Source organism: Herpailurus yagouaroundi, unplaced genomic scaffold (genome assembly GCF_014898765.1).
Source record: "Herpailurus yagouaroundi ecotype Mexico unplaced genomic scaffold, PumYag 428, whole genome shotgun sequence".
Classification (NCBI taxonomy): Eukaryota; Metazoa; Chordata; class Mammalia; order Carnivora; family Felidae; genus Herpailurus; species Herpailurus yagouaroundi.
In genome coordinates, this window is record NW_024412645.1 from 866,535 (window position 1) to 988,906 (window position 122,372).

The 122,372-nt window shown below is 44.8% G+C and overlaps 3 protein-coding genes and 1 long non-coding RNA gene across 12 annotated transcripts; 2 read left to right on the top strand and 2 right to left on the bottom strand.

The window, feature by feature from the left end:
• The first annotated feature begins 5,911 nt into the window (after positions 1 to 5,911).
• PIK3IP1 (phosphoinositide-3-kinase interacting protein 1) lies at positions 5,912 to 17,407 on the top strand. Of its 3 annotated transcripts, XM_040464056.1 has the most exons (7): positions 5,912 to 6,178; positions 7,052 to 7,072; positions 7,193 to 7,312; positions 7,399 to 7,518; positions 8,473 to 8,673; positions 8,771 to 8,849; positions 15,684 to 15,888. In XM_040464056.1, exons 1-7 carry the CDS (start codon positions 6,109 to 6,111, stop codon positions 15,886 to 15,888), a joined length of 816 nt encoding a protein of 271 aa, XP_040319990.1. In that variant the 5' UTR covers positions 5,912 to 6,108. The 3 variants fall into 3 exon arrangements, with proteins under 3 accessions (XP_040319990.1, XP_040319991.1, XP_040319989.1); XM_040464057.1 differs by lacking the exon at positions 7,052 to 7,072; XM_040464055.1 differs by having other exon boundaries at positions 5,914 to 6,178; positions 7,052 to 7,312; positions 15,684 to 17,407.
• A 1,140-nt stretch (positions 17,408 to 18,547) lies between these two features.
• LIMK2 (LIM domain kinase 2) lies at positions 18,548 to 77,965 on the bottom strand. Of its 6 annotated transcripts, XM_040464050.1 has the most exons (17): positions 50,735 to 50,739; positions 48,014 to 48,023; positions 46,530 to 46,600; positions 37,133 to 37,268; positions 36,072 to 36,181; positions 35,288 to 35,476; positions 33,714 to 33,819; positions 33,170 to 33,366; positions 31,009 to 31,195; positions 30,087 to 30,173; positions 28,789 to 28,920; positions 28,570 to 28,626; positions 26,372 to 26,437; positions 25,240 to 25,414; positions 24,232 to 24,287; positions 23,012 to 23,169; positions 18,548 to 20,359 (listed from the first exon to the last, which is right to left on the bottom strand). In XM_040464050.1, exons 3-17 carry the CDS (start codon positions 46,580 to 46,582, stop codon positions 20,215 to 20,217), a joined length of 1,854 nt encoding a protein of 617 aa, XP_040319984.1. In that variant the 5' UTR covers positions 46,583 to 46,600; positions 48,014 to 48,023; positions 50,735 to 50,739; the 3' UTR covers positions 18,548 to 20,214. The 6 variants fall into 6 exon arrangements, with proteins under 6 accessions (XP_040319984.1, XP_040319981.1, XP_040319986.1 ...); XM_040464047.1 differs by lacking the exons at positions 46,530 to 46,600; positions 48,014 to 48,023; positions 50,735 to 50,739 and adding exons at positions 65,973 to 66,072; positions 77,829 to 77,951; XM_040464052.1 differs by lacking the exons at positions 46,530 to 46,600; positions 48,014 to 48,023; positions 50,735 to 50,739 and adding an exon at positions 77,829 to 77,965.
• Positions 77,966 to 78,173: 208 nt separating this feature from the next.
• LOC121022673 (uncharacterized) lies at positions 78,174 to 84,717 on the top strand. Its single transcript, XR_005787043.1, has 3 exons — positions 78,174 to 78,287; positions 79,093 to 79,231; positions 84,607 to 84,717. It is a non-coding gene; the product is annotated as an uncharacterized LOC121022673 (long non-coding RNA).
• On the bottom strand, positions 82,505 to 120,782 carry RNF185 (ring finger protein 185). 2 transcript variants are annotated; one of them, XM_040464060.1, is made up of 7 exons: positions 120,639 to 120,782; positions 95,952 to 96,188; positions 93,340 to 93,358; positions 91,593 to 91,705; positions 90,139 to 90,193; positions 86,943 to 87,060; positions 82,505 to 84,998 (listed from the first exon to the last, which is right to left on the bottom strand). In XM_040464060.1, exons 2-7 carry the CDS (start codon positions 96,125 to 96,127, stop codon positions 84,901 to 84,903), a joined length of 579 nt encoding a protein of 192 aa, XP_040319994.1. In that variant the 5' UTR covers positions 96,128 to 96,188; positions 120,639 to 120,782; the 3' UTR covers positions 82,505 to 84,900. The 2 variants fall into 2 exon arrangements, with proteins under 2 accessions (XP_040319994.1, XP_040319993.1); XM_040464059.1 differs by having other exon boundaries at positions 95,952 to 96,171; positions 120,639 to 120,781.
• Positions 120,783 to 122,372: the final 1,590 nt, after the last annotated feature.

The window sequence follows — 122,372 nt, forward strand, 5'->3', positions numbered from 1 at the left end:
GGAGGGGCAGAGAGAGAGAGTCCCAAGCAGACTCTGCAGCCCGATGATGGGCTTGAACCCACGAACTGTGAGATCATGACCTGAGCTAAAGTCAGATGCTTAACTGACTGAGCTACCCAAGTGCCCCATATTTATTTATTCATGTATTTAAAGTTTATTTATTTTGAGAGAAAGAGAGTGTGCATGTGAGCAGAAGAGGGGCAGGGAGAGAGGGAGAGAATCCCAAACAGGTTCCATGCTGTCAGCGTGAATTCTTTTTAGCTCTTATCTTACATGACCCTCCTGGTAGCATTTAATAATGCTGACCATTCCCTCCTTCCTGAAACACTCTTCCTTTAGCTTCTCTAACATCACACTCCTGATTGCAATTTGCCCATCTTTGACTGCTTTTTATTGGCCTCCCCCAACCTGCTTTTCCTCTTGTTCCTTATCTCAATGGCACCACCATCTCCTAAGCTTCCAAACCAGAAACTAACTTCCTTAGCTTCTCCTCTTACTTGCTCCTAACATCCCTCAGTCATGGAGTCTTACTTATTCTTCTTCCTAGTTTGCCTCTTTTCATCCTCATTACCTGAATTTGTGGAGCACTTACTATGTGCCAGGCAGATGTGTTCTCGGTGCTTTAATCCTCACAGCAAGCCTCTAAGGTAAATTTTATTATCATCTCCAATTTTCAGATTAGGAAACAGAGACATAGGGTGGTTAAGTAACATGCATAAGGTCACTTGGCTATTAAGCAGCACAGCAGGATTCAAACCCAGGTGACCTGACTTAATTCTGTATCCAGCTCCACTATTCTCTCTTACTTACATTAGTCCAACAGTCTCCTTGTCAGTCTTACAGCTTTCTGTCTTGACTTCTAATTCTCTACCCTGAAGCCTGAGTGATCTTGCTAAAACATGTCACTTTCTTGCTTAAAACTTTTAGTGGCTCCTAAACAAAAACAAAAACAAACAAAAACTTTTACTGGCTCCTCACTGCCTTCAGGATAAAGTTGACACTCAGGAACCTCCATAACCTGGTCAGCAAGGGTTCACCTCTTTGGCTTCATGGTTTTGGGCCTCATTTTAGTCACCACCCTAAATTCCCCACTAGCCACAGTAACAGGCTACATTTCTAGGCTTCTGCACATTGTCTGACCTACCAAGAACACTAACTCCTTCCCCATTCAGATTTTACTTTTTCTGATAAACCTTTTCTAACCTCTTAAAACCAGGCCATATGCCCCTCCTGTGAGTTCCCACCACCCCCAGTACTAATCTCTACCATAGCATTTATTTCACTGTTGTTTTGCCTACTAGTATCTTCTTGAGAACAAGGACCCTGTAGAGTTCACCCTCTAGTACTCGGTACTTAGTGCCTGCCTGGTGCACACTGGATGTTTAATAATCATTGAATCAATAAACCTTTATTGTCTTATCACATTCTTTAACACCTACTTATAAATATCCTATATTGTTTTCATTTTCATATGTGTTATCCTGATCTTTATAACCAGATTCTAAGTTTCTGGAAGATAGCAAATATACTCAGTATTTGAAGTTAGAGGTTACTGACACAAAAACTGACACAGCTGAAATTTATTCAGGGACGAATGAATACCAACAATCCAATGGGGTAGGTACTATTTTTCTCTCTCTCAAACTCCATTTAAGGAAACTGAGTCATAGAGAATTTAGTAGCTTTCCTAAGATGACATAGCTAGTAAGTGACAGCTGGGATTTGAATCTTGACATTGGTAGCTATACTCTTAACCATGATAATAACAGGCTAAGGAAACTCAGAATTATGGATGCTAAGTAATTTACCCCAGACCGTACTGTAGTGCTGAGACTGGAATCCAGGTCTTTCCAAAGCCTACACTCTGAATTATTTGACATAATGCTTCTCTTGCTTTAAATGTCAGCACTAAAAGCTCATACTAGGTGTTGATAAATTTTAAAAGCTGCAGCTCCGGTTTACTGAGATTGAAGAATATTCGATTTTTCCAAAAGAGGCATAACTGTAGCTTGCTGGGTTAATTTACCTTAAATATCAACAGCTAGACTAGTCTTACCAGCCAATTAAATTTATAGTCTCCAGTGTTATCCCTGCAACACTGAAGACTGTGTTTTCCTCAAAGTGAAAACCATGTTTTCTAAGACTGGCCTCTAAGTAAAAATCTACTTGTGTTTGAGAAATTTATTCTTCCCTTTATTTCTCAAAACCAGTTATGTGATACTCCCAAGTTCTCTGCTTTTGGGTGGCTTCTCAGTTCCTCAGTGTGGAATGTCTTGTTTCTGAAAGTGACCTGTGATCCACAAGCCCTCTTGGCTGTTTTGTTTACCCTTAAAAAATTACTATTCTCTGTAGGCTTATTAGACTCTTTCTCTTTATGTGGTACTCTGCTTTTCCCCTTTCCTTCAAACATTTATTAAACACTTAACTGTGTATCAAAATGGAAATAATGTAATTCATTGAAGGCCATACTTTCAAAGAAAATGGCCTTGGGGTTTAGATATTGGCATATTATTTCCTTAACAAGGTTCATAAAATCATCTCCTGCTCAGTTTGCAATTATACACCCAAATATCTATCTATCTATCTATCTATATAAAACATATACATAATATATATTATATTAAATATAATATATATATTTAATGTTTATTTAAGAAAAAAATTTTTAGTATTTATTTATTTTTGAGAGAGAGAGAGGGAGAGAGACAGAGCATGAGCAGGGGAGGGGCAGAGAGAGAGGGAGGCACAGAATCCAAAGTAGGCTCCAGACTCTGAGCTGTCAGCACAGAGCCCAACCCGGGGCTCGAACTCACAAACCACGAGATCATGACCTGAGCCGAAGTCGGACACTTAACCGACTGAGCCACCCAGGCGCCCTAATGTTTATTTATTTTTGAGAGGTGGGGAGAGAGAGAGAGAGAGAGCGAGAGCATGAGCAGGAGAGGGGCAGAAAGAGAGGGAGACACAGAATCTGAAGCAGGCTCCTGGCTCTGAGCTGTCAGCGCAGAGCCTTATGTCAGGCTCAAACTCACAAACCGCAAGATCATGACCTGAGCCAAAGTTGGACACTAAACCCACTAAGCCGCCCAGGCGACCCAGTAGCTACTTCTAAAGCACATTATGGAGAGAATAGCTGGAGTCAACTCATTAGATCTTACTCCAAAGATTTTTACCAACACGTTAGCCCTCTTTTGCTGACAAAAGATTCATGTCTTTTAACAGCTTTATGGCTTCCTTACCAGAGCCCTTCCACTAACATACTCTGTTATCAAGATGAACTGCCCATCTTTCTTGGGAAATGCTTTGGAGGCTATTTCCTGAGTTAACAATACGGCTTTGTCTCTCTGGATCAGTACTGATTTAATATGAAACCAAGAGTCAAACATCCCTGAAATATTTAGTAAGAGTATTGTATTCACAACATTGTCCTCAGGGATATAAACAATCCAAAATGAGTATATGAGTAGTGCTGTATCATATTATTATTGCAGGAATATTTCCAGAAGAAATGTGAAATTTGGAGTAACTACAGGTCATGAAATATAGCCATATTGCTTCAATACATGACACAAAGTTCAAAACTAGATCAAGAAAAAGACCAAAACATCGTCAATGATGATGAAAGGCACATCTCTAACTAAGTCCAATTTCCCTGAGGAAAGAAGGTACTCAACCTATTATAATAGAATACGTCTATGAAGGACTGAGAAACATGCCTATCATTCCTGAAAAAAATCAAATCACACTGATAAATACCTTACAGGCAAGAAAAAAAAGAGATGACTAAACTGAAAAAAATCTCCTCTGGCCTGTCTTATATCTTTTGTACCTTATATCTTCTGTACCTGATAAGACACATGGCACAAAATATGTTTTTTTCTGTATATCAAGGTGTGTAAATTACAGCAGATAGTAGTTTTCTGAATAGGAAACTTAGATAACAGAAACAGGTAAAGAAGCTTTGGGATTCTGAGGAAGAAATACTGGCACCCCTATATGGACCCAGTAGATAATCTGAAAATGGTACCACAGGCTTGTGCGTAGCCTGTCTCTATTGTAACTGGAGGGGAAAGAATTATAATCTGGCAGAAGTAGCCCTTCAGAGTCTGAGGAGCTTTTCATCAGACAATAATTGAGCACTCACTGCATACAAAGGCAATAGATTAGCTGCTGAGGAATCAATCCAAAAGAACCCCCTGCTGCTGTGAAATTAAAAACTGCCTTCTCAGAAAATAGTAATAATAAACTGCATTCTCATTTTTGCAAACCTATATATTTTATGTAATGAAACAAAATGTGTATCATATTTCTCTTGTAGTGGTATAAGAGTAGGATCTGCAAGGAAAAAGGACCTCCTCTTTGGCCTTCTGCCTACAGAAAAAGCCTATTGGTTCCCTGAAAATAGTGTAAGCTTTCTTTAGCAAGTGAAATACACCCCATTGTTCTCTCCTTGATCCTTTCACTTTTTTTTTTCATAACACTTAAGACCACCTGACACTTTATATATTTATCCTTTATCTTTCCCTACTAGATTGTAAGCTCCGTAAGGGCAGAGATTTCAAGTATTTTATTCACAGACAACTTCTCAGTATCTGGAACTATATCTAGTATGCAGTAAGTTCTCAAAAAATTGTAAAATTAATAAAAGTGTTTTTAAAAAGACCCCTGAATATTATGTGAAAATTATTATAAAATTTTGGCATATCTGTGTATATATATACATGTGACTAAATTTATAGACTCTGTGTAATTTCTAGCATAGGCCAAGTCAGGAGTCAGAGGATCAGAAGTTTGTGTGGGGAGACAGGAGTGTGACTGCAAAAACAAAGCAACATGTTTTATTAAAGGGACTGAAGGAATCAAACACAGTCAGCAAACTTCTGTAAAAAGTAAACTAAGTTTATCTCTGTCCTTTCCACGTCTGAAATCTGACTGTAGTAAATTCAAATTCACTTCACAGTGGTTGGATTGACATTAGCTTTCTTCCTTGATAAAGCTTTTGAAACTTATTTAAGGAAGTTTTTTTTTTTTCTGCTCCCTAAATTACTGCTTAAAGATACAAGCCCTCCGATCGAAACAGTCTCTCATTTCTATTTTGAGATTTGCCTGAGTCACAAGGTAGTCCTGGAGAATCACTCTGTTCTGTCTCCACATTTACTGAGGCTTCAAACTGGGAACTCAAACTGTCAGCCAAACAGGAAGAGGACCCTTCTGCCTAACTCCAAAAGGCCTAAGTCATATGTATGTGGTGAGGTTTAATGATGGATATAAATCACTGTGAATGGATTTCCCACAGGGTGGAGGGGGGGGAAAAAAGCAAACATTTGACTTAACTTCCTCTATGAATCCAGGGCTGGTAGAAAGGGTAGACTATTAAATATAGCTGAGCAAATGTCCCAACGTTTGCCTAACATGTGTTTTAAACTAAAGAGACCTCTTCTGTATACCTAATATGTATGACACTCCAAAAATATAAACAAAGGAAAGTGACTGATCTGACCCTGGCAATGTCATACTGTTGTTTTTTTTTAAGTTCATAAAAACATATAAACCACAAAAGCCCTTTTTCTTTCTCAGGAATGAGTATAAAGAGTTACTTCCACCTAGATACTCTTTTTTGTGCCCCTTATGTGGTCTTGAATTCCTACTAGTGTAGTTAGCACATTGTCCACCCTTGTGACTATAATTTCAAACCCTTCTCCCCACAATGATGCCTCTTGACAGAGTTACTCTTTCTGTACTCACACAAATGGAAACAGAAGAGATGAAAAGCCCTGGGGATGCAGTCATTGTAGGTCTCAAACTGATCTTCTGCTAAGCACAACCTGAACTCTGCCTCTCTCTTCTCTGGGGGGAGTTTCTCTCTTGGCTTAGTGATCTTGCCTGGCATAGGAGGCTTAGGACCCAGGGGGCGCCTTTCAGCGGAAAAACACCTCGCTGCAGCAAGCTGGCTGGGAAGCTCCCAGTTCTAAAGAGAGGCTGTTTACCAGAAGAGCATAACAAGGGCAGGTCTGACTGCAAGGCTGGGACTGGGAGGCAGAGCCGACGCCAAGGGGACCCCGGCTGGGCACTGGTTGGTCAGTCACCTGCAAGACGAAGGAGAGGAGGATGCTCTTGGCCTGGGTGAAAACATTCCTCATCGGCAACATGCTCCTAGCAGAAGCCTATGGATCTGGAGGTGAGATTACAATCTTCCTTCCTGCAGCAACTTAATCAAGTAGAAAGGGTAAAGCTCCCTATTTCCTAAGCATGGCCAGGCTACACAGGAAGATGATAGGAAATGAAGCTTTTAGCTGGTTTCTGTTGTCCTATGAAGGCTTTTTTTTTTTTTTTTTCTTCCTCCTTTCCCTGTCAGTGGCTTGCAGCTCCATATTTGCCATTAAGAACAAAGGCAAGTAGCCACTTTCTTTTTCCTTGTCTGGGGCTCATGAGTGGGTGGAATTTGGGGTTCATCTCCCCTACTAAGTCCTACTCTTTTCAGGGGCTTTGCACAGCGTGGTTAGGGCACAGGCCCTCCTTCCCCAGCGTCTTCCTGTGACTCTCCTGCTGAGGGGAGTGGGAGTTTGGAGTCACATCCAGGCAGCGATGAGGCAGGTTCCCTCCATTTGAGGCTTTTGCCCGACCGAATTAAGGCTTTTGAAGAATTCTCTTGGGAGGGAGTGTTGCTTGTCCAAGTGTGGTCACATCCGTGAAAGGAATACCCGAGTTTATGTAACATGGAATTACAACACAGGGATGAATTTCAGGGCTGGCTGCCCCCCGACCCAAAACTCCGAACGTCTCCAAAAAGGAACCCGAACCCAGACCTCCCCCACATCCTCCTCTAAAGTGGCCACAAGTTCCAGAGTAACAACCCCTTGCACTTGTGCAGTGCTTTCTGGCTTGAAAGAAAGAAAGAAAAGGAAGGAAGGAAGGAAGAAAAGAAAAGAAAGAAAAATGAAATGAAATGAAATGAAATGAAATGCTAACAAGCTAACGTTGTCTGAGCAATGACTGAGGGCCGGGCACCAGCAAGGGGCTTTAGAAGCGCTTTCTCTTCCTTCTCTTTCAGGCGTCACAACAACCCTTCAAGGCAGGTGGGGTTTTCCAAGTGAGGGCAGGGGGGCCCCGACGGGCCCAGCGTCGCCCAGCCGGGATAGACTCGGCTTCCCTGCCGGCCACTCAGTGTCCGGGGGGCTCCTCTTCATCACAGGCTGCTTCTGGGACAACGGCCACCTGTACCGGGCGGACCAGCCCTCCCCAGCGCCGGGCCTCCGATGCCTCAACTGGCTGGAGGCGCAGAGCGGCCTGGCGTCTGCCCCTGTGTCGGGTGGTGAGTGTCCGCCCCGGGCGGCGGGCGGGCGGCGACCGCGGTCTGGGTCCTGGCCCCGTCCCATGGCGCCTTCTCTCCCTTCCCAGACACCGGCAACCACAGCTATTGCCGGAACCCGGACCAGGACCCGCGCGGGCCCTGGTGCTACGTCAGGGGCGAGGCCGGCGCTCCCGAGAAGTGGCCTTGCGAGGACCTGCACTGCCCAGGTACCCGCCCAGACCCCGAAGCCCTCAGGACCCCAGAGCCCCCAGCACTTTAGGCAGCCTGGGAGCGGCCCTTACACCCGCTGCGCACGTGCGTCCGCGCGTCGCCGGTCGGCCCCGCCCCGCCCCCGCGCCACCCGATTGGCCAGGGCTGTCTCCAGGCCGCAGAGCCCAAAGCCCATTGGCCGCCGCCGCCTCTCTGAGTGAGCTCATCCTCCGCGAGCGCCTTGTAAACAACCGTGGGAGGCGAGGCCCCACCCCTTGGCCGCGAGCCCCATGCTTGGTGCGCAGCCTCGGGGAGCCCGCGGGACAGTAGTCCGGGTCTCAATGCCCTTAGGTAGCCCCTCCCTCAGCGTTTAGTGATCGTTTGGGGGCGCGTATGCTGTGTGTTAAGGCACTCTATTCACAGTCCCTCCTGGAAAGAAGCTGGTTGTGGGATCTGAGCCTCAGAGAAGTTTAGCGACGTATTCAAAGCAATGGCAGGGTCCAGATTTGACTCTGTTTCTCAGACTCCGGAACGAAGGCTTGTTGCTCCCGAGGCAGCAAGACCATTCTCTAGGGTTAGATTAAATGGAATATGTAAAGCATATAACATAGGGATTGGCAGGCAGTGTGGGCTCAGTAAATGTGAGCTGCTCACAGGGGTCGTGGATTGTTTCCTAGCGCAGAGGGGGACCCCCCTGGAGAAGATAGCAACTGAGCTGGGCCTTGGAAGATGGCAAGGATTCGAACAGATGAAGACGTGGGAGGCAGGAGAGGCTCTTTCTTATGTCCTTCCCCTCACATTTGTCTTGTCCCAACTGTAGTGTGACCCCATCAGACCTGGTCTTGCTCCTGGGGCAAGGATTGATTTCAGTATGTACAGACATTCTAAGGTGGACCCTCTCCCCCAACAGTTTCAGCTGTGGAGTTCACTCAGGCTATGCTAATGAGAGATATTTTACACTTCACCTCCAGAGACCACTTCCCAGTCCCCTCCAACCTTCACAACAGAAACTGAGGAGGCGTCTGAAGTGCCAAGTGGAGATGAGGTGCAGGTGTTCGCTCCTGCCAACGCCCTGCCTGCCCGGAGTGAGGCAGCAGCTGTGCAGCCAGTGATTGGGATCAGCCAGCGGGTGCGGGTGAACTCCAAGGAGAAAAAAGACCTGGGAACCCTGGGTACGATTGCCTCACCCATCCTTATGCGAATCATCAAGAAATATTTGCCGATGGGCTGGGGTGAGGCTAATGGGACCTTGTGTCCTGTCCTTGGCAGGCTATGTGCTGGGCATTACCATGATGGTGATCATCATCGCCATTGGAGCTGGCATCGTCTTGGGCTACACCTACAAGAGGTCAGTAGCTTCTCTTCTGGGCCCTCTGAAAGGACGGGAGGAAGGTACATAAAGTTGAATCAGACTTTTTTGTAGCATACATACCCAAAAAGGAAGTGAAGTATTAAAAGAGGAAAACAAGCTTAAGATGTACAGACTTGGTTCTAGTCTTTACCAGGTGACCTTAGAAAACCCCTTTCCTTTAGTGTCTTTACTCCTCACCCAAAAGCATTGTGAGGTAGGAGTTCTTGTTCCTCATTTTACAGATGAGAAAGCTTTCATCAGAGAGGTGAAGTGACTTGCCCAAGGTCACACTCCCTGGGAGTGGCAGAACCTAGATTCAAACCCAGCTCTTTTGATACCAAATTCTCTGCTGTCTAATCCAACATGCCTGGTATGGAAGCGAGTGGCACTGCAGAAATCAGTCTGGACACTCACTGCAGGGTCCCAGAGACTGAATTATTTCTGTGAGTTATAAAATTCTACTAGAAAAGGTTCCCAGCTACTCCTTTCACAGTTTGGGCTTGAATTTCCTGGGCCATAAGCAGGGATCTCCTATTTAGGACAGGAGGAAAAAAATGAGCTGGAGGATATAGAACCTGCTACTCATCACTACATATGAGAAAGCCAAAGAGGCTTCTCCTGGGAAACTCAGGGACCTGACCTGTGGCTGGGACAACAGGAGGAGGAATGCTCATTTTGAGAGGGCCCCTGAAATATCATGTGGAAAAGGCTCTCAAAGTCAGTGGTGGGTGCACGATAAGCCAGAGTTGCATTCATTTTTACAGTGCTGGCTTGTTCTGGGAAAATTATTTGCCATTCTGGGCAAAATCAGGGGATTTGATTTCTAGCCCCGAGTGCTTTGATAGGTCTCTTCTGAGGTCTGAGAAGGCTTCCTAAAAGGGATGTGACATGGTGGCCTGCATTTTCCAGTGGTAAGGGCTGTGAGTTCACAGCCCCAATGGATCACCCAGCATTAAATAAACCTGGGGTGTCCTTAGAGACAGTGTAGTCAACCTCCTCATTTTACAGATGAAAAGGGTGAAATAGTGGGTAAGAATAACAACAACAAGAAAGTGAACACTAACCATATGCCAGACCCTGCTTCAAGCAATTTGCATGCTTTAATTCAGTTCACACAATCACCCTTATGGTATTATGGTTACCATAATTTAATTTAATTTAATTTTTTATGGTTACCTCACACTTTATCTTATGAGGTAAATGCTGTTATTTACACGTTAGGAAACCAGTTTACATGTTAGGAAACAGAGGCAAGAGACGATACGTACCTTGCCTGAGGTCACACACCTAGCATTTGGTGGAGCCAAGTCTTAGTCCTGTCACTGGCTGTGTGACTTTGGGCAAGTTGCTTCTATTTCCTACTGCAGAGCACTGTTGTAGCTAAGGCATGTGATTGCTTAGCTCAGTGTGTAGCAGATAGTAAGTGGTCAGTAAATAATAGTTTTTTTCTTTTCTGTAAAATGTGAGTACTGTACTAGCACTCTCTGAGCGCTTGTTTCTTCTCTGATTTTCTATGATTCAGGGAGCAGAGGTTCAAATAGAATAAGAATTGACCTAAGAGGGTCTCTTGACTTCCATTCCAAGGCTGTTTCCCTCAGTGGGATGGTTAACATGGCAGGTCCAGGGACACCTGTTTGTTCATTCAGAGAGTTAGAGGAAATGATGTGGTAGCCTTGGCCTATAAGTCATAATCAGACCTAAACCTGTTGGCTGAGTTTAGCCTTTGAAATATTTCCTCTTAACTCAGCCACTGGATAGAGTATGGCTTTACTCCAATCTTGTGACGGTTTCCAGGCCTCCAGGTATTTGAACTGACTTAAATGTTCTTAATTCTGAGCTCAATTCTCATGTGCAATGAGGAAGCCAGGCCTTTTTTTCTTCTAAATTTGCTTCTTTAGGCTGTTATAGGACTGCCCTGAAGCCTAGCATTTACTATCCTGTAAACTCAGGGCAAGGCACCAAGTCACCAGACTCCCTGTCACTAACTACTGGTCCACCCCTTTCCTCAGCAAAAGTGCTCTGAGAACAGACTATAACAGGAAACCGCATGTGGTCTAGAGGCAAGCTCTCAGCTCCCATCTCTCTCCAAAGTCAGAGAACAGAGTGTCCTGGAAAGAACTGTTGTGTATAGGTTCGGTCATTCCTCTGCACCTCCGTTTCTTGACTATTGAATAGGGATATATGCCCCCTCCATGCACCCATACCTACCCACCCAAGATTATCATAAGTATTAAATATAAGCAGTAGGACACCAATCATGTTAGATAATCATAATAGCAGCCAACATTTATTGCATGCTTTTTATTTTTATTTATATGTTTACTTATTTTTGAGAGAGAGAGACAGAGTGCGAGTGGGGGAGGGGCAGAGAGCGAGGGAGACACAGAATCCAAAGCAGGCTCCAGGCTCTGAGCTGTCAGCCCAGAGCCTGAAATGGGGCTTGAACCCATGAACCGTGAGATCATGACCTGAGCTGAAGTTGGACGCTTAACTGACTGAGCCATCCAGGCGCCTCTGTTGCATGCTTTTTAAATAAATAGGGCCCTACTGAATGCTCTTCCCTGATCATCTGGCCCAAGTCTCATGACCACACTAGAAGGATCACTTTTTATACTGTTTTACAGTGAGCTGCTGAGGCCTAGAAGAGTTAAGTGCCACATCCAGGCTACACAGCCAGTAAGATGTGTGCAAGGATTAACAATATCTCCCAAAAGCTCAGCGAGGTTCAGCAGTGTCCTGCAAATTTGAATTGCAAAGGATATTAGGAAAAATGGAAACTTTCAAAATAAAATAGCTGGACTTATAAGTCAAAAGAACGAGGATCTAGTTCTGCAACTGCCATCAATTCTGGGTGCAACATTGGACAAGTAATTTACGTTCCTCATCTGTAAAAAGTGCAAAGGTAGGAGGTTGGATATGATGATCCTCTCAGCTCTAATATTTCCTAAAAAGGCAATATTACCTGTTCGTGGCTGCAGACAGTACTGAGTTCAAATCCTAGTTCTGCTGTTTGCTTAAATAAATGATTTAACCTTTCTGCATCTGCCTTCCCATCTCTAATCCTAATAGATACCATACAGGTTTGTTGTGAGGATGAAATTAGACAGTATAGTTGGACATAGGTTTTGTGTTCATAGCCTTAGCTGCCTTGAGGAACTCTTCCTGAGTAGCAGTGTGGTACAGCACTGCTTTCAACTGGGCAAACAGTGAAAAGAATAATTGGAAGAAACTGTGTTGCCTGAAGGAAGTCTGGGGTGTCTCTGTCACTCCAAAGAGGATGTCAGATGTGGGCAGCAGCTCCATCCACGCTTGCTGTCTCTGGCCCTGGGGCAGTCGTGGATAGAATTACTGCAACCCCTGAACTCTGCCAAAGACCATGAGGCTAATGGGATGGAGATTTCCCCTGGCTGGGAAGGGCAAGCAGGAACCAGGCTTCCTCTCAGGGGAATAAGGATGGCAGGTGGGTGTGGGTGAGGGCTCAGCCTGTCGGGTCTTTGTCACGGTTGTCTAGGCTACAAGACTCAGCCAGCCAGTCTGCAGCTCCCTCTCCCTGCCCTAAGTGCAGTGTCTGTGCTATCCAGAGGGAGCATTTATTTTCTGATAAAAAGGCAAGGGAAAAACTGTAAGTCAACACCACTCCACCCCCTTAGGAGGAGCTGAGTCAGTGAATAAACCTTTTGTTCTATCTTGGCTGCCAGACAACAGCCTGCCCCCTATCCCCACCGCCCCCCCCCCCCAAAAAAGACATAAGAAGGGGCTGAGCTGTTTGATGGTCAGTGCAGCAGGCCTGGTGGCCTCAGATCTTAAAAGGAGCTGGGGACATCCTCTGCATCTCCAGGACTCATAGGCACCATTAACAGGAGGCCTGTGGGGTTGGGTGTGTTTTGAGGCTTGTAAATGGATGAGACTGTAATCCAGATGAATCCCAGCATCTCCTTCCTTTACCCTGACTGTTCTTCCAGTCCTGCTCTGCTCCATTAATATGAATTGATTTTTTTCCCCCTAAAGACTTGTTTATGATGATGTATCCTATTATCGATAGCTGGCCACAGCCAGATGCTTGGCAAAGGAGGTAGCTGAGGGGGACACCTGGGTGGCTCAGTCAGTTAAGCATCCCACTCTTGATGTCAGCTCAGGTCACGATCTTGTGGTCATGGGATCAAGCCCTACATTGGGCTCCATGCTGAGTGTGGAGCCTCATTAGGATTCTCTCTACCTCTCTCTTTGCTCCTCCACCACGTGTGTGCACTCTGTCTCAAAATAATAAACTTAAAAAAAAAAAAAGGTAGGGGTGCCTGGGTGGCTCAGTTGGTTAAGTGTCCAACTTCAGCTCAGGTCATGATCTCACAGTCCGTGAGTTTGAGCCCCGTGTCAGGCTCTGTGCTGACAGCTCAGAGCCTGGAGTCTGCTTTGGATTCTGTGTCTCCCTCTCTCTCTGCCCTTCCCCTGCACATGCTCTGTCTCTATCTCAAGAATAAATACAAACATTAAAAAAAAAAAAAAAAAGGTAGCTGAGGAAAGCAGGACAACTCCAAAGCCTCAGTTTGTCTATAAAATGTGGATAATACTATCTTGCAAAGTTAGTGTGGAAATGGTACATGTATAAAGTGCATGGCATCCAGTAGGTGCATAGGTAGCTCTTATCCTGGGTAATGGGAAGGTCATTTCCTCGCACCTTAGTAGGCACTCCGGATGTATGAGTTCTCACTTTATCTCTTCCTTTAGCCCTTTAGAGTTTGAAACTCAGGCCCTGGCAGAGGAGACTTGCATACTCCACCTCTTTTGTTAATTGCCACTTGGCCTTCTGCTGGCTTGAGGGCTCCCTTAATAAAGTTAAACCCAGACCTACATAGGCAACCTTGAAGAATCTGGCCTTTTATTATGGAGGAAAGTGTTTCCTTCTGTAGTGGCAGCTGTAACTGATGAGCAGTGCCCAAGGGCAAAGTGAATCTTAGGCTGAGTGGGGATGCACTTGGTCCAGACAACTGTCTTCCCAGGTCCCTCCATTTCCTTTTTGGAGTGCTCTGGGGGTTATTCTGCTGCAGGAGTTGGTGGTGTCCAGTAGAGACCAATGATAAGGATGGGGCAAGTGCTCAGGGTTGCACATGCAAAAAACTCAGTCACCTAGGGTGACTCACAAATTTGTCTTCTGTGACCTTATGAGAATTAGGGAATCAGAGCACATCTCCTATGAGGGATCATCTAGAATATCAGGGGCCTTGGAGGTTATCAAGTCCAACTCCTTGTTTTAAAAATGATAAAATTAAGGCCCAGAGAGGAGGGGAGTTGCTGAGGTCACATAAACAATAATTGCCTTGGCTGGTCAGTAGGAGTTTCCTTGGGAAACCATATTAAGATAACATTGCTTGGTAAAGTCAAGTCATATTCAGGGCAAATCATAATAATCTCCTCTGTGAGTTTTACAGCAGTTCCAGTGTTTTCAAAATGCATTCACATTCATTGCTATTTTGAGGCAGATACTGTTCCCCTTTCATAGATGAGGAAACCAAGGCTCAGCAAGGCTGTTTTGCCAGGTGTCACACAGTCAAGGCTGAGCTGGTACTAGAATACAAGAAAACTGGTTGATTTAAAGACAGTTCTGAGGCACCTGTGCAGCCCCCAGGCCCCTCCAGGCCCTGCTGTTTTCTCAATACTGTTTTCCAGTCTCTGGAAACTTGTCATTGCACCTTATACCATGATGAATATGTAATCCATCTGATCTCAGCTATCTTCCTGAGGTCTGAAGTAGGCTTTTTTTTTCACCTAGTCATCCATCAGCTGTCAGTTTCAAGGCCTCTTTGGGATGGGCTCCTTCCAGAAAGATTTCCCGTGACAGTTGAGCCCATGTTTCTAGTTGTGGCTTCAGAGTATGTTAGTGTGGACCCAGATCTGGGTCCTGGGTGCTGGTTATGGTATGCAGTGTGTTAGGCACTCACCAAACCCTTCAGCCTGCAACAGGGGTAATCCAGGCCAGTGGGAAGGACCCTACATGTGCAGCCAGAAGACTGGGTTTGAGTTCCTGTGCCACTATTTCTTTGGGGTGACTCTGATCGGTTCAGAACTTCTCTGAATATTAGTTGGAGTCCAGCAGACTTGGGTTTGAGCCCATTATGTTATTGGAGAATTCTTTCACTTCTCCGAGCTATTTCCTCATCTGTAAAATGAATGGTAAGACCTAATTCTTAGGGTTTAGCCAAGGATGAAGTGTGATAAGGTACACATCATCCTTAGCATGGAGTAAGCACTCCATTTGAGTAAAATGGGGCAACACCATGGCCTAACTGAGTCATTAAGCACCATGAAAATTCAAAGATGTGTGAACCTAAAGGTGTCTGATGGTCATTGTCTCATTGTTTCCCACTGACCTGAATAGCCCTCAGTCCCTTTTGCCCACTGTGTGGGCTAGGGACAGTCCTTATTTCCAGCCAGGGCTCACACCTTCCAGCACTTTAGGACAAGACAGCTGTCTCAGAACAGGTCAGTTTTCTGCACAACTTTATGGGTTAGGACTGAGATGGTTCTCTGGGTCTCTTGGAGCCCTGGGCTTAAAGAACAAAATCGTTATCTTAAGTCTCTCTTCTATACACTATCTTCATTGAGCCTGTCTGCAGCTGTGTGAGATTCAGGCTGCTACACACCCATTTTACAGATGAGGAAGCAGAGACCAGAGGTGTAAGAACTTCGTGTCAGGGCAAAATGGAAATCTTATACCTCAGCTACTGAATTGCTGACCATGGTTAGCCTCAGCCCCTGCCTGAGCGCAGCATTGCTATTTAATGAGCAAAGCCATTCAGGAGGCACAGCCTCAATGCTTACCTCTTTTCCTGCCAGGGGAAAGGACCTGAAAGAGCAGCATGACCAGCGTGTGTGTGAGAGGGAGATGCAGCGAATCACCCTGCCCTTGTCTGCCTTCACCAATCCGACCTGTGAGATCGTGGATGAGAAGACTATTGTAGTCCACACCAACCAGACTCCAGTGGACCTTCAGGAGGGCAGTGCCCCTCTCATGGGCCAGGCAGGCACTCCTGGGGCCTGAGCTGCCAACAATGGGCAAGAGCCCATGCAGACACTGGTGCAGGACATCCTACTCTCCTTCAGCTGGGAGGATCTACACTTTTTGTTGTGGTTAAAATCCTCCCTCGACTTTTTGTTTTCTTAATTCTAAAACAGAAGCAGGTGGTGTGCTGAGGGCAAGTCTGGGTAGGGTCCTACCAATGCTCCTCCTCCATCCCTTGGAGCAGGGTTTTGCCTGTGGATGGAGACAGTGGCAGCCCCCACAGCAATGCTGCTGACAAGGGCTTCCAAACATTGCTTGTGCCCTGGATCTGAACCAGGGACAGGCAAGGAGCTCCCCCAGGCTCCTCTGTGCTTTATTATCTAAGATGGCCTCAGTCTCCGCCTTTCTGTTTGTTGTCCGTGTGCTTGAGTGGCGCATACTGTTATCCATAGTTCGGGACAGACAGGTCAGGAGGCAGTACTTCAAAAATATAGTTTTTAAAATATTTGGGATGGAACTCCCTACTGACTTTGAGAACCAGAAATGAATTTGTACAAAAGTCAAAACTATGGGTTGAGAATGGGATCTAGGCTGGAGGCTCCTGGGGGGTGCTCCAGCTTGCTAGCAGTGATGTGCCTTGATAACTGTGGGCTGGCCCTGGGCCCAGGGACTCTTCCTGTTTTGAAAGGAAAGGAAGGGAAGAATCGCACTGAACATTCCACTTGGGAAGAAGGTAGAGAAGGATCTATGGCTGCCTTAGGCCACAGGACTCAAGGGGGACCTGGGGAACCCTAGACAGTTTGTTCAGGGTGGACATTGGCCTCTTTTCATTTTGCAGGGGTAAGACATCAGCCAACTAACCTATGGGAATTACACTGTGGGGCCTTGTGAGCTGCTTCTGAGAGGTTAACTCAGAAACTAAGCTCAGAGGCAAGGTAATAAAGTGCTTCAGGGCTTGCCCCTGCAGTGGCTTGAGTTTGCAGGTGGCTCTGTGGCCTCCAGGCTAATGCATTCCCGTGAGGGTAGTACGGCTAGGCTCACAACCCCTAACTTGTAAAACAATCAGAACCATTGGAAGGGACCTTAGGGTTCCTCAAGCCTTTCGGACACAGGGACCCAGAGGGGGAAAGTGATGCCCAAGGTCATAGAGCATAGGCATGGCTGAGAGGAAAGTAACATTTCTCCACAGCACTGTGCTTCACTGAGCCAATGGCTCAGCAGGGCCTCCAAGTCCTGATGTCACACTTGGAGGCCTTAGCAGTGCTCCCTACCCAGAGCTTCCTTCCACTGCCCCATGTGGAAAGGGGGCTTAGAGGGGCCCATTCTCTTCAGCAGACTATTCCTGGGAGTGGTTTGCTGAGGGGCCTAGGCCTCATGGGTCCCTTGGTGTTAGTGATGCTGAAGAAAAGAACAGTACATTACTGGTTTCTACTTTTCTATAAAAGCATTTCTCTGTGTACATGTTTTATATACCTCATTCTGATACCTGCATATAAAGTGCAGTAAATTGCTCTGCATTTGACTTGTATAAATTAAAAAAACAAAAAGCTGTGTATCACCAAGTTTTTATGGGGTACAAGGACATTCCTCCGCTAAGCTGGAAGTTTTTAGTTACCTTGTCCATACCTGTGTGGCAAGCTCCGGCTTTCCCTCATTAACTCTGGCCCTGTGACTGGGAGATGGCAAGTGAGTGGTGTGTTAACTGTTGCCTCTGTTCTGTCATCACCAGGAATCATTCAGGTTGAAGCTGCAGGAAAGATGGGTATGCTGGTTTGGTCACTGCAAATCCTCTCCCCTTCACCATTTTTCCCAAGGTGGAGGTAGTTAAAATGAACATCCAGGCAGCCGTTGGCAGGGGCTGGAGACAGGTGTGATTGGTGGTGCTGCAGCAGCAAAAGGGAAGGATGGATGTGCAGAGGAGGCTGGGTCCTTGGGATGCAGGAAGCAGCTCTGAGCAGAGAAAGGCCCCTGGGGATGGTGAGGGAGGGGGGTGGGGTGGGGTGAGGGGAGTGGAGGGGAACTCCTAGAGCTCTAGAAGAAGTTACCAACAGGACTTTCAGCACAAGATTTCAACAACATGTTCTCTGCCTCTAGGAATACCCAGGGTGATCTCTGTCCATGCCTAGACATTGCTCTGTAGTTCTACAAATAAGGGGCACCCTAGAATATCAGTTTTGCCAGGAATTGGAGTCTGTCCTTAAGTTGAACTTAAGGGTATATGGATTTATACTGTGTCCAGGATCCCACTAGGCAGATAATATCCTGCCCAATGCTTCACATCTCCCATGTGTAGAAGTAAGAATAGGTCTTCTCTCAAGCATTTATAGGAAAACACAAGGTGTGGAGGTGACTTGCATTCATTTCTTCCCTTTATGAAGGTGGCACCCAACCCTGCAGGGAGGATATCCAGGCTTATAGGAGTGTACATGCATCAGAGAGTGGAAGTATATGGCCCCAAGGGAAGCACTTGGCTGGGAGGTCAGAGTCAGACCTGCTTGAAGGACTGGGTTGCCTCAGGTGGGATGTGCATGTTCTCTGGAGCAGGTTAGTATATAAGAGGGGATTAGAGTTGGGGTGTGTGTGAGAACTCCTGCTATGGGGAGTCACAGGGCGGGGCCTGAAAGTGGCCAGCAGACCCTCCACATGTACCCTCCTCCTGCTGAGCCAAGCCCCAAGTCACTTTCTCACTCTCCGTATCATCAGTTATGTTAACTGCTCAATTTATTTGGTCTGTTCAACGGCCCACCGTGGGCCCACCACTCCCATGCTTGCTGGGGACAACTGAGGCACAACCAGCCACAAAATGCTGACTTAGGGCTGCTGGGAGCCAGGGCTCAATCCTACAGCAAGCTTGCACACTCCACACATTACGTATGGTCTATATAGCAGGTAAACTCTGTCCAGAGATGACATCTAATCCCACAATTTATCAGGTCTATGTACAGTATTTCACATATCACCCAACAGATACAGCAACAAAATAGTTTTAACATCAACCACTCTCCTGGATCACTCCCCACCACCACCTCCCCCATCCCCCAAACAACCACCACACATTGCAGTAACGTCCCAAACCCATTTCCAATTTGTTAAATATGGTGCAAGCTCACAGGAGGAAAATCTATTTGTGTTGAAGAGTCCCTGGAGCTCTGGAAGCCAAGGTGGAGGGTGCCTCTGGGGCTTTTCAGCACCCATCAGCTGTGTCAGGAAGATACAGCCAGGAGCTAGTGAGCTGGGCCAACCAACAAGGGAGGTAGAAGCCAGAAAGGCCAGCTCAGGGAGTGGTCTCCTCCAGCACCCCAGCTCTGGAGCTCTGCCACCACCTCCTCCTGCCTAGGTTGCTGCCTGGACCAGGCATAGTGAAGAGTGAGCAGTGGTTGCTACAAGGACAAGACCAAGAGACTGCTGAGATTCCCACTCCCTTGGCTCATACACTGAGCCTGTGGCAAGCCACACAATCCTCCAGAACCCATCTAACACTAAGCTAAATGTCCTGGGCTTCTGACTGAGGTGCCCACCAGGCTATGAATGACAGCAGCCAGGATATGGGCTTTCTAGAAGACAGGGCCCCTTTCTAGCCCCTAGCCTCTTCCTGCACTTGTGGGTGAGTGCTTGTTGTAGGCAGAAAAGCCCAGGAGCTCTCAGCAAGAGCGGTAGTTTGTGAACATCAGGCGGAAGCTCCCCCTCACACTGATGTGGCCCCTAGGCCTGGGAGATGAGTAGAAACTAGCCCTTCCCTGACTCCTGGCCAGTTCCACCACAAACTAAGGAACTCTTCAAGACCTACTCCCTCAACCCTTGCCCCACAGGGGGGCGGGGCATGGGGTGGAAGGCGGGTAGCACCACTGTCATTTCACATCCTTGGATAGCCACCTGACCACCAGTCTTTCTCTCATCCACACTCCCCCTTAAAGTCCTCCTGTATCCAGTGCGACCAGAGACTTCAGAGCCCACAGGCAGGTTCACCCTGGAATCCTGCCCAGCAGGTCCAGGTCACACTAATTAGTGTAAGCAACAGCCTCCCAGAATCACACTGCCAGGGAGCTCCCGAGTGGTCATCAGTAACAGATTCCCCCAGCCCATGGGCCAGGCTTTTCTTTTTCTTTCCTTTTTTTTTTTTTCTTTCTTCACAGCTTTCAGGTGAGTGTTGAATTTACAGACAGTAACCAGAACCCCAAACCTGTGATGTGTTTCCTGGTGCTGCACCCGCTGGCCTCCTGGGGAGGTAGTAGGGATGGCTTGTTCTGCTTCTGAATAAGCCGCCAATCCACAGGAAGCCCGGACGGCCCTGCCCACAGCAGAGATGGGGCGCAGAGGGGGCAACGGTGGCTGCAGAACGCCCCCCTGCAGGGGGCTGGGCCAAGGTTAGGGAGGTGAGTCCCGGGTCAGGCCATACTGCATGCTCACAGTGTGGTCCAGCTCTTCCAGCTCTGCAGGCAGTGGGATGCCCAGCTCCCCCAGATAGAGGGAGAGAGCCTCAAAGGAGTCCTCCAGTTTTGAGAATGCCGGTCTAGAAAGAAAAGGGGCGAGTTGGAGGCAGGTGAGACACGGACTGGGCCACGGGGTGGTGTGAAAGGCACCCAGGCCTGCATCTCAACCACTTCCTAGTTGTGTGACCTTGGGAAAGCCCCTTAACCTGTGCCTCTGCAGGAAATGGGGATATAATGTTACTGCTATTGTGTAGGGTTGTTGTGAAGATGGGAGATAATACTGTGATAAGGCTGGACTTGCTCAAAGGGGTAGCTTAAAAAAAGAAAGTCCAGGAGAAAAAAAGCTCCTCTCATGTCTTGGAGAAAATGCAATAATTTTAAGTGCCTTTTTAAAGATTCTTTCCAGTCCTTATAACTGTCTTCACATCAATAGATCTGCTCAGGAAAGGACATTTCACAGACTCACCAGCTCTTCCCAAAGGGAAAACAAACACTGGGTTTCCAGTACTGTGGAAACAGTTTAGCTGCCCTGGAACCCTAAGACAGCTCAGGCTTACTCCACCTCCTCCATGTTTTTGTTTAACCGTCTTATCACCTTCTCAGCGGGGCCCACTCACCCTCACCACCGTATTTAAAATTACAACTTACAGGTGCCTGGGTGGCTCAGTCAGTTAAGCATCTGACTTCGACTCAGGTCATGATCTCGCAGTTTGTGGTTCAAGCCTCCCATCGGGCTCTCTGCTGTCAGCTCGGAGCCTGGAGCTTGCTTTGGATTCTGTCTTCCTGCTCTCTCTGCCCCTACCCCACTCACGTCTGTCTCTCTCTCAAAAATAAACATTAAAAAATTTTTTAGGGGTGCCTGGGTGGCTCAGTCGGTTAAGTGTCTGACTTCGGCTCAGGCCAATGATCTTGCGGTTTGAGCCCCACGTTGGGCTGTGTGCTGACAGCTCACAGCCTGGAGCCTCCTTCGAATTCTCTGTCTCCCCCCTCTCTGCCCCTCCCATGCTCATGCTCTGTCTCTCTCTCGATAATAGATAAACGTTAAAAAAAAATTTTTTTTTTTAATTACAACTTCTACCCTACACATCCTCTTTCCTCAGCTCTGCTCTTTTCCCCATACTATTTGTCACTTTCTTTTGTTCAGTGAAGCTTATTCTATCTATTGTTTATCATCTCTTCTTATTAGAATGTGAGTTCTAGGAGAGTAGGCACCTTTGCTTTGTTCACTCCAGTGTTCAGGACAGTGTCTAACACATGGTAGGCACTCAGTCAATATTTTTTGAGTGACTTAAACACAGACATTTAGAATGACTAGGAAAGGATATTAGCAAACAAATACTGTGTAGCTTTACATTTTCTCCTCATGGTCTTACTCTGATGTTAGTGAAGGACTGCAGTCCTTTGGCCCATGAAGGAACAAAATGTAAAGCCTCCCACCAGCAAATCCCAACTCTAAAGTTGACCTTGGAAACCATTTTATTTTTTATTAAAAACAATTTTTTTAATGTATTTATTTTTGAGAAAGAGATAACACGAGAAGGGGAGGAGCAGAGAGAGAGGGAGACACAGAATCTGAAGCAGGCTCCAGGCTCCTAGCTGTCAGCACAGAGCCCGATTGTGGGGCTTGAACCCATAAACTGTGAGATCATGACCTGAGCTTGAAGTCAGACACTTACCCAGGTGCCACCTGGAAATCATTTTAAAATAAAGGTTATGTGCCAACTGGTTATCTTGAGGGGATGGAGCAGGAGAGTGAGGAGTGCTGGGGAGCACATTGGTTAGTAGATAATAGAAAACGTATACTTCCTGTGCTATATATTTTAGTAATACTTGAATTTTTTTTTTTTTTTTTAAAGAAACAGGATTTTTGAGAGCAGGAAAAAGTACAGATTCTAGTTTTCTAATGTACAAACTTGAAAACAACCAGGGTAATAATGAAAACTATAACCTGAGATAAATAAAGGTCATTTAAAAAATATTTCTTTAAAGGAAAAAATTAGTTAAATGAATAAAGATGCTCACTATAGTAATACCTATTATAAGGAGAAACTGGAAAAACCTGAATATCTATATTACGTATATTATATGTTCAGACTATATCTTAAGTGAATTTCACAGTCAACAAAAATGATAAATGGGAAGACTGGGTAGTATACTTTTTGCAGGGCAAAATATAAAACTTCTCTTTATTTGAGGGGTGGCTCAGTCAGTTAAACATCCGACTTCAGCTTAGATCATGATCTCACGATTCATGAGTTTGGTCCCTACCTCAGGCTCCTTCCTGGCAGTGTGGAGCCTGCTTAGGACTCTCTCTCTCTCTGCCCCTCCCCCATTCACCCTTTCTCTTGCTTTCAAAATAAATACATAAACTTAAAAAAATTTTTTTTCTTTATCTGAGATTATAGCTATATGAAAAAAAATGTATGTGTTTGGAACAGACAGGTGAAGAACACTTTTTCTGTTGGAATGGCACAGGTTTGTGTGAATTTTCTTCTGTTAAAATTTCTTTTCATGGCTGTGTCTTTGTTATATCCAGGTCACTCATGACAATGCCTTTGTCCCCCCTACCACCTCACCTGGCACATCAGAGTTGTTAGGGTGGCTTCAGTGGTTGGTATCCTTGAGCTCAAGGCTTCTGCCACCCTTGTGCCTGGGAAGGGCTTGGGGATGGCTGAAGGCTGGGGCAAGCATCCGGGCTTATGTGAGCTGGGGAGAAGGGATAGGATACCAACCTGCTCTCGGGCTCCAGTTTGCAGCAGATGGCGGCCAGGGGGAAGAAGGCTGGGGGGCAGTCTGTGGGGACAAACTTCTCCCAGAAAAGCTTCACGTTGAGACCAAAGTCCAGTGTTCGGGGCAGGCAATCAGGATCTGCATACACCTGCCCGATGATCTGCAGGTGAGAAGATGGCTGGTCAGGAATGGGCTGTGGTGTGTGCGGCCATAGGGCAGGGGAGAGGGATACTGGTGTATGGACAAGAAGGATGGGCAGAAGAGGGAGGTAAAAACCAAGGTTAGAAAGCTATCCTCCATGCCCAAATTTTGCTAGTCCAGACTTGTCTCTCAGCTGAGAGTCTGGTTACTGAGGAGGGTTTAGAAAAGACTTCTCTGCAGCAAAAGCACAATGTTCCAAATCTGGAGGAGGAGCTTCTATACATCCCACCCTGCCCTGCTGTGTGCCCTTGTGTCTATGTCCCCTGCCAGAGTTCAGGCTCTGTGAAGTGAGGTTCTGGGTCTGATGCATGTCTGAAACTTCTTGGCACCAGCCTCGTGCTTTGCACACAGTATATGCTCAATTGATCTCTATTAAAGAAAATGATTTTAAAAAACCCTCCTTCCATTATTCCAACTGTTCTTGTCTCTCCTCTACCACTCACCATTTTGTAGGAATTACAGAAGGCTCTGAACATATGTGTTTGATTGAGTGCTTTCAGACAGACTGAGCTAAGCTCCTAAGGGGAGGAATCTTTCCAAGACTCAGCCTATACACCTCACAGTGCTTAGAACTGTGCTAGACAGGCTAGCACTTCTTGTGATGGCTACTTCCACTTGTGGGGCTGAGGGCAACAGCACTATCAGGGCCTGGGGAATGGGGATCAGAGTCAAAGGTTACATTGGCCCAAAAGCTAAATGGACAACCATAAGGACAGCTTCATGCCTTTCCTAGTGGAGTTCCGAGTCTCACCTGCCCCTTACCGGCTATGTGACGAAGAGGAAGCTGCTGCCCCTTTCTGAGCCTCAGTTTCCTCACCTGAAAAAACCCTGCCCAGTCCTTCTCATGGGACTGATGAGACTCAAATGTGTCAACAGATGTGTGATAACTGCACAACCCTACATTCATGTTGACTTTATTGTGAGCTACTCATCGTTAGGAGAAGCAGTCCCAGTTCTGAGGCAGGGCAGAGCCATTAGGCCTTCTGCCTCAGGCCTGGCCTCTGTGCAGGCCGGAGCTCACCTCGCAGAGAACGATCCCAAAAGAGAAGACATCCACCGTCTCATCGTAGCTCTTTCCTTGGAGAACACAGGAGAGCAGGCTGTTAGGTTTGGTCTCTTATCTGCTCTGCACGGAGTCTGGGGCCAAGCCAGGCCACAGCCAAGAACCAGGGCTAGAAGAGGCTCCATGGGGATGCCTTGAAGGCTTCCCAGGAGAGGTACCATCTGAACATCTTTCCTCAGCCCTGGGTGGGCTGCCTCAGAGAGATCTTATAAAACACACTATCCAAAATGAAACTACATTGGGCATTGAAAGAGAAATGGATCAGGGTTCATCTGGACTCTGTCATTAGCTAGCTGTATGTTCCTGGGCAAACCGCTGAACTTCTCTGGGCCACAAGACTCCAAAAAGTGTTGGGGTGCCTGGGTGATTCAGTCAGTTAAGCACCCGACTCTTGATTTCAGCTCAGGTCATGATCTCACAGTTGTGAGACTGAGCCCCACATCAGGCTCTGCACTGAATGTGGAGCCTGTTTGGGGTTCTCTCTCTCCCTCTCTTGCTCTCTCTCTCTCAAAATAAATAAACATTAAAAAAAGATCACCAACAGCTTTAAAAAAAAAAAAAAAGACTCTAAAAAGGGTTAAACCAGCAGGCCATTTCTGAGACCTCACAACCCTGTATATTTCAAGAATCCCAGCCAGCATCTCTGGCTGGTTTGAGCATTATCCACAAGGGGGCACCATAATTCAGTTCTCAGCAGGGAGAAGAAAAGGCTAAATCTCTTGGCAATAAACAGCCTGAGCTCTCAGCTACACTTGGGGCACAAAAGCCACAGTCAGATCTCACCCTAAGCCCAGGACTTCAGGGAGGAAGGGGTTTATAAGGCCCAGTCTGGCAAGGGATAAAAATCATCCACCTGTCAGCTCTGGGTACCTGGCCTTCCACTTGACCCAGGACTCTGATGCAAGATGTGGCTCCTAACTCCCCTCTGGGGACATGTCGCCTCCAGTGTCCAGTGTCAGGACTCACCATTCAGCATCTCAGGGGCCATCCAGTAGGGGTTTCCTACCACGGTATAGCGCTTCTTACGGTCATTCTTACGCAAGGTGCGTTTCTTGGTGGTGGCCTTCTCCACTGGGGGCTTTTTCCTCTCTTCAACTATGAGCCGTGACAGCCCAAAGTCTGCCACCACCACAGTCTTGTCCTGGTAGGACAAGGGCCAGATCAGGACTTGGTGAGGACATTCCCAAGAGAAATTGAGAAGGGGAGAAAAGGTATGTAGCAAAGGAGAGTCATAGCTCATGCTCTCTCTGGTAGATAAGGCTCAGTTATTTGTTTTCTAGCAGTCTGGTATCTGCTCCTCAGACTTCCCAGACTTGGGGGTGTTCACAACAGAGCCCCTGGAGCCCGGAGGAGTAAGGCTCTGGAACTTGCAGAGTGGAACTCAGAAGCAGGAAAAGGGATTTTTTTTCCTTTTTTTTTTTTTTTTTTTTACCCCATCCTGCCAGTTCCCCAAAAGATTTAAGGCATGGCTAGCACCAGGATAAGACAGAAAAGGATAAGGTGTAGGGAGTCAGTGGGGGGATTTAGAGGGAGACAAGCTCTTCAAATAGCTACAGGGCAGTCATGTGGAAAAAGGGTTACGATTGTTTAGTGTGGATCTAGAGGGTGGAGCCAGGGCCAGTTAGTGGATACCTGAGAAGCTAGATTCCAAGTTAATCGGAGAAATGACATGCTAACAGCCAGAGCTGATGGTTGGTGGGAAAAAATGCTGGTCCCAAACTGGCCACTGTACATTTACTAGCTCTATGGCCCTAGACTGAGGCTTCAAGGTGCCACAGTTGTAGAATAGGGTCCTCAGTGAGCTGCTTTACAGAACTATCGTGGTGAAACCAGGAAAAACAACAGGGCTCTTTGTAGTGTTAAGGAACTTCTGAAGTCCCTTCTAACCAAAGGATTTCAAAGGCTGCTATTGGGAGGAGGTATTATTGTGTCTGCATGTGTTTGAGAGCCCCCAGAAGACAGGGGAGGGCATCAGGCGCAGCAGGAAGGGTAACACAGGAGTCCTAGTGACACCTGAGGTCTAAAGCACAAGGACAGTCTCCTTTGTGACAAGACATGAGGGCTGGCCCTGGGGAAGCCCAGGATGGTTGGGACATACCAGCTTGATAAGGCAGTTGTGTGAGTTCAGATCCCGGTGGATGATGCACATGGAGTGTAAATAGGCCTGGAACAGAAGTACGAGCTGAGGCCAATGGCCAGTAATTCAAGCAGATGCAGACCCTGGAACTGGGGGAGACTGCTCTTCTCCCAGGCCATCCCCACTCAGCTTCAGAACCCAACATGGACCTTAGGGCAAGGGCCTCCTGCTGTCACCCCCTTGTCCCAACACTAACAGAAAGCCAAAGACCGCCTGGGCTTCCTCTCTCTCCCTGCTGCCACCTCTTGCCCATCCTTTGGTTCGCTGACCCCAACCCAGAGCTGCTCTAGACCCTCATTGCTCCCTCCCAAAGTCCCCAACTCTACTGGGCCCTGGCCCTTGCATGCCCCCAGCCCCTCTATCCATTTTATGTAGATCCAGGCCACCTGAAGTGAAGGTCCTCAGATGTACTGCTCCAGTCCCCCTCACCACCATCATCACCATAATCTCTGGCTTCAGCCACCCTCACCGCCAGTGATCAGAGAATGACTTCCTCCTGGCCAGCTGGCTCTGTATTTCTGACATTCTCCTTCCCTGAGACTCAGCACCCTCCTTGTTCTTCTACACTTTAACCTCTCCCTCTTCCTACCCCAATGTTTTCACACAAGTCTTTGCTATTTCCACCCCTAGTCTCCACTCCTGGCTCCTGTCACTCTCTGTAGCCACTTCCTTTTCTTTTCTCTTCCCCAGCAAATGTGGAAGGAGCTACTTCCCTCCTCCCCTGTCCTTTGCAATAATGCTTGCATCCCCTAGGCTCCTGGCTCTGCTCACATACCCAGGGAGCTCTTCCTGAATCATGGTAGCTCTTGTGACCTGCCTGCTTGCCTGTCCTTTCCCCAAAGGCTGCCAGAACTTCTCCCACGCTACCTGTTCCTGAGACTCCTGTGTGGCTGCTGTTTCCTTCTAGCCTCCTTGGTGTCAGCCCTTTTTAAAGCTGCCTTCTCTACATACGCTGATGCCCACTAACAGCACATCAGCTTCAGTCGACACTAGGTCTTCCCAAACCTGTTTCCCCAACATCACTGCCTCCCCAGTATCTGGTAAGTGACACCACCATTCTTCTAGGTACCTCAAAAAAGCACAGCTCTGCTCACAAAACTTCCTTACTTAAACATCTTTTACATCTGTCTAAAAAGATGCTTCCTGGGGCGCCTGGGCGGCGCAGTCGGTTAAGCGTCCGACTTCAGCCAGGTCACGATCTCACGGTCCGTGAGTTCGAGCCCCGCGTCAGGCTCTGGGCTGATGGCTCAGAGCCTGGAGCCTGTTTCCGATTCTGTGTCTCCCTCTCTCTCTGCCCCTCCCCTGTTCATGCTCTGTCTCTCTCTGTCCCAAAAATAAATAAAACGTTGAAAAAAAAATAAAAAATAAAATAAAAAAATAAAAAGATGCTTCCTAAGCATCCTAAGTAAAATCCAGACTCCTTAGCCTGAAATATAGGGACCTTAATGTACCCGAGACCAACACTGTCTTAATGGACACCACATGAAGAGCGGTGATTAAAGCTTCAGGCTTGGGGTCAGACTGACAAGCCCAAGCTCCTCTCTCTTTCTAGCTTTCTAGCATCAGCTTCTCATCTGGAAACCGGGGCTGTCATGAGGAACAAACATATACATGCATGTCAGTCCCTCAGCTCAGTGCCTGGCATACAGAAAGCACTCAGCGACTGTCACTGGTACTACTACTACTATATAATTGGTATCATTCTTTCCCAGGTGAAATAGACTATTAGTTCCTCTCTCCTCCCAGGTATTTGCTGCTATCATCACCTCAACCTTGGTGCCTCTCTGCCAAGAGGAACTTTTATCCAATTCTGACCCATCCTTCAGGGCTCAATTAGAACACTTCCCCCTCCTCTGATTTCATAGGCAGTGAGGTACCCTGCTTGTTCCAAGCTCCTGCAGTGGCTAGACGCTACTAGTTTGCCTCTCCAGTTTTCCCTTGAAGATTTGGAATTCTTTGAGGTAGATTGTGAGCTAAGAAAAACAACTGGGGGCAATTTCAACAGCCCAGAAAGAAGCTCAATAAATAGCTGCTGACTGACCCAGCCCATACAAGCTGCCCAGGATGGGGTCTTTGCCTTCCAGTGCCTGCCTGCAGTCCCTCCCCATCACCACCTCACCACCACTCCCACACCTGGCAGGGCTGTTGGCAGAACTCACCATTCCAGATGCGATGCCTTTGGCAAATCTGACCTTCTGCTGCCAGGGGAATGGGTCCTATGGGAAGGGGGAATGCCCATCAGAGGCTGTTGGGACCTGTCCCATTTGTTGTCCAGGCCCCATGGGTCAATATCGTCTGCCAGTGAACCCTCCCTGCCTGTGCCCAATCATGCTCAGCATGTCCCTTTGTAGGCAAAGCAGCGAGGGTGGTGTGCTCACCACACTGCGCAGGAAGTCCTTCAGCGTGCCCCCTTCAATGTACTCTGTCAGCAGGTTCAGCTTCTTGTCCTTGTACAGCACACCAATGAACTTGAGCACATTGGGGTGGTCCAGGCTGCGCATCACCTTCACCTGGGGGTGACGAGGCCAAGGAAGGTGGATGGTTACTTTCCACTATGTCTTCCTCACCCCTTCCCTCCAAGGAGTCAGTCTGATAACTGTTACCTGCATCTCCTACCTCCAGTCTTATGTGATGGGGCAGGACACCTCCACATGGATAGGGATGCCTCACAGGCCTCACCCTGGGATGCTGCCTTTCTAGGAATTGTACTGGGGGCAACTGGAATGGGAGGGTCCAGGAGTGAAACAAAGGCCTGGAGGGCAATACCTGAACCACAGGAGTACCAACGGAAGGAATGGAACAACTTGGGAGAGGTGGTAAAAACTGTGTAAATGCTCAAGAGATGGCAGTTCTCTGGAAGGCCCCACTCCAGGCTCCCTTAGCAGGGTGTTCAGGTGGTGAGTATAATATCTAGTTGTCCTAAATTGGCCTGTTTTCATGTCCATAACCCCCACTAACTGTAAGCTCCTCTGAACCACATCTCGTTTGTTACTGTATCCCTTGTACCCAGATCATGCTGTCTTTAGTAAATGTTTATTGAATAGGTCATTATGCTGTAATTTAGAAGGGGTAGGATATTCCTCTAGCGCTATTTTCTGCCCAGCTTTTAAGAAAGTGATTCTAAAATAAGTTTCCACCTAGGGGTGCCTGGGTGGCTCAGTCGGTTAAGCGTTGACTTTGGCTCAGGTCATGATCTCATGGTTCGTGGTTCAAGCCCCACATCGGGCTCTGTGCTAACAGCTCAGAGCCTGGAGCCTGCTTTGGGTTCCGTGTCTCCCTCTCTCTTTGCCACTCCCATGCTTGTACTCTGTCTCCTCTATCGAAAAGAAACATTAGGGGTGCCTGGGTGGCTCAGCTGGTTAAGTGTCCGACTTGACTTAGGTCATGATGTCATGGTTTGTGGGTTTTAGCCCCACATCAGGCTCTGTGCTGACAGCTCAGAACCTAGAGCCTGCTTCAGATTCTGTGTCTCCCTCTCTCTGCCCCTTCCCTCACACATTCTTTCTCTCTCTCTCTCCCTCCCTCTCAAAAATAAACATTTTAAAAAAAATAGACATTAATTTTTTAAAAAAAAGTAACAAAATAAAACAAGTTTCCTCCTGAAACCATTATTTAGTAAGATCTACCCTCTTCCAAGAGTGACACCACACTCCTAACCCCTACCCCACCTTTTTACCTCAGTCAGAAAAGTCTTCTGTGTTTCCTCATCACACCGAATTAACTCCTTCATGACCATCACTTTGCCCGTGGCTTTGTGTGTTACCTAGTTACAAGGAGGACAACTATTAGTGGTGCAGAGTTCTGGGGAAATATGTGAAAATATATGCAACTGGCCATCCCATCCCTTGGAAGACATACTGAGCCAGATCAGACTGACAGAATTTATGTGTAGAAGACACAGCATGAGGCAACAGGGGCCTCAAAGGGGAGCGTACCCTCTTTGGAGAACGGGGCATGCATAGAGGGGAGGCAAGAATGCAGAAAAGGGAAGTGAGGAGGCAGGAAGGGACACTGCCAAGCCAAGCAGGGGCTCTGGTTATCTGACAAAGGAGTGAGTCCCTTGGGTGAACAGAAGTCTGGGGACAGTAGGGGTCAGTGCCACAGACATGCACCAGGGAACTAGGTGGGTCAGGGTGAGCTCTCCAGCCCCAATGCCCTGAAAGCTGAGACACATGGCTTACCTGACCCCCCCTCCCAGCTCTCAGCAGAGGAGGAGGAGAGAAAGAGAGAGAGGTTAGTCCCTAAGACTGTTCATCAGGGAGGCAGGAGCCACTCCCCTGTGTGCTCCCTGCAGTATACCCAACACTCAGGCCTCTGGGTACCTAAAAACATCCCTGCCTGGAGATGGCAGGGCCATGGGCAACAACTCATCCCAACCTGGGTCTCCAGGTCCACCAAGCTCACTACAACAGCAACGCTGCCCTTAGGTGGCCTGGGAGGGCAGGAGTGTAGCCCTCACACCATCACCTGCAGCAAGGAAGGGGGCCTGGTGTCCTGCAGGGTATGTATGGGGTGAGACCATGTGGTAAGAGCTCCCCAAAAGAAGGTGAGAGAAGGGTAGGGGGCCGAGAAGCAGACCAGCTGCTGCCTGTGCTCACCTTGATGGCCTGTCCAAAGAAGCCCTTCCCCAGGATCTCCCCATGGATCAGGTCACATGGCCGGAAGATCTGCTGTGAGTAGCTGCTGGAACAGCGGAGGGATTCTGAGCGGCTGATGTCACGGCTAAAGAGCAGGGGCTCCTTTGGGGAGCTGGGGCCAGGGGACTTGGAGATGCTGTTACTGCGCCTGAAGATAAGGAAAGATGAGGGTAGGGATAGGGTAGTCCTCAGAGACTTGCCAGAAAAACCATGGAGGTAGAAACCCCAAAGCTACCTTACCACCCTATCCATTCCAATTTCTGTAGTTCAGGTGCTATGATGAGGGGAAGGAACTCTTATGTCAGACAGACATGCCATTTTGGGGCTACAAACATCAGTAGTTTATTTAAATACAATAAAACCACATTCAAAGCAGGAACCCTATAGTGCTCAATATAGGACAGCACTGTAGGATGGTAACCCACCACTCTACATGCCTGCTTGATTCAAGGTACGGAATTGGGTTAGAGTGGTAGCCTACCACCATCCGAAAAATGACCAAATGGGATTCTGGCTATTTTGCTCATTTTGTACCTGTCTATATTTCCTGAAATTTAAAATAATAAGCATGTATGATTTTTACAGCAATAAAACCAGTGTATTTACATTTTTTTTTATTTTTTTTAATTTAAAAAAAAAAATTTTTTTTTTTCAACGTTTATTTATTTTTGGGACAGAGAGAGACAGAGCATGAACGGGCGAGGGGCAGAGAGAGAGGGAGACACAGAATCGGAAACAGGCTCCAGGCTCTGAGCCATCAGCCCAGAGCCCGAAGCGGGGCTCGAACTCACGGACCGTGAGATCGTGACCTGGTTGAAGTCAGACGCTTAACCGACTGTGCCACCCAGGCGCCCCTGTATTTACATTTTTAAAAGCAGCCAGTAATAATAATGGTTGATAACTCTTACCGACTTCCTGAAGGACAAGAAAGGTTGAAGTCCACAGCACTGCAGGTGAATTACAACCCTGCAAACTTCTCTCCAGCACATCTTCCTGTTCCATTTGGGCTACCCAGAAAGGACCACACACAGGCTTCTCAACTCTTGCTCTTTTGCTCTGCCTTCCACCAACTGTGCCCACAGAAGCACACAAGGTGTGCTGCCTTCTGCAGTATGGCCCTCCAGAGATCTGAGCAGTCCCTAGCCACCCCACATCTTCCTGCTTCCAAGCCATGTTCTCAGGCCTTCTCTGCCCTCTGGCACCTCGCCTCTACCAGCTCACTCGTTCTGAGGCCACAAAGACAGCCAGAAGTGCATGCCCAGAAATCTGTGGGGAGGACCCTGTTTCCAAAGATGCCAGTCAAGGGCCCTGAGTGATTCAGTCTGTTTGATCAGGAGGGCGGATAAAGACCTGACTCCTAATGATACTAACAACACCTCACATTGAGTTAGTGCTGACCCTGTGATGTCACTGTGCCACTTTGCATTCCTTTCCACACTGAATCCTTACATAAAGGATTGTCCTTACATAAAAGACAGCCACCTTTGTCTTAGAACTCCACTTTATAGATGCAGAAACAGAGGCTTAGAGACATGAAGTGATGTGTGAAGGGAGGGAGCTCAGCTCAAAAGCATGGTATGGGTGTGTCTGCCTAGAGAGCCACTGCTCCAGACTCCTGTTCTTTCAGTCTCCCTATTTGGCACCTGTATCCAGGGTGATTGCTCCCTCCCCATGGACTTGGAACTATGAGGTTTTGATTGTTGGTCCCTCAAATCTAAAACAGCTTGCATCCATCTCTTGCTTTACAGTTTTCAGTGTTCTTACTTCCACTTATTAATTCTTTCTGTGCCCCAACTCCAGCCTCTGAACCCCATGCTTTACCCATGGGCCATGCTGTCCTTTGGGGGTCAGCATTTCTGCCTCCTGAGTTCAGCTCAGAAGTTCAGTGGACAGAGCCGACTCTCTGGTTTCTAACAAAACCTGGCAGACAGCTGGGTCAGATCATGTACAGGCCCTGGCTGTGAACTGTGATCCCTATGGGGAGAGCTGGGTCAGCACAATCCTCATGGCCCATCTCTGGCCAGCGGGTTTCCTTCCTAACTCTGCTGGCCTCCCAAAGTCAGCTCAGCCTCATCTGAAGGATAGGCATGGGTCAGAATGGAATCAGGGTGGGAGGCAGCACCTCAGAGAGCGTCTCCTTAGTGTTCCTTCCAAATTCTCCTTGGTGTCCAAGGTGCTGAGAGTCGGGGAGTGTCCAGCATTCTGCATGCGGGGAGAGAGCCGTGCATCCAGCCGCAGCTGGTCCAGGCGCTGGGAGACGGGGTCATGTTCAATCAAGAGCTGAAGCGTCTGGCTTGTCTTGCTAATCGCATCCTCTACCTGTAGCCAAAAGCAGTGTAAGGCTGGCTCCCACAGGCTGCCCCATCCCAGGCCACCCACTGTCAGCCCACATAATTTTAGCACAGTATGGCCAATGCTCAAGTTGGCTAATGGTGGCCTCTAGCTGCCAGTAGCCCCAGTGCCCTCTCACTGGCATCCTGTCAGATATCCCATCTGTCAGGCCATCCCTACTGCCCTGAGAATGTGCCAGGCTGACACAGGTCATCAGTGGTCACAGGCTCAGTGGCAAGACTGGGGGTGGAGAAAGGTAAAGGTCCATAGCTTGATCTCCCAGAGGGTCTATACCATGTTCCACCCCCACAAGACAGACTGGACACACACTGTACCTCTTCCACTCGGAGTGTGCGGACAGGGGTCCCATTGATCTCCAGGATGCGGTCCCCGGGGTGGATGGCATTGCGGTTGTTGGGACTGATGTGCATCCGGTTGACCCTGGGCCAGACAAGAGTTGAGGCAGGAAGAAGGCATCCTAAAATTGTGCTTGACCAATTTTACTTGTATAGGAAGGTTCACCATGCCCCAGGCCCCTACATGCCTGCAAGGCCCAGACAACTCACAGGGGAAATGCAACACCCTTTACAAGATGCCTCATCTCAGTGAAGGGCACCCCCACTCACCCAATGGCCTAAGCCAGAGCCTTGGATGGCATCTCCCCTATCCGGAGTTCTCTCACTGCTCCACAACCCTTACCATCTTCGAGAATCCTGCCTTCACTTCATCATCATAGTTACCAACATTTCTCACCTGGATCTTTCAACAGAACTGGTCCCTGGTCTCTACATCTGTTCTAGATTTCAGCTCAGGTCACAATCCCAGGGTCATGGGATTGAGCCCTGTGTCAGTGTGGAGCCTGTTTAAGATTCTCTCTCTCCCCCTCTGCCCCTCTCTCCCAGCTTGCACATGCCCTCTCTCTCTAAAAAGAACCTCTGGTCTAGACAGATATCTCAATGAACTAAAGAAGCTCAATCACCTCTGTTCTTCAAAAAAACTACCCATCACCAACACCATTGCTGATGTTTAAGTTTTTATTAACACCACCCTCTACATTTCCAGGCTTGCTCCTCTTCCATCCAACATCCATGCCAGCAATCCCTCTAGAACGTTAACCTGGTTGTATCACCTTGTTGCTTATCCCTTAAAAGACCTGCTGAGTGTTCATAATCCAGGCCCTATATAACTTAATAGCCCCCTTTTCTGGCTATTCCCAACCACCTAATTTACACCAGACACAATCACAGACTCCCACCTCTGCCCTGAACACAATTTCCTCCCATCTTCATCTAATGAGGTTTTAGTGCAGATCTCAACTCTTGGTGACTTCCCCAACCTTAATACCTCTCACCTGTACTGCAAGCACCTAGTAAGTGCACAATCGCTATTTATAGGGTTGGCAGCCATAGATTCCTCATTGCTGGTATTAGACGAACACAGGCTCTTTCCCCATCTGGTCTCTGGCCTGGACCTAGGATGAAGTCTTAACCTCTTTCTCCTCCATCCTCCATTCACTCAACCAACAGAACAATAATCAATGAACATATACTACATGCCAGATACAGTTCCAGGACCTGGATATACAGTACTGAACAAGATTAAGTTCCAGAAGGAACTTGTTGGGAGGACAGATGATAAACTAATACACATAATCAAGCCAGATAATTTCAAAGAACAAACGTTATCTGAAACTTGACACATGAAAGGTGAGGGGTTCTGTCATTAAGTATCTTGTGGGAAGCAGCCTAGGCAGAAGGAAGAGTAAGTGCCAAGGCCCAGGTGCAGTTACAGCACAGTGAGCTCCAGGACAAAGATATGAGATGTGGGTGAAGAGAACTCTGCACCCCTTGAGGCCCATCTATGGACTCTGTGTAAGGACTCCTGCTTCTGGGGTTCTCAAAATACTCACTCTTTTACTTGCACAGTGGTGGCATAGTTGGAGCAGGCACTTTCCACAGACACAGAGAAGCCCCGTCTGCCCTCCGTGGTGGCTGGCATGGAGATATGTGTGACAGAGTAGGGCAGCTGGTCCTGAACAGACTCCGTGGAGAGTCTCTCAAACATGGGTGCCAGCACCACCTCATTGTGGCACTTCCCACTAGCAAGAGGAACATAAAGATGGTTAAGATCCTGGAGACCCACCTGGAAGCCCCCAGTAACCACTGTACCATGTGGCTTCAAGCAATAGTACCCACAATCCCACTATTACCATCCTTGCCATGATTCCAGTTGGTTGCTCAGAAAGAAGAGCCCAGGGTCTCTGGGGTAGGCTGGAAGTGGGGGTGAGATGGCCTGGGTTCTCTTCACTCTGCCTTTGATTCACAGTGAGAACCCAGCCCTCTTCTCCATTTTGGGCCTCAGCCTGACTTCTTTGCCAACTGAGGCAATTGCGCAAATGAACTCTAAGGGGCCTTTGCTTTTAATTTTCTGGGATCCTTCTCTGAGAGCACCTTCTGAGCCATTCTCTCCCTCTGGGAAGACTGCAGCACAAAGTGTCATTATTCTCACGGTCGGTAAGGACAGAGGGCAGAGAGATGTTACTTGTCTTGCTTACAGATTACAGAGCTGGTTATAGGCATTGCTGGGATAGGAATCCAGTGCTCTGATATCCCAGTACTGTTTCTGCCCAACTTGCACTGCCATCTGTTCCTCTCTCTTGACTGCTCTTGTAGGGGAGAGGGACACCATCTTACCAGTAAAGGGTGGCATGCTGCACCAGAGCATATGCATCCCCATCCTCGATGATCACCTTGCAGCTCATACAGGCAAAGCACTCTGGGTGGTACTTGAACTCCCCGGCCACCTGTGAGCAGGTGGGGAGAAGGGTAGACAGATGACAGATGGAGGAAGTGAATTGTCACTGTTGCTGGAAGGTAGGGGTGGGTGAGTGACCTCTTAACTGACTGAGACACCCAGGCACCCCTAGAGAGACCTCTAATTAAGGATCTATAGGTCCTTTGCACAACTCTGCCCCAGAGCTTCCAGAGGACAAGTCAGATTGGTGCCTCTCTGTCATTTCTGAGATTACAAAAACTGTTTTGGTTCTAGCCAAGTCCCCAGAAGTCATCATCCTCACTAGAAAGACACATAGCTCCTCAACACAGAGTTGGAAAATCCATGATTGGGCTTAAAGCCCTTTTCTGAAGCAGGTAGTGGAGGTGGAACCTCTCTCTATCAGCCCATTCCAGGGTCTCCTTTTCAGATTCCCTCTACACAACGTGGGTGTATTCTCCTCTCAACCTGTAATGCTCTCCTTCGAGGACTTTATCCATTGAATTAAGTCTCTGCCCTGCCCGCCCACCCACCCATTCCCAATATTGGACTGTTCAGTTTTGTTTTTTTTTTTTTACCTTAAAAAAAATGTTTATTTATTTGTTTTGAGAGAGAGAGACAGAGAGAGCACACATGCTGGGGAGGGGCAGAGAGAGAGAGGGAGACGGGAGAATCCCAAGCCATAGATTAAGCTATTAAGCACAGAGCCTGATGCAGGGCTCGAACCCACAAACCATGAGATCATGACCTGAGCCGAAATCAACAGTTGGACACTCAACCTACTGAGCTACCCAGGTGCCCCTGGACTGTTAAGTTTTTAAGGGAAGGATCCTACCTGGCACTTAATTGGTACTCAACAAACATCTGTTAAGTGAAGAAATAAAAGGGGAGGCCTTGGCTGATGGAAGACTAGAAGATGAAAGGCCATGGGAAACCAGAGGAGCTATCAATGGACTCTGATGACTGAGAGGGACTCACTCACCATGACAGGCCCTGTCATCAGCAGAGAACACCCATGGCAGAACTCCCCAAACTTCCCCCAGTAGTCCTTGTGGCAATAAAGCTTCCCATCCTTCTCATAGTACCAGTTGGTGAGGGAATCCTGGCATTCTGAGCACCTGAAAGGCAAGACAAGAAAAAATTGTTGTGGATCCCTGGAACCAGGCTACATAGGCTGCCTCTGGCTCCCAGGTCTAACAACAAAATGGACAGACTTTTCCTTGATCCAAAGCCAGGATGGAGGAAAGTTACAGTTTACTGCCATCTCCCCAAAGGAAGCTGATTCAGAATAAAGAAGATCCCAGAAACCAGTTCTGTATTGTCTGCCTAACCTGGTAGACCAGTGTCTGTTTATTAATTTTTTTTAACGTTTTTGTGTCTTGAAGCCCTCAGAGAATCTAGTAAGAATCAAGAAGCTGCTCTTGGAAAAAGGCATGTACAAGGAAAATGTACATATTATTTAGGTATGGGTGTGTGTGTGTGTGTGTGTGTGTGTGTGTGTGTGTAGGTCTGAAGCCTAGTCATGGCCCCAGCTAAGAACCTCTGTTCTAGATTTCAGCTCAGGTCACAATCCCAGGGTCATGGGATTGAGTCCTGTGTCAGTGTGGAGCCTGTTTAAGATTCTCTCTCTCCCCCTCTGCCCCTCTCTCCCAGCTTGCACATGCCCTCTCTCTCTAAAAAGAACCTCTGGTCTAGACAGACATCTCAATGAACTAAAGAAGCTCAATCACCTCTGTTCTTCAAAAAAACTACCCATCAGCAACACCATTGCTGATGTTTAAGTTTTTATTAACATCATTAACATGTAGCATTCTTGTGAAAAAATTATGCTAAGCATTAAGAAACAATCAGGCAAATCCAGAATGTGGGTCATTCTAAGACTACTGTTCTTGACTCTTCCAAAAAGTTAATGTCATGGGGAAAAAAAGGTACAGGGATTAAAAAAGCCTAGAGACACAGCAACCAAATGCAGCACCTAAACCTTGGATTCAATTCTGGATTGAAAAAGAAAGCAGCTATGACTGTCATTTTTGGAACTGAGGAAACTTGAATTTGGGCTATATATTATACTGTGACATTACTATCCATTTTCTTAGATGTAATAATGATACCTTGGTTAGATAGAAGAATTCTTAGAAGAAACATATTAGAGTAAGGGTGAAAGTCAAGATATCTACAACTTACTTTTACATAGTTCAGCAAAAAATAAAATACATCATGTGTGTACATAGTTAAAGAGAAAGTGGCTTAAAGTTAAGTCTGGGTGAAGGATATATATGGGTGTTCTTTGAACATTTCCTTCAACTCTTCTATGTATTTGAAATTTTTCGAAATAAAATAATGGGCGGGGGGGGGGGAGGAACAAAATTCCACTAGCACTGTGCAAGATATACATGTTAGACTCCACAGCTCCTTTCCCCTCCAATTACCTGGTTGTAAAGCTCCACCCCCTCAGTCAGGCTGGGTGTGTTTTCAGACCAAGTTTGCACAAGATAAGCATTTCTGAACCTCCCAGCACCCAGAGCTAAGGGCTCCCTGCCCTTGGGAGCCCATGCCACCTCTTTCTTTCCAGTGAAGACTCTATTCTTGTTGTCAAGGCTTCACACCACCCTTCACTGGCCAAATCCTTGCTTCTGAGAGGCAGGATGGAGTGGCCTCTTAGTGTGACTCCTGATCCTGCCACTTACTAGTTAGCTCATCTTGGGGAAGTTACTTTACTCCTCTGACCCAGTTTCCTCATCTGTCAAATGGACTACTGTGGAAAGGAAATAACATGTACCAAACTATATATAGTTTATATAAAAGGCTAAGTACAGTAGGAACTCATGAAGTGTTAAACTGCTATTAAAGATGATGATAATGGTAGCTGCTCACACTATTTGCCATTTTTCCTCCACTAGCTGGGTAGCTTTGGACTTCTCTCAGTTCTTCCTCCTTGACAAAATGTGACTAATAGCACAGTACTACAAAGAACACCGTGAAGACTAAATGAGCTAATGTATGAGGAAAGCCTTTTGCAAACTGTGAAGAGCGGAACTAGCTGTATTATTACAGCATCTTGCTAGGCACTGCAGATATAAGAGATAGATATACAAGGTTCCCTACTACAATTTCCAAGAGCTTATAATGGGCTGGGGAAGAGAAAGTCTAAAACAAAACTTAATTAACAATGAAAGGTGAGAGGTCACAATGGGTGCTACTACTACTGGGCACTGCAGGAGGGAGGAGGGAGACCAGAATGAGTTGAAGCAGCTATGGAAAGCAACTGAGCCAGGAAGGTCTAGAGAAGCAGGACCCTGAGAATCACTCTTTATGGAGTGTCCACGTCTCTCTGGATGTTTAACACTGATGGCTTCTGCCATCAGTCATCCCCATCCTGTAGCATCTCCTACTTGTTTTTTGTTTTTTTTTTTAATGTTTATTTATTTTTGAGAGAGACAGAATGCATGCAGGGGAGGGGCAGAGAGAGAGGGGGACAGATGATCCAAAGAAGCCTCTGCACCGACAGCAGCAAGCCCAATGTGGGGCTCAAACTCACAAACTGCGAGATCATGACCTGAGCCGAAGTTGGACGCCACCCAGGTGCCCCTCTCCTACTTGTTTTATGGACGCTGAACTTAAGGGACTTGAGAGCCAGACACAGCATGAAGAGTATGGATATGAAATACCTAGAATGGTACAGTGTGAACCATTAATTCTAGGAGGCAAAGGGGGAAGACCTGTTCTGGACATGCAGCTCAAATTCCTCTCAATGTAAAAGGCACGCTGGATGAGCTCTGAATTGGGAAGAGGCCTGGTTCAAGTTCTTGGGAGCTACAGGCTCTTGGACAAGGCCCTTTCTTTCTCCAGGTATAGTTTCTCCACCTATAAAATGAAGGAATTAGACTATACCCACATCCCCTTAATTCCATGCATATCTTTCCCTAGATGATCTAAAGTTCCAATCTCTGAACTACCACTTACCACCTAAGTGATCTTGGGCTGGCTGCTTCATTTCTCATTTGTGAAATGAGACAAAGGGCATCATCATCACCTATATTCAGGGTAGCAGTGCGGACATTAAATCCAGTTCTGAATGACTGTGAGGAGCACTAGGAGCAGGGACTTCCTTCTTGCCTCCCAGCTTCTGACTTGAAGCTCCTAGGTACCTATCTTTCTCCTTCATTAGAGTGTGAGTTCCCTGAGGACAGGAACAGTGTCCCATTTACTGTTGGTAGACTAAGCACCTAACAAAGAGCCCAGCACAGTAAGCCCTAGCAGAGGTTTCCAAACCGAAAATGGTGGGAGTGTCAAGAACCAGCAATCCAGGTGGAAGCACAAACATTCTGTGGCTCACGGTCAGCAGGTCCTGCCCTTCTGCTGTCTGCAATGGAGAGAAGCTGGTGCACACGTTATTTGCACCCAAATGCAGGCCTGGGCCCTGTTACACCCTCTCAATGGTATGTGTGCTGCAGGGCACAGGAGTACCAGAACATGTCCTCCTTTCCACTGCCAATATTCTGCTTTTGTTTGTTGCAGGTAGCCCTGGCCAGGCCCAGGAGAGTGGGGAGAGAAACGAGTGCAGACATGCAGGAGAGAGCCACGCCAGACTTCTGGGAAGAACACCTGCCTGGAGAGCGACATCACCAAGGCACACCATGTGTCAGGGAATGCCTTTGAAGGGCATGGCCAGAGAAACAGCCAAAGTTGGCTGACACAGGTATGTCTGAATAATAGGAAGGTGAACAGCTGATAGGAGGGCTGGTTGTGGGTCCCTAAGCTGTTTTGTCACAGAACACAATTGGTTCTCAGGTCACCCGAGTGGTAGACTTAGAGTCCTAGCTTAGATATTAAGAACAATTACTGTCGACTGTTACTTAAATGCCAACCCCATATTCTGGGCACTCTATGAGGTGCCTTACTTATATCCTGGCCACATCCTGCAAAGTGATAGGATTATCCCTGTCTTATAGAACACTGAAAAGCAGAGTCAAGTCACTTGTGCAAAGTTGCCTGACACACACAGGATGGAGCTAGAGTCTTAACCTATGTGTACTTGGCTATGAAGCCATTTCCACTAGACTACATCACCTGAGCACCTGAGTAATGCAGCACATCTACTAAGCTGGGCCTCAGGATTTGCATCTGTGAAAATGAGAGCTCAAGTCCCCCTGAGTGTTAACACTTTGTGAGGGCTTCCCCTTAAATCCAAGTACTGAATTTAAATGGCACAATGATTCTCCTTCTTCCTTTAGTCCACAGCATTGTTCCCCAGCAGTCTCTGCCTTTTTAAGAAAAGAATCCATGGGGCACCTGGGTGGCTCAGTCTGTTAAGTGTTGGACTTCAGCTCAGGTCATGATCTCCTGGTTGGTGGGTTTGAGCCCCACATTGGGCTCTGTGCTGACAGCAGAGAGCCAGCTTTGGATCCTCTTGTCTCCCTGTCTCTCTCTGCCCCTCCCCAACTTGCGCTCTCGAGTTCTATCTCTCAAAAAGTAAATAAACATTATGGGGTGCCTAGGTGGCTCAGTTAAGCGTCCGACTTCGGCTCAGGTCATGATCTCACAATGTGCAGGGCGTTTCCTGGTTCGAGCCCCGCATCGCGTGGGTTCGAGCCCTGCTGTCAGCACAGAGTCCACTTCAGATCCTCTGATCCCCTCTCCCTGTCCCTCCCCTACTTGTTCTCTCTCTCTTTCAAAAATAAACATTAAAAAAAAAAAAGAAAGAAAGAAAAAAGTAAATAAACATAAAAATAAAAAGAATCCAAAACACACTCTGGAAATGTAAGGTGCTACCCCCAAAACGCCCCCCTCAGATTGTTAGAGGCTATGGCCACGATATGTTTCTCCCAAAGCCAAGCCTTTTTTATTGCAGTTTTCAATTTTTGAAAGTTTCAAGTGAATGTCAAAATCTGCCCTAGCAGCAGGTTGCCCAAGGGCATTCAGCTTGGAGGTAGTGGAGCTGGTGGTGGAACCCTAAATAGAGGTCTGAGGTATCAGACCCTCTCCTGAGCAACCAGAGGGAACAGAGCTGAAACCCTCCAGTCAGGGGAGATCACAGACAGGTCCACATGTGTTGAGGATAGCCGACAACCTTGAAAATTCCTCTCCCAAAGCACTATGGTCAGTTCAGTGGGCAGCTCAGATCCAAACTAAGGGCCTAAAAAAATTTAAAAAATTTAAAAAAAAAAGACTTTATTTTTAAGTAATTTCTACACTCAATGTAGGGTTCAAACTCACAACCTGATCAAGAGTCATATGTTCCACTGACTGAACCAGTTAGTGGCCCCAAACTAAGGACTTATGAGTCAGTAGGGAACACAGTTTAAAAAAAAAAAAAAGAAAAAAGAAAAAAAAAGATAATCAGGTTGAAATTCTCAAAATAACTCTTTCAAGATCTGGGTCCACATTCTTTCTTTGTCATTTACTATCTGTGTCACTTCAAGCCAGTTACTTTAGGACTCTGGGCCATAGTTTCCTTATTTGTATACCAGTGATGATAAAACCTCACCAGTTTATGAAAATTATGTACAGATGCTCAAGCAGGTGCCCAGTAAATGTCCATTTCCCTCCCTCCCCTCTTTAACTTGAGAACAGCAAGGGCAAAAGTAGACAGACTCTTTTCCCTCCTGTGCCTAAGCAATATGGATCTGCATCTTGGCCTGGAACCAAACAGATTTCTGTGAGTAAAGAAGGTCCTAAAATTAATCATTTATCTAATAAATTAGAAAACATTTATTATTATCAATTACTATCAATTAGGAAATAGTTACTGTGCATCTAGGATGTGCAAGACCAAACAGGCAAGGTGCTGTGCAGGGAGAGGCCAAGTGAGATAAGACATAATAAGCCCAGCCCTCACTCACATGCAAATTTTTCAGACCAAATGTTTACAGGTAATATTTCAACCTTATGTGGTTGAAGTAGTCACTATTACAGTAGATTTACACAAGTTAAAGAAAAAGCCCACCATGGGGTACCTGGGTGGCTCAGTCACTAAAGCATCCGACTCTTGATTTAGGCTCAGGTCATGAGCTCACAGTTTGTGACTTCAAGTCCCGCATTGGGCTATGCACACTAACAGCACCAAGCCTGCTTGGGATATTCTCTCCTCTCTCTCTGCCCCTCCCCCTCAAAATAAATAAACAAACTTAAAAAAAAAAAAACAAAAAAAACACAAGCCCTCCCATGTCCTAGTAAAGGTCCGTTGGATGCTCATCGTTAGCCTCCTGAATGAGCACAGACTGTTGGGGAGAAGCTGTTTCTAGACCCTTGCCTCTGAGCTCTGACTGGGCTAAAAAGGGAAAATGGACAGGTCTCTGTGCCACAGCCTGAGGGTACTGTGACCAGGGATGCCAACTCTCCCCCAGGCACAGAAGGGTGGATGTAACAGGCACCTACAGATACTGGCCCATCAGAGCCCAGTCTCCTACCACTAAAGATCCCTTTATTACTCTTCCTTCCTGTAGACTCCGTAGACTGAAACAGGTTGTCAGTGAAGCTGTAATTATTATAGACTATGATGCTATCCTGCTTAAAAAAAATTAACCAAACACATAACAAGCCTCTGATCAGCAAGAAGTGTTACCAGAGTGCGTTGATCCAGTTCCAACCAAAAGCCAGGAAACCTGTAGATTCAAGTAATTTGTGCAGTCATACTGAAGTTAAGGGTAGAGCCTCCATGATTAGTAAAAAAATGGAAAAGAGCCTGTGTGTCTTTGAGGAGCCACATGACTTGCGGAGTTGTAGGAATCATTCACCTGATCCAAGTCCTTCACTTTTTAGACGAGGAGTCAGGACCTAAGGCAGCTGCCAAAAAGTTACTGCTAAGCTGGGAAGAGTTAAGAATAATTTCTCCCTTTAAACACAGGTTGCTTTGGGATACAAAGATGCACCTATTCTCTTTAAGAGACAGTGTGTAAACCAAACCCATTAAATCAATGTTAGACATTAAGGGAAATTCTATAAAAAGAAAAATCCTTTAAAGATGTCAGACAAAAGTCACTCCTTAATTTACCTCTTCTGTAAATTCCAATTTGAGACATTTTCTTACTTGGAAGCACACCAAAACTGTATCTCCCCCTTCACACTAGTGGCACTCTGCTGAGGGCAGTCTGTCAGGTAGGGGTGTATAGGGTACAGAAATTACATTCTTCATTCCCTGCTCCCTCTTCCCTCCCTTGTGCATTGTCACGCCTGATCATGTCCCCATGGAATCTGGTTGCATCACTTTCCTGCAACCACAGCCCTAGTCCAGTGGACTTTGTACTCCCCCAGAGACTTGAGGTCAAGGACTTAATTTGTTTCACAGAATCTGGCAAGGTTGTGTTCAGGGAGTCTAGGAAGCCCAATCCTATGCTCTGCAGAGGAGGAACTGAGGCCCAGGAAGGGGACTGGCACCAGGTCAGAAAGGAGCCCTTGAGAATGCCCTGTAATAAGGGAGGGGGCTGATGGTAGAAGCGATTTTCTGACCAGTGACAGTGGTGATCAATTAGACTGATACCTGGGAAAGCAGAAAGTCTGGGTGGTCCCTCCTGTGGGGCACAGAGCCCTGAGTGTTGGCTATCTCTTCAGAAGTGGCTCCAGAAATGTAGCCCCTCATCGGGGGAGGTGGGAGGGTCTAAAGCGAGTCAGTAACCCCCTGACTCCAGCTGGACAAATAAGAACTGGGGCAGAGAGAGGGTAGTCAGGTTCCACAGAGGCATGGAGACAGAGCAAGACAAAGGACAGGTGGGACCTGGGTAGCATCAGTGTCATGACCCTCAAAGGTCCAGGTTGAGAGTTCATTATCTGCTTTAGCTCCTGAGTTGTGTCTTGTCCCGAGATTAAAAGGGGCACAGCATTCCTGGCTCCTAAGGGAACAACCCCTCCCCTAAACTGCCTTTCCAGGATTAAGAGTAAGAGGGATTAATGAGGCTCTGGCTAAAGTAGTGGCTATTTCAAACATTTGGCATCTTGATTCCACATGGTAAAACCTGCCTCCTAAACTCAAGATCAATTCCCATTGGCTCTTCAGAAAAGAATCTCTGCCATCCCTCCGATGTTCCAGGCAACCTATGGGGGCCCTTTCTGGATTCCCTCTGCTGGGAGAGAAAAGCAAATCTGAGACAGCCCTGGGGGGAGGTGCGAGCAGAGGAAGGTGCCTTTTGAAGGATGAAACAAACTCAGGAATACGACAAAGGCTGGCCAGAGAGACCCCACATGTTAACTCTGTTGAAAGTGGTTGCCTCTTCAGTAAAATGGGGATACTTAATGACATTAGGTTTTGAGAGAATCAAAGGATAAAGCGCCTAGGAGGGTGCCTGGAAGAGTCAGCCCTGAAGGCCAAGTTCTCTTCCCCCTCCCCCATATCCAAAGGCTTCCCATCACTCAACCAGGGTCCAGTAATTCCCTGAAACCACATGGTATTCTGCTTTTTTGCTCAGGGCATGGCCACCTGACTAGTATCCCAGCAGCAAGGTCTGGGCATGAAGCTGGATTGGGGAAGCCAAAAGGGAGAAGTCGACCAGGACCACTGGTGAGGGGGAGGCAGCCCTTGGAACAACAGGCTGCTCCCAAAGAATGAAAACAAGCCCCACCCCAGCCAGGAATGGCTCCATTCAAGAAGGGACCCGGAGGGCCAGAAACCCCCTGGGGAGTTTCTGTTGGAGGTAGGGTGGGGCAGTGAGCAAAGAAAGGCAGGTCAGAAGTAGAAAGTTTCTACACCTCCGAGAAGCCCCATAGAAAAAGGCCCCCAGAAGTCTCAGGCCTGGGGACCTGACCTGCATGGGGCAGGGGTGGGGTGGGCTAGCCTGAAGCTAGCCAACTGCCCCAGTCTTGGAAGCACCTGCCCAGGCCTTTCCTTAGCAACTGTACTCACCTGAGAGCTCAGAAACCCTTAAAGCCAGAGGCAAATATGCCTGCCATTAATAGAAAAAGCGTTTATAGAGCGCCTACTGTGTACTAGGCTGCCCACACCCAGGTTTTGCCAGCTTCTTCCATGCCGTTTGGCAAAACCTGCCCATCCTGCTTGTTGAGGCAAATTCCTGGCAGACAGCAAGGCCTGCAGGTAAGACATGTGAGAGCTGGAAGAAAGCACCCCATTTGTGCTCTTCCCCCGGAAGCAGTAACACCAAGAACAGGCAGGGTCAGCGGCATCTTTTGGAGGCTCTTTCAGGTGTGCCTGGGAAGGAAGGAGAGCCGGAATTCCCCAAGAGCTTCCATCTGGGCATATCCCTCACCTCACCATTCCTAGACCATGGTGGGAGCCTTCAGCAGGCCTATTCTGCTTGGGAACAGCTTCTACTAGCTTCTGCCTGACAGAACCGATGGTCAAAGGATTAGTGAAATCTGAGGCCTCTGCCCTTCCCTCAGGACCAGGGGCCAGAAGAGGAGATGGAAAAGGGACTCTGAGCCCAACTCACCGAAAGGGGTCTCTGGAGGTGAAGTAAGCCGGGACGGACAAGTAACTCCCCATCTTCTTCCCACACCAGATAAACAAGCTCAGCTGCAAACCCGTCTGGGAGTGCCTCAGGCTGGCTGCAGACGGCCACCATGACAGGCCCAGGGCTCCCGGCACCTCTGGCTGCGGGCGGTCTGCCCAGCGCTCACCTCTCCCTCCGGAGCAGCCGAAGGGGCGTGAGGACTCCGGGCCACTTGCCCCCTGGCAGATTCCCGCAGGGGCTCATGGCTGGGATGGCTCCTCCCCAGTTCTCGGAAGCTCCAGCAGACGCTGGGGACTCCGGGAGAACCACCTCTCTGCAGAGGCTATACACACACACACACACACACACAGACAGGGATTCTTGGGCAGGGGCCGGTGACTAGCTAAGAAAGAAGCGCTGCTGTCAAGTTAGCCTTCTTCTTCGGTCCCTCCCCTGATGAGGGAGGGAGGGAGGAAGAGGAGGGGCTCCTCGCGGAACCGAGGTGTGTGGTTGGAGCAGCTATTAGGAAATAGACCTTGCAGGCAAGGGGTGGAGCTGGGCTGGAGGGAGGCTGCAGACTAGCGCCATAGACAATAACCAGGATTGGCTAAGCGTCCATCCCTGAACTTGGGGAAGGGCAGGGCAAGAGAGAGAGAGCCCATCTGCCCCCAAGTGTCCCTAGCCTGAGGAGTTGCCCAAAGTATAGTAACTCTGCTCGGAGGTGAAGCAAAACAAACATACCAACTCCAGGCCAAGCCACGCCTCCCCTCAAAAGGGGTGGGTGGGGGATGGTCTCTCCGGGTTGGAGAGACAGATCTAGAGACCCAGGTCCAGAGAACTACCCTCTAGGTTTTGTGCTCTGGGCTGGCATCTACTGGGTCCTAGTGTTAGGGTCCCCATTCATCCCTTCCCTCTGCCTGGCCTGAGGACAGCCCCCAGGGCTAGCCAATGGGGGCTGCCATTCCACTTCTGGGCAGAGCTGTGCTGGGAAAGAGGAAACAAGGCCTGGAGTGGTCACTGACACCTGACATTTCTCCATGTAGCAAGCACTGTGTAAGCACTCTCTTATTTCTCCGAGATGGGAATTACCTCTATAAACAAGGAGATAGAGGTTGAGAGATTAGCTAACTAACTCAGGCCAAAATACTAGTCAGTGGCAGGGCTGGGATTTAAATGTAGGCCCTTGTGAGAGCTCCAGAGCCAGAGCTCTGAGGCTGGAGCTTATTGAGGGGAAATAGCTCCCTCAAAGCCCTTCTGCAAGTAGGAGACAGCATAGGGACTAGAGCCCAGATCACCTGTCACCCCTTTTTCATTTATTCTTTCATTGCCAGAATGCCATCCATTGGCCTTGGTGGGCAGTGGCACTTTTTCCATTGTGTCCATGGTAACCAAGCTTCTCAAACAGAAAAATGAGGCATGACGGAGGACAAGGCTGGGAGTGCCTGTGGGGATGATGGGCCTTAGTATCTGGAGTGGTGGTCTGGCTGAAGAGCACTGGCTGAGGGGATGACCAAAACATAGCCCACCGTTGGGAAAGCCTCTTGTTCCCCTGAATGCAGGACTGTGAGGGGAAAAGCAAGGTTGCTAGATTGGGACACATCCAGACCCCACTGCTGGACTTGAGGGAGTGACAGTAGCTCTCTCCCACCAGGCACACATTCCTCTCCACTGAAGTCACCCTATCACCGTGACAGGAAAGTCTGTGGCAAAGGTGGTGGCTGGATTACAAGGGAACCTTTTCCCATTCCTCTATTGATTGGATACACGGGTAACAATGAATGTGATAAAACAGATTGCGTTTGCACCCTGTAATAAGCTACCATTTATTAAACACTTAGTTCCTAGCTCTGTATTAAGAGCTCTGCATCTTTCAACTATCATACTTTAATTACCAATATATGGGTATAGATGTTACCCCCATTTACCAGATAAGGAAACTGAGGTTCTGAAGGGTTATATCACTAGTCTGAAGACAAACAGCTAGTAAGTGGTATAGCTGGGTTTCAAAACCAGTAAGTGTGACTTACTGGTCACTTACAGGGTCAGGACACCTTTTCTGTAAAGGGCCAGAGAATAAATATTTTAGGCTTTGCAGGTCTACACAATTATAGATTGTCACAGCTACTCAACTCTGTCACTGCAGTGTGAAAGTGCCTGTATATAAAATGTAAACAAATGGATGTGACTATTTTCCAATAAACCTCTATTTATGGACAATGAAATTTGAATTTCATGTAATTTTCATGTAATATGAAACACTCTTTTGCTTCCCAACCCTCATTAAAAAAATGTAAAAATCAGAGGCCATAGTTTGCCAACCTATGCTCTGCAGTGAAGGCACTCAACCACTCTGTTTACTGCCTCTAATAGTGAAGACCAGCTTTTGACATATGTACAGAACTCAGCCACCTTTATCCACTGCCATACAGATACCACACTCCAACCCCCAGAAGCAGCCAGCAGGAACAAGCACTGGCCAGGCGCTCACCCTGCACCAAGAACTAACTGCCCACAGCACTCATACATATGAATGAATTTTAACCCACACTAGTCAGTAGTGCTAGGATTTCTCCCTTTTTACAGAGATAGGAATTGAAGCACAGTCTAAACTGCTTGTGTGAGGCTACCCAGCTGTACAAGTGTGAGGTGAAGCCAGGATTCGAACCCAGGCTTTTTATACTGAGCTCCGCCATTGCTATGCTGGAGCCCAGTCTGGGCCCAGAGCCAGACTGTCTGGATTTGAATGTGACAACGAATTGCGCGTAAGCCCTTGGCACAAGGTCTGGAACACATTAAGGGTTGATAAATGTGAGCTGCTAATATCATTAAGACTATTGTTACTACCACTATGGGCTAGCTATGTGGCCTTCAGTAAGTTGTTGCCTCTGTCTGGGCCTTGGTTAGGTCTCTAAATAGCTTCCAGCTTCAACATTTGTCAGCCCTATGAAGTTGCAGAGGGCTGCTTGTTTTCCTTTGGTCTCTAGTGGAGTTTAAACCTCTTGAGCAAGCCCGGAGGTGAACAGGATCCCAACCTGGGGGCCACACAGGAGCCACAGAGGAGGTGGAGCACAGTGGAAAGGGGAAACACACAGGATACCAAAAGCCCTGTCCAGCTGGAGAGCTAGGAGCTCTCTTTCTCCCAGTGACAGAGCCAACTATTTCTCACCATAATCTATTATGTTCCCTTGTAATTCGATCAGGCAAGAAGGGGGCCCCAAATTAAGTTTGGAACTAGCAAATTATCTTCTAATTGCACCCTCTGATTTCCATCTGATGAACAGAGTGCAGATGGAAGAAAATGCAAGCCACAAAGAGACTGGGGCCAGGGAGCCCATGAGCATAACTCCTCTTGACATTTCACACAGCTCTGCTGTTCCAGCGGCGGCAGGCGCAGTGAGTCGGTGTCTAGGAATGCGAGCAGGAGGCTGCAGGCGTTCTCTGTTCCCCCCACTCTGCTTACAAAGGATTCAGTGGGTGGGTGGGTGTGTGGGGAACTAGTGTGAGGGCTTCTCAATGCCATGAAAACTGCCTCCCCCTCAAAGAGGGGCAGCCATCTCCCCATGTCAAGAGCTGAAGTGGAAGCCCCTCCTAGGTGGAATCCATGTGACCTCCATAAATCCAGACTTCAGGAGGAACCACTGAAGGACTGATCACCAGATGTGATAAGCTGCTGGCTGCTCAGACCCAAGTGTGTGGTTCCTCAAGGCCAACTTCAAAGGGCCTAAACCACCCAGAACTGGGAGGTGAGAGGTTATACTGGAGACTATACTTCCCCCTCCTGCCCTTGGATACTGGCCTTGCGTGGAAAGCTGCTCTTCTAGGTCCCTAGAGCAGCTGGCAGAGGATTCAACAGCTACAGCTGCCAGAGGCAACTGCAAGGATCCTTGTACTGGCAGTTATGGACAGGATAAGATGGCAGGAGAGGTACTAATCTCCTGTACATTTTACAAGTTGCAAACCTGACCAGAAGCCAAGCAATCTGGTTCTTCAGGACCAGCTGAGACACAAGGCTTCAAGGTGTCTGTGAGAGGCTGGAGGCGACAGCCTTCAAGGCTGGTCGCCCTAAGCAAGCACTCTAGTGAGGAGTGGTGAATCACCCCCGGCAGCTCTGGTCAGATAATCCGAAGCCCAAGGAACTGTGTTGTGTGGGGCCCTCTATTGGCCAGGAGGACTCCAACCAAAAAATGGAACTCCTGGGACTCTACCACTTCTGAACCTTGAAAGGTGAGCATTTCCACTCCCATCTACTGACTATTGTTCCAGCCTCTGCTTCTCTTCTCTGTAGTGCGGAAACACTACAGCAGCCATCATCCTTCTAAAACAGGAGTCCTAGAAATTCCACTGATAGAAATTTTGCCCAGAGAAATATTTGTACGAATGTGCCAGGACATGTGTCCGGCACGATTTAATACTAAAAGATTAGAAACAGTCACGTGTCCATTAATAGGGGTGGGCTAAATATAATTATGCAGGCATACAATAAAATATTATGCAGCTATTAAAAATAATTAGGTAGGGGTGCCTGGGTGGCTCAGTCAGTTAAGTGTCCGACTTCGGCTCAGGTCATGATCTCACAGGTCGTGAGTTCGAGCCCCGCGTCGGGCTCTGTGCTGACAGCTCAGAGCCTGGAGCCTACTGTGTCTCCCTCTCTCTCTGCCCCTCCCCTGCTCATGCTCTGTCTCTGTCTCAAAAATAAATAAACATTAAAAAAATTAAAAAAATAATAACTAGGTAGACCCTAGGTACTGAAACAGAAGTTGTCCCAGGTAAGGTGTTACGTTAAAAAATCCTATGGGAATGCAAGCTGGTGCAGCCACTCTGGAAAACAGTATGGAGGTTCCTCAAAAAACTAAAAATAGAACTACCCTACGAACCAGCAATTGCACTACTAGGCATTTATCCAAAGGATACAGGTGTGCTGTTTCGAAGGGACACATGCACCCGCATGTTTATAGCAGCACTAGCAACAATAGCCAACGTATGGAAAGAGCCCAAATGTCCATCGATGGATGAATGCATAAAGAAGATGTGGCATATATATACAATAGAGTATTAGTCGGCAATCAAAAAGAATGAAATCTTGCCATTTGCAACTACGTGGATGAAACTGGAGGGTATTATGCTAAGTGAAATTAGTCAGTCAGAGAAAGACAAAAATCATATGACTTCACCATATGAGGACTTTAAGAGACAAAACAGATGAACATAAGAGAAACAAAAATAATATAACAACAGGGAGGGGGACAAAACAGAAGAGACTCATAAATATGGAGAACAAACTAAGGGTTACTGGAGGGGTTTTGGGAGGGGGGATGGGCTAAATGGGTAAGGGGCACTAAGGAATCTACTCCTGAAATCACTGGTGTACTACATGCTAGTTTGGATGTAAATTAAAAAAATAATAATAATAAATAAATCCTAGCATCAGAGAGTAAACATAATAATTCCATTGTTTAAAAATTCTATGTGCATAATCCTTAAAGACCATCTGGAAGATTGCACTACTTGGTTATCAGTTTCTCCTTTCAAGTAGTGAGATCTCTCGAAGCAGGGATAAAAACAGTATTAATTTTCTACCCTTTTGATACTGTTTCCATTTTTTCTTATACACTTAATTGCTGCTTTTTAAGGCGATAAATGAATAACAACAAAAAAGAAGCCCCAAGATTTAGAGCAAATGTCTCTTCACACTTTTTTCCTAGTGCTCTTGTCCAAAGGCAAAGCCTGCCTGGGTACACTGCACACAGAACTCCTGGGGCTGTTTCCTCAGCTTCCCTACCAGGGTCATGGCTTTGGCCACCTCCGGCCCCACTCTACTTCCTGACCTGGCCACACAGGCTTTCCCAAACCTTTGCTCTCTTAGCTCTTTCTGTAGCCTCCTGTATCTTCAGGCTGGTGGTTGCCTCCTTTTTCTAGATCCAGCTCCAACAGAGCACTCAATCTCCTTTGGGAAGAGTTCCCTTGATGTGTCCCTAAGCACCACACGCAGGAAGGGCTCTGACCCCATATCTGTCTAGTGCCAGATCCAACGACATGAGGCCCATACAGGCTCACCCTTCATCCACAGATGCCTACTAAATAAACATGTAACTCAGGACCCCCCATTATGAGCAACCACAGTACTAGAATGGCGGTGGTAACTAATGTTTATAAAGCATTTTTAATTTACAGAGGGCTTTTATACTCATCATCCAGTTTAGTCCCTGTAACAACCTCACGAGGAATACCTATAGCACAGACCAGGTAAGGGCAGCCTAGAGGTATTAGGTGATTCATCCAAGGTTACTGCTGGGAAGTACAAGACTGAGATTAAAAGCTACCTTGCTGACCTCAAAACCCATACCTTTTCCTCAACATGAGCCCTAGCAAGGTGTTCAGGAATCCCACCTCTCCAATAGAGGGCCCCAAACTGCTGGGTGTGTTCAATTCCTGTATCTGATTTTTCTAGATTTCCTGCCCACATTCTTACTGTCAGGGTATCATGAAAGAGCTTATCAAATGTCTTAGGGAAATCAAGAGAGGGTCTCACAACTAGCAACCCAGTGAAAATATGAAGTCAAGTCTAATTAGTCATGGCTAATTCACTACTGCTAAATCCTAGTAATCGGCTCCTTTTCTAAGTGCTCACTGTCCACCTATTCCAATATCTGCAAATTTCCACAGAATTCCATCAGAATTTGGTGAAGAAGTCAAGTTAAAAGGATTATGAGTTCACTTTTTCCAGCATCTCTATTTCCTTCTTTTTGAAAACTGAGCCAGTTAGCCATTTCCATCTTTATTTCACTGATAGGTCCTTGGTATATGGCAGGTATGGCTCAAATAACCATTATACTTGGGGTACTGCCCCCATTCGGTTTCTCAAAAGTTACTAATAGAGGTTCTGTTATTATGCCACAAAGATTTTTCATTTTTTTCTTTTTTCAGTATACTGGGAAAGAATTTTCCAGTCTAAAAACTAAACACATTTCATGTGATTGGGTACCCTCATGCATCTTGGGCTTCACATCCTCCCTCCCTAGTTTCAAGTTCATGAGCTGTAAATCAAAGGATTGGACTAAATCTCTAAGGTTCTTTCCAGATTGCCATGACACTTAAGACGAATGCCAAAGATTATCTTTCGCTGGTGTTTGTTAACATGACACCACATTCCAGAAGTTGTGGACACTTAGCTCCCACTCTGCAAAACACTGACTAAGTTCCAGGAGTTAGGCACTGAGGTGGGCTTGTTCACATATGCTTTCATTTAATTCTAAAAACTTTGTGAGGTTGAGGTTGCTATCTCCTTTTCACATATGAGGAGCTAAGGTTCACAATGAAAGCTATTATTCAAGGTCACAGGTCTAGCAATCGGCAGAGCTGGGATTTAACCCAAGTCTTTGGATTTCAGGTCTGAGACAGTAAAGTTGCCTCAAATAACTATTCTACACTTGCTATTTGATTTACAGTGGTATTTCTGAAAATGTGGTTGAAAATGTGGAATAGCAGCATCAGACTCCCGGGGGGAGCTTGTTGAAAATGAAGACTCCTGGACCTTACCCCCAAGCCTACATAATAAGAATGGCTGAGACCATGAACAAGAATCTGCATTTTAAACAAGCCCCAGTGTTTCTGATGCACACTGAAGATGGAATCCACTACTTTACTCTTTCCTATGGGCTTTTTTTCCACTTGATTTCATTCTTTTCTCATACTAACCTTGAGAGGCAAGCAGAATAGGTCACTATTACCTCCTGGCTACAAATGAGGAAATGACTTGAAGATAGGCTGTTCACCTTCTTATTCTGGATTGAGAATAATTAAAAATAAATGTTTACAAAATGTCTACATTTTGTAAAGCCTTGGCTCACTGGGGACTTTCACTTTCCTAGTGTTGTTCTTACTCATTTGCAACCCCATAGTAGCTGCCTCTCTTTTTCCTTCAGTGATACTGTAGTGTTACTCAGGGTATAGTGGGAAAAGAGGACTCCAGAATACAGGTCATCACATGAAAAGGCCACCTTTGGGACTGAAACAAAACACAAGGCCTGACATTAGCCAATTTCAGAAACAGCTGATGCTGCTGTAAGAGTCGGGGCTATTGATGGGAGCCCAGTGGAGCATCCTTGGATCGAAGCAGGATCACTACAGAACAGCCTCAGGAAGGTATTGCCAGAAGATGACCAACAGAGAGAAAAAAAATTACCCTCAAATCTGGCCTAAGGTACTTGGGAGGTTTTTCCTGGTAATGGTGACAAATGTGGAGAAAGAGAATTTGCTAGCACTCCTCCAAATACTGCCCAAGGGAAGGGGGGATTCCAGCCCTTGGAGGAAAAATACAAAGCAAATTAGCACAGTGGACTGCCACAGTGCAGAAGGCATGCCATAACTTGACCTTTGATAGATTTCAGCTTTGGAATGACACTTATGGACAGAGGTCTTACTCCATGCTCCCATTTCAGAAGAAAAGCTCTTGCCTGAAAGAATACTGTAGAGCAAAGAGATGGTGAAGATGCATACTGAAAGGGCTTATCCATGTGTCCAAAGAGAAAGGTGGTCATTTGACAAAAACATCATTCGCCTAACAAACACTGAGCACCCACTGCATTCTGGGCACTCTGCTAAGCTCTGGGATACCAAGATGAACTAGATATGGCTTCAGACTTGAAGAATTTCATACTCTAAGAGTGTATGTGTAAACATACACTTAGATGTGTAAACTTAGATGTGTAAACAAATATTGACAGGACTATAACTGAGGTATGAGAATAACAAAGAGGAAGAAAGTCTCCTATGTTTGGTGGGGAAGGTTCAGGGTGGATTTGGCTAGGCTCCTCCACAGAGGATGAGGTGTATCAGTTGAATCTGAAGGTTGATTACCAGGCAGACAAGAGGAATTCCAGCCTGAAGAAACAATATGTGCAAGTGCACTGAGGGAGAAGAGTATGGTCCGTAAGCTGCAGTGCAGGGCACATGTGAAGGGTGATCAAGAGGAGGCTGGGATGGTGGGAGAGGGCAAGGGCAGATCACCAAGAGCCAGGTCTGCTAGGTGAAAGAGTCATCCACAGGTAGTGAAGAGTTATCAGAGGTATTTAAGTAAGCAGAGATTCTCAATTAATGGAACATAAAGCCTCAGACACCAAAGAGGGTGCTGGTTTTTAGTTGCCAATTAGTCTCCTTGAATGCGCATTTTTATCTCAAGTCTACAGCTGGCTGCACTTATGTCCATATGAAGTCTGCTGGCTAAGTGTTCACTAACGGCAGACCATGGCTTCATTCTCAGGCAACATCTCTACTGAGCTGGTCATTTTAACAACTGAGATTTGCCTGTATGGGCTGTAAGCACATAAGAGTGAAGTTGTAACCTCTTGTAAATAATCATCTACTGTTGCTATGTGATACAACTGAATGTCCAACCTTCGGTGTCTAATGCTATGTTTACATATTCTTCTCCTGGCCACAATGGGAAAAAAACACTTTGGATATCTTAACAAATCTGTAGGTAATGCCAGGAAAAGAGCCCTGGCCTGAAAAGAGAAAAACTGAAAATGTGACTTGGCTAAAAACAGCCTTGCTGTGTGATCTGAGGCAAGCCATTAAACCTCTCTGGGCTTTAATTTCTTCTTCTGTAAAAGGAAGGAGTTAAGTAAGCAAAAAATTCCACACACAGGAGGTCAATACTGAAGAGAGACATGAGGAAGGGGTTGTAGTCAGAGAAAGGTTGACTGGTTCACCATCTAGAGACCTCTCCAAGGCTAGCATTTTCTGGCTGAATGATCCTACTTCAATGAAGCCTTGTTTTTTTGGCTTCTGAGGTCCGGAAACAGGGCTTCATAGCACCTGGAGAGGTACAGACATTCTAGGATGCCTCTAACCATTTATCAATCCCACGGTCCATTTACGAGTTGACACTTTAACTTAGAATACCCACATCCCCCATACAAGTACTACCTTTAGACCCTTCCTGTTATCAAGATGCCCAAGAAGCTGAATTAGGCATCAGAAGGTTGTTTTGTGAGTATGGACTTAAAGGGAGATGAGCAGCCACAGAGAGAAATTTCATTCTGGTACTGGCAAGCCAGCCAAATCAGCCCTGTCTATAACAAAGAACTCCCTTCTGGTGACCAAATCCAAATTACATATTTTTATCTGGACATACTACTAATTTTGCCTCACTGATTTTTCACTTTCTGTTTCACTGCTGGCCACTCATTATTCTTCTGGGCTTTAAACTATTTTTTTCAGGGGCACCTGGGTGGCTCAGTCGGCTGGGCGTCCAACTTCGGCTCAGGTCATGATCTCGTGGTCTGTGAGTTCGAGCCCCGCATCGGGCTCTGTGCTGACAGCTCAGAGCCTGGAGCCTGTTTCAGATTCTGTGTCTCCCTCTCTCTCTGACCTTCCCCATTCATGCTCTGTCTCCCTCTGTCTCAAAAATGAATAAATGTTAAAAAAAAAAAATTAAAAAAAAACCTTTTTTTCAAGTATTTATTAATGTTTCTTTATTTTTGACAGAGAGAAAGGAAGAGAGAGAGAGAGAACAAGTGAGCGGGGAAGGGGCAGGGAGGGGGGTGGGGGGGACAGAGGATCTGAAGCGGGTTCCACACCGTCAGCACAGAGCCAGATGTGGGGCTCAAACTCATGAACTGCGAGATCATGACTTGAGCCAAAGTTGGATGCTTAACCACCTGAGCCACCCAAGTGCCCCTCAAGTTTTAATTTAAATTCTAGTTAGCACATAGTGTAGTATTTGTTTCAGGAGTGGAATTTAGTGATTCATCACTTACATACAACACCCAGTGCTCACAACAAATGCCTTCCTTTAATGCCCATCACCCATTTAGCCCATCCCCCCACCCACCTCCCCTCCAGCAACCCTCACTTTGTTCTCTATAGTTAAGAGTCTCATCATTTGCCTTCCTCTCTGTTATTTTCTTGCTTCCCCTATATTCATTTGTTTCTTAAATTTCACGAGTGAAATCATAGTATTTGTTTTTCTCTGACCTACTTATTTCACTTAGCATAATATACTCTAGCTTTATCCACATGGTTGCAAATGGCAAGATTTCATTCTTTTGATAGCCGAGTAACATTCCATTGTGTATATACCAGAACTTCTTTATCCATTCATCAGTCGATGACATTTGGGTTCTTTCCATAATTTGGCTACTATTGATACTGCCGCTGTAAACATCAGGGTGCATATGCTCCTCCAAATCAGTACTTTTGTATACTTAGGGTAAATACCTAGTAGTGTAATTGCTGGGTCATAGGGTAGTTCTATTTTTAACTTTTTGAGGAACCTCCATACTGTTTTCCAGAGTGGCTGCCCCAGTTTAGTACAATATATTTTTTTAAGTATTAATTTATTTTTGAGAGAGAGAGAGAAAGAGAGAGAGACAGACAGACAGAGAGAGACAGAGTGTGAGTTGGGGAGGGGCAGAGAGAGAGGGAGACACAGTCCACAGCAGGCTCTAGGTTCTGAGTTATCAGCACAGAGCCTGATGCAGGGCTTGAACTCACAAACCATAGGATCATGACCTGAGCTGAAGTTGGATGCCTAACCAGCTGAGCCACCAAGGCACCCTGAATAAAATAATTTTTAATTGAAAAAAAATTAATTACTTCTTCAGATATATAACAATCACCAATTCACATATTATTCTGCTCTGGGAGACATTTGGCTCCCTAGTAGCTAATAATAAATGGCTAATACTCATGAGTGCTCACTGCACGTGAAGCCCTGTTCTTACCCAATACTACACAGGACTTCATTTATTTACCCCTCATAATAATATCAGGAACTAGACAAAAGGTTAGTATCTTCGTTTTACAGATGAGGAAATGAAACACAAAAAGGGTAAGTAACTTGCCCAATGTACACAAGCAATAAATGACAGAATCAGGATTCGAACCCAAGCAATCTGGTTCTTGAGTCTGTGCTCTTAACTACCACATGATACTGTTCCTATTACATGTAGATCTGACTAGTTTAACCCCCCAGAGGACAAACTTCATTTCCAACTTCTTGGGGAATCACCAACCTATTCACCCCCTCCCTGCCCCAAATCACCCATAAGTAAAAGATATTATGTAAATATTCCATTTTTTCCACTCTAAACTTAACGTACATCTTTAGCTAATATCATCTTTCAAAGATTTATAAAATTTAAAAAATAAAAAAAACTTACAATTAGAACTGAAACTTGTCAGATTTCAATTCATAATTAGTTTCGTCTAGAGTAGTTGGGCTCTTTCTTCCCTCTACTGCCTTTCTCTTCACAATTTGTTCCTGTCTGGCTGGTACCTACAAAGAAGCACAGCTCGAGACCTGCTGCTGAACAGGATTCCTGGGTCATCATCTCTGGCTCCTTTGGGGGCAGAAGACAAAGCTTTAACTTCTCACTTCAACATCGCAGGCAACTTTCCAAAACAACCCAATGTCTAGAACCAATTCCTCTCTGCCATTTACAGTAACTGCAGACACAGTGGCTGCTAAGGAAAGGATGTGGGGAAGAGGAAGGGCAGGGAAAGGCCTTGCTTACATCATGTCTCTTGGCCACCCTGGCAACTCATTCAACAAATATCCCTCACATGCCAATGATGTGCTCAGTGGTGACACAATGAAGGGCAAAATGTCCCATGGTCCGTGATCAGGTTATACTTACAGAATATTAGAGGTCTCAGGATGTTATTAAGGAGATGATCAAATGAATAAACGTAAAATTAAAACCACAAAAAAAAGCATCAAAGGGAAGGTCTATGAAAGCATAAAACAGGGGGTCATGACCTATTCTATAACTATTTCTTTGAGACATTCAGGTAAAGATCTGAAGGATGAGCAAGAGTTAATTAGGCCAAAAGAGAGTGAGGGGGCATTCCAGGCAGAGAGAACAGTGGGAACAGGAGGCTGTCAGAAGGAAGCAGGGTGTGTTTTGGACCCTGTGAGGAGGAGCAGTGAGACTGAGGTAGAGTGAGCAGGAGGCTATGGGGAGAGGCCAGGCCACGAGGGGCTCTGTAGGCCACATTAGGGACTGTTTTTTATCCAAGAGCACTGCAAAATCATGGATGCATATAAGGATGGAGAGATGACAGTGTGACGTGCTCAGATTTTTTTTTTTAAGGTCACTCATTCTGGCCGCTCTGTAGAGAATGGATTGGGTGGTGCAAGTGACTATGCAGTTAGAAGGCTACTTTAGTCACCCAGGTGAGAGACAATAATAGCCTGGAATAGGGTGGTAGTAGGAGAAATGGAAAGAAATGGACACATTCAAAATATAACCTGGAGATAAAACTGACAGGTGTGGATATTGGGGATGAGAGAGAAGAGGTATCAAGAAGCACTTCCAGGTTCTGGCTTAGGCAGTGGGGTGGATGGTCATGCCATTCAATGAGACAGGTTATACTGAAGAGAAGCTAATTTGGGGAGGAAGAATGAAAGTCCAGCTGGATCTGGGATGCCTGGAAGACATTCAAATGGGCAGGAGAGGTTCATAGTAGGATAGACAGGACAAGAGCCCAGTGGAAAGGTTTGGATTGTAGATACAAACTTTGGAGTCATCAGTGTGTGGAGGAAGCCATGGGTGTGGGTGAGATTGCCTAGGGAGAAACAGAGAGTGTGCCTGGAGGAACAGCAACATTTCAGAGTTAGATAGAGGATAAGTAAACTGGAATGACCAGAAAAGGGGGGGGGGGGGGGGAGTAGGAAAGTATGGAATGTCATGGAAGTCGAGGGAAGAGAATGTTTCAAGAGTGACAAAAATACTGACATAATAATAAATGCTAACATCTATTAAGTCCTAATTATGGCCAGGCACTGTGCTAAGGGCTTTGAATACATGATCAAATTTAATGCTGCACAACAACCTTTTCAGGTGGGAAGCATTTTACTTCCCCTTTTATAGATGAGGAAACTGTGGAAAGAAACTCAAGGTCAGCTGACTCAAGAGAAACTGGGATGGAAACTCAAACAGGTTGACTCCAAAATCTTGTTCACTTTTCTCTACTAACCTCTAGTGTAACTTGGAAGGTCATACAAGATGAAGACTGAAGAGCAGCCAGTGGATGGACTGATGTGGCTGTCCCCTGGAAAGTTACTAAGGGAACACTGTTTCAGGGGAATGAGAATAGAAGTCACACTACAGCCCACTATTAGGACTGCTCCACATTATTACCGTTTTTCAGCTGTCCGAGGGAGCCAGTTAGGAGACCAGGCCAGTATGTTAAATCTGTATCCCCAACAGCATCTAATTTGGTGCCTGTGATATAGCAAATGATGCTCAAAATTATACGTGAACTGGTAACATAAGCAGCACAAAATTCCCATGTGCTGCTCACTGCTAACCCTTCACATTACACCATCCTCATGTTTTCAGAGTGCTTTCTTTTGTGAGATCCTGACCTGAGCTGAAATCAAGAGTCAGATGCTTAACCAACTGAGCCACTCAGGTGCCCCTCAGAGTGCCTTCTTATCCATTACCTCCTTGATCCTCACAACAAGTTCATGAGGTGGATTACTTTTACTATATCTCATAGATGAGGAATTGAAGTTCACAGTGGCAAAGGAACTTGCCCACAGTTACAGCCAGCCTGGCTCAGCTAAGACCCAAATTCAGCTCTTCTGACTCTAAGTCTACTATTCTTTCTGGGGAGTCCTAGTGGAGAGAAGACCCTCTTCAGAGTCAGGGAGACCTGAGTTCAAATGTTAGCTCTGGATGACCCTGAGCAAGTTCCTCTACCTTTCTGGACCTTCCTGTTTTTGTGTAAAATGCAGTTGTAGAGTTATTGTGAGGGTTGAATCAGATAATCTAAGTGAAATTCTCAATACAATGCTTAATAAATATCTGTCTTCCATTACTGGCTCCACCCTACCCCTCTTCATCTCTGCCCCAGACAGCAGCTGTGGGGCTTCTCTGGGATCTTAGTTCTCTCTTCCCAAAGAACAGAGCAGTATTAAGGCATGCTGAAGGTAACATACTGCTGCTATATACTAGAAGTCCCACTCCGTGTTCACGCTGGAGTTGTTTGTGGGGGCAGAGGAAGGCCCAGCTGTTTGTCCTCTGTCAGGCAAGCCCTAGTCCGTTTAACTGCCAGCCTTAATGAGTTGCTGGCTGGCTCTTTCCTTAGAGATAAAGTAGACAAATAAGCCAACTAGAATCAAAGGCTTGGGTCAGTAAATGCGGCAGCAACATCAACATTACAACAGCAGATGGCAGGGTTGCTCCACGGACTCCCCCAGCAGGAGCCAGAGACCCAGGAGAAATGTATCGGCACTTTGTTGACATTTGAGAGTTCATAAAGCTTTTGAATCAATACCCTTCAGTGTTATCTGACACCACCTGTGTGTGGCAAGCAGGGTGAGTGTTTTTACTCTGAAGCTACAGAAGAGGAAACTGAGCCTCAGGGAGGTTAAACAACCTGACCATATTCAGGAATGTAAGGAGATTCATTCTTGTAAGCAAGGAGTCAGAACACCTGGGTTCAAATCTCAGCTATGCTACTTACTAGCTCTATGACTGTGAGCAAGTAACTTTCATTTCCCTATCTGTAAAATATGTATGACCAGTACTACAGTTATTAGGTTGTTATAAGAATTAAGTTAGATGATACAAATGTGAAATGCTTAGGACAGTGTCTGGTACATAGTAAACACTCAAAAAATGGTAGTTCTTACTATAATTATGATGCACCATGCTTGTTTAGATGGGGGTGTAGGTAAGAAAATGAGCATGGCTTGCAGCATCACAGAAGATACCCTGTCGTCACCCAGCCCATTACACCACAGTCTCTGGTGGCTACATGTAAATTTCTTCACCGGCCTTTCCTGGAATCACAAATTTAGCGGAAATGGTCTGTTGCCTGATGAAGTGACAACAGCTTTCTATCTGTATTATTCCTTTTCCAGAACATAGGCATTAGAAATCACTTCTCAAGGGGAGCCTGGGTGGTTCAGTTGGTTGAGCGACTGACTTCAGCTCAGGTCATGATCTCGTAGTTTGTGAGTTCGAGCTCCGTGTCGGGTTCTGTGCTGATAGCTCAGAGCCTGTAGCCTACTTCAGATTATGTGTCTCCCCCTCTCTCTACCCCTCCCCTGCTCACGCTCTGTGTCTCTCTGTGTCTCAACAATAAATAAATGTTAAAAATAAAATAAAATAAAATTAAAAAAGAAATCCCTTCTCAAAAGAGAAAGCTCAGAGTCTGTTCATGATCCCAAGAAAGGAGGCCTTGAAGAGTTCCCAGGAGCCTTCAGGATGGTGGGTTTTTCCTTCTGACAATGCTATTAGGAACCAGGTCAAGTCAGAGAGTCCCAAGTAAGGACAATAAAGACTAATTAATAGAGGCAGTTTTTCCTCTTCCCACAACCCCTCCTCCTTGGCTAAACACTTCTGATGAGGGTGAAAGGACAATCATCAGAAAGCTTGTCAAGGTTCTTAGGTTTGCCAACATGCCAAGTCATTATACAACATGCCAGCTCCATACTTGACCTCAGCTACAAACAACATGTAGTCTGGCTGTTTTCCTGGCCTCCCCCATGGAGAGGGGAGCCAGTTTCAGAGAGCTTCAGAGAGAATGGCCCCAACTCTAGAACCAATGGCATTGCCAGGGGTACACAGAGTCCACATAGGCCTGTTGGGAAGGTTGAGGAGAGGAAGCAGGAGGGCTGGTCAGCCAAGTATCCAGGGATCAGAAGGATCCTGGCCAGGCACCCAACTGTACCAGCACAGTTACAGACTAGGCTACTTCCAGGAGGTTTGTCAGCTGGCCTCTGCTGTACAGTCCCAGGTTCCAGCCTTCAGTGGCTTCCTATTGTCCGGGGCACCTGAGAATCTGGCGGAAGGCTATCAGAGACAGGATTACGGATGTGGCTGCAGATGCGGGGGATGGGGTAATGTAAGGAGAAGGAGAAGGGAGGAGAGTTTGGGCCACACCCCAGTAATTTCTTCGTTGAATACCCAGCTCCACCCTGTGACTAGGAAAACAAAGGTGTGGGGGAAAGGGAAAAGAAAAGTCATTTCCTTTATTGTAACTAACTCAACTGGGTAAGAACAAGGCTGGAAGGGAATCACGAAAAATGAATTTCTTTGGATAGCATGGAGGGAGGGTCCTATTTTCAGCAGACCTGTGCCCAGACACTCTGAATTCATCAGAGAATCACAGATGAGCTAGGATGAAAGAAAATTTCAAAGACCATTCAGGCTGATGCCTCATGGTCCTTACAACCAGGTTACTTCTGGGGTCAAACAAATACAGTCCTTCTCAGCCCTGAAGATCTTCCTCCAAACTGGACAAAAGTCAGTTGGCTCCAAAGAAGCCAGTCTCTCCAGGGCAAATTACCAGGCTCCATCCAAGGACTTCATGTCATCCAGTTTTCGTGAGAAAGCTCAGGAATCAGGAAATGTGCTCCTTAAATAAAGCTGGATTAGAGAGATTATGTCCTTGAGACAAAACTATAAATAGGTCTCCTATTCCAGATGTTCTACTTCCCCCACAGGCATGATCTTTGGTGTAACTGTGCCAAGGTAGTTCAAAGTTAACTTTAATCCCTGAGGCTCTACATTAGAAGACCAAGAGGTGTGTAACAAGAGAAATAAATCCATGCACATAGGTGTATATAGACACACACTCACAATATAATATAAAGTGACAGCTACGGATTATTATAGGTATTCTATGTGTCAGGTGTTATGCTGAACAGTTTATCTAGGTTATTACATTTAATTGTGATAGCCTGTGGGATGAGTACTTATCCCCATTTTATAGATGAGATGCCTAAGGCTCAAGGCAGTCAACCCAAGGACAGTTAATAAATTGCAAAGCCAGGATTTGAAACCAGACAGCCTCCTTCTAGAGCCTGCACTCATCCACCATGTTAACGTGCCTTACTTCTTTCTCTCTACACATATATTTCTCTCTACCCCCCACTCTGACACACACACAACATGCACACAAATATGTTCCCTAAGAAGCTAGCATCTGACCAGACCCACACTTGATGCAAGAATTCAGTACTAAGGTCAGCTCTGACCATCCATGACCTGTCTCTGTACCTCTTTTTGTCTTTTTGGTTTCAGGCCTCTCAACTGTGATATGAAGGGGTTATGTCACACAATAGGTGTGTGGTTCCCTTCTGGTTCTGAAGTTCTCTAGTGTTAAGAGAATCCAGAAATTCAAAAAATTAGCTTCTTCTACCCTGTCCTGCTTATTTTGGATGGAAAATATTAACACAAATAGGAAAACAGCAGGGATAAATATGACCCTATGGGTTAGGTGCCAAGGTGAGCCTCAGCCTGGGAATTCATCAGGATTAGCTTCAGCTCTAAATGAAAGTGGTAGCCAAAGGTTTTATCTGTAGGGTCCCCTTATAGCTCCGATATTCTGCTCTAATCCTTACTAAATAAAGGTAGTAAGTAAAGGTAGAATCAACTTCCTTGAGGGTAAAAGGAAGAACCAAGGCAATTAGATCCACAGAGAAGACTGGAGAGCTCTCTGAATTAGATCTGAAAGGGCAGAAAAAATGCTAGTTCCTCTCCAACTCTTCCAGAGGCCAGAGCTCTCCAGGCCAACCCCCCACATAGTTCCCGGGTGGAGGCAAGTGCTTAAAGGTCAATTAAATTACTTGATATCAGCACGGGGGATGCTTTGCAACAAGAGCTGTGTGTGGGAGTTGGAATCTATAGCACATGGTGCCTGTCTACAGTCTGTCCCATTCTCAGGATGTGAGCAACAGCCCCACCACTTCAGACCATGAGGGCACACATGCCCACCCAGCCTCCGATGTGGAATGACTGTAGGCCAGGCACTGTTTTATGTTCTGGAGAATGCAGACAAGCTCCCACTCTTGAAGATTCCAATCTCACAGGGGAAAGAAATAACCATTCAGTGGGTGCCTACCATGTGCTAGGCCCTTGGCATATATGATTTCATTCTATCTTAACAAATCTATGAGATAAATTTTTAACATCCGTGTTTTCCCGATGAGGAAACTGAGCCTCAGACAACAGGAACAAATCTGACTTTAAAGTCTCTGTTATTTTCAAGAAACTGGGCTGCCTTCAAACAACAATCTCAGAGCTACAATAAAATTAAATAACAAAAAGCAGGAAACTAGGGAGGCATCCTGTGGTGAAGAGCTGGCTCTGCCAACTGCACTCAAGAACAACCCTTGAGGCACCTGCGTCATCAGTAGTGTAGCTGTGGGAAAGTCATTCTTTCTGGGCCTCAGTTTCCTCATCTGTAAAGTGAAGGTGCTGGGATACCCTGGAAAAGGCTGCTCCAATCCCCCTACCCCATTTCTAGCTGTACCTTGCCCACATGTGGCTCTTCCATTTGTTCATGTGCTCTTCCTTGGCACATTCTTCCCTGTCCTCTCAACCCATACCAAAATGGAAACTCTCAAGTCAGAAGCTTGTTTTTGTATTTTCCAGAACACGAAGTAGTGGCTGGCAAAGACAGGAGGACAGACCCACTTACCGGAAGCAAGAGCTGTGCCAGGCTTCGTTGACAGTCCTGTACCACCTCTGGCTTGGAGCAACGTGGTCCCCACAGCCCCGACACCTCCAGGCATCTTCACCTACACACAAAACCAGGAGGTTCAGAGGCCCAAAGTAGCAGGGGGCACAGGGACGGGATTCCTACCATGCAGAATAAGACCGAGTCAACAGACTTATATTGAAAGGGTGGTCCAGTGCTCTGCTAAATACACAATTCCTGCCTCCACAAGATCTTTGGTAAGCACTTATCCAGCTTGCTCATCTCCCCAGGGACAGGGAATTCATGACCTCAAAAGTAAGTCTCATTCCATTTTTTAGAAATGGTTCCGATTATTCCTTTTTCCACAAAACCTGCCTTTTCCTAGAACTTTCAGCCCTTGCTTATTATAGCTCTGAGTAGATTAAATGAACAAGGTCTCTTTCTTTTGACTTCCTATGACTGTTCTCAACCAGCACCCACAAAAACTTCTCTGGGTTAAACATGTTATTCCCTTTTCCTATTCCATCACTGAGTCCAGGAGCTCATTCATTCAACCAACATCATAAGTCCTCTTGTCAGACCTGTGGGTCCTCTCCAAGCTCTATGATGGAGACTGCTGGATAACATCATCTCTGTTCTTCAAGGAGCAAATCCACTGAAAAAGAACCCTTCTTCCACATTATAATTTTTCCCTTAGTAGAAGCAAAGTGCTATTTTAGTTAGGAGAAATTATGGGTACAGAAGGGAAAGAACATTTAATGAACACCTCCTATATACCAAGCCTTGTACTAGCTGCTTTCACAGACCCAATTGCATTTAATTCTCAAAACAATCCTGTGAAAGAGGTATTAAATTCATTTAATGGGTGGGAGAACTCAAACCTAGGGCTAGAGGGTGACAGGCCACACAACAGATTTAGCATTCCAACTCAGGCCCAACTCATCCTAAAGCCCATGCTCTTTATACTCCACCATGTTAATTTCTGCTCACTCCACTTAGGGGAGTCAGAAAAATCTTTGTAGAGGAAGCTAATACTTGAGCTAAACCTTGAAGGATGGAGTAGATTTGCCAGGGGCTGAGAAAGGATGGAGAAAGGCTGTATAGGCTGAGAGATTAGCATGGGCAATAACACAGAGTAAATCCATGTCCCTTCAAAAGGGACAAAACACAATACTTCTGCTGTGGCTCAGATGCCAACTTCTTGAAATAAAGAAGGCAGCTGAGATCAAGCTATGGTACCTGACTCAGCCCTAGAAAGCAGGACAAGGTTGTTACAAGACTCCCTTGTACACTCCGTGTATGCAGCTTTGTTCTCTCTGGGTAACTCCAGACTGCCACAGGCACAGTGACAGTCACTGAACCCTGTTTCACAGGCACAGGGGTCATGAATAGACAATGCACATCTCCAGACACTTCAAGATTGCTCAGCAGCATTCTGGGGTAGCCAGAACACATAGGCAGCTGTCCTTATACCCCAGAGGAAAGTTAAACAAGCTGGCAGAAGGCTTTAAAACCTCGACCCACCTGCTCCTCTCCCCCAGTTCCATAGTGATAGGACATATATGCCATCATCACCTGAATCTAAAGTTCTCAGACTCTCAGGGCACCTGGGTGGCTCAGTTGGTTAAGTGTCCAACTTCAGCTCAGGTCATGATCTCAAGTTTTGAGTTCAAGCCCCGTGTTGGGCTCTGTGCTGACAGCTCAGAGCCTGGAGCCTGCTTCAGAGTCTGTGTCCCTCTCTCAGCCCCTCTTCCACTGGTGCTCTGTCTCTCTAAAATAAATAAAAGGTTTAAAAAAAATTAAAATTCTCAGACTCTCAAGAGGGGTCTTTTTGGTTTTTTGGATGGTAGTAATCAGAGTGTGCACTATAATCCTCACAAAGTCCAAGGTTCAAAGTCTGAGAGACTTGGGGCGCCTGGGTGGCACAGTCGGTTAAGCGTCCGACTTCAGCCAGGTCACGATCTCACCGTCTGTGAGTTCGAGCCCCGCGTCAGGCTCTGGGCTGATGGCTCAGAGCCTGGAGCCTGTTTCTGATTCTGTGTCTCCCTCTCTCTCTGCCCCTCCCCCGTTCATGCTCTGTCTCTCTCTGTCCCAAAAATAAATAAACGTTGAAAAAAAAAAATTTCAAAGTCTGAGAGACTTACTCAAATTGGGTTATGGACAGTGGGTGAGACAAAGAATTAGTGCGAAGGTTTTCAATGAAGACAGGCATCCAAATGAATCTTCCAAGTTTGTTGTTGTTGTTTTTTTTAAGTTTATTTATTTCTTTTGAGAGAGAGCAAGCAGGGTAGGGGCAGAGAGAGAGAGAGAGAGAGAGAGAGAGGGAAGAGAGAGAATCCCAAGCAGACTCCACACCATCAGTGCAGAGCTTGATGTGGGGCTTGAACTCATGAACCATGAGATCATAAACTGAGCTGAAACCAAGAGTCAGATGCTTCCAACTTATAGAGGTACAGATCTGAAACATTTTTGGAACTCTTGCATGGAAGGGTTTTTAGAGTCAGTTTGTGAACTGCTGTGTCCTACCCCCAGCAAGTCTCATTATTCTAAGCCATATCTTATTTCTCATTTTTACTTTTTAACTGAAAGGAATGGTCTCTAACTTGACCACCCACTTACTCAACAATTCAGCATTTTGGCCCTGGATGACCTCTGGCTGTTTACAAAATTCAAAAAGGATCAGGACTTTCCACTATGAAGATATCTGAGGTAACTTGTTATTGACACACCCTCCAGAGCATGCCCTTTCCCCAGTCTTGAGAAACTCAAAGCCACTGAATGAACACTTATTTAGAACCTGCTTTGTGCTAGGCTCCAGGAGCACAAAATCAAGACCCCTACTCCCTTCTCTCATACCCACCTGGTTCCACCTTCCAAATGTTTCTCTAATCCTTCCCTGTCCTTCACCACAGCCTGAGTGCAGGTCTTTGGCTTCTTTTCCCTATCTACCACACAGTCTTAGCTGGCTCACTCAGACTCCCCAGTGTCCACAGAAGAAAAGGCTCAATTGTTTAGCATGGCACTCCTGTAATAGATTCCATCTTATCCCACCTCTCAGAAGATGTGCACTTTCCATTATCTCTACTACTACTCCCTTCCCCATTGGCTCCTTCCAAGTATTATTTAAATTAGTTCAAGTCTTTCCCACTAAAAAAAAAAATCTGGATTCCATTTTCTGCTCTAGCTACCACCCTTCTTCCCCTTCACAGCCACACATATTAAAAAGCTGTCTACACATCACTGCTCTCATTTCCTCACTTCCCACCTGTTGCAATCTGACTTCCACCCTCACCATTTCTCTGAAACTGTCTCACCAAGGGCCAAAGTGACTGCTTATTGCTAAATTCAATCGACACGCTTCAGTCATTCTTTCAGCAAATATTTATTCTATGCCAACTATGTATCCAACCCTATACTGGGGAAAGAGCAGCAAATGAGAAAGAGATTCAACATAGATATTAAACAATAATATACTTATTTTAATTATAATTGGGGCAAGTGGTATGAAGGAGAAATCAAGTTCATAACTAGGAAAATGGGGTTGGGATAAAGCAAACAAGCATTCCTTAAGGAAATAATTTTTAAACTGAGCTCTAAAGGATGGATATGAGGGGTGCCTGGGTGGCAGTGTCGGTTAAGCATCCAACTTCAGCTCAGGTCATGATCTCCCAGTTTATGCGTTTGGGTCCCACATTGGGCTCTGTGCTGGCAGCCTGGAGCCTGGAGCCTGCTTCGGATTCTCTCTCTCTCTGCCCCTCCCCTGTTCATGCTGTCTCTCTCTCTCTCTCTCAAAAATAAATAAAACATTAAAAACAAAAGGATGACATAAATTAACAGGCAGAGAAGAGGAGGGAAGGATAACACTGGAGATGGGAGTGGAAAGAAGACATGTGCAAAGGTCCTAAGGTAGGAACACAAAGTCCTCACATATCATTAAAGTTGGCTATTGTCAGCTCCAAAGGATGAGGGGAACCAAGACAGGTCCCTGGCCTACTGTAGTCCTTCAACAAACTTTTACTAAAGGAATGAATGGCCGTCCACAAGGTGACCCCAAAGAACTTTATCTCTCATCAGCAACAAAGGGATGCTCTAAATCACATCTTGATCTATTTTCTGTTTCTGCCATTCACATTTATGTTCTTGCATCCTAGCATTCACATCTTGAGCTATTCTGTGTTTAAGATACTTTACTGCCTTTTCCCTTAATCAAATTTCTATCCTCTTTGATGGTCCCCCAAAGGCAGACACTGTTTGTTCCATTTTGTCTATACCTGCTTTACATCATTTGTTTTGTAATTATAGTTCATTATGTTTCTATTTCCTTCAGTCCCACCCTCTCTGTGTCCCCCATCCCCACTCCCAGCTCTAAAGGACAAAGACTGCATCTTGATTATCTTCAAATCTCCAGGGCCTAGCATAAAACCTGGTACAGAACAGAAACTCTTTGTGTGGCAAATCCAACTGAAATGTTGGATCCAGCTGCCAACTATGAAGGTAATTTCCGAAGATAAGCTCCAACGGTCAGCAGGGATGATTCCACTCAATAAGTATTCAGGTTCTCAGGATGACTACTTATGGGTAAAGCCACATGTGGATGTGCAGGCCTCAGTTTATCTGTTATGCATTCACACTGTTTTTCAGTTAGAGTACCTGAGCAAGAATATTCACCCAGAACCTTCAGCTTCTCAGAACCAAATACTCTTCAAAAGAATACTCTTGGCTTCTTCAGCTCCCTACAGCCCTGAAAGTTGATGATCCTTTTGCATCTTTTTTTCTTTTTTTTTTTAAGTAGGCTCTACACCCAATGTGGAGCCCAGTGTGGGACTCGAACTCACAACCCTGAGATCAAGACCTGAGCCAAGATCAAGAATAGGACACTTAACTGAACCACCCAGGCACCCCCAACTTTTTATTATTATTATTATTATTATTATTTTATTTTTTTTTTTTTTTTTAACGTTCATTCATTTTTGGGACAGAGAGAGACAGAGCATGAACGGGGGAGGGGCAGAGAGAGAGGGAGACACAGAATCGGAAACAGGCTCCAGGCTCTGAGCCATCAGCACAGAGCCTGACGCGGGGCTCGAACTCACGGACCGCGAGATCGTGACCTGGCTGAAGTCGGACGCTTAACCGACTGCGCCACCCAGGCGCCCCCCCAACTTTTTTTAAAAGTAGGCTCTACACCCATATGGGACTTGAACTCATGACCCCGAGATCAAGAGTTGCATGCTCCACTGACTGAGCCAGCCAGGCATCCCAACTCTCTTACAACCTTTATTCTAGAAATGAAAGAGAAATATAATAATACAAAGACCTAGCAATTTCTGTGAGGCCAAATGAAAGACCCATCCAGAATCCAGTCTGCCTGGGAAATATTTCCTCTCAGAAAATACCTCATTGTACCAGGACATTTATTCTCTCCCTCCATAGTGTTTATCTCTCATATTTGCAGACTTATCAACAGTGGCTACTGATTGTCAGAGGCCAGAAAGGGAGTTTGATTAAGTATATGTCCCCAGTAGCCTCAAAACAATAAGGGGCCCTTAGTAAGTGTTTAATAATCAGAAAACTGTACCTTCACAGTTACTATTGGAATTTGTTGTTTTTAAGAAGTTGTAAATGTGCCATGCAAAGGGGGTGAGAATTACAACAAATGGTTCATTACAAAGGTTCTCACCTTCAGGATCTTTTGAATCCTGGTACAAAATATATTCAGTTTAAAAATATATATATATAAAATCAATTTACATATGCTTCTCTCCCCCAACTTAATAACTGATGATGTGATTCTCAAATAATCTGTGAATTCACTGGGCAGGCACTAGGATGACAGGATGGTAAGGCTGGAAGGGCCTTTAAAAATCATCTACTCTAGTCCAATCCTTTCGTTTTTTTGAAAGAAAAATGGGCTTGAAGGAGAGTCAAGTTGCCTAACCATCAGAAAGCTGGTCCGAGAGGGGCTCAAACCCAAGTTCTGAAACTACCAGACCAGTTGCATTTTTATTATTGTATGCAGCCTTAGACAAGTTAGGACTTGCTTAAGACTACACAGTTATTCAGTGGAAGGGCTCAGCCTGGTACTCCAGCCCACAGCCAGTGCATTTCCCACAAGACACTAACATTCCCCTTAATCTTGGTCTAAGAGCTGGGTTTCTGCAAACTAGTCCTTTTCAGACTTCAAAGTGGTGAGAAATTTCCAGGTACTGAAAGCTCATGAGACCATAAAGCCTAACCTGAACCAACATGCACAGATCCTATCCTTTCATTTGAGAAAAATCTTTGATGCTTCTCATGTTCCACTAGACAATGAGAACCAGGAACAAAACCCAGCCAATTCAGTGCAGCACAAAACAACAAGGATGGTAACTGCTGTGCCCCCCTGGGAACTGGCAGGTCAGGTGTATAAATCCCACTTGTTCCAGGATAAAGCAGGAAGCAGAGGGGCAGGGCAGCAACCGGTGATGAGCAGCCAAGAGAGAAAAGATCACCCTTTAATGAAGTAAGTACCAACAAGACTAACAGTATGATTAACGTTCCTCTAGATACTCTCCTCTATATCCCAAAGATTTTTCCTCTGCACTAGCTTCCAAATATTACCAAGGGGAGTGTCTATAGAAGAAATATGACATGATTTTTAAAGGACTTTCTGGACTTCTCTGAACCTTAGCTTCTTCTTTCATAAGAAGTGGGATCAAATTATTTCTTCTAGCTCTGAGTTAGTGACACCAAATGAGGGTCTCTCATTTTGCAGGTTAAGGCACATACACAGACATCTCAGAAGGTTGATTTTTGCTGTTGTTTCCATCTGCCCTTTAGTAGTAAGGGTCAACCAGAAGAGCTGGAGTAACCTAGGTGTGAAACCTGGTTCTGTGTCCTTGGGCAAATTATTTAACCTCTCTGAGCTTGTCTCCCTTAATCTTTAAAAAGAGAATAACCATCTATACCTTATAGGATTCCCAAGAGGATTAAGAGAAATAACTAAATATATGTGAAAATACTTCCTGCAGTGCCTGACACTTGGTTGGCAACTGAAAGCGTTTCTTCTTTCTTTCATGTATATCTAGGGGGTTGGCAAGGGAAAAGGTTGAGTTGAATTACACTAACCTCTAAAATCTGAAGGGAACATTTTCAAAACAAATTCAGCAATTTTTTTCTACGTGCCCATGTGCAAGACAAAGACTATGTCATGAACTTCTGGGGCCCTTGGTGAGTACTCAGGCGGGTGACAGAGACAAGGGGATATGTACAGAAATAACACGTCAGAGAGGGACAAACCAGTTGCTGGGAGCAGGGCAAACTTAGTAGGGTAATAGGATACTTGGTAGAGAAACAAGTGAGACAGATGGTTCCTGTGGCTTTCCAGCACTCAGGTTCTCACTTCCAACCGTAAGTCTACTTAGCTGTGAATGAATAGGCATTTTCTTATCAGAGAACTGGTTAACCAATTAATACATTCCCAAACAGTAGTTCTCTACTCATTGTCAAAGATAGGGGGAAAAAAATTAACTACTTTGAGTCCTTACAATGTGCCTGGTGGTGTTCTAAGCACTATGCAAACATGAACTAATCAGATATAAAGATCCTATAAGATGAAGACTAGTATTGAAGGATTATTATTGTTCCCATTTTATGAAGAGAAAATTGAAATGCTCAATTAACAAGTATTAGATCTGGGTTTAGACCACAAGTCTGCTAACTCCAAAGTCTATGTCTTTATATTTAGATTTTCTTCCCTAGAAAAAGGAAATTACAGGCAGAAAGACTTGACATAGAACACCAGGGTGGATGATCAAAGTATATTCTAAGAGAACTTGGCAATGGTTTCATGTTCTAGCTACTGTTGGGTATAGATTAATAGGTAAAAGAGTCTAATTCTTGCTACTATATAAACAAAGTCAACAGTGAGAAGGAAGATAGGCTTGTAAGAGAATGCTAGAGCTCTAGGTCCTCTCACTGAAATGCCAAACTGATCCTGCATACACACAAACTGATCCTGCATCCGCTCCTAATATGCCCCTGAACCCTAGCCCTTCCAGGTTGCAGGTAATTCCTGTGGTCAATGCCTTCTTCTCCATTCCTATCACTAACACTTCACCTCAGGGCCCACTGTATCACCCCCAGATTGGTGCCTTCCTTACTCTTGTCCAATCTATCATGCCCACCAATGCCAAATTGATACACACAAAATACACACATCATCATGTTCTCTGCCTCTAAACCTATGGTCTCTACTGTAGTCTGAAAAATTCCACAAATCTAGCATTAAACCCTCCACAGTCTGGCTTTACCTACCCTCTCAGCTTTATCTTTCACTTCCTGTAACTGCCCCATTTCTCCATTCTTGCCTCTATCACCCATATCAATTCACCATCCCTTGTGAGAACCTTGAAACTTGCCCAGCTATGCTTCCTACTTCCAGTTTCTTCCCTACCAGGGTATCATACTGCACCCTCACCCCCACCACTTTTAATCTACCAAAGACTTCTCAAATTTTACCTCCTAGAAGTATCTCCTGACCAAATCTGGTAGCCACCCTGGACACCTTGCTGTTGTTCAAACATGCCAAGTACATTCCGGGCTCAGGGCCTTTGCTCATTCCCTTCTATTCCCGACACCTTAAATGTTCTTCCCTCAGATACCCAAATGGCTTACTCCCTTCCTTCATTTCTCTGCTTCGATGTCATTAATCAGGGAGGCTACCCTTCCCTGACCTCCAACTGTTCCTATGACTTTATCCTACTTTATTTCTCTTCAGAGCATTTATCCCTGATGTTTGATACTCATATTTACATACTGTCTATCACTTCCATCAGAATACACACTCTGAGGGGTACGTTGATGGCTTAGTTGGTTGAGTGTCCCACTTCGGCTCAGGTTGTGATCTCACAGTTCCATTAGTGATTTAGACCCCCACATTGGGCTTGCTGCTGTCAGCCGGTCAGCGCAGAGCCCACATCAGATCCTCTGTCCACCTCTCTCTCTGCCCCTCTACCACTTGTGCTCTCCCCAAAATAAATAAATACTAAAAAAAAACAAAAACAAAAAACAAACACATACACATACTCTGTTAGGGAAGGGATTTGGTCTGTTTTGTTTCCTGTTGTTTCCCCCAGGGCCTAGAAGTGCCTGGCATGTAATATGAACTCAATATATATTTGTGGAATGGATGCATGAATAGAGTTCTCCAAAATCTTTTAAATTCCATAATGTTATCACACACAGGCCTTCTAAAAATTTGTCCTGATTTGCCCATTTTTTTCTTAATTACTCTCAACTGACAGTGAATTTCTCAAAGGCACAAACCACATATTATTCATTTCTACAAATATTTATTAAGGACTTATTATGTGCTATGTCTCAAGTAGCCTGGAAAATTGGAAAGAGCACTGGAGGAGAAATCCTAGTTTAGTCCTGACTCTACCATTAGTTGAGTGACCCTAGACAAATCCATTTTTCTCCCTGGGCCTCAGTTTCTTCATACATGAAACAAGGAGAGTAACATTATCAAGTCTCTCCTGGCTCTAGCATCTGTTAAAATTTATAAGAGGTAAAACTTGGCCCAGCCCAGCGCCTTAGACATCACAGTACTCAGTAAATATTTGGTTTCTTTGTTGTTGATTCTCCCGTTACACAGGAATCTGAGTTGTCTTGGAACAGTTCGGACAGAACAAGGAAAAGTTTAAGCCCCACTTCCTTCTGACTCCACAGGATAATCTCATTCTAATGTTTGTGATAATAAAGAATTCTGGTGTTTGTGAGAGGATAAAGCACTGAATTTGAAGTTGGAAAATATGAATTCTCATCACCGCCATTTACTTGGCCGTACAACCTTGAACAAGTCATTTCTGAGCCTTAGTCTCCCCATCCATAAAAAAAGGCATATTGGCCTACTCACAGCTCTTCATAGGCACCTTTTAATGCTGCTCCATCACCTGGAATGTTCTTTGCCCTTTCTTTGCTGGACTTACTCTCTACTTATTCTCAAGGATCAGCATAAACTTGCTTTTTAAAGGAAAAGTGTCTTCTTGCCACTCTCCTCACCCCTGGTGTACTCTTACAGCACTTACTTCCACTGTTTATCTCAAATTATTATAGCATTTATTTCTATTATTACCTCAATTATTTACTATCCGTCTCTAAGGCTGTATCCACCACAAAGGCAAGGACTGTATCCATTTTGTTCATCATTATACTACTCAGTGCTTGCATAAGCACAAAAGTATCCCACAGATATTCTTATGGACAAATGTCTAAACTAATACACCTAGACACTTTAATGCCTCTACAAAGCTTTTTGGTTCACTCAGAGAAATCTAATAAACACTTATTGCACTCTAAGATCTTTTACAAGTTTCTGAGAATCAAGGTTCAAGACAGGTAACTGACATACATGGAGGTTAGAAAAAAAAGTCACTGGAAATCATTTGAACTGAAAAACTCCGGAAGCTTAAAAAAAAAAAAATCAGAGAGAAAGGGACAAGGAACATTTTTACTCCTAGTCTTCTCCAGAAGCCTATTATCCAGAATGAAGAGAAAAATCCCAAGCTTCCATGGTAAGGAAATGACCCACTGGTGGCCTGGTCCTTGTATTCAGGATGGAGGAAGTGACTGTCCACAGGCTGAAAGCCAGGAAATGGGGGCAGATATCCAAGACAGCCTCCCTCCTCCACCATTCCCTTCTGTCACCTCTAGAAAGCTTCTGGATGCTGACCCTGGTCGACCTAGAGGCTGGGCCTCCCACACAGGTGGCTGGGAAACAGAGGCAACAGAAAGGAGGACAGGCCAGGAGGGCAGGAAGCTGCAGGGTAGTGTGTGAGGTGACCGAGAGGGGACTGTAGGCTCAGCTAATCTAACTCTGAAGCTACCCTTTACCTTTGGACAACCCTTCGCTCTAAGAGGTGTTTGGCCACATTCTTCTCCTGTCTCAGAGAGGCCAAGGGAAGACCCAGCTCCCATGGAGGGTCCAGAACCCGAAGTGGCCTACCTTCCCCAGGAAGAATGCTTCACTCTCTCCCTAACCCCTAATCCGTGTCCTAAACCCCAAGGGAGCCCACACTCCCAGCTTCCTGCAAAGAGCCCTAAGACCTGCCTAAGATCACAGGCACCAAGATACCCGTGAGACGCCCTGGATCCGGTCAGAAGTCACAACTATCCTCATTTCCCACAGAAAACCCAGAACCCAGGGTAACTCTCCATTCCCATATAACTGGCCCAAACCCTGAGAATCCCTTCCTTACTCTCCATATTCCACAAAGCCCTCACTCCAAGAGAACTCAGGCCCCAGCTTTCTTAGAAAGAATTTTATTTTTTTTTAAGTTTTGATTTATTTATTTTGAGTGAGAGAGAGAGAGAGAGAGAGAGAGAGAGAATATGAGAATATGAATCCCGAGCAGGCTCGGCACAGTCAGCGCAGAGCTCAATGCGGGGCTCAAACTTCCCAACCGTGAGAACATGACTTGAGCCAAAACCCAAAGTCGGAGGCTTAACCGACTGCGCCACCCAGGCGCCCCCTTAGAAAGTTTTCATTTGGGGACCTGCGGCCGCCAGATTCACAAAAAAAAGCTGGTTCCCTCACAGAGCCCAGCATCCCTTCCTCGAGGGACCTCAACCCTCAGCAGCCCAACCCGCATATCCCTTGCATCCTTCTGTCTTCGGCCCCCCAATTCCCGAAGCCCCACAACCTCCGAGTCCTCGGGGAGCGTTGTGCTCACTTCCCCAGTTCTCCTGCTAAAGTGCCGGGGTCCATGGGGGTCCACTCAGCCCGAAACTCCCAAGGCTGCCAGCTCCCTTCAGGCGTCCTGGGCCCAGGCTTCCAAGATAACGGCGGAACAGAACGGCGCGGCCCTTCCTTACCCGACTGCGCGGCCATGGTTCCGGGGACGCGGAAATGGGGAGGAGGTGGTGGGGACTACAGCAACTCCTCTCAACTCTCGCAGCCGTCTCAGGCGCGGGAGGATCGCGGCCCCCGGCGCAAGCTGGATGCACCGCCTACGGCGCCCGGGGAGGACCAAACCGCACCTGGCACGGGGGCCCGCCCGCCGACGCCCCGCCCCGCTGACGCCAGGCCACGCCCCCCGACTCCGGCTCTGTGGGGGCCCTGGTGCCTCCCAGAGAGAGCGACGCCTTTTGTTGAGTGCCTGAGCTGGTAAGGGTGATTGTCCGCGGCCGTGAGGTGGTTTGTCAGCATAGTCCCCGGGACTCCTGGGAGGTCTCAACAGGAGATCCTCAGCCCATTTTACAGATGGGGGCAGCTGAGGACCCGAGGAAAGAAGTTCTATTACCTCAAAATGGCTCAGCTCACTAGGAGCAGAGGTGAGATGGGACCCCAGGTCGCCTAACTCCCAGGCAAAAGCTCTTTCTAGTAGAGTGTTTAGGACCAAGAATATGAATATGGAGGGGCGCCTGTCTGGCTCAGTCATTAGAGCATTCCATTCTTGATCTTGGGGTTGTAAATTCGAGCTCCGTGTTGAGTGTAGAGATTGCTTAAAAATAAAAATCTTAAAAAAAAAAAAAAAAAAAGGAATATGAATATGGAGAAGCTACTCCACAAATAACTTTGGGGATTTAGAGTGGACTTTTCTTAGGCTTCCAGCTCAAAGAAGCCACTTATCTGCCCCACTGTGAGTAAGCTGGCACTTAGTAGATAATCTCTAGGTCAAAGATGGTGTGAAGGTGGTGCAACCAGCATTCTAGGGGCAGATTCTTATCGGGGCCAAACAGGTATATAAATAAATGCAGCACACCAGATCTTCCAAATTTTCAAGACAAGCCCAAACTCCAGGTATTTAGGTGAATTTTCCCACTTTTTAAAATGTTGGTAACAGTCAGAAATTCTAAAAATGCCACGTAGACTAAAGGGAACACACTTGTAGACTGGATTTGCTCTGCTGGCTCTTCTTTGTGGAGGAGAGAGCCCTGGACAAGGAGTCAGAACAGCAGGCTGGTTCCTGGCAGCTGCTAGCTGGCTGAGGGGCCTTGAGAACCACTTTCTTTCACTGGGTTTGGGAGGGAATTGGGGTCCTCTATGTGACAAAGGGTGGGCTGCATCAGCAGGACCCTGCAGTCCTTCCCATCTGATTCTCCTGTGATGCGTGTTTGGCGACTGTCATTTCCTTAGACTGGATTTAGGTCATGGGAAGTGTTCAAATGACCAGGAAGAGGCAGGAATGGGGCCCAAGGAAATGGATCATGACACCCCCGCTAAAGACAAAGTTCAACTCTGCTGCTGTCTGGCTCCAGCACTCCAATAAGCAAAGGTGGGCACAATTCTCTTTTCTTCCTGACCTGTGTAATCCAAATAGGAAGCAGGTCAGATGTTTCTCCTCTGGGTGTGGCAGGTGGCTCCTGAAATCCTGAGTATAGAGAAAGTGCTGAGGGGGTGGGGGAGGGGATGTGCCTGACTTACAGTAATTCCTGGGAACCCTCCAGCGGTTGGCTTTACAGTTTCTGAAGAATTTCTGGTCTGATTATAGCAACTACAGGATTGTGTGTTGAATTAAAGTGGCAGGGATCCAGGGGACTCTGACAAGCCACCTCATGGTAGGCAAAAAGGGAGCAGGGATTTTATTCAGCCTACACATGCAAAGAGGTAATGCTGTATTTTGCCAGGCACACAGGCACTGGAAGCTTTGGAACCAAGACCCCTGTTTGTCTTCCCTCTCCCTCAGCCCCACAGCAAGGCACCCAGGTCTGTCTTTTCTCCCTCCTTACCCTCTCTCTTTCCACTTCTTTCCCACCTCCAGCCTCATGGTGTTCACTAGCAGGGAGTAGGGGGATAACCAACTCCCCCAAGTTCCTTACAGGGAAGTTTAGGTAACTCTTGAGAAATGCAAATTGAAATGTAAAGAAAGAAAATAGCAATCTGTAGAAATGTATAACCAAAAGATATCTTTCCAGTATAGGCCCAAAGAATATTCCAAGATCACTTGTGAACTCCAGGGGGATTTCTGGAAGACAGAAAATCCTGGGTAGGGAGAAGATGTGAGTTTCTAGCACCCAAGTCACCCGTTCACACTTTGATTACCCCACCATAGTTTGGTCAGTCCCTAAGGCCAGATCCTGCTGACTGACAATCAACTCTTTGGACCTATAGAAATGAGAACCTGGACACTGAAAAACACCTGAAGGTTCTGACTCTGCCATCCTGAGGGAACGGGTCTACTGATTCCCAGCTATACCTTCTGATTGTCACTTACACTTTCATCAAATTGATCCTGTCTTTGGCCTCTAGTCTCTCCACTCCTAGAATCAGTCCCATCCAAGAGCAACTGATTAATCCTCCAGAATTATGTGTCTGCTCAAAAACCTTCAATAGCTCCCTGTTGCCAACAAAACAAAGGCTAAACCAGGCCCTCATGAGTGAACTACATCTCACTTTGCAGGCTTTTCTCCTACTCCCTTCACTCCAGAACTGTTTTTCCAGAATACATTCTGCCCTTGTACCACTCTACCATTTCCCTCCGTGTTCTTTGTAATTTTGTTGCCCCTTTCTACCTATTCTAGTTTCTAAATGCTTAACACATTATCTTCAATTATATCATTTTGCAAACCCTGTGAACTAATCTAAATCTGCACTGATACAATAGCCATTAGCACATGTGGCTATGTAAGTTAAAATGAAATAGGGCGCCTGGGTGGCGCAGTCGGTTAAGCGTCCGACTTCAGCCAGGTCACGATCTCACGGTCCGTGAGTTTGAGCCCCGCGTCGGGCTCTGGGCTGATGGCTCAGAGCCTGGAGCCTGTTTCCGATTCTGTGTCTCCCTCTCTCTCTGCCCCTCCCCCGTTCATGCTCTGTCTCTCTCTGTCCCAAAAATAAATAAACGTTGAAAAAAAAAATTAAAGTTAAAATGAAATAGAACTTAAAATTAAGTTCCTCCGTCCACTAGCCACATTTCATGTGCTTGCTAGCCACATGTGCCTAGTGGTTACTGTGTTGGACAGTCCAGATAGAGAACATCTCCATCATGACAGAAAGTCCTGTTTTAGACAATGATCAGTAAGGATTGCTAACATCACAAAAAGGGACTGCCAGGCATCATGTGCCTCATGAAATGATGCAACAAGAGGTATATAGTACCATTTATGACATAGTCTTACTAAATACCCAAGCCTGAACCTGGTCAAGCTTCTGGATTTAACAATTTACAGGAAATACAAGAGTAAGAGGAGCTTATTAACACCACAGTGATGCAAAACTTCAGCAAAACTGAAGCTGTGGGAAACTCAATAGGATAAATGACAGATAAACTGCGGGGTGCCTGGGTGGTTCAGTTGGTTAAGTATCCGACTTCGGCTCAGGTCATGATCTCACAGTTCATGGGTTTCAGCCCTGTGTTGGGCTCTGTGTTGACAACTCAGAGCCTGGAGCCTGCTTCAGATTCTATGTCTCCCGCTCTCTCTGCTCCTCCCCCACTTGCACTATGTCTCGCTTTCAAAGATAAATAAACCTTAAATTAAAAAAAAACATGTAAACTGTAAAAGTAAGAAAAGAGGAACCTATGGATGTAATAAGAGACTTAGGAGACCTCCAATAGCAAGATATGGATCTGATTTGGATCTTAATGCAAGCAAACTGAACAAAAAAGTTGAGACAACTAGGAAAATTTGATCAATGATTGGATATATGATGACATTAAGGAATTATTGTTAATTTTTTCAGGTACATAAAATAGTATTTTGGTTGTTTTTGAAAATCCTTATCATTGAGATGCATATTTGAAATACTTCATAGATGGCATAGGACTAGGATTTGCTTCAAAATAGTCCAGGCAAGAGAAAGGGAGCAGTATGAGGGTGGGGACAAAACAGGATTGGACAGGAATTGATGGTTATTGGGGTTGGGTCATAGGTATGTAGAGGCTTTACTGTCCTATTCTACTTCAGTGCATGTTTTGTTTTCCATCTCTTACTGGGCTTATGAGTTCTTGGAGATCCCTGATCTTTGCATTTCCTACCATATCTTAGTGCTGTTCAACTTGATTAAAGCCTTAGGTCAAAGTGGAAGAGAGGGAGAAAAGAGACCTTTTCAGAGGGATGACCTTGTAGCTCTATTGTGTGTGTGTGTGGGGGGGGGGGGGGAGCCTGAGGTGAGGCCAGGTTTGTAACCTATCTTCCATCTCATACTCTGCCACTGAGGAACCTTAGGGAGCTGTACATCCACTGCTCCAGGTAGAGGGCTTGGCCAGGGTCCCATCTGCCCTGTTGCAGAGCATGTGAATAACCTGTGATTGTCCTCAAGGTTCTGATTGTCCACAAGCTAAGCTCCATTGTGGTAGCCTTAAGCTTAGGAATTCCATACACTTGTCAGGACTAGGGCTGTCAGGTTACATCTTGGGTAGGACTGTATATGCAGCCAGTCCTCTAGCCTGTGCTTGTCATCCCTAATTGTCGATGGCTGCCTGAAGACTGCTCCTCATTGTGACAGTCCCACGTATGCAGAAGTGTTTCCCAGAGGCCAAATCAGTGTGATCACTCCCCAACCCATTCACGCTCCCCCCCCCCCCCACCAGTTACACAGACAAGTCCACAGCTCACAGTAATGTAAAACCATTTGTTTAATTCTAAATCAAATCACTTTCACAACAGTGAAAATTAGTGACTGGTCAAGATGTGCCACTTTACATGGTGTCATTTTCTGACTGTGGTCGGGACCTGGTCCTAATCCACAAAGGTGGCAGGGGTGGGGGGGTGGGGGGGGCGGGCTGGACGCCAACATAGAAAACACACAAAAGAAACGAAAACTGCCTTGGCAGAGGGGCAAGGTGGTGAGCCTGCAGAGGGGTGGTGGGAAGGGGGTTTCCTGTTGGGGCTGAGCCAGCAGTCCCAAGTTGGCTCTCCTGCCCCAGCTCCCAGTAGAGGGTGAGTGGGGGGCCTAGAAGGTTCAAAATCAAAGGGTACATGGCCAACCTGCCTTGGCTCACAGGTTCCTGGGATGCCTTTGCTGGTGGAGTTCTCCTGGGCTCACTCTACTTCATCAAAGAGTCCCAATAATTTGTCTTCCTACCCACAACCCTTTCTTTTTTAACTTTTCTTCTGGAAACCCATTTCTGTTGGGCCCATCTATCTGAAGTCCTCTCTCTCACCACTAGGTGGGGCTACTGCACTGAGCGATCTCACCAATTCACTTGTGCTAAGAGGTTGGGGTCCCTCTGACTTTTGGGATTTCCAGGAGGTGATAAAAAGAGCACTCTTGAGTGCGTATCCCAAGAATGTTTAAAATCCATCAGGGACACTGTAAAGCTGGTAGCTTAGTCCTACCAAATGGATTCGGCAAATGAACCACCTTTTCAACACTTAACGTTTTGTCTGATTAAACACTGAACTCTGGCATTGACAGGTACAGAAGGGAAGGGGTGGGGGCTGTGGACAGGAGAGGAGGACTTCCCCTGTCTTCCTCAAGGTCTTGGTTTCCACATGCTATGCAGAGCCACAGCTGGAAAAAAGCACTAGGTGGGGCTTTCTACCACTTATTGGCTATGGCTAGGGGTGAGCCAGGAGCAATGTGGACTGGTAAAGTGACAGAGAGGCCCCCAGAGGAAGTCCATCTTCCACGACCCCTGGGATCTCCTGGAAGAGGCTGAGTTTCTAGGAAAAGGCCTGACCAGGAGAGTGAGAACCATTCCACAAGTGAACTGTCCTCCTGCCTGGAACCACTCCCTCAATCAGATTCTGAGGAAAAAGTTTGTGAACTAGAAAAACAAGTCAAGGGCTTGGGAAAATGATTCCCCTGGAACTTTCCTGGGGAAAACCACACCATGTCATCATGCTGAGGCTCTCTAGGCCCTGCTGTCTGGCATTAAAAATCATCAAGGGTTGCCTGCTCCATAGTTGCATGATTCCCTGGTTTTAGTACACATACAAGGAGTTTTCAGGGGTATCCACCAAGCCATACCCAAATCAGGGTCATATGCGGATCTCCCCACTCCTGCTTCTTCATAAAGGACAATTTGGCTTCTGGGGAAGATGGTCTTCAACATGCGCTGACTTGACAAAGCCCCCAGTTCCCGTTGGGTGGGTCTGAGAGGACGCACTTGGAGCTTTTGTAGGCTTGGGGAAAGGGCTGCTTGTTCAGTTCCTACATCAGAGCTCCAAATCCCATCAGAGTACCAATGGCAGGTCTTTCCTGATGCGTAGTCCTGGCTTCAGCAGCAGTCTCGGCTGTGTGTCCTCTGGCAGAGAGGCGCAGATGCACGTATTTTTGGGGGGAGAGAGGATGGGAAATCTGTGAGTGAAACCACATGTCTCTGGGGATAATACACACCAGGAAACCAGGAGGTCATTCAAGCCACTCTCTGCAGCCAGAGACTGAGCATGGCCTAGAGCCAATAAAAGATCTTTGGCTCTCTGGTGAATTCATGAAGTGACTCCAGCTTTAGATGCTGCAATTATGATCTTTAGAGGACAGCAATTTCTTGCATTTCTGCTAAGGAGGAGGAAGAAATAGAACACAGCAGCACTGGGATCTGGAGCCTCACTATATGGGGAGTCCCACTGATTTTGGAAGCCACTTACCAAGGGGTATTTAAAGAGATGAAAGAAAGTTTCTATTTGGTTCATCCCTTTGTTTTTGTAATATTAAATTCAGGTGAAATTGTACTGACAATTTCTCTTTTCCTGCCTCTTCCCTGTGCAGAGTCAGGACCTGCTAAGCTGGTTGGAACAGGACTTCATGGTGTAACTCATGAGAGACGACTCAATGCCAAAGACTGAGGTTACAGCAGGGTGTTTACAGCAGTGGCCATACTCCAGAGTCCTTGACAACAGGTCTTGAGTCCCAAAGCTCTGATGGAGAAGCAAAACTCCTTGATGTGTTACTGACCCCACCGATTCCAGGGGTCAGGATTAGCCAGGGAGCCAAACATCGAGAGTGGGTGTGGCATGTCACCAGTCCAGAGGCCCTGCCGTGGATATAGGCTGGGACCCAGCATTAGGCAATCAACAGCCAGAACATGATCACCAGGGCCACAAACAGGAAGAGGCGTGATAGGAACTGCTCATCCACATACTGGGGTGTTCCAGGGACAGCTGGAGAGAAAGGAGGGAGAAGAGAGGCTGTCAGAACACTGCAGCTGTGAGCACTGCCTGTCTGGGCCAGAATTGAGAACATCAATCTTCATCTCTTTAGAACAGAACTCTGCACACTAAAAAGATTTCCAAACCCCAAATAACATCGGGCAAAACAAAACTTGAATTATGAAGATATGTGGAATAATATAACAATGAGGACAAGGTCTCCAATTTATCCTAAGAGAGTCTGGTCTGCAGATGTACATAAAACAGGAAGCTCTTAGAGGAAACAATAAAAGAAAAGCTGCTGTTAAGCCTCTTCTGTGTGCTAAGTGTTTTGTACACACACCTTGCTGGGTATTATTATTCCCATTTTGTGTAAGTAGAAACTGAAGCACAGGTATGAGGTGACCTGCCCAAGATCACAAAGTTCACAAGTTAGTGGCAGAGCCCCAGTCATGCTCTCAGCCTCTCTGCATGCTGCCTTGAGTCACAGAGTCTCTAGATTCTGGCACTGTTGAGCATGGAGGGGTCTTAGCCCCCCACAGAGTGCCTTCCTTTTCTAGAGGATAGAACTAGGGCCCAGACAAGGCAAAATGGCTGGTCTCTTCCATCACACAGCAAACTAGGGACAGAACTGGGCCTCCACTCCTCCCTGCTTTGAGAAAAGCTATGTAGGGCTCCCTGTCCAGACTTTGGGGGAATGAGTGTATGAAAACCAATCCAGGATGGGCAAACATATCAAACATGATAAAGGAAAACTGTGATTGTAGCATAGGGATAAAGTGATCTCTGGATCAGTCTAGTCTGGCTATAGAGCTCTCTTTAACTGAGAAACCCAGGTTGAGCCCTGGACCAAGAAGGGAAGGAAGCTGCCAAGCAGGTTCTTACTGCCTCTACAGGGCCCTGTCCCTCCTTCAGGGAAGGGTACACCCTGCCCTGTGGGGTCTCCTTCCTTTGAGAAAATATGTAAATGAAGGAGAAACCTTTGAGGTGAAGGAGGTACAAAGGGCATTTCAAGATTTCTTGATGCTATACTATTCCCCAGACAGGTGCTCTGATGATTCATGCAGGCAGGCAGTCAACAAAGACTTACTGATTGCCTGCTATATGCCAAGCATCAGGGTAAAGGCCAAAGAAAACTGGGATGACCCAGGAGTAGGTTTCTGTCCCTAAGAGCATAAGCTTCTGGCCAGGAACCACACACTGGTTCCTTCTGCAAATACACTGAGTCCATCACAAATGAGGCTCCAATAAGTACAAGCAGAATTCAACCAACTTCAGCACCTCTGCAGATTCCATGGTAAGGATCTTGGCTCTGGTGTCAGATTGGGATAAAGTACAGGGTACCCATCTTGCTGCCTAGTTCTACATGGAATGCAGCTGGTACCTTTAAGCTGGCTGGAAAGAGAAAGGTAGTGGCAGGTAACAGACCTAGAAAGAGTTATCAAGGGGATGGGACTTGGGACCAGCCCCATGTGTATCCTGAGGGAAGCTGGACAGAGATGCCAGAGAATAGAGAGGCTCTGAATCCTGGTGGGTTGCCTCACTCTTCCCTGCCCCCAAATGGTGAAAGTGGGGGATACGTGAACAGGATGAGGCTTTTCTTCAGCTAGGTATACTAGGCATTATTTTATTCTTTTTCAATTTATAGGCACATAGTATGTCTTGGGAAACATACTGAGCATTTTCTGATTTGTGAAACGGAGCTAGCTAACTGCACACCCATCCCACAGGTGTACACAGGCTTGTGGTGAGGATCCCCTGGGTTTGTGATGGCAAATATTTTGAACATGCCTAATATTTGACGGGTGTGCAATATCATTATGACTACCAGTAATCTGGAAAGAGTTCACATTTTGAAAAGCCTAAACTTCCAAGCAGTGACAATTATCTGTAATCTTCATACTAATGAATTCCAAGGAGCCTCCAAGCAGGATTACCAAGGAGATAGGGTCTTACCTGGAGGAGGCCGCCCATCATTTATATTAAATGCTGTGGCAAATATCCCAAAGGGAAATGCCCCAATTCCAAAAGACATCTGGAAGCCACCATCTCCAAATCCAAATCCTTGAAATCCCTGTGTGGAAGAAGTGCAATTCAGAAGAACAAATACATTTCTCCTGCACCTGTCAAACATGTCACCTGCAGGTGGCACCTGCCTTTCCTCCCTATCCTCTGCCACCTGTTTGCAAAGGGGGAGGGACATCTTTTCCTCCCATCTAGACCCCAAGGCAGAGGAACCCTGAGGTTCCCCTAAGGAACCCTGGTCCCGTTAGCCTTCAAGGAGTCCCAGCCAAGGAGTTGTGAATGCCAGAAAGGCCTGGTCCTGGTCCAAAGTAAAACAGTCTGCTGATGCAAGTCAGGGTTCTTAGAGCGCCAGTTTTTTCCCCAGAATCCCACACTAGTCAGTAAAATTTTCTACATGCTTTATAATAGCAAAATTGGCAACAATCCGTACACACACATTATTGGTAATAGCAAAAAAGTGCAACCCTAATTAACAGACAATGGAGGTCATGATCAAAATCTTGACACATGCTCTCTAAAGACCATTATGTTGATAGTGCAGCAACACAGAGAAGCTCTTGTGACCAAGTTATCAAACAAAACTGAACACTATGGTCACAAGTACATGACAACATGTAGGTATGTGAACAAGATACAGGTAAGTATTTTCCCTCAAAATTTTCTTTTAATATTTTTACAAAGAATTTTAAAAAATGTAAAATACTTTTTCTGATTACAAAAGTATATATGCTTGTTATAAGAAACTTATACATTAGAAGAATAGTGGACATAGAAAGTCAGAGGTCTCTTCATTCACCATTTCAAGGCCATGCTCTCTCCAATAAACACTGTTACCAGTTTGGTGTATTATCCTCAGCTTTCCCCCCATAACATGTTCTACACTACATCGTCTTTCATATGAAAAGACTCAGTAAAGGGGCACCTAGGTGGCTCAGTCGGTTAAGCATATGACTTTGGCTCAGGTCATGATCTCATGGCTTGTGAGTTCAAGCCCTACGTCAGGCTCTGTGCTGACAGCTCAGAGCCTGGAGCCTGCTTCGGATTCTGTGTCTTCCTCCCTTTCCCCCTCCTTTGCTTGTGCTCTGTCTCTCTCTCTCTCTCAAAAATAAATAAACTTTAAAAAAAAAAAAAAGATTCAGTAAGAATTACAACACTGTGAATAAGCAACCCATTTTTTACCTTGACCAAGGTTGCACAGCTTGTAAAAGGGGTAGAGTTTAGACTGGAAACTAGGTCAATATGATCTGAAAACCCATGCTCTTAATTATTGTGCACACCTTACAAAAATTTTCTCTCCTCCCCCACATCCCTGGGTAGATCCTTAGAACAAATGATTAAAAAATAATAAGAAAATTTACTGGGTCAACTGCTCTCCACAAAGAGCTCACTGGCCTTCATTTGTGAGTCTTTTGCAAGTTATGAAAGTGGCTGTTCCTTATCCCATACCGAGCAGCCTGGCATCCAGCTCCAAACTTCTTGCTGGGTGGCACTACCTATAAAACCTAACAGCAGATAAACTAAGAGAACAAATCTACAGAGAAGAAAAACAACCAGTTTTCCATCTCCTCAGTATAGAAATGCCTCCTATTCAGACCCAGCATGGTTGAGTCTGAGGGCTCCTGGGACCGAGGCTGCCTTACCCAGAAAAGTGCAACTGTTTAATCAGGAACTACCACTTCATTGAGTGCAATCTCGAGGACTGACCTTCTGGCCTCCCTTTTAGCAACATCTATACAATCCCCTAAGTCCTTACATTTGGTGGGTATATGTTCTTGGGGCAAAGTAGACAAAAAGCATCACTGGTGGCTGTGGGTGCTTGTATATGCTGGAGGTGTGCACCACAGTAATTAAGGCCAGGGCCTCTGGCTTCCTGAGGTTAGGAGCCAAAGTTCTGCTGAGAAACAGAGCCTGGAAAGGTTAAGGTGATATTACATGGTAGTCACGGGGTAGCGCTAGGTCAGTATGTCCAACAACCTATGATCCTAATTCTTTTGGAGAAATGAAAAACTCTTGTGAGGACCAAATTATCAGACAAAACTGAACACTATGGTCACAAGTATGCTCAGGACAATATGCTGGTAGGTGGACAAGATATAGATAAGTATTTTCCCTCAAAATGTTTCTTTTAATATTTTAATTTAGAGAAATAAAAATATACTTTTTTGGGGTTCTGGTAGTATGGATAAGTATTTTGCTTTTAAAATTTCTTTAGGGGTGCCTGGGTGGCTCAGTCCGTTAAGCATCCGACTTCAGGCTCAGGTCATGATCCCACCGTTTAGGAGTTCGGCCCCGGGTCAGGCTCTGTGCTGACACTCAGAGCCTGGAACCTGCTTCGGATTCTGTGTATCCCTCTCTTTCTGCCCCTCCTCAGCTGCACTCTCTCTCTCTCAAAAATAAACATTTTTTAAAAATTAAAAAAAATAACATTTAATATTTTAACTGAAAATTTTAACACTAACATCAGATTTAAATGAGCAAATTTTTTGAGCTAGTGATTCTTCTATGAATTTGTCCTGGTAAAATAACCACAAATCTGCTAAAAAATGTATCTATAAGTTCATCAGAGTATTTTTAAAATAAAAAAAAGAAAACAATTCAATGTTCAACAAAGGATCAAATAATGTTAAGTTCATACAACTAAATACTAAACAGCCTTTAAATAAAATATTACTGACATGTAAAATCTCAAGATACATCGTTAAAAGTCTCCCCCTCTGATATAAACTCCGTAAGTTTATCTCTGCTATGTTCACTGATCTATCACCAATGCCTAGAATAATGCCCAGCATAGAGAAGGCACTCAGAATGAATGAAATTTTAAAAAGAGTTACAGGAGCAAAATACTGTAAAAAAATAATAAAATATATGTATACATAATATATCTATAAATACATGCACATAAAGAGATTTACAAAATTTATAGAACAATAGAAAATAGACCAAAATATTTCCAGCAGTTTTTTCTGGATGGTGTGATTTTAAGTGATTTTTTTCTTCTCTTTCTCCTTTATGTATTTTACAATTTTTCCTTTACTTTTATAATCAAGGAGAAAAAGTGTAGGGCCAAGATGGAAACTTCTAAAGCCATGAACTCATTTCTAGAGGCTTCTCCTAGAATGTTCCTCACCCCTCTGTTCTCTGGCTCTGGCCTCTGTCCTTGAGGACGGGGAGGGGTCTTCTCTCTGAAACAGAAACATTGTAAAATAAATATTATAAAATGTTTACAGCTGTTCCTTGAGTGGAGTGGGAGCTCTTCACCAACAGGGTAAGGTCCACTGTGCCTAGCATACGAACTTATGCCAAATTAAACCAAATCCTAACCTTCGTTCTACTTGCAATGGTTTTTTCAACCGTATAGAAAGCCAGGGAGAAAATTCACGTATAAGATGTTCACCATATTGCACTATAGCCTACTCCTCTCACAGAGAGCCTGGCTCAGACTGGTTATGAACGCTAGCCAGACACCCTCTCTGAACCTGTGTAGGGTTCAGAGGATAGGGGTCATGGATACTAAAAATCCCAAATCCAAACCAAAACAGAGCTGAGATTCAGGGTCTCTCTGATCTAGCCCTGTTAACTTCAGCTTTACCTCCCATTATTCCTTGGTAAGTACTCTGCACTATGCTTTTTGCTTCTGGGTTTAGTCCCTACCATCATTCATCCCCAAAATACTAGACTAAGGGTTTGCTACCCATTAGGCACTAGGCAGGATATGACCAATACTAAGCCTGTGACAAACCCTACTCTTAAGGTGCTTATGGTTTAAATGGGGGTACACCGATCACAATACAGCATGAGAAGGGACTTCTTGAATAGAGGTATCAACTACCTAGGGTGGAAGCATGGATGAGAGCAACTAATGTGGGGAAGAAGGATCACTTCAAGGAGGGGGTAACTTCAGGCCTGCTCATTAAAGACAGATAGAAATTACTTCAGGAGGAGGGTGTTGAGCAGGCCCAGGGAGGGCAGAAGAGGCAAAGGGAAAACAAATACAAAGGCTCATGAATGTGAAAGGGTAAGTTCCTTTAAGAGAGGTCCAGTATGTCTAGGTACAGGGTATGCTGGGGTGAGGTGGGTTAAGAGAAGGTAAGAGATACCGCTGGGGAACTTCGGGGTGTGTGAGTGCATACATGTGTGTGTATGCATGCACCAGACTGAGACCAGCTCTCAGAACTTGTGTCTGTAGGAAGATCCACACATACTTCAAACTCTGCAAACCTTTCCAGACCTCCTGTCTCCTCCTCCCTCTATACTTTATGTATCACTATTGCAGCAACCCCCTCCTTGCAAACTCTCCTGCTGGACACCCTGCTTCCAAAGCTGCTATTTCACAGCACTCTGCACACTTACAATTGTAATACCTTGTGTGCTGCCTAGCACACTGCCTGCCCACTGGCAGATGCTCAGTGTATTACAGTCCGGTGAGTGGCAACTTGGGCTTCCTCCCTTCCTGACAGACTGCCATCTGGATCCTAAGTGCCTCAAAACTGAGGGTAAGTACTTAATAAAGGGTGGGGCGAGAAGGTGCTGAATGGAAGAGAATTCCTGTCCAAAGTAAGGAGTGGGTGTAAGAGGCCTCACCTGGGGTCCTGCTGCCCAGTGCTGCCCCTGCCATAGAGGGGGATGACCTTATCTCGGCTGATGCCAGCTTTGCAAACTGGACACACCTGTCTGTTAGGTCTGGTCTCCAACCACTGCAATCAGGAAAGAAAAATGCATGAATGGCGCAAGAAGCCCACCTCAGAGCAGTCAGGGTCAGAACAATATGGACCAGAGGCCTCAAACTGGAAACACCAGCACCAGCAGGGAACACTTCAAGGAGCCCAACTCCTGATTCCTACTCCTGGCACTCAATAAATATCTACAGTGGTGAAATCAAAATTGCTTTTAAACACCATCATAAATTAAACAGGCTTCCTCATGCATCATGATCTCTAGTGGCTCCCAGCAATATAGCAGGAAGGAACTGCAAGCCTGGAGCTGTGTCAAGGAGTCTGACTGACCCAGCTGGTATAACGAGCTTTAAAATCTCTGCATTCCTCAGTAGACCAACTGTAAAAAATAAATTTTTCTCTCTGTGATTTCTCATTTTTACAGCATTTCCTCAACAACTTTGTATCCCAGGCATCAACATCTGAACATAACTTGGCCATTTTCTGGTGATTTACTATGTGCTAAAAGACAGACTTTGCTTATTATCTAAATTTGTTGTTTTTTAATGTACTTTCATTGATTTTTGCACTCAACTACTTCTTTCAATACTAAAAACACTAGAATTCTATTTTGGGTTTCCCAGGCTCTTTCACTAGTTGTAAAGCATTTTGCTTAACCTTCTCTAAAACAAATAAAAATGATAAGAACATATTATCTGTAGTGTCTTCGTAGACATTAAATAATTTAATACATATATATTTTCTCAGAATTTATCTTAGAACATAAATTGTATCTTTAGATCCAATGATATAAAGTTTATTATATAAATGTGAATCTAAGATTTTGGGGCCAAGGAGAAAGCATTTAGTGATTTTATATCCCACTTCCTTTATCTTACTGTTGAAAGCTTCAAAACTTATGTGTTATGTGCTCTTTATAAATTTACAGAAGACATGTTCTACCAGGTTCCTCTGGAGTCAGAATGCACAGCTCCGAACATAGTGGGAATCCCTCTCTTGTTTCTCCTGCTCCTTCCTCCTACCTGAATTCTGAGGCTCTAGAGGTCTGGAACTTCTGTCCTCCCCCAATGTTCCCAAGCCACCTACTACTATGGGGTTCTGCCAACAACCATGGGGACAGTCAGCACACAGTAATCATCCACAGCCAGTTGTAAATGCCAGGCCCTGCTCTGCCTCACCAAGCATGTGGCTGGGTCTTGGTGAATACTTACTAACTGGTTTTCATAATCATCTGAAGCTAGGAAAACAGATTTTCTCCCCTCTCACAAAAGCTCTCTGTTGAGACCAAAAAAATTTCCCTCTTTTTAACATTTTCATAGTTGATATGTAGGAAATACTTTTTGTAGAGGCCAAATCTCAAAAATAAACACCTAACATACTATCAAATCCAACCCAATCTACAGATGGAAAATTGTGAATCAGAGAGGTGGTGGCCTGCCAAGGCCACAAAGGCCATCGGTACAGTCAGGACCATCCCAGGTACTCCACTGACCCCTTCATTGGTAGGCAGATGTATAAAGAGGGTTGGGGCTAAAGCAAGCAAATGAACCCACAAACAGGGGAGATTGCACCTTCTGACGGTAGTCTCCTGAGACTAGGGGTGTCTTGTGCAACCATAGCTGATGAAAGACAAAGTAAAATGAAATGCATCTTACCTGATGTAAACATGGCCAACTGCCAGAGTCCCCAGGGCACCAGTCATCAAGGAGAAAGAGAATGGGGGTAAAGAGAGAAAAAATGCTTTCATTAGCAGAGACACTAGGGTGGGAGGAGTTTAAAACTGGGACACAAGGTGGAACTGTGGAGTACTGCAATCCCACCGAGTGTCTGTGGGGAATCACTAGTATCAGAAATTAGAAAAGATTGGGCTAAAATCACAGGAAAAATGAGGCAATACAGACAAGACCCCAGTCTCTACCCTTGGGATCCTACTTGTGAAGGACCTCCAGGTCCCAGACCATCCCAGACTCAGCTTCTCTACAAGTCAACCTTTGAGAGGTTGTGGAATCTGAAGGAATCCAATAAAAGCTAAAGACCCTTTATACAGAAAAAAATTCATGGAGGCATTCTCATATATACATGCATACCTAAGTCTCACAATGTGTGACTCTAAATCTGGTTTAACAAAATCCTCAGGCTGTCCTCAACCCTGAGTGCTCTGCTGGCAGGAGGTAGCTTATAAATTCAAATCTACTATAAAAACATCTTTAAGTAATAAAAAGCATGGGGATGCTGCTTGGCAGAAAGGGCTACCTTCAGCTTATATGAGCTGCACTACAATGAATTGCTGCCCAGTCTCTCATTTTTCAAATGAGGAAACCAAACTCAGAAACATGAAATGACTTACCTATGGCACCAGGACTAAAAAGTAAGCCTCCTGACTATTCTATCACCCAGCACTAGGTGCAAAACAAGACATTTACAGAATTGAAGGAAAAGTTACTCTAACTCCAGATTTTTCACTTTTTCTCTCTTGATTCATTCATCCAACTAACAAATATCCACTGTACACCTATGAGCCAGGAGAGTGGAAAATGTGGACATGGTTTCTGTCCCTCATAAAACATGACTCCTCTAGCCGAGTAAAATTTGGACTCAGAGGATAATTCCTTTCCCAGTTCCTGAACCAGTTTAGCCTCACAATCCAGATATGCAATCTCACTGGATATAACAGACACATCTGACATCTGACTCCCACATTAACCTTGCAGTACCATTCCAAACTGAGCCCAAGGCACCTCAAATCATGGCAGATCTCCCCTAGCAACTTCCCTTAAAGGCTGTGGGGGAGAAGTGAAAGTAACTTTCCTTTAGGGGAAAGTTCAGAATTATAACAAAGATGGTGATCACTTCCATTTATTAAGCAACTATTGTGTGCCAGGCTGTGGCTGACAAGCTTTTCATTTATTAATATTACTGGAGGGTCATATTAACCTATGACAAAGTATAATTATCTCTTCATTGCCAGAGAGGCATTCATTCATTCAGAGAAAACTGAAGTACAGAGAGGCTGGTAGATTTGTTCAGGGACAAACCACTCTAATTGGAAGCATCTGTTTCATTTTAGAGTCTGTGTTCTTTCCAATGGTACCTTCATTTAGTTCTTAATTATGACACTCATTTCAAGTCCTGGTTATATGATTCCCCAGAGAATATCCAATTTCTAGGAGACAATAGTTTCTGCATAAAACTTAATGATTAGGGCAAGAGCTACCAGAACAAAATCTGCCCCATTCTATTTATTCACCAATAAATTTATCTTTGTCACTGCTGCCAACTTAAACTCCCTTAAATACTGCTTAAACGTCCCTTTCTTCACACCACTTCCCTGCTCAAAAATATCCCACAGCTTTATGTCCTCAATCAAATCTGGGTTTGATAATCTGGCCCAACCCTCCCTTAACCACTCTTGTTTCCTAACACTTCTCAGCCTCCCATCCAGGGTGCTATTTGAGGTATACAGCAGCCTCGGGGTCTCAAGGTCTCACATCTAAGAGTGCATATGTCCATCCCTAGAAAATGCCTGCATTGGAGGGCACATATTCTTTGCCTTATCTGTCATTCTTACCCCTCCAGTTACTCCAATTCACTCTTCCAGGTCAAGTTCAAAATCAAGAGAGAAGAATAAAATCTCAATATCTACCCAGAATCTCAGAGCCAGGAGGGGCTTCTATAACGATGGAGGCCAGAATGAAACTAACCCTGCCACTTCATTTTGATACATGTAAAATATAGCAACAATTATTAGGATCATCTATTAGGATCAACACTAATACATAGTATTTACTGTGTGCCTCATGTTCTTCTAAGCTTTTTATGTATTTAGAGTCATTTGATGCTCACAAACAACCCTGTAAAATGAGACAGAGCATGTGTAAGCATCTTGCCCAAGGTCATCCAGTAGGAAAGTAGCAGAGTCAGGATTCAGAACAAGGAAGTCTGGTTCTACTGTCCTTGCTCATAACCACTGTACATACTGCTTCTTTGCTCAGCACAGCAAGTGGCACATAGTAACTGCTCACTAACTGGTGAGTGTTTTCATTTCAGAGGTGGGGGTACAGAGTCCAGAGTTGGGACATGATTTGCCCAAGGCCACTCAACTCATCAGCAACAGAACTGGCATAAGAACCCAGGCCTCCTGCTTCTTGGGCCTGATTGTATCAGGAGATCCAAAGTGGGTGGGAAACCCTTGTTCCAAAGCTGCCCAGGGCCACAGGCTTTCAAAACTTAGCAGTGTGTCTTCTGGGGTGGTGACAGGGATACTGACCAGAAGAGGTGGCCACACAGGCTGATGACGGCGTCCTTGGCTGTGTCCAGGCAGATGTTGCACTCGAAGGTGCTGTCCTGCCCTCCACTCTCACCAGCACCATTGCTGCTACCACTGGGCCCCCCTGCACTGGAGTTCTCAGGGGATGCAGAGGCCGAGGGCCCCTTGCTTGCCATCTTTGGCTGTCAGAAACGGAGTGAAGATTCTCCCCAGGAAAATCCTGAAAGACAGAGAGTCCTTGATTGCCCATTTCTACAGCCCACTCTCCCTAGATTCCATAGCAATACCTCCACTGTTTCTCAGTTCTGAAGTTCAGATTATGACTGGACCCCTAAACAGACTTTGCAGAGGCTACAGAGGATGACACTCATGGGGCACCACCCAGAGAACAATGACTCAGATACTTTCATGAACATGGACTAGAATGTACCACACAAATACACTGCACAAATACACAGCATCCTCCTTCCAGATGGTTCTCCAGAGGAACTGACAACCTTTCCCACATGACCCTACATTCTCCCAGGATAACCAATCCAGGTAACAAATATGTGCTCGATAAAACTGAATGTGCACAGGCTGTCCTTTAACTTTAGACTGCAACTATATTGGCGGGTGAATCGGGTTAGGCCAGAAAAGTTGTGACTGGTATATGCCAGAATATAAGTGTAACTGTGAAAGGTTAGGAAGCTAAGAAGAATCAGAAAGGCCATTCAGCCCAATGTCTTTGAAAATCTTTTGCATTCTGCCTTCTATCGGGTTAAAATACTATCTACTTTGGGGTGCCTGGGTGGCTCAGTCGGTTAAGCGTCCGACTTGGGCTCAGGTCATGATCTCGTGGTTTGTGGGTTCGAGCCCTGTGTTGGGCTCTGTGCTGACAGCTCAGAGCCTGGAGCCTGCTTCAGATTCTGTGTCTCCTCCTTTCTCTGCCCCTCCCATGCTCATGCTGTCTCTCTCTGTCCAAATAAACGTTTAAAAAGAATTTTTTAAAAATACTATCTACTTTATTTGGTCTAAATCTATCAACTCTTTAGACTCAATACATTAAAAAATTTTTTTTTAATGTTTATTTATTTTTGAGACAGAGAGAGACAGAGCATGAATGGGAGGGTCAGAGAGAGAGGGAGACACAGAATCTGAAACAGGCTCCGGGCTCCAAGCTGTCAGCACAGAGCCTGATGCGGGGCTCGAACCCATGGACCGCGAGATCATGACCTGGGCCGAAGTCGGACGCTCAACTGACTGAGCCACCCAGGCGCCCCTAGACTCAATACATTTAAAGAAGAGATTTATGTCACTGCTGTACATGGAAAACCAGTATTAGTTACCATAAGTGAAAGATAACTACAAACATAATGATAGAAAAGCTGTTTATCCACATACTGAGATCATCTGGCACATACAATGTGTTGGGCAAACTTGATCTGGTCCAATCTCTTTAGGAAACTGCACCCCAAGACCTGTCCTCTAACTGATGAATATGGAGCTAAGACCGGGACTCATGACACCCAGTCTGTATTCAAACCATTGTACCACCATAGATTAAGCTGGCCAACAAATGCTAGGAGAAAGACACTATTGTTCAACACTGCCTCCAAATAAGAGAACCTGCCAGAAGCTGAACACAAAGAAGGACAAAACCAACACCAACCATACCCAGAAATTCTGGGTATAGATTAAGAATCTGTCAAGAGCCTGGATCAGCCACCCTCACCACCCTAGAAATTCTAAGTAGGAGATGCTGGCTGGTAATCATAGCCAGAAAACCAGCAGCTTGGATGCTGACTTCAGTTGAGCCTCCAGCTTGCTAGGTGTTTTGGGAACCTCCTTTCTCCTCTGTGGCCAGTTTTTTCATCTGTAAACTGAGGCACTGGACTACACTGTCTCCTAGTTGTTTCCTTCCAGCTCTAAGACTGCCATCCCAGGTCATCTCATCCACTCTCTCCAAAGCAGGCAGCCCCACCACAAGTCTGGGACTCACCACTGGAGTACCAGAAGACTGTTCTGATTCCAGCTTCCAAAGTTCAAAGAGATGTAAACACCAAAAAGCCAGTCTTCTCAGACCAAGAAGCCTTCCTACACACCACCAACTTAGAACTCTAGACTCACAAGCACCCTCCTCACAATAGCAGCTCAGTGACTTGAGCAGGGAGAGGAAACCAGCTCACCACCACTTTTTCACATAGTTACATCATTTTACATAATGTCCCAGAAGGGCAGCTGGCTGCTGGCAGCACCAATGCCTCACTGGCCTCAGCTCCAAGTCCTTCCCCCTGACCCAGTGGTTCTTTCTCTCCATATACAAGTGTTCTCTCCTTCTTAGGATGGAGCGTGCTTCTGAGGGCCATGTTATGGCCTTCACATGTCGTTCCAGCTCAAGTACCTGACAGGTGTGAGTTTCTTTAAAATATATTTACCTTTTAAAATTAAGAACTATGTATACAGAAGTAGAAAGACAATCATAAAGTCAGGTTCACTGATCAATCTTAATGATAGTCTCCTGCTGTGATGCAATAGGAAGTACATATCACCAACAACGAAGCACTCTTAATACATAGACTCTAATCATATCTCTAAAATAAATTACCCACTTACAGAAAATATGGGGCATAGATGCATGTGTTTAACAACTCCAGGAGGATGCAATCAGCAAATCCAGAATGTGGGACCTTTCATAGGGCAAATAATCCAAGTTCTCCAAAAAATAAATAGCATAAGTGGGGCGTGGAATTCTAGATTGAAACTTGAGACATATCTGCCACTGGAACTGTGTGGATCTCACTGGAACCAGGTTCAAACAAACCAACTGTAAAAAGACATTTGTGAGATGACTGTGAAAAATTAGATTTAGGCTGGATATTAGTGGTATTAAGGAATTATTATTAATTTTATTGAGTATGATGGTATTGCATAATTTAGAAAATATTCATCTGCTAGAAATCCACACTTAAGTATTTATGATGGAATGATATTTGGGATTGGCTTTAAAATACTCCAGGAGGAGAAGTGAAAATGGAGAGAAAAGATGAACAGGGAAGGTGATGGTTGTTGGAGCTGGATGATGAATGGCGATTTATTCCATTAGCTTATTTTTGTGTCCTTATAAACTTCCATAATAAAAGGTATTTTTAGAAACATGTTAGGTTGCAAAAGAGTATGTGCCTGAACTTATTTGGGTAAAAACAAAATACATAAATGAATACACACACACATACACACAAATATATGCAAAGAAAATGCCTAAAAGGCACAAACTAAACTATTGACAATTATTTCTCGGATCAGGGGCTGGGGAACTTTCGAGTTTCATATTCTTATTCTGATTTTTTAAAAAAAATTTTTTTTCAACGTTTTTTATTTATTTTTGGGACAGAGAGAGACAGAGCATGAACAGGGGAGGGGCAGAGAGAGAGGGAGACACAGAATCGGAAACAGGCTCCAGGCTCCGAGCCATCAGCCCAGAGCCCGACGCGGGGCTCGAACTCACGGACCGCGAGATCGTGACCTGGCTGAAGTCGGACGCTTAACCGACTGCGCCACCCAGGTGCCCCCTTATTCTGATTTAATGTTTTATGACAAATAGGTATTACCTTTATAGTAACATTTAAAAAATTGGGGTTGCCTGGGTGGGTCAGTTGGTTAAATGTCTGACCACGGTTCATGGGTTCAAGCCCCATGTTGGGCTCTGTGCTGATAGCTCAGAGCCTGGAGCCTGCTTCAGATTGTGTCTCCCTCTCTCTCTCTCTGCCTCTCCCCCCACTTCAAAAATAAACATTAAAAAAAATTTTTTTTAAAGAAATTGTAAAATGTATGTGTAATATTACATTTGTTACAATAATGATATTATTATAAAATGTCTTTTAAAGTGTGGAAAAACATACCAAACTGTTAATAGTGACTATCTGCATTGGTGGGAGCTTAGAGGTATTGATTTATACTTTCTAAGTCCCCCACATTTACAAAACTGACATTTTTACATGTATTAATTTTGAAATGAGACAAAAGACCAACAGTACATTAAAAAAAAAAAAAAAAAAAATGAACACTTTCCAATCTTCTAGTTTCCTCCAATCCTGAAAAGTTCTGAGTTCAAGTCCTGACTACACCACTCTGGGTAGATACCTTGAAGGCTACAATCTCTGTTTTCACCTGAAAAGTGAGGGTGTCATGCCTCCTACAAAGGGCTGTGAAGGTGACCCTATGAGATAACACAGTGACCCAGAGGGCCCAGCAAGGTAGGCTGTTGCTACTGGGGAGATGTATATAGACACCTCTTACCCTGGTCCATTACCTCTCTGCTCCCTGAACCCAACAAGGCTCGGCATGGCTCCTATTCCTTAGGGATATAAGGCTTGAGGGGACAGTCAGGACCAAGGTAGGTGTTGGAGTGGGAATGGTCAGGAGACAGTTAACAGGACAGACAGCTCAGTGTGTAGGCAGTGGCAGGCCTGCAGCAGGTCAAGCATTGGGATAGGGCTGCACATTCCAACTCCAAGCAGACTATATCACTCTCATGTTAATTCTTAGTAGACTGACCACATGGTCACTACTCAGGCTCTAAAGCCTCTTCCTAGTAGGCACTCAAATATTTGCTGAGTGAGTGAGTGCAGGCATGTGTGATTGGTTTTGGTCAACTCCCAGGCCAGCTGCTCATAAACCTCTCTTTGCAATAAATACATCCTGGGCCCCAGAGTCACACACCTATCCCCAGAGACCTCTCCACACCTCCTTTCTACCCTCCTGTACAGGAACTTCACCATACCAAGGCGACATGGCAGAGATGAGCAGCCTTCCCTGGGGACTGTCCACTAAACACCTGCAGAACAACAGAATGTGGCCACAGCTTCATGGGCCCAGGAATGGGACAGTGGCTCAGAGGACAAAGGGTCCTGGTTGGCTCAGGAAGTGGACAGAGTAAAAGGAAGGCAGGCCCTTAGCATGCCTGAGCTGCCATCTTACTCAAACTTTCTCCTGGTCCCTATAGGAACCAAGAACTTCAACCTGACTACATAGCAACCTTGTTGTGGCTGGTTCTATGCCCCTGTCCCTACTTTGACCATTCTTCACTCCTGATCTGAATCAGCTTTTCAAACATATTCACATCTATTACCACTCTGCTGAGGTAATAGCTTTTACTATTTTACACTCCATTTCACAGATGAGGTCATCAGGCCAGGGAGGTTAGAGGACTTGCACAAGGCCAGGCCATCACAGAGTGCCAAATTCAGACTTTCCAACACAACGTCAGTGCTCTTTTCATTCTGACATGCTACCCTTTAATATGCAGCTTTACAAAATTAAATACCTGGTCTTTGTTTCGATCAAATTCATTGTGCAATGCTGCAACTGTTCTTTGGAGTGTGAAGCAAACTCATCACTCATGCATTTATGCGTTCAATCCACAGATCTCCAATACCAACTACATTTGATGCTTGGGGCTACCAACTGTGTGTGTGGAGGGGGGTCACAAAGAAGAGCAAGGCCAAGTTGAGGCTCTGGAATCTAGAATAGGAGCTAACGAAGACACATGGATAATTATAAGAATTCTTAATAAGGGGCTCCATCAAACTTGCCTGTTTTTCCTAAACAAGGCACCCTCCCAGAAATCTGGTTCCTAGACCTCCTCAGTGATTTAAGTAGGATTTGGATCTGGATAGTGCCCAAGAATCTGTTTTTCAAATAAGAATCTTATTTTCAAATAAGGGTCCCTACTTTCCACTCCAGGTGATTCTTTGATGAAGAGTTTGGAAACCCAGCTCTCTAAAGGGGAAGAACTCTACCAAAAGTACAAAGCAATATGGCACAGCACAGAGTTTGGGAGGGACAGTGATCACAGGGCCTGTCCTTCAGAATATACACCCACCCCAGCTACAGTCCACAGGCACTATGAAGGTCAGATAAATCTTTGGTTGGGGGACAAGTCTGCTGAGATCTCAGACCAGCATGTGCTCCATCCAAGACAGAGCTGATCATTAAAGAAACAAATTCATACCTAGTTTTAAAAAACATTCCTAAAGTTGAGATGTCCAGAGTGGCACCATATGGTGCTGGAACTAAAGCAGATTTGCAATACGTGATGATCCCTTAGGAATGCAGAACCTGGTAGCTGAAATTGATTGACCCAGCCTCACTCCTATTACCTTCCCAGAGCTGGCCTGGCCTACCTCACAGGAACTGAGCAAGGGAGAGAATGGAAAAGTTGCATGTCCCTGCAGGAAACAATGGGGAACTCGACCTCATGAAGAAATCTCTTCGTAACATTCTTGTATTCAAGAATTCTCACGTTCTAGAGAACTGTAGGTATTCAAAATCTGCCTTCTCTACCCCTTAAAACTCTAAGAGTTCCTGGACCAGGGTGTACCAAGGCATCTAAGAATGTTAATCCTAGTTATGAAGATTACAAATTTGGGTGATAAATAATTGGCATGATCCAAGTGGGTACCCAGCAGAGTTCTTGTTCCTGTGGGCACATGCTTGTTCATACAGAAGCTTTCTTCCAGGAACTGTAGCTTGCCTGAGCCTGTCTCTGCTGCTCATTAGGATGCTGTTGGACCATATGTAGGCAGAGGCGAGACATGCATTCTGAGAATGCCTATATCACACTCACAGAAGTTTGGAGTGGGAAGAAATCTGAGTAAGCTGATTGGAACTTGGAACACATAGAAACCAGGCTCTAACATTTTAGAGTCTAAAATGGAGTTTAGGTAGGTCCCAGAGGCCTGGCCCTCAAATATAGGACCAAGGGCATGAATGGCCTTTAAAGTCTCAAAGGACAGAGGAAGTTGAAAAGACTGGCCTCTTTTCTTTGGGGATGCACTGGTTCTTTTCTATGGCACCCTTTAACCTCCCTATCTGTTCAACCAACCCCTCTCTTACCTTCAAAGATTTATTAAACAGCTTATTTGCCAAGCATTCAGGATACAGAGATAAAGGATTTATCTAGGGAGACACAGACAAATAAACCAACAAGGCAACCTTACCTTCAGCACAGCGCTTAGCTTACTATCAGCACAGCGCTGAGTGCTGATAAAAATATGTACAGAGTGCGTGACGGCAGGCAGGGCATGGTGGGGAGGGCGAAACACACAGCACATAGGACAAGTGGACAATTTATTGTGCTGAGTTCAATGGCTGGAGCCCAGGGCACATATAGGAGTGGCAAGACAACAAGGGTTGGGACTGAGGCAGGAAGAAAGGCCTTGGAGTCCTTGTGCCCTTCATATCTAAATGGGGATTCTGGGGTCAGTTGTTCCTACTTCTTCAGATTTTCTTCTGCTATTTTTGAATCGAAAGGGTTTTTTGTTTTGTTTTGTTTTAAACTTCAATGCTTTTTCTTAAAGCTTATCAGGTTTCCTAAGAAAGGATGAAGCAAGATTTGGACAATCCCTGGCACAAGCTTTTAAGGGTCACCCAAGAGCTGCCTTTTGTCATCCTTTACTGTCTTAAAATGTTCTTTAACTTTTTAAGGACTTTTGTCCTTAAAAACACACATGGCAGAGGAATTTGATGGCTTTGGGTTCAAATCTCAGCTCTGCCACTTACTCTGTAACTTTACATGTTATTTTCTCTCTGAGCCTTTGTTTTACTCATATATGTAAAAGGGGCTATTTCCTTCCTCATAGGATAGTTTATAAGAATTAAAGAGATGCAACAATAAGGGACTAGCACAGTGCCAACACAGTTAAGTGCTTAAGAAATGTTAATTTCCCCTCCCTGTAAGGTCTGACGGAGTACACTGAAGGTGTACTGCTTCTTTATATTCCCCACAGAGCTATGTAATCAGCTACTTGTTTAATTTGCTGAATGAATAAGTCACAACTTCCCTTTATGAATGATTATCATTCTTTGAAGGTATAGTAGGTAAAACATCAGAACCGTGTATGAGAAAATCCAGAATGTGACACACTTAGTTTGATCCAGGCAAAATCCGATTTTCCATGAAAGTATTAAAATTAGGAGTCATGTTATATATGTTATCACCATGAATAATATCAGCTAACACTCAGTGCCATTTACATGAATTACCTCATATAATCTTTATACCCTGCCTTTGAGGTAAACACCACTATACCATTGTTAGCATTGCCTGGGATGTTAGATTAAAACTTAGATTAGTTAAATCATTTAATCATGGTCACAGAGCCAGTCAGAGGCAAAGCTTCCCAACTCCCAAGCCAATGTGCTTAATAGTACCTCAGTGATCTGTTCGTATGTCTGTCTCCTTGAGCCCAGACACAGCTTCCAGGTGCCTTACTCAGCACAGGGGCAGGCACCTCAAGGACACCTCATAAATGTGTGTGGGTTGATGGACCTGATGGCAAGGAGTACTTAGAACTATACAGCTCAATATGACTCAGTTTAGCCAACTGAAGTTGTAGAAATCAGTATCCTAAAAGAACAAGATATTCTTGGGGCTCCAGATATTCTGGGTGGCTCAGTTGGTTGAGTGTCCAACTTGGGCTCAGGTCATGATCTCTTGGTTCATGAATTTGAGCCCCGCATCATGCTCTCTGCTGTCAGCATGGAGCCCACTTCAGATTCTCTCTCTCTTTCTCTCTCTTTGTACCTCCCCTGCTCACACTCTCTCTCAAAAATAAAAAACATTAAAAAAAAAAAAAAGACATTCTTCAGCAGTGTTTTTCAGAACTGGAAATGTTAACATAACTGTTTTAGACCTTTTTTTTTTTTTTAAGTTAAATATTGCCCAAACTCTTAAAGAAATGAAAAAAAAAAAAAAAATCAGGAATTTGCACCAGAAAAAGGTTTGGGTTTTCCCAAATTGGTACCCACCTCTATTAAAGATAACTACTGACACAGAGGTTGAATTATTCACTGAACTTTCTATCTTTCACTCTAAGTCAGACACCTCCTAGGGCCACAAGCACAGTTCTTGACACAAAGTAAATGTCTGATGAATGCATATGAATGAATGATGAGGATCTGCCAATTTCAATTCAAACCAATGTAATTGCATAAAATATTGTGTTAAAGCAAACATCTTCAGATTGGACAGATCTTAACTGAGGACTGTGGATTTCTAGGATAACACCGTGAAAGGAAGAATCTGGAGCCAGAAGACCTAGTCTGATGCTCAGCTCTGCCACTCACTAAGCCAGAGTCCTCACATGCAAATGGAATAATTGTATCTACCCTTCCTTTGTTATCAGAAAAAGTTTTCATTTTTTTTTTTTAAGTTTGTTTATTTGAGAGGGAGAGAGTTCAAGTGGGGGAGGAGCAGAGAGAGAGGAACAGAGTATCCAAAGGGTGCTCTGAACTGACAGCAGAGAGCTTGATGTGGGGCTCGAACTCATGAACTGCAAGGATCATGACCTGAGCCAAAGTCATACACTTAACCAACTGAGCCACCCAGGCGCCCCCAGAAAAGTTTTCAAAATGAGACTTTTGCTTTTGTTTTCATGCAGTCAGTAAATCCTTGTTAATATAGATTCTATAAAATCTCATTAATTCAGATTTTACCTGAGGTTGAGCTAAAGAGTGCTAAAATATTCTGAAAGTAGAATAAAAAGAAAATGAATGACAAGATTTAACTAATTAATGAGAAAACTTTTTTTTTTAAATAAAATTTATTTATTTATTTATTTTTTGAACGTTTATTTATTTTTGGGACAGAGAGAGACAGAGCATGAACGGGGGAGGGGCAGAGAGAGAGGGAGACTCAGAATCGGAAACAGGCTCCAGGCTCCGAGCCATCAGCCCAGAGCCCGACGCGGGGCTCGAACTCGCGGACCGCGAGATTGTGACCTGGTTGAAGTCGGACGCTTAACCGACTGCGCCACCCAGGCGCCCCTAAATAAAATTTATTTTGAGGGAGGGAGAGGGAGAGAGAGAGAAAGAGAATGCGAGCAGGGGAGGGGCAGAGAGAGAGACAGAGAGAGAGAGAGAGAGAGAGAGGGAGGGAGAATCCCAAACAGGATCTGAGTGCTAGCGCAGAGCCTGACATGGGGCTCGAACTCAAGAAACATGAGATCATGACCTGAGCCAAAGTCAACAGTCAGACACTTAACCGACTGAGCCACCCAGATGCCCCAAGGAGAAAACTTTCTAAGAACTTAAAAACATCCAGCTCAGGGGCGCCTGGGTGGCTCAGTAGGTTCAGCGTCCGACTTCAGCTCAGGTCATGATCTCGCAGTTTGTGAGTTCGAGCCCCGCGTCGGGCTCTGTGCTGACAGCTCAGAGCCTGAAGCCTGCTTCAGTTTCTGTGTCCCCCTTTCTCTCTCTGCCCCTTTCCCGCTCATACTCTCTCTCTCAAAAATGAACAAATGTTAAAAAAATTAAAAAAATAATAATTAAAAAAAAATAATTAAAAAAAAAAACCCAAAAACATCCAGCTCATACTTGACAAAGCAATAATCTCACTTCTCCATTCAAAGGGAGGTCCCAAGGAGGACCATCAGGAGAACATATATAAGATAAAACAACTATGATTTAAGATAATAAAACCAAAATGACATCATTTTGAATAATATGTAAGATTGACTTCTACAAATCAGATTTGTGTCCTGAGCCACCTGACATTAATTGTCAGAGCAGTTTGGGAAACATATGGAGAATGGCCAAGAACTATGCTCAATGAAATACTGAGCAATATTGAGCAATTAAATATAAATCAGACAAAGTCTGGTTCCTGTCCTCAAGAAGTCTATAGTCTAGTGAGAATTTAACTGACATTAAAGAAAAAAAAAAGCATCTCACACTGAAAACCCCCTCTGCAGAGATGGCAGTAAGTAAAGACAAGTAATTTTCCTGGGCTTTTGCCCAGTATCCACTCCCATATTCAGAGAGCTGTCCATCTTTAAAAACCCCCTCCATGCCTATTCCACAATGCACTTCTGAGGAGCAACTGAGAGCATGGATATTAAATAATCAGGTGCTATAGAGACTACCAGGGGAGTCAACCTGGTCCCAGGGTGGAATGGCCAGCCAGACTCCTAGGCCATTTCCACAGAAACAGGCATAGCCTACTGCTTCTGATTTCTGTGTGTCCTTAGGCCAGCTGGGGGACAAAGGAGCCATTCAGTTATGTCATGTTCCCACTGCTCAATGGAGATGGATTTATGACATCCTAGCTGATGTGAAGAATAGAAAAGTAGGGTCCATGATAGCTATGTGGCAGTTCAGGCCACTTCTGAGAATCTTAAGCCAAAACCCACTTGGTAGCTTTTTACATGCTTTAAATACTACATTTCTGGCAGTGATTACTTGGTTAACACATCAATGGCACAAGCAAAGAAGAAAAAATACACAGATTTCATGAAAATTTAAAAATTTTGTGCATCAAAAGACACTATCTAAACAGAGTAAAAAGGCAACTTACAGAATGGGAGAAAATATTTGCAAATCATGTATCTGAGAAATCAGTATCCAGAATATATAGAAAATTCCTAAAACTCAACAATCCCTTTCAAAGAAGGACAAAGGACTTGAATAGACATTTCTCCAAAAATACACAAGTGACCAAAAACAACATGCAAAAATGCTTAACATCACTAACTAGAAAAATCCAAGGGGCACTTAGGTGGCTCAGTTGGTTGAGCAACCAACTCTCAATTTTGGTGTAGGTCACGAACCCAGGGTTATGGGATTGAGCCCTGCATCAGGCTCCATGCTTAGCCTGAAGTCTGCTTGGAATTCTCTCTCCTCCCTCTCTGCACCTCCCCCTCTCACATTCATGTGCACGTTCTCTCTCTCTCTCTCTCTCAAAAAACAAAAACGCATATATATATATCCATGTATATATGTGTATATATATATATCCATATATCCATATATATATATATATCCATATGGATATATATAAGAAAAATCTAAATCAAAACTATGAAATACTACATACCAATTAGGATAGCTACTATTAAAAAAAAACAAAAACAAATATATAAAACAAAAATATATACAAACATATATATATACCAAAAACAAATATATATAAATATATATATAACAAATATATATATATAACAAAAACAAATATATAAAACAAAAATAAATATATCCATATGGATATATATATAAGAAAAATCTAAATCAAAACTATGAAATACTACTTCATACCAATTAGGATAGCTACTATTAAAAAAAACAAAAACAAAACAAAAAATCCACCAAACAGAAAATAACAAGTGTTGGTGAGGAGGTGGGAGAAATTGAAACCTTTGTGCACTTTAGGTTGGAAAGTATAATGGCACAGCTGCTATGGAAAACACTATGGCAATTCCTCAAAAAGTTAACAATAGAATTACCATATGATCCAGCAATTATGCTTCTGGGTATATATATCCAAAAGAACTGAAAGCAGGGTCTTGAAGAGATATTTGTATACCCATGTTCCTATCTGCATTATTCCCAATAGCTAAAACATGAAAGCAACCCAAGTTTCCATCCACACATAAATAAATGGATAAACACAATGTGGTATATGCATACCATGGAGCATTATTCAGCCCTAAAAAGGAAGAAAATTCTGATACACACTACAACATGGACGAACCTTGAGCACATTATGCTAAGTGAAATAAACCAGTAGCAAAAAGACAAATACTGTAGTACTCCACTTACGTAAAAATTTTTTTAATGTTTTTTTTGAGAGACAGAGAGAGACAGAGTGCAAGCGAGGGAGGGGTATAGAGAGAGGGAGACACAGAATCTGAAGCAGGATCCAGGCTCTGAGATGTCAGCACAGAGCCAGACAAGGGGCTTGAACTCACGGAGTCTGAGATCATGACCTGAGCTGAAGTTGGATGCTTAACCGACTGAGCCACCCAGGTGCCCCTGTAGTACTCCACTTATATGAGGTACTTAGAGTAGTCAAAATCATGGAGACAGAAAGAATTGTGGTTGCCAGGCATAGGTGAGAAAAGGGACTGACAAGCTACTGCTTAATGGGTATAGAGTTCCAGTTTTGCAAAATGAAGAATTCTGGAGATGGATAATGGTTGCACCACAATATGAATGTACTTAATACCACTGAACTATACACTTAAAAATGGTTGAGATGATAAATTTTATGTTATGTGTATTTTACTACAATAAAAAAAATTGGAGGGGCGCCTGGGTGGCTCAGTCAGTTAAGCATCTGACTTCGGCTCAGGTCATTATCTTGTGGTTCGTGGGTTAGGTTCCCATGTTGGGTTCTGTGCTGACAGCTCAGACCCTGTAGCCTGCTTTGGATTCTGTGTCTCCCCATCTCTTTGCCCCTCCCCCACTCACACTCTGTCTCTCTCTCTCAATCTCTCAAAAATAAACATCAGGGGTGCCTGGGTGGCGCAGTCGGTTAAGCGTCCGACCTCAGCCAGGTCACGATCTCGCGGTCCGTGAGTTCGAGCCCCGCGTCAGGCTCTGGGCTGATGGCTCGGAGCCTGGAGCCTGTTTCCGATTCTGTGTCTGCCCCTCCCCTGTTCATGCTCCGTCTCTCTCTGTCCCAAAAATAAATAAAAAATGTTGAAAAAAAAATTAAAAAAAAATAAATAAAATAAACATCAAAAAAAAGGTGGAGGGGCGCCTGGGTGGCGCAGTCGGTTAAGCGTCTGACTTCAGCCAGGTCACTATCTCGCGGTCCGTGAGTTCGAGCCCCGCGTCGGGCTCTGGGCTGATGGCTCAGAGCCTGGAGCCTGTTTCCGATTCTGTGTCTCCCTCTCTCTGTCCCTTCCCCATTCATGCTCTGTCTCTCTCTGTCCCAAAAATAAATAAACGTTGAAAAAAAATTTAAAAAAAAAAAGGTGGAAAAAGGATCCCTATATTTCCACAAAAGGTAATTTATTATACGATTCCCTTAACAGAAAATATCTACAATAGGGGTGCCTGACTGGCTCAGTTGGTGGAGCATGACTTTTGATCTCAGGGTCGTGAATTCAAGCCCCATGATGGGTGTGGAGCCTACTTTAAAAAAATAAAATAAAAATGGGTGAATACTGTCTTTAAAAAAAAAAAAAAAGAAAATATCTACAGAAGACAAATTCATAGAGACCAGAGTGGATTAGAAGTTACCAGGAACTAGGATGAGGGGCAAATGGAAGGTTATTGTTTAATGGGTATAGAGTTTCTGTTTGGGGTAATGATAAAGTTTTGGAAAGATAGTGATGATGGTTGCACAACATTGTGAATGTACTTAAATGCCACTGAATTGTACACTCAAAAATGGTTTTAAAATAGCAAATTCTGTGATGTATATTTTACCACAATAAAAGTTTTTAAAAAATAATCTGGGCTCCTTATTAGAAAGAAAACCATATTTCCACTCACTAAAAACATGCTGATTAATTGTTGTATATATCATTATCTATACAATAAGATTTACTGACATTAAATAAATGAATGGTTAAGTAAATGTATCAGAAGCAATGCTTACTGAAAAGGCTGGCAAAAGCATGGGGACATTAACATTACAATGCTAACAGGAAAAAGCAAGCTATAGAACTATGTGCAGTGAATGATTCTAACCACTAAAAATGTACATACACAGTGGAGGAGAAACAAGGAAATAAAGCAACTGTAACAAATGCTCTCTTCAGATAAGGAGCTAGAGATAATGGGGGGTGGGAAGAGAGGGAAGTTTCTCTGTAGTTTCCAAAATGTCTAAAATGAGTATATATTACTTTAACAATTAAACTTACTGTTTTGTGTCCCTCACCCAAAACAGTTTTAACCTAGAACTTCCTGATTGTTTCTAAAAACAAGTCCCGATGTTATTTGTCCTTTTTAAGGTACCGTGATACCAATTAATAAGGGAAATAGGGCTTACTAAAAAACAAAATGTGGAGAATTTATTTAGGTTGAAAGAAACCTCTGTATTTCATACAGTCTTAACTCCTTGTTAAATAACCCTCACTTCTTTCTTTTTTTTTTTTAATTTTTTTTTTCAACGTTTATTTATTTTTGGGACAGAGAGAGACAGAGCATGAACGGGGGAGGGGCAGAGAGAGAGGGAGACACAGAACCAGAAACAGGCTCCAGGCTCTGGGCCATCAGCCCAGAGCCCGACGCGGGGCTCGAACTCACAGACCGCGAGATCGTGACCTGGCTGAGGTCGGACGCTTAACCGACTGCGCCACCCAGGCGCCCCAATAACCCTCACTTCTTTGCATAATAGCTCCAACCTGAGGCTGGACACTGGACAAAGAAAAATTTAATGGTGGTCAGCAGACACCCCCCACCCCCTGCTAACACCTGCAAAGATACCTCTCTAGGACCTCCTGACACAACACTGCATAATTCACTGTACAAAGTACAAAAAGACTGGTTCGAAGAAGTATTAAACAGAACTTATTATCAACACATTATCAATGTAGCTGATTACCAAGTCTAATCTAATCAATACAATATTTCTTTTGACCTAGCTGGTCATGTCCTTTAATTTCTCTATTTTATCATCTGCCTAACTGCACTTCTCTCCACCACATTATTATTAAGAGTATGCATGGGGCACCTGGGTGGCTCAGTCGGTTAAGCCTCAGACTTCGGCTCAGGTCATGGTCTTGCGGTTCATGAGTTCAAGCCCCACATCCCCACTGGAGCTTGTTTTGGATTCTGAGTCTCCCTGTCTCTCTCTCTGCCCTCCCTCCCTTGCTCACACTCTGTCTCTCTCAAAAATGAACATAAAAAAAATTTTTTTAAAGAGTATGTTTAATATCTCCAGAGATAACTTGTCTAGTACCTACTCCAGCGACTTGCTTCTCTAAGCTTTTCCCTAAGATCTTGTTTTCTACCCAACTTCACCAACCCACTTCTGTGGCCATTCTCTAAAATTTGTCATTAACTATTACTGGACTTTTTTTTTTTTTAAAACGTTTATTCATTATTGAGAGACAGAGCAAGACAGAACATGAGTATGGGAGGGGCAGAGAGAGGAGGAGACACAGAATCTGAAGCAGGCTCCAAGCTCTGAGCAAGCAGTCAGCACAGAGCCTGATGTGGGGCTCAAACTCACACACGAGATCATGACCTGAGCCGAAGTCAGATGCTTAACCGACTGAGCCACCCAGGTGCCCCAACTATTACTGGACTTTTAAAACATGTATTTCAGGGGCACCTGGCTGGCTCAGTCGGTAGTGCATACAACTCTTGATTTCTTGATTTCATAAGTTCAAGCCCCGTGTTGGGCATAGAGCCTACTTAATTAAAAACAACAACAACAAAACATGTATTTCAGTAGTTTCATCATCTGACCACCACTTTCTAAACTCCAGCAAATTTCCTCCTCCTACTATTCAGTTTGATAAAACTTCAAATAACTGGGATGGCAAGTTCATTAACTTTACCCCTTTTTTACTGTATATCAAGACTCTTCAAGTCCTTACTTCCCTTTTATCTCATTTAGATCTCATGGTCCATCCTTTTATCCAATGCATACCTCCATAATTTCCTTCCTCTCCCTTAGTTTCCATCAAATAACTTACTTTAAAAAATGCAAACCTAAAATGTAAACCTAAAAAACAAACCAAAAAACCAAAAACCAAAAAACCAAAAAAAAAACCCAAAAAAACCCAAAACAACAACAACAACAACAAAATGTAAACCACCTAAAATCATTGTTGCACTATATGCTAACTAACTTGGAAATGAATTACAGAAAAAATAAATAAATAAAAATTAGAAATAAACTTTATTATCACAACCATTAAAAAAAATGTAAACCAGCAAAATAATGCCTTCCTACTTATTGATACATTAAAAAAACTGAATATGTCCACACAAGGAAGAAGGAGATTTGGTGCAAATCACTTTACCGTGAATTTATGACCTCAAAAGACCCCTTGCAATTTCCAGCAATCCTTCCATAGTTTCAGAGTCAATCTAACTTATCAGTCTGTGAGGGCTGTTTCATAACTTTTTACTCCTTCAATTACAAATGGCCCCTACCTTCTCTTCACCTTCACTAATGACCATCCTTATTACTTCACTGAAAAAAATAAAAACACAATCTGCCTTATCTTCCTACTTCCAAATAGGACAACCTGGCTGTCTGTAGGCTTATATCCTTTTTTCTCTCTTTATTACCATGCATGAACTATCTCTGCTCTTAACTAAGGCTAAAGTTTCCATCCATACCATGGATTACATTTCCTCTCACCTGTTCAAGATATTTGCTCCCCAGAATATGCTTTTTTCCTTGCATCTTCAAAGTTTGGCCCTTGGCTAAATCTTTTCTTATTTCTAAATCAGTAAGAAAGATCTGTGCTATCTATACTGTAATGTCTCCCATTTAAATTTCTACATACTCTATTAAAATACCGTTAAATTGAGTGAATGACTAAATTAATGTTTTTCAGGAATATGCCTCTATTTGGTTCCTAATTGTGAGGATAACCATATCTCATTCCTCATCCCCCAGTTCTTCCACTCTCCTTTCACAGACCAACTAATCTCTGGAAAAGGAAACATATAGTTTCTAAACTTTCAGTCCTCTAATGCTAGGAAAGCTCCTAATATGGTATTAAGCCTGAAGTAAAGAAGGAATAGTGCATATTAGTCTTCTTGAACGGTCCCCTTTTAGTTGAATGTAAAGATTTTGCATTTTGGACTATATTTTTTTATTATGGACACAAATTCTACCAACAAATAAAATGCCTGAGGATAACATAGACAATCCTTGCTTGGCACAGTAGTGCACACAATAAAAATGCAAGCTGAAGCTATAAAAAATGATCATAATAATAAATGGGAAAAAAAATCACAATTGTCCATGAATTTAAAAATTTTTATCACATTAAAAACACTCTTACTATTGGTACACATGTACAGTGAGGTGAAAACGTAAAATTAATACTCATTTAGTTTACTGTAGCAAAATAATAGAAGCATTGAAAATTAAAATGTTTTTCTTTGTAAAAACTTGTATTTTTGAAAATATTTTTAAAGTTTATTTATTTTCAAGTTTATTTATTTTGAAAGAGAGAGAGAGCAAATAGGGCAAGGGGCAGAGAGAGGAGAGAGAATCCCAAGCAGGCACCATACTGTGAGCACAGAGCTTGATGTGGGGCTCAATCCTATGTACCATGAGATCATGGCCTGAGCCAAAATCGATACTTAACTGACTGAGCCACCCAGGTGCCCCTATTTTATTCTGAGAGAGAGAGGGCATGCACACACATGGGAGGGACAGAAAGAGGGAGAGACAGAGAATCCCAAGCAGGCTCCACACTGTTAGCATGGAGCCCAATGTGGGGCTCGAACTCACAAAGTACGAGATCATGACCTGAGCCGAAATTAGAGTCGGACACTTAACTGAGCCACCCAGGTGCCCCATCTTGTAAAAACTTTTTCAAAATTATTGTTTTATTCTTAATTATATGTTTAAGATGATCTGGTTATATAGCCAAATGCTTTGGGGTCAAAAGAGGCATGGGTGCACTGGTAGCTCTGCCACCAATATCACAAGTCCAGGGTATCCCAAACTGCCACTGACTCCTCTACTCCCTGTCTGTGACCAGACAACCATGAGAGTAGCTCCCAGGTGGAAGGATCTCCTAGTGGTCTTATCATATTTTGAATAATACTGTAGGACCTCTTTTACTTGACCATGGCCACCCCAGCTCTGCAAGATCAGCAGGAGTAGTTGGGGTTGAACAAGCTCTGAATGGTCAGCAGTTTCAAAGGAGCAATTACTCTGTGCTTCAGCATGTCCAAATCCAACTCCATTCAGATCAGGGCGTTATTGGCATTGCCTCAGAGTTTGCAGTTCAGCTCACTCTACGTTACTTCAAGGGGCTTCAAGGAATCTGCAAAGTCTTTGAATACTTACATGCAAAATTGTGCATGGTGACAAATTACGCAATTACAAAATGGGCAAAGGATCTGAAAAGACATTTCACTAAAGAAGATACACAGATGTCCAATATGCACATGAAAAGATGTTCAATATCATCAGTCATTAGAAAAATGAAAATAAAAACTTCAACGAGATGCCACTTCACAACCACTAGGGTGGATATAACAACAACAACAACAACAACAACAACAACAACAACAACAACAAAGGACAAGAAAATTGTTGAAGAGGATGTGGAGAAAATGGAACCCTTACATATTGCTAATGAGAATATAAAATGGTGCAGCTGCTATGGAAAACAGTTTGGCAGTTTCTCAAAAAGTTAAACATAGAGTTGCCATATGATCCAGCAATTCCACTCCCAGGTATACACATCTAGGAGAACTGAAATTATGTTCAAATGAAAATTTGTACATGAATGTGCAGCGTTGGTCATAATAACCAAAAGGAAGAAACAACCTAAATGTTAATTAATTGATGAATGGATAAACAAAATGTGGTATAACCATACAACAAAATATTATTCATTAATAAAAAGTAAAGAAGTACTGATATAAAACACAACATGGATGAACCTTATGAAAACATTATGCTTAATCAAAGAAGCCAGACACAAAAGGCCACATATTGTAAAAAGGTCACATACTGTGTGAATCTATACTAATGGTTGCCAGGGGTGGGAAGAGGGGAGAATAAGGAGTGATTGTTACATGTACAGGTTTTCTTTTGGGAGACATGAAAACGCTCTGGGTTTAAAATAGTTGTGATGGTTGCACAACCTTGTGAACATACTAAAAACTACTGAACTCTTTAAAATGGTGAATTTTATGGGGCACCTGGGTGCCTCAGTAGGTTAAACATCTGACTCTTGATTTCAGCTCAGGTCATGGTCTCACAGTTGTGAGATCCAGCCCTGTGTTGGGTTCTGCACTATCAGTACAGAGTCTGCCTGGGATTCTCTCTCCCTCTCTCTGCTCCTCCCCCACTCTCACATGCACATTCTCTCTCTCTCTCTCTCTCAAAATAATAAATAAACACTTAAAATGGTGGATTTTATAATGTATTAATTCTGTTTCAGAGTTAATTGAAAGACATTCTACAAAATAATTGGCCAGTCCTCTTCAAAAGTTTATCGTCATGACAGACAAAAAAAGACTGAGGAACTGTCTCAGATTGTTAGATATTAAGAAGCCTTGACAACTTGGGAATGCAAACTGGTGCAGCCACTCTGGAAAACAGTATGGAGGTTCCTCAAAAAATTAAAAATAGAACTACCCTATGACCCAGCAATTGCACTACTAGATATTTATCCAAGGGATACAGGTATGCTGTTTCAAAGGGGTACATGTACCCCAATGTTTACAGCAGCACTATCGACAATAGCCAAAGTACAGAACGAGCCCAAATGTCAATCAACGGATGAATGGATAAAGAAGATGTGGTATATATATACAATGGAGTATTATCCGGCAATCAAAAAGAATGAAATTTTGCCATGGATGGAACTAGAGGGTATTATGCTAAGCAAAATTAATCGGAGAAAGACAAATATTATATGACTTCAATCACATGAGGACTTTTAAGATACAAAACAGATGGACATACAGGAAGGGAAGCAAAAATAATATAAAAACAGGGAAGGAGACAAAACATAAGAGACTCTTAAACATGGAGAACAAACAGAGGGTTGCAGGAGGGGTTGAGGGAGGGGGGACAGGCTAAATGGGTAAGGGGCATTGAGGAATCTACTCCTGAAATCTCTGTTGCACCATATGCTAACTAACTTGGATACAAATTAAAAAAAAAAAAAAAGAAGAAGAAGAAGACTTGACAACTAAATGCAATGTGGGAAACTGGATTGGGTACTGGAACAGAAAAAGGACATTAGTAGGACAAATGGCTAATTCTGAATAAAGTCTACAGATTCGTTAGTAGTACTGAATTAATGTTAAATTTCTTATTTAGATATTTTAAACACAGTTTTGTAAAATGTTAACATTAGGGAAAGTTGAGTGAGAAGTATACAAGAAGTTTGTGTATTATTTTTCCAAGTCTAAAATTATTTCAAAATAAAAAAGTTGAAAAAATGGGGGCGCCTGGGTGGCTCAGTCAGTTGAGTGTCTGACTTCAGCTCAGGTCATGATCTCATGGTTCGTGGGTTCAAGCCCCACGTCAGGCTCTGTGCTCAGAGCCTGGAGCCTGCTTTGGATTCTGTGCCTCCCCCTCTCTTTGCCCCTCCCCCACTCACACTGTGTCTCTCTCTCTCTTTCAAAAATAAATAAATATTAAAAAAATTTTTTTTTAAGTTAAAAAAATTAACATGGTGTAAGTCAGGGACTAGCAAATTTTTTCTGTAAATGCCATATAATAAATATTTTAGACTTTGTGAACCATATGGTCTATGGGCAACTACTCAACTCTTCTGCCAAAGACAATCTGTAAATTAATGGGTGTGGCTGTGTTCCAATAAAATGTTATAGTTTTGGTTTTTTTTTTAATTTTTTTTTCAACGTTTATTTATTTTTGGGACAGAGAGAGACAGAGCATGAACAGGGGAGGGGCAGAGAGAGGGAGACATAGAATCAGAAACAGGCTCCAGGCTCTGAGCCATCAGCCCAGAGCCTGACGCGGGGCTCGAACTCACGGACCGCGAGATCGTGACCTGGCTGAAGCCGGACGCTTAACCGACTGCGCCACCCAGGCGCCCCTAAAATGTTATAGTTTTAATTTTCCTTTAATTTTCACATATCACAAAATGTCCTTCTTCTTTTTTTTAATGTTTATTTTTGAGAGAAAGAGGGAGAGTGTGAGTGGGGGAGGGGCAGAGAGGGGGAGACAGAGAATCAGAAGTGGGTTCCACTCTGATAGCAGAGAGCCTTGAGTGGGACTCAAACTCACGAACTGGGAGACCATGACCTGAGCCAAAGTCAGACACTTGATCAGTTCAGTCACCCAGGTGCCCTGAAAATATCATTCTTCTTTGGATTTATTCTCCACCATTTAAAAATGTAAACTTCATCCCTACCTCACATGCCATCCAAAAACAGACAATGGAGCAAGATTTGGCCCATAGGCCATAAAACGCAGACTCTCTAGGTCAGAATTTGCCAAAGTTAGGGGCACCTGGCTGGCTCACTCGGAAGAGCATGAAACTCTTGATCTTGGGGTCATGAGTTCAAGCCCCATGTTGGGTGTAGAGATTACTTAAATAAACTTAAAAAAAAAAAAGTATTTGCCAATGTGTGCTTCAATTAAAAAAAAACCAGTGTTTTAGGGGTGCCTGAGTGACTCAGTCAGTTGAGCATCTGACTTTGGCTCAGGTCATGATTTCACAGTTCATGGGTTCGAGGGTTTGTGCTGACAGCAAGAAGCCTGCTTTAGATTCTCTGTCTCCCTCTCTCTCTGCTCCTCCTGGGCGTGCGCTCTCCCTCTCAAAAATAAATAAACAGTAAAAAAAAAAGTGCTTTACATCAATTAAGTTTGGCGACAGTACATTAAACAAGATTAGACATGTTTCTTTATTACAGGATATCTCAGTGCCTTTAATGTGGTACTATACACTGAGAAGTTCCAAGAAAAGATAATGATATACAGCATTTTCCAAATATATTTTTACTATAGAACACTTTTTTTCAGAGGCATGTCTTAAGACTAGTGGCCTGAAGAACACACTTTGGAAATGCCAATTTAGGTGCTTTTTGAAAAGGAAATGTTCAGATTAAGAAGTGTTAAAGACATCACCAAATTACAATCATTTTACCCACCACCTGGATAATATCTGAAAAAGCATTCACATCCTTTTTGTTTAATCCTAGGAAACACAAGCAAAGCAGGAAGGTGAACACAAGCAGGAAGTCTTGGCTCAAACCCAAACTATTTTGGGGGGTGGAAAGGATGTGAGCAGAATTGGGTCATAATATGGAATCTTTGTTCCACAGGGCAATGTAAGCATTCCTACAGGTTTTGAAAAAGTTATCTGCTTGGAGTTTTCCTATCCACAGAATAGGAACTTCGACATTTGATTAGAAAGCTGAAAGATATGCTAGGAGCATTATCTGTAGTTTGTGTTAGTGAGGATGAACTGGCAAGTCATGTCCCTAAGAGGACTGGTTTTAAATGCTGGATGAAAAGTTGGCTGACAGATTGCAAAAATTCTCTCATTAGACACAACAGCTATACAACACATTGCTGGAGAGAGGGTTAAAGAGGGATTTACATCCCAGGGAGGAAAGGCTGGCCTGAACAACCCTGAGGGGCCCTTCTGATCAAGGGTCCTCAATTCCATGATCTTCAAAGAGTTCACTGGTTTCTACTAATCAAACACAAAGTCTTTAGCAGCATTTCCAAGTTATTCTAAGAACATAAGCTACAAACCAATAGGGTGGGGAATCTCCTTAGTTATTCAACAATAATGGGCCATTCCAAAGTCCTTGAAAAGAAGGATAGTGCACAGGACAACCAGGAACAGACTGCATTAATTCAAACCCACTGGCCTTCTAGAAAATGTAGGCTGGTGGGGATGGAGGTGTCAAGAAGAGAGGCCAGAAAAAAGAAGTCGATCAGCACCAGAAAGATTCAAAATAGTTATTCAGAATCACACATTTCAAATTGCAAAAGACTGCCATCTAATACCTATATACCTCCTTCAACAGGGAGTTCATTACCTTTGAAGGCAATCCATTCCATTGCTGGTCATCTCTGACCAGCATTAAGTTCTTCTATGAAGTCAAAACCTTCTCTTCCTGTAGAATCCACTTATTGGTCCTAGTCTGCCTCTTTCAACCCCAAAGATAAAAGTGGAAGCACTCTTAACCGTCAAAAATCCCCGGCCCCCCCCCCCCCCCCCTTTAAAGACAGTTTCCTTCCACTGCTCTCTTTTCTGGGCTAAACATCCCATCTTTCAAAGATCCGGAACCGGCTCCAGCTGCTTCAAACCAAAGAATGGATAACTAGTTCCCACAGCAGGAAAGCACTTAAAATCAGTGGGCTTCAAACATCAGTAGGTACAGAACCCCTGAGGTGTACGTTCAAAACGCAGTTTCCCAGGTTCCAACCCAGATTCTAATTCAGAGGTCTTATCTGAGTCTGAATGCAGAGGAATGCATTCAGAGTCTGAATGCAGGTAACCTGCATTGTAAAACATGTTCCCAGGGCATTTCAAAGCAGTGTAAGAACCATATTTTGACAAACACTGCCCTGTTTTACAAATGAGGAAACTGAGGGGCGCCTGGGTGGCTCAGTTGGTTGAGTGTCTGACTCAGATCATGATCTCGTGCGGTTCCTGAGTTCGAGCCCCGCGTCGGGCTCTGTGCTGACAGCTCAGAGCCTGGAGCCTGCTTCAGATTCTGTGTCCCCCTCTCTCTCCACCCCACCCCTGCTTGTGCTCTGTCTCTGTCTTTAAAAAATGAATAAACATTTTAAAAAAAATGAGGAAACTGAGGCCCAATAAAGGGAATGGATTGGGTCCATAGCGCACAATTAGTTAAAGTGGCTAAGTCTCTAATCGGCTCCCTTACTGCCAAGCCCAACTCTGTCCCCCACGATTCCCGGCCTTGGCCTCTCCACTCGAGGTAAAATCATTACAAGCACATCCATCTGAGAGAGGCGGCCTCAGGCCAGAGCCAAAGAGTTAGAATGAGTCCCTGCCTGGAAAGGAGAGCTTGTGGGAGCCATTTCCCTTCTCGTGGCCTCAGTTTCCCAAACTGTAATCACAGGACGGTAGAATACAACTCCAGCTCGAGCTCTCTTCTGGGACGGAGGGCGCGGGGCAGAGCCGAGGTTGTTGTCTCTGCGCCGCTCGGGCAGGTGTCTCAACCCGTGGGCCCGGTAAAGGCAGAAACCCTGCCCGCGTCTCTCAACCTCGACGGCCCGTACGCTGCCACCCTAGCCCATCATGTACCTACCTCTATTCAATTAATGCCTCTGAGGACACCCCAGCGTATCCATCCGTCGTCCGCTCCGCCAGTCGTTCCCTTCAGGCTGTCGGATAAAACCTGCAATTCCCTCCTACGCGGACTCCGGTCACCTGACACAGGGCCGCCCCTCTCCGAGGGACTTCCGGCTACAACCGGAAGAGGTTGGTCCGCAGCGCTGTTCTCCGCCCCAGTCGGCTCTAAGGTTCCGCCTGGAGGGCAGGAAGCGGAGAAACAGAGACCGGCCGCCTTTCAAAGAACCTGAGTCCGGGCAGGGAAAGTACCAGATAAGCTTGAAACATCTTGTTACACCAGAATGTAAGGATAATGGGCATCAGAATGATGGGAGCATGTCAAAGGACACGGGAGCTAACTTGAAGGAGCTACCACTGGCTCCTTCACACACAAACTGGCTGTTTGAGCATCAAAGTAACATGTTAGTGACAGTATAACTAATTGAATAAAATGGTAACCCATGAATCTTTACTGATATAAATAAGGAAGTAAATAAATAAATAGGGAGAAGGAAAAATTCCTTTTTTTAAAGATGTAGTTGGAAAATCAATTATGAATGATAAAAATAGAAGACGAATTATTTACACAGTAAAAGTGTCTCTCATAAATTACTTATTGACTACAAAAGGAAAATGGTAATTTTACAGAGGTATAACCTCGAAAAACAAGTGAATCAAAAATGATCAAAGTTAACATTACCAATTCTAGGTCAAGTAATGATCTTGTGTCTCCCAATGAGATGCACTGAGAAAGACACAACATCTCTTCTGTGATATTTCTGTCAAAAATGCATAACCCAAATCTCATGAGGAAGCATGACATAAACCCAAATCGAGGGCACTCTACAAAATAACTGTCAGTATTATGAAAGGCAGAGAAAGGCTGAGGAACTATCCTGGTTTGAAAAAGATTGAAGAGACATGACAACAAGATGTAGTATGTGATTGGATTCTGGACTGGGAAAACAAGAAGCAGAATAGGTGTAATGTACAATACTGGGACAAGTGACAAATTTGAATATGGATGTGGACTAGCTCTTAATGCATATTGTATCAACATTAAATTTTCTAAATTTGATTACTGTATTGTAGTTAAGAGAATGTCCTTGTTCTTAGGAAATATTCACTGAAGTATTTAGGGATAAAAGGGCACACTGTCTCCAACTTAATTTCAAATTATTCAGAGAAACGTGTGTGTGTGTGTGTGTGTGTGTGTGTGTGTGTGTGTGTGTATTTGGGGGGATGATTAAGCAAATGAAGCAAATATAAACAAGTAGTGAATCTAGGTAAAGGGTACATGGGAGTTCCTTACGTTCTTTTTACAATGATACAAAAATTAAAATTTATCCTCCAAATGGAGGCAGTTCCTGTGTTTTAGCCAATTTAAAAAAAATTTTTTTTTTCAACGTTTATTTATTTTTGGGACAGAGAGAGACAGAGCATGAACAGGGGAGGGGCAGAGAGAGAGGGAGACACAGAATCGGAAACAGGCTCCAGGCTCTGAGCCATCAGCCCAGAGCCCGACGCGGGGCTCGAACTCACGGACCGCGAGATCGTGACCTGGCTGAAGTCGGACGCTTAACCGACTGCGCCACCCAGGCGCCCCTGTTTTAGCCAATTTACTTATTTATTTATCAAACATTTGTGTATGTGCTAGGCACTGTTGATATAGTAAGAGACAAGATCTTTGCTTTAATGCCTAGTGGGAAGA

What these genes read in the sequence shown, in the direction of transcription:
- RNF185 (XM_040464060.1), bottom strand. Translation starts at nt 96,127, where the DNA reads ATGGCAAGCAAGGGGCCCTCGGCCTCTGCATCCCCTGAGAACTCCAGT. An exon ending in CAGAGCCAGAGAACAGAGGG is followed by an intron (nt 87,061 to 90,138) that starts GTGAGGAACATT and finishes TCTTCCACACAG; the next exon opens with GGATTTCAAGGATTTGGATT. An exon ending in TGATGGGCGGCCTCCTCCAG is followed by an intron (nt 84,999 to 86,942) that starts GTAAGACCCTAT and finishes CTTTCTCTCCAG; the next exon opens with CTGTCCCTGGAACACCCCAG.
- PIK3IP1 (XM_040464055.1), top strand. Translation starts at nt 6,109, where the DNA reads ATGCTCTTGGCCTGGGTGAAAACATTCCTCATCGGCAACATGCTCCTA. An exon ending in AGAAGCCTATGGATCTGGAG is followed by an intron (nt 6,179 to 7,051) that starts GTGAGATTACAA and finishes CTTCTCTTTCAG; the next exon opens with GCGTCACAACAACCCTTCAA. An exon ending in GTCTGCCCCTGTGTCGGGTG is followed by an intron (nt 7,313 to 7,398) that starts GTGAGTGTCCGC and finishes CTCCCTTCCCAG; the next exon opens with ACACCGGCAACCACAGCTAT.
- LIMK2 (XM_040464047.1), bottom strand. An exon ending in ACCACTGTGCAAGTAAAAGA is followed by an intron (nt 33,820 to 35,287) that starts GTGAGTATTTTG and finishes TGTCTGGCCCAG; the next exon opens with GGTCAACCGGATGCACATCA. An exon ending in GGCCCCTGAGATGCTGAATG is followed by an intron (nt 24,288 to 25,239) that starts GTGAGTCCTGAC and finishes GTGTTCTCCAAG; the next exon opens with GAAAGAGCTACGATGAGACG.